General features: G+C 37.2%; 1 protein-coding gene across 1 annotated transcript; it reads right to left on the bottom strand.

Annotated features, from left to right (window-relative positions):
• Positions 1 to 23,658: 23,658 nt before the first annotated feature.
• VDR (vitamin D receptor) lies at positions 23,659 to 131,868 on the bottom strand. Its single transcript, XM_074225662.1, has 11 exons — positions 131,541 to 131,868; positions 130,579 to 130,688; positions 100,343 to 100,428; positions 95,732 to 95,885; positions 68,995 to 69,125; positions 50,353 to 50,537; positions 49,951 to 50,065; positions 47,561 to 47,723; positions 33,681 to 33,832; positions 33,396 to 33,512; positions 23,659 to 32,993 (listed from the first exon to the last, which is right to left on the bottom strand). Exons 4-11 carry the CDS (start codon positions 95,872 to 95,874, stop codon positions 32,734 to 32,736), a joined length of 1,266 nt encoding a protein of 421 aa, XP_074081763.1. The 5' UTR covers positions 95,875 to 95,885; positions 100,343 to 100,428; positions 130,579 to 130,688; positions 131,541 to 131,868; the 3' UTR covers positions 23,659 to 32,733.
• Positions 131,869 to 144,179: the final 12,311 nt, after the last annotated feature.

Below are 144,179 nucleotides of genomic sequence, written 5' to 3'. Positions count from 1 at the left end.
CTCAATTCTTTTGGGGAATCTTCAACTCCCATGGTGAAAATTGGGATGAGGAATCAAACCAGTATCAGGACCCTTTCCTCACAGTTCCACTCCTCTGACAAAACCTCATTAGCCCAAATCCTCTTCCCTGACCTCCTTAACCCTTCTTGCTGAACTCATGGCCTTAGTCCTGACCGATTCTACTTTGGGGAAAGAAAGGAGAGATTGAGTCAACTCCAACTCTTCCAGAACTCCCAAAACTTTTTCAGTATGTAAAGACTACTCCATTCTGCACCCTGATGTGGAAGAAGACTGCCAGTGTCTGGGATCTGTGTACGCGTATGGGGTTGGAGATATAATCTTGTCCTAGAATCAGAACAGTTGGGAGACAGTTGGGTGTTTCTAATCTCGGTTGGGGAGTTGAGGGGATGGGGAAAGCTTTGCAAGAGGAGATAATGAGACAAGAAGCCTAGCCTGGAGGAGGGTACCTGGGGATGAAATTATGCTCCTGCTGCCCCTCACCTTTAATTTTGTCTTTGGACATTTCTCCTCTGGTACTATCTTCTAGAGATCTCTTCTGCAACTCTCTCCCTCTCTGACTGCATATGAGAAATAATTCAAAAAGAGAATGGGATCAAAAGGCCTAAAATTAAAGTCAATTTTTGGAGAATTAAGAACATGTAAGTTGGGGCAGCTAGGTGGGGCAGTGGATAGAGCACCAGCCCTGGAGTCAGGAGTACCTGAGTTCAAATCTGACCTCAGACATGTAATAATTACCTAGCTGTGTGGCCTTGGGCAAGTCACTTAACCCCATTGCCTTGCCAAAAAAAAAAAAAACACCTTAAAAAACTATAACAAAAAGCAAAAACAAGTAAGTTATAGTTGGAAGACACTGGGGGGAGGGGGTGCAGAGAGAGTAACTGAGATGAATGTTTTTGTATTTCCTTTATACTTTGCAGATGGTGTAGGCAGCAACAACAGCAATAATAATAATAATAATTGCCATGTAATGCTTTAAGGTTTGCAAAGGTTTTATATGTATAGTTATTTGTTGGATGAGGAATGCAAATTTCCCATGTTATTCTCCCAAGGCAAATGACTTTTAGGAGTCACTGAACTCAATGAATAAAGACATCTCCTTCCTACCAAAGTTACCACCCCAGACCTCTTTCTGGGGTGGGGTCTCTATCAGAGAGGAAGCCTGGCTGGCTGACTGGCTTCTCCCCAAAATAAATTTCCCTTATCATTCAATCCCAGGGATCCCCCCTCTATACCCCACCCATCTCTTGTAAGCTACCCATCAGCTCCCCCTTAGGGCTTCTTTCCTAGTCTTCATATTTTTCTGGAGGTATACTTAGAAGAAACTGGAAGGGGAAAGGGGACACACTCCACAGAAAAGATGTAAACATCCAATGTTCCTGCATCCTGTACCCCCAAAATGAAAGTTTATATGTTCACAGAGTCTGTGAGGCAGGGATACCTTCTTAGAGTTCCACCAAGATTCATATATCTGGTATCTTTAAATCTAGGAGCAACCATTTCCCTCAGTGGAGACAGAGGTACCCACTGGGATGTATTATCCCCTTGTTGTGTTGTCTCTAAAAACCTGGCAAGGCGGGCAGATAAAGAGGGTGAATTAGGGGACTGTTGAAGGAGTGAAAAGGAGCAATAAACTAGAAGTTAGCCCTAAATAGAACTATGTGAAGGCACCATCCTCTACCAATTTAACAATAACATAGAAGAATATTTATCACAGATCTAGTAGGGTTCCACATTTTCCATGGTTAGGAACCTGGTCAGAAGTATCTATCAAGACTGAAAAATCCCTGATTCTAAAGTAGCTGACTTCTGTACTTGACTTACCAGCATACTGTGTCAATGCTTCAGATTTTGGTCTCTTGATCAAATTTGAACATGGTTTCATTATTATATAATATAAATTATATATTATATATTATATAAAATTATTTGTTTTTGTTTTAAAATCACTTACTTAAAATGTTTTATTCCTTTCTCAAACCCTTCCTAGAAAGAATATATAAAAGGGGGAAAAGAATTCAGCAAGACAAAACAAAGTATATTTAAAAAATCCAATAAAACAAATGTTCTATGAAATTGTTTTATATCCTTGCCCCCATCTCTAAAAAGAATCAATGAGAAGTATCTTCTTATATTCTTATTTAGTCTAAGTTTGTTCTTTCTAATTTCATAGCATTAAGTTTTAATCTATATTTTTCTTTCCATAGCCATTGTTAAAAGTATGTATATTGCTTTCCCCATTCTATTTAATTCATTTTGTATCAGTTCATGCTTTTATATATTCATCATTTCTTATGGCACAGTAACATCCCATTTCATACACTCACTACAGTTTGTTAAGCCATTTCCCCTGAAATGGGCATCTACTTCATTTCTAGTTCTTGGAATGAATGAAAGAATTAAAAAGCATTTTATTACTTGTATGTATTAAGTGCTGATGTTACAAAGCAAGCAATAAATACAAGCAAATAAAGCAATCTTTGCCTTTGAGAAGTGTGTATTCTTGCACTTATACAAGTGTGATGGTCAGGGAAGGATATTTTCAACAGGAAGGTCAAAGGGAATAGTAATTGTAGTCACCGAGCAATTACATGATTTGTTTTGGAATGTCATTGTTTATATGATTATTATTCTGATAGCTAAAGTCGGAAATGGCATAAGGGTGGGAATAAGTATTTATATGTAGAACCATGGCATCAAAATAGACAGAAAGTGACATGCTGGACCTTCACTCGACAAGATAAAGCAAATACACATCAGCAAGAAGCGTAGGAGCCCAGAGGTTCAATATCAACAGAGTGGAGGTTGGTACTACTCCTTAAAATGCTACAGTGAATTTTTAGGTGTTCTGTGGGAGGGGAAGGGAATAAGTATTATTAACAGAACCTACCTATCAAGATTATATATGTGTAAATGTACATATATATATGCAAACATGTATATTTATATGTAATCCTGATAGGTAGGCTCTGATATTGTCTCCATTTTAATCTCCAGATGGAGATTAAGTGACTTGCCCATAGTCATACAGATAGTGTCTGAGGTAGGATTTGAACTCAGGTCTTCCTAACTCCAAACCAAGAGTTCTATCACTTTAGATCCCACTAGCTGGTCTTTATATTGTTATTGATCACCTTATACCTAGCAATGGAATCCCTGAGTCAAAGCATATGGATATTTTAGTCATTTGCTTTGGATAATTCCAAATTATTTTCCAGAATGGTTGGGTTAAATCACAGCTCCACAAACAGCATATTAATGTGTACACAATCCTTCCCATATTGACTTTTATATTTTGTAATCTCTGCCAAATTCCTAGGTGTGAGGTATAACCTAAATTATCTTGATTTGTTTTTCTCTTACTATTACTGAGTTGGAGAATTTTTTCATATAGTCAATAGTTTACAATTCTTTTGACCATGTGTCAACTGGAGAATAGCTTTTAGACATATATATTTGTCTATAAGTTATCTATATTTCTTGGATATCAGACTCTTAGAGATAATTGATAAATAGATTGCTTTCTTATCATAGTTGTCTTAATTTTGTTCATGGAGAAACGTTTCAAATTTCTGTTTTTATCTATTATCTTTTGTTTATCTTTTTAAAAAATATTTTTACCTTTATTTTTATTTCGGTTAAAACATTACTCCATACCCATGACTTTAAATAGGATATAATCTGCTCCTCTTCCAATTTTTTTTTATGGCATTAATGTTAATATTCAGATTACATATCCATTTTGAATTTATTGTGTAACATGTTGGTCTAAGCTTATTTTTTTTTTCCTGGACTGCTTTCAAGTTTTGCCAGAAATTCTTGTCAAACAGGGAAACTTGGATTTTGGGGTTTATTGAATATTGAAATATCAAATTCAATTGTTTCTGATTCTTCCTTATCTAGTCTGTTCCACTGATCTTTTAAAAGAACTTTTTAACCAGTTACAAATAGTTTGATGATTGATTGTCTCTTATAGCTGAGGTTATATAGTTTGCAGTCTAGAAGTGCTATATTATACCTTAATTCATACTTTTTTCCAAAATGTTCCTTGATATTAAATTTTGGGGGGTTTATGTTATTATTTTGTCCATCTCTGTAAAGCTTTCTTTGGAAGCTTGATATTTAATTGTGATCTTAATGTTGAACTATTCTTGAAAACTTGTTATATATTTAAATTGATAAAAAAAATTTGTGTAAATTTTTGTATAAATTGCTATCTATAATCGTTTTCCTATGATTTTATTTAAAAATTTTGAATTCACATTCATTAATAACTTTGGTCTTTAATTCTTTTTTATTTTATCCTTCTCAGGTTAAAATATTAGGACTGTATTTGTGTGTATTTTTGCTATGATTTTATTTTAAAAATTTAAATCAATATTCATTAATGATGTTAGTCTATAATTCACTTTGTTTTATCTTTTTAAATTTAGATATTAAGATTAAAGTTGTCTCATAATATATTTGATAAAGGGCTTTTCCCTCATTTTAAAGAATAATTTATAGATATTTTACATATTTTAAATAATCTTTTTATCCCTTTCCTCTTTTAAAACAATACTTTGTCCTTAGAATTAGTTTTGCATAATCAATCCAGATGAAGTACTATTCTCACAAGTTCTTTTTCTCCACTCCACTTTTGTTTGTCACCCCTTTTCCTAGTCTCAGTAGTCTTACTGATTTTATTTTATTTATTTGTTTATTTCTTTTCATCTTTTCCCCCCCAGTATCATCCTCCCTCAACCTCCCAGTTGAATGTTTTTTACAAAGTTTCCCCTCCTTTCCCCTCTTGTGGCGGAAATAATATCCTAACATCCCACACCCAAGCAAATGAGGCTAGATTTTTATTATGCAAGGGGTGTGTTGGGTGGGGGGGAGTCTGGTGCATACACAGACAGCATCAGTTTTCTAAAATGCTAAGGGAGTTTGCTTCCCAGAGAACTGTGCTGATGTATAAGGGAAATTCCTTAGAACTATTCTGAAGCATATATAGACATTTCACAACTAGTTCTGAGCAGTTAATAGAGTAGTGCAGGGGAGGCTTTTTTGATTTGTTCTAGACACAATGGGAAAGGCCTGTTTAGCATTCCATCTCTTCTTTGTTTCATTGGGTGACTCCTTTGCATCTGGTGAGAGAACATGTTGTAACAAGAAAAGTCTTATTGACTTCTCCCCATCTGAGGTCATATGGCCCCAAGAAATGGGTCTCTGTCCTTAAACTTTTCATGTTCTTTTCCATTTTAAATGAAGGGGTGGATTCTCTGATCTTGGGGATTTTAAAGGTTGAGAGAGTGAGCTATGGGAATCTGGGAGTTGGAATTCAGGCTGGGTTTTGCAGCCAGCATAGCATTGATGCCCCAAGGAACAAAGAACAGATTTTGCAAATAATCTTCAATCATGTCATATTTGGACATTTAGTGAGATCAGTGCTATGTAGGAACCCAGGTTAAGTTCTGAGTTTACTCCTCAAAGATATAGATAAATATAGGGGAGATAATGTCTTGGAGTATTGAGGGAAATGTTTATATGTTTGTTCTTGCTCTAACTTTGGAGTAAATACCTCTTTATAAAACTTAATTGATATTAAGCAGTTAAATGGAACTGAGCCCCAATAATAAGACCCTAACAATGGGAAGAACCATGTTACCCCAGATGGTAGGAATCAAACTTAAGGCATTAGAGGAATGACATCCAAATCCCTTAGGGGTCCTCTCTGGAATCTTGAGGGGAGATATAACAGCTTGATCCTTGCAAAGCAAGATCAGAGCATATATGCTATGCTTAAAACAAATTGAAGTCCTCTTAAAGATTTGATTGACTTAGGAATTTATTATAAAATATCTCAAGAACTCCAGGCATGCTCTGATGCTAGGCTAGTAGATAATTATAGGTCACTCTCACTGGGAAACACCCTGAGTTGACTCAGGGTGTCCTTAATGAATATCTTTGTTAAATATCCTTTTGCTTTGGATTACAAAAAAACCAACATAATAACTTTTGTTAACTGTTGAATGACTTACAAATGTTTCAACATTACATCACCAATACTGTCCTGAGTCAAACCCAGCCCAGAATACTTTCAGTTTCTCAGAATGGTCATTTTCTTTTTTCTATATCTTATTCTAATAAGTCTTGTTTTGTTTCATTTTCTTCATTAATTTTCTTCTTCTAAACATCTGGTGTTGAGATGGATAGAGAACAGGGAGTCTAAGAGACCTAAGTACAAATCCGGTCTCAAATACTTAGTGTCTTCATGACCATGAGTTAGTCATTTAACTTGTGTTTGCCTCAGCTTCTTCATCTGTAAAGTGAGTATAATAAGAACACTCACCTTCTAAGATTGTTGTGAGGATCAAAAGAAATATTTGTAAACTATTTTACAAGCCCTAAAACTTCCAATTCTCAGGAAGAAATCTTTGCTAGGACATCTCTCCACTTTTTCCACTGCAGGGATCAACTTGATGTATCTCTTGTGGTTATCTGTGCTCTGTCATTCTTCCAGATTTCTATGGCCAAATATGACACCCAATGCCAACTAAGGTTAGCATTGTTGATATATTTCATATGACTCTGGAATAAACAGTGATGAAAGAAAGGACAGAAATCACAGGGGGAAAGGAATCCACTAAGGATATCTGCTGACTGATTACAACTGATAACCTCAAGAATTTCTATCAAAGAATCCGTGAGGGTTATCTCATCTCACTAGGTTAGCTAGGCTCATCTCTCACATTCTCACCCTCACCCCCCACCCCTATCTGCATTGTTAAGGAGTGCTGCACAAGAGTAATTGTTTTTTTTCTGTGAAGGAGAAGTCAAACCAAGAGTCACAAAACCAGTGCTAAATACTAACATCTTCAAAAGTTTCCCATGGCATCAATATGGAAGCAACCTCAGTCTCCTGCTCTTTGGGTTATAGCTTCTGCCTTCTACTCTCCAATTTTTTTTGTTGTTGGTGGTGGGATTTTTTTTTTTTAGGTTTTTGCAAGGCAATGGGGTTAAGTGACTTGCCCAAGGCCACACAACTAGGTAATTATTAAGTATCTGAGGTCACATTTGAAGTCAGGTACTCCTGACTCCAAGGCCAGTGCTCTATCCACTGCACCACCTAGCCTCCCCTACTCTTCAAATTATTTTCAAACAATTCCATAATCACTCACCCACACCTATTCATGACTTCATCCTTAGAATCCTAGAAAAGTGTCCGAATTTTCACGATTACTCTAAATACAGAACTAGATTCTAACACAGGATTACAGTAGAATAAAATGACAGAGTACTCTACTATTTTAAAAGACAGAAAGAAATGTGTGATAGGTCCTTATCATGTCTAGAGGTGAACAGGAAAGGGATAGTGATTTCTATAGTCTCTAAGCAAGGAGGGTTGTTAGAGAGATAGAAGGGAACATTGAAGGTGTCTACACAATAAGGGGAGGAGGTTCCATTTAAGAGAATTCCTGTCAAGTAAAGAGATGCATGAATGTGATAAGAACTTCCAGAAAGGTTTAATCTGGAAGAAACTGAAAAATTGGAAGACAGTCTTCTCTGGGAGGGTATTATGTCTCCATGAGCAACATTGTGGACCAGAAGAAATACGTGCTCCTAAGGAGAGCTGTCATTCAAAAACATGTGTAGGATACGAACCCAGAAATAGAATAGCATAGCAAATGGGAAGGAAAATGATCATAGGGAAAGATCTATTTCAGGCCATGATTAGCCTTATTTCCTCTTATAGGTGAAAACACACAAAAAAAGAGGGCGTTATGACCAAACATGGAACAGAGTACATTGTAAATTGTAAAATAGATGATTTTGACTATGTTAAATGGAAAAGGTTTTTCACTAATAAAACTAATGTAGCCAAGATTAGAAGGAAAACAGAACCAGGGAAACAATTTTCACAGCCAGGGATTCTGATAAAGGTCTCATTTCTAAAATATGTAGAGAATTATATAATAATAATAATAATAATAATAATAATGTTTGTTATTCATTCTTAAAGAAGACCATGACATCAGGGAGATGATACTACAACAAATACATGAATTGGATTTGAGTGAGGGGATGCTGTGCTAAGTCATCAGCCTCACTTTCTCCTCCAGAGTCATCTGGGTCCAGTGGCCAGATATAAATCAGGATGACTAGAGATGGCTCTAGATTTGAGGCAATCAGGGTTAAGTGACTTGCCCAAGGTCACACAGTTAATTAGTGTCAATTGTCTGAGGTCAGATTTGAATTCTGGTCCTCTAGGCTAGCTGAAGGAGAAAAATTTGGAATGCAAAATCTCATAAAATGAATGTTTAAAACTGTCTTTACATATAATTGAAAAATACTAATTACAGAAAAAAGATAGCTGATGGCTAGTTATTAACATTAACATTAGAGAATTGTATTAACTTTATAAGTTACAATCATTTCTCAATTAAAAATGGTCAAAGGATATGAAAAGGCAGTTTTCAAATGAAGAAATCAAAGCTATATATAATCATATGAAAAAATGTTCCAAATCATTAGTGATTAGGGAAATGCAAATTAAAACAACTATGAGGTACCACTTATATCTATCAGATTGGCTAAAATGATTTAAAGGGAAAATCATCAGTGTTGGAGAGGTTGTAGGAAGATTTCAGCATTAAAGCCCTGTTGGTGGAGTTGTGAACTAGTACAACCATTTTTGGAGAGCAATATGGAACTATGCCCAAAGAACACAAAAGCTGATCATACCCTTTGACCCAGCAATTCTAATACTAGGTCCATATTCAGAAGAAATCATAAAAAATTCATAAAAATTGGGAAAAGTTCCATACGTTTCAAAATATTCATAGCAACTGTTTTTTTGTAGTGGCAAAGAATTGAAAATTGAGGGGAGGACCATCAATTGAGAAATGGCCGAAAAAGTTGTGGTATATGAATGTTATGGAGTTCTATTGTTTTATAAGAAACCATGACTGGTCGGACTTTAGAGGAGCATGGAAAGAATTACATGAACTGATGCTGAGCAAAGGAAGCAGAAACAAGAAAACATTGTCCACATTAACAACTTTATGATTTGATCAAATTATGATGGTTGTAGCTCCTCTCAGATGTAGCTCCTCTCAACAATTCAGAGATCTAGGACAACCCTGGGAGACCTATTATGGACAACACTATCCATATCCAGAAGAAAACAAAATAAAACAAAACAGTATCTGAATGGATACTAAGTTCACTTTTAAAAACTTCTCTTATGTTTTTCCTTCCAATTCCATGACTTTCTTTTCCATTATTTTTTAAGGGAAAATAGCCTTACCCTGCCTGGATGAAGCAGGTGAAAAGATTAGGATATCTAAGGATGGAAGGGCAGAATCTGCTTCAGAAGGACCATGATTATTGAAAAATGTTTATAAATGTTTATAAAGTCCCTGTGCTGAACCTGTACAAAGAACCACATAGGCACAAAGTTTAGAGATGTTACTAACCCAGATACAATATATTAATATACAAATGGACAGTAAGATAGTATACATATCATGAGTATCTATTAAAAGGTTTGTGTCTGTTAGAAAGACAGAATAATTAGAAAATTCTCAAGATTATAGATTTAGAAGTGGAAGTGCTTTAAGAGGCACTATCTATCCCCCTTATCTTTTGTTTGAAGAAATTGAGGCAGAGATGTGATTTGCTATTACACAGAGCTATTAAATGTATGAGCCAGACTCTCATCTCTGATCTTTCTAGTTTTTAGTCCAAATTCCTGTTCACTCAATTGTGCTGCCATTTAATATGTGAAATATAACATCATGAATTGGGAATATAGGTCATCTTCAAAATGCACCCCTGCCTATTTGCTGGGGATGGCAAAATTTTCAAATGGGGGCAGAGTGACTTGGTTTATTACCAGATTATCTAAGATGGAGGCACCTATGGACATTTTGGTGGGGATCTGAATCAGTATTACAGGAACAAGAGGTCCATAGGGACTGGGAATGTTCGACTCACAGGCCTTTTGGTCTATTGCTGCCAGATCAACTTCAGATGGATCTCAGAATTCAAATGTTTGACCACATGGTTAAGCCTTGCCATTGGCTGCATAGATCGAATTGTCTCTGTCTCTGTGTTCCTCTCTTGTCTCTTTCTCTTTCTGTCTCTGCCTCTTTCTGTCTCTCTGTTTCTCTTTGTCTCTCTCTCTCTCTCTCTCTCTCTGTCTGTCTCTGTCTCTGTCTCTCTCTCCCCTCCCCTCTCTGACTCTGTCTCTCTGTCTCTTTCCTGACAGTATCAAAGATGAAGAACTTGTTCACTTATTTGCACAGTGCAGGAGGCTGGGAAGAGCCTGAGGGGCACCATTCCCTCCCTTTAGACCAGGTCCCTGAGAAACAGGTTTGGGATTTGGGTTTGTTTCATCTGTTTGGGTTTGTTTCATCTGTTCTTTTCAATTCTAGGCAAAGGGAATAGAGTCCCTGAGCCAGTAGCTCTGGAGACCTTGGAGTGATGGATACCAGGCCAGATGTTGTAGCCCTGAGAATACAGGATCTCAGATGAAAAGCCCAGGCTTTGGATTTGAAACTTAATGTGACTAATGCTGTGTAAGAACTGAGTTAAATTGTCAGCCTAATCTCCTTCCTCCAGGCAGCTAAGTGGCACAGTGGATAGAGTACTGGTCCTGGAGTTAGGAGGACCTCAGTTCAAATGCGACCTCAGACACTTAATAATTACCTAGCTGTGTGGCCTTGGGCAAGCCACTGCCTTGCAAAAAACCCCCCAAAACCCTAATCTCCCTCCTCTCCAAAGACTGAAGTGATATTATGCCTTTGAGAAAATGGGAAAAGCATTTGTATGTTTTTCACTATATCTTTGATGTAAACATAATCAAATGTAACATAAAATGTGGAGGGAAGTAACCAGTGGGGGGGGGGTCTGAATCAGTAACAGGAATAAGAGACCCCTTTAGAAAGGGGCTGTGAACATTTGGCCTTACTGGTTGGTCTATTGTTGCCATCGACAACTGTAGATGGGACTCGAAATTCAATAATTCTAGGAGATTTTTAGAGATGAATTAAATGTTTGACTAAGCGTGCAGGCTAATTTTTAAGTTGATAATTTTGAATGACCTGCATATAACATTATAAATATCCAAATGGTGCTTAGCAGAAAAAAGGTTTCCCACCTCTGTCTTAAGAGTTCTAAAAAAACCTTGAGGGAGAGATGAAATGTAGGAAGTGAGCACCAGAGAATCATTGTACCTTAAAGAATCTGTTTATGCCTACTATTAAAGGTGAGGCCTGTGTAGAAAAGTATTCAAATTTCCACAGGATTGTTTACATTGCATTTCCCATCAGGGACCCAAGCTAAAAACTGAGCACTTTCCGATGCTGACTCTGGGAAATATAATAAACGTCAGATTTGGTGTATGAGTATCCTTCATAAGACAATGGGTATAATCGTCATTCATAAATGTTAGTTATTTTCCCTGTAGTGAATTTTTGCCATTCTTTATTCTTTAGCCAGGCAAAGGCAGCCAGAGCAAATGTCGACCAAGGATTAAAAAAGCAAAGGAAAAAACATAATTTGAAGATAGTAGCCATGTGAGTTCTAGGGGTCCTTTCAGCTTCTAAATCCTAAGGATTTTTTATATTTTTTTGAATACTCATCTATTTTTTTCTCATTCTCATCTGAAATCAGATCTCAGAGAGGCTGAATAAGTTTGAAGAGGATAGTCCTTGGTTTTTAACTTTCCAAAAATGTTATAAAGCCTCCCAAATGACAAGTCTACCCCCTGGTGGTCACATAACCACACAGCACAAAGATAAAGCATCTAGTCTAGTTTTAAGAAGCTGTCCCTCCTGAAGCCAGAACTCAGAGAAAATGGGAAATTGAAGAGAGAAGGTGACTACAAGATGCTGGAGTAGTCAGGAGAGTGGAATAGTTTGACAGGTGGAGAAGAAGAGTTCGGGCTAATCCACATTCAGACCCCTCACTGGAATCCCTTTTTAGGCAAAGACCAGTCATCTACAAGTGGAGGGCTTCCTTGTCTCTCCTTTCCCAGGTTCCCTCCTTCATTCTTTCCCATCACCCCTCATGATGCCCTTTTTCAATGAAAGTGAGTTTTTTCCTTTTTAAGAACTGCCTCTAACCAGGCAAAAGTAAGGATAAGAATGGACAATTTAGGATTTGGTGTGGGTCAATTATGATCCAATTAACTCAGAGGCTCCAAAGGGCCTGTTTTTGTATCTCCAACAACTTAAGCACATTGCTGGCATGTACTGGGTTCTTAATAAATGTTTATTGATTGACTGATTGGTTGGATAACATCCTTAATCCATTCTCCTAATTAAAATCTTCTACAAGCATTTTCAGGTACTAAACTGAGTCCCTGGGAGATAAATCATGTCCCTCATGTTCTTGGAAGGCATAGTTTTCCTTATTGACATCAGCCTTAAAACTCAAGTATATCTGCTTCCTATTTCCATTTTTCATTTTCTCTTTGTATCATCTCTCATGGTTCTGAGTTTCATTTGTTCCTTAGGTGTGAAGTTCTATGTCTTTTTTCTGAGTTTTAACTTCTCTAAGTCTCAAACAAATATTTATGTAGTAAGTGCATATTACTTTCCAAGAATAGAAGGCAAATATGAAAATTGAAGTCCAAGTATATTTAGAATTTCAAATTCCACATGTCTATTTGAATTTTATCTCCCACATGGACACTAAAATTCAATTAGCACTTTCTTATACTAATGGTTGATAAGGCCATCAAGTAAAATTATTAATTCATTAAAATCATTAAATATTTAATGAAAAGATAGATCAAAGATCATAGAATTACTTAGAAATTACCTTAGAAGTTATCTGGTCTAGCTTTCCCATTTTGCAGATGCCCAAACTGAGGCCTAGAGAGGTGAAGGCCATAGTCATATAGGCAACTATGAAAGAATATTAAAACAAAAAAACCAAGCAAACAAAAAGCCTTTGTAAATCTGAAAATGTTTTGAAAAATATTCCTCTAGCCAAATAAAAGGCTTTTTTTTTTTGCTTCCCTATTTGAAGATGAGATAGGTCAGAACAATTCCTCTTAATGCTAATTAATGCTTACCCTCTATTGATTATTTCCATTTTATTTTGTTTCTCTATTATATATTGTTCCATACTCCACCCCCACCCCTGTTAAAATGAATGAACTCTTTGACAAGAACCACTGTCTTTTGTTTTTGTTTATATCCTTAGGCTTCAGCTCAGTAGCTAGTTTATAGTAGGTGCTTAATAAATGTTTACTGAATATCTTTTATTAGGAGAATGACTTAAGGGTATTAGCCAATCAGCCAATCAATAAGCATTTATTAAGCACCTAAAATTTGCAACACTGCCAAAGGCTTGAGGATTCAGGAGGCACAGTCCCTGCCTCATGATCTAATTGGAAAGACAACATGCAAACAAATATATACAAAGCAAGCTATATACTGGATAAATAGGAAATGATTAATATAGGGAAGGCTTTAGAATTAAGGAAGGGAAAGCTTCCTGAAGAAGGTAGAATCTTAGGTCTTAAAGGAAGCCGGGGAGGTCAGTTCTGAGAGCAGAGGAAGAAGAGTGAGTGTTCTAGTATGGAGAACAGTCAGATAAAATGGAATTTTCTTGAGAGTTAGGGTATCTTGTTCATAGAACAACAAGGAGGCCAGTGTTACTAAGTCAAAGAGAACATGTCAGGGAATATTGTGTAAGAAGACTGGAAAAGTACAAGAGGGCTAGTTTATGAAGTTTTCTGGATAAAATAAAATGATTAAGATAATTGTTCTACCTAAAGCAATTTTTTTTCTTTATTCACTGAAAGGATTTGACTAGAGCCTGCAGCCAAATATGTCCAGTTTTTGGACTGAGCTGCAGTGGTTCACTTGTTGAATTTTGTGGTTGTGCTCCTTGTGTTGTATTCATGAATGAGTATTAAATTCTGTATGGGGCCCTTGACAGTTTTTCGCTGGATGATGTAGTCCAGAAGAGCTATAATATTGGGCTTTGGGAAGTACCCTTTATTTTGCTTTCATGGGCTCCTATTCAGTTTACATTCTCTGTATTTCTGAGATGAACCACAAGGATTCCTTTTGAGAATGACCCTGGAAGAATGTGATAGAGACTTGATTGCTCAATTTCTGAATATTAGTCCAAAATTGTATTGTTACTTATCTTTATTTTCTTCCCCAAAATTCCTATAAATGATATTGGGACATGTTGGAGGGCATGGGGAAACTCTTGTCTTTTTGAAACATCTCTCTCTAATAAATGACTTGGAATTAATATAATTAAAATTATTTCTGTAAGACTAAACACAATACAGAACTATTTTTTTTTCTTTGACATAATATGTGAGGCAAATCTCAGAACTAGGATTTGAGCTCGGTCCCTGTATCTTCAAGTTCACCTCTTTATCCTGTAATGTGCTATTCTTTAAGATGGAATTAATATTTCTTAAGCAATATATTTCTGATCAGTTAGTATCTTAACCTTTAACTAACTTTTTTTAACTTGGAAAATACATAATTTGAAGCATGATATTGTGATATTCATAAATGTTCTAACATTAAGAAATATTGCTCAATAATTGGGAGTTTAGAATTGTGCTATTAACAAATAACATGAATGAAGGAAAACTAAATTTCTTATGTATTATTGTTGCTTTTTGTAACTATGGTTTTTTTTACATTTGACTCATGAATTTCATGATTGTTAATCACAAAGAAAATCTTGTAATTATAAAAAAAGGATTTTTAGAACCATCAAGTCATAAATCATTATCAAGAATTTTTCTATAAAATAAGTCTTATGAGCATTTAACAGTTTGTCATCTGATTTTAGTAATTTTAACTACCTTAATTCTAATGAATGGGTTAATTATATGATGTCACTTTTTAAAGCCAGTGTTTGGAAGGAATTTTGACTTAAGATTGTTTGTAAAGGTAATTTAATTAGGTATATATTTCTCCATGTCTTAAACCAAACAGACCCTTCCTTTTTGTATGCACCCTTGAGTTCAAGGAAGGTGGTACTTAGAAGTTCTGTGGTAATAGACTAGGTGCAATAGCAGGAAATGATTATAGTAATCTGCTGTTTGATAAACTCAAAAAGTCCAGCTATTGGGATAAAAACTCTCTCTTTGATAAAATCTGCTGGGAAAATTGGAAGCTAGTATGGAAGAAATTTAGATTAGACCAACACCTCACACCCTATTCCAAGATAAGATCCAAATGGATACAGGATTTAGACATAAAAAACAATACTATAAGCAAATTAGAAGATCAAGGACTAGTCAGATCTATGGAAAGGGGAGCAGTTTATGACTAAGGAAGAGATGGAGAACATCACTGAATGGGATAAAGTCTGAGATTTCTTCAGTAGTATGTTATAGATTAGAAATAGTTAAAGCTGTATGTTATATCCCTTCTGCTCCTCCTCTCTGACAAGCAACTTTAAACTGACCCTGTCTTATCTGGACAAGTCCAGATGGTTCTACATTCTTTGTCCTGGAAGGGGGAGAACCTGACTCTGAATTATATGCTTATCTTTAGAGTAATTTACACGTATAGATTGTGACGACCACATTCCTCACTATGGAGGATGGGTCAGTGGGGGGGGGCAGATCTGGCTAGGATGAATGGGATCTTGGATTTCTTACTCTTTACCCCTTTTCTCTCTTCATGTTTAAGACAGAGCAAGGGGGTCCAATTCTCAAGAATTGAATAAAACTTTTCTCTTCATACCTTGAGAAATCTCCAAGTTTTATTTAAGCGGGTAAACTCATCCCACACATCACTAAAAACAAGCTAGATGATTTTGATTACATTAAATTAGAAAGCTTTTGGACCAATAAAACCACTGCAACCAAGATCAAAAGAAATGTAGTAAACTGGGAAACAATCTTTACAACTAATGTTTCTGACAAAGGACTCATTTCTAAAATATACAGAGAACTGAGTCACATTTTTTTATAAAAAGCCATTCCCCAGTTGACAAATGGTCAAAGGATATGCAAAGGCAATTTACAAATGAGGAGATCAAAGCAATCCATAGTCATATGAAAAATTGCTCTAAATCATTACTTATTAGAGAAATGCAAATTAAAGTTTCTCTGAGGTACCACCTCACACCTCTCAAACTGGCCAATATGACCAGAAAGGATATTGATCATTGTTGGAAGGGTTGTGGGAAATCTGGAACACTATTACATTGTTGGTGGAGCTGTGAACTCATCCAATCTTTCTGGAGAGAGATTTGGAACTACACCCAAAGGGGAACAAAAATGTGCATACCTTTTGATCCAGCAATACCACTACTGGGTCTACACCCTGAAGAGATGATGAAAAAGGGTAAAAACATCACTTGTACACAAATATTCATAGCAACCCTGTTTGTGGTGGCAAAGAATTAGAATTCAAATAAATGTCCTTCAATTGGAGAATGGCTTAGCAAACTGTGGTGTATATATGTCATGGAACACTATTGTTCTATTAGAAACCAGGAGGGATGGGATTTCAGGGATGCCTGGAGGGATTTGCATGAACTGATGCTGAGATGAGCAGAATCAGAAAAACACAGTACACCCTAACAGCAACATGGGGGTGATGATCAACCTTCATGGACTCGCTCATTCCATCAGTGCAAAAATCAGGGACAATTCTGGGCTGTCTGCGATGGAGAATACCATCTATATCCAGATAAAGAACCATGGAGTTTGAACAAAGTTCAAGAACTATTCCCTTTAATTTAGGGGAAAAAAACCTGCTATCTTATTGTCTGATCTTGTTGTCTCTTATACTTTATGTTTCTTCTTTAAGGATATGATTTCTTTCTCATCACACTCAATTTGAATCAATGTACAACATGTAAACAATGTAAAGATTGACAAATTGCTTTCTGGGGGGGTGGGAGAGGGAAGTAAGATTGGGGAAAAATTGTAAAACTCAAAATAAATAAAATCTTTAATTAAGAAAAAAAGTTCTGTGGTAAATGGGATTTATTGCCTGTGGAGAATTTGTGGGATTAATTTATAAAACCTAAAAATAAATTTTCTACTAATTTAGGTTAGATTCATTCTAATTTCAATTTTTTTGTTGTTTTAAGATTGAATGAGAAAGATATCCATCATTTTACAAGTTCATAATTAATATATTATCCTTTTAAAATCAGGAATGTTTATTACTGTTTTTTTAAAAGACTCAGAAAAAGACTTTTATAAAAGTTTTTTATGATTTTGTATAAGTTCTACTAAATTTTCCAATCTGTAACCTAATTTATTACAAGTAATATGATGATATTTATTTATAGTTTTCATAGAAATGTTTCTATATATATACATATATTTAAGTTTACTATTTGTGAAACAATTAGCTATTGAGTTACTATTAAGAGCATTTAAAATTTTCAAGTTGATGACTTCTTGTTATGTTTTGAAATTAGCTTGTATGAGATTAAGCTCTTGAGACTACTTTGGTGAATAAGGTTATGACATCTTAGTCATATCTCATGAGATGGAAGGGATAGATATCCAAGGGTCACATTAAGAATGTTTAAATGAACTTCCCCTTATATCCTCTGAGAAATTGTAAATGTCAAAAGATCCTTTTCTCTCTCTTTTGGTCTGCAGGTGGATGAAGTGATGGTGATATAAGATTCAGCAAAATATGGTAGTAGATATTCTGTAATAATCAAACATGTTATGAATAATGTTATCAACTATATAAAAAAGATATATACTTACCAGTTGGGGTTATACTTTTAAAAAAGAAAAAATTTTCTTCTTATTTTTCTTTATTTCTTTCTCCAATTCTCCTGCAATATATTGATTGTTACATTGTTAATTCAGAACATATGTGTGCTTTTATATATGTGTTGAAGCATATTAATGGAAAATTTTAAAGAAAATTTTTGTTTCTATATGTTATGTTTCAGACCTTTTGTTGTAAAATCACCTGTGCAACATGATGTATGGTAAATACATAAGATGTAAGATTTTCCATGGTAAGGCCTTATAGTTTAGCTACAGAGAATTACTGACCCTCAATTTACCAATGGGTGTACAGAGAATTACTGACCCCCAATTCATCCCTGATATATGGGGAAGAGAGATGAGCATGATTGATCTTATACATATAGTTAAAACAGCTCAAGTATTTAAAAGAACCGCTGTACATCTTTGACTGGTCCTGGCCAGACTCTCAAAGCTGTACTTGATTAACATTGCTAATCTCTTCAGGAACTAGCCATTCCTGAATGTAAACGCCATAATTCTTGGAGTTCGGGGAGGGGTGGCCTCCTCCTCAGACAACCTGGAAAATTTGGTTTTATTCCACAAAAAATTGGCAAGAAGCCTTCTTTGTTCTCAAGCTATATAAGATCTAATTAGACCTTAGCCTAATTGGAATCTCAGCCATGGAGAGGATGCTATTGCTTCTCGCCCTTTTGGCTAAGATCATGTGTAGTGCCTGGGACCTTCCCAATCGGGAACTCTGGAGGCTGTACCCCGGGACTCCACAGTTGCTGTTGATTCAGATATTGAAGCTCCTCTGAATTGGTGATGTTTTCTCTTAATATTTATATTTATGTAGGCTTTGTTCTTCTTTTCATTATAATTAGGACTTACTGGTTACTTTTGTTGTAAAACTGATTTATTACTACCTGTTTTATAATCACTTAATTAAATGTACTTTTTAGTTTTGTTGGGGTGAACATGTCATTTTGTAGAGCGAATTGAAACCAAACTCATTAATCAAATACATGATTAACATTTTGTGTTGTTACCACCATAGAATCATAACCAGAATATGACATTATTTCTGATCCTTTAGTTTATGAAGTTTAAAGATGAATCTCTGATTATAGAAAATTGCTATAAAAAATATCATGAGAATGAAATTGGTTTCCTATCTTAAGTCTGAAATCCAAATATCAAAGGAAAAGACTGGTGAGCCATAGTCCATAGAAGCCAGAAGAAAAACCAAGAAAGGTTTTTGTTGAAATTTAGAGGTGAAAAAGGTTTATTTGAACTAAGAGAATGGAAGAAATGGTTTTTCAGGCTGATCTGAGACTAGATTTCTTCCTGACTCAGTTCCCATGAATATGACATTTTTGGAAAAATGTCTCCCACCTGACAGAATGAGAATTTTGGCTTAACACTCAGCTACCCCACACGACCTCCACCTGGAGAAGAATCTAAAATACATAAGGATCATTGTCCTTTCTTGTACATCTCTGATTTTTTTAAGGTAAATTGCTATGATTGTGTCAGACAATATTAAAATCAGATATAGAAATTTAAGTAATTATGGCCCACATTTATCTAATTTAAAATAGTCAGGTTGATTAATGTATAATTTAGCATAACTATTATGAAAGTCTATTATAAAATGGAAAGGTATTCTCCAAATGGAGGAATGACAAAGATAATGATTATAATCTTTGCATGTAACTGAATTTTCTGTGAATACCAGTTCAAATTGTAAATCATCAAGATCTAAGGGATTACAGGGTTTCATTTTCTAGTAAGAAGTTTCAACAGGAAATGGAAAAAAATCTCCTCCAGTAACCTGTATTGAAGAAATATCTGAAGCTACAGAACTGCATCAAGTAATGGACTTGAAATTTTTCCTCACTATTGTGTGTTTTTATCGATATGATATATGTATAAAAAAGGAAAGGGATTGTTCCTTTTGAATCTCTGTAATCTTTGATTGTACCATGGGTATTTGCCCATACAAAATCTGTTGTGATGGATTTTGTATGAGCAAGTACCCATGGTTCTTAGACAATCTAAGTCCCATTGATTTATGTTTTCCCCTCCAATGTACTCATTATTTTTCTAAAATTTTTTATCTGATTGATCTATGAAGGACAAAGTTTGGTCTTGATCAAAATAGGGGATTGTCTAATGTAATATTCTTTAAGATGGAATTAATATTTCTTAAGCAATATATTTCTGATTAGTTAGTCTCTTAATCTTTCTAAGGGTTATAAAATGCTAGTCTTCTATGTAAAGCCTGTCTCTGACAATGTTGACTTGACCTGTGTCACTATCTATCCAGTTATCACAATGTTAGTACCTCAAACTTTAGAGAAAATCCTATTGCTGTTCGTAAACATTTACTATTCAGCACAAATGGAATTCTTGTCAACAGGATTTTCAGTAAATATTATAAGATTTGAGAGAATTATATTTGTAAAAACCATGTCATCTATGTGAAATCTCATTGGCTAGCTACCTAAAGTTTTACAGCTCTTTGTCTAAATTGTATAAGAATTCCCCAAAATGTTGGGTTGATGTTGGCATTTGTAAGGATGGATGCCATCCACCCATGGGTTTTGGTAAGATCCTAGAGAATTAAACTTCATTTATAAAACTAACTTGTCTTGTCTTTGAATCTCTAAGTTTGAGTCATAGTCCAAGATGGCTCCCAGCAACCTTTCCCAGAGTTGTGATCAATAAGCTTAGAGTCCTTTATTTTATATGACTCTCCCCTCTCAAATGTTTGTCATAGAAAGACCTCCCAAAACTAGCCCAATTATTTATTTATTTATTTATGTGATGGGGGGGTTTTAAGCCCAATTTTAAGGTACTCTGTGAATCAATTTCCACTCAGAATCAAAGCTAAAAATTGCAATGGTCATATTTCCTTTTTTTACTGTTAATCAAAAAGAACACATTGGATCAAAGCAAAAGATATTTAATTAAGAAGCAAGGCAAATTAAGTGGAAAGAAAAATTTTCCCTCCCCACCATATCTACAGGAAAACATCTCTCATAGTTTTCACACTGCCAGTGGGGTCAAGGGATGGGGGTGGAGCAGGGGGAGGGTGGTGGTAGTGATGGAGGGAGTACACACACTTAGAAAAAAAATGCTATATCTTTGAACATACAAGAAAAGGAACATAGATGCAGGGACAAGTGACCAGAGTTATAAATGGGATCATACTTCCCATGCTTCAAAACCATTGTCCTCTGACAATGTTCATACTTCTCTTTGTGCTCTGAATTTTAGTTATGATGTAGCCAGGGCAGCTAGGTGGCACAGTGAATAGAGCACTGGCCTTGGATTTAGGAGGATGGGAGTTCAAATTTGGCTTCAGACACTTGCCACTTAGCTGAGTTATCTTGGGCAAGTCACTTAACCCTGATTGCCCTACTTCCAGAGTCATCTCCAGTCATCCTGTTTCATATCTAGATTGGACCCAGATGACTCCAGAGGAGAAAGTGAGGCTGGTGACTTAGCACAGCCCCTCTCACTCAAATCCAGTTCATGTACTTGTCATGGCATCACCTCCCTGATGTTGTGGTTTTCTTTGAAAACATTATTATAATGTAGCCAAGAATTTTCATTCAAGGATTTCTTTCAGGTGACTGATGGGTTCTTTTTCTACTTTATTCTCTGCTTCTAACAGAGTTTTCTTCCATGATTCCAAGTGGCACTGATGAGGCTGCTTTTAGCTGTGGTTTGGGTTGGTGAAGCTACTCTGTGGCACCATCTTCTACTCTGCAGTGGTTTGTTCTGCATTGCCCAAGGCTATGAGAGCTTTATCCTGTCTGAAAGTCAGCAAAAGCCAGCAAGTGCCAGTTGGACAGTCTATTCTTTTGACTAATTTTCCACTGCCACTTCCATATTACTTTGGAGGGTGCTACCATCCTCCCATTCAGGAGCACGACTTGGGTGTCATCTCCTTTCCTTATTGTCTCTCACTCTTCTACATATCCTCTTCTCTTCTCTTCTCTCCTATGGCCATTAGCCAGATGCAATCCCTCATCACATCATGCCTGGACTATGGCAATAATCTTTTAGTTGGTTTCCCTGCCTCAAATCTCTCCCCACTTTGGTTCATCCTTCACTCATGAGTCAAACTGATCTTCATAAAATGAAGGACTATGTCACCACCTCTCTCTGCCCTCATTCAATTAATTCCAATGGTTACTTTTTCCCTCCAGGCTCAAATTAAAATTCTCCTTTTGACCTGCCCCTTTTCTACCTTTCTAGTCCTCCTACACCATATATCCCCCGACCTTCATGTACACTGGTCTTGTTATTCCTGGAATATGACACTCCTGGATAGAGCACTTATTACCTGTATGACCTTGGACAAGTCACTTAATTATGATGTCCTCGTATTCCAAGACCAGTAGTCCTGATTTGTATTTGGCTACTGGACCTAGATGGTTCTGGAGGAGAAAGTGAGACTAGCACAACACCCTTCACTCAAATCCAATTCATGTGCCTGCTATAGCATTGCCTCCCTGATGTTATAGTCCGTTTCAAGAGGACACCATCTCCTGATTTCAGATCTTTGGAAATCTCTCTCCTCATCTCTAGTTTTCCTTCTTTCTTTGTATAAACTACTTGTCTTATGATTGATGTGATATTATGTGATTATATGACATAATTTTTCTATCCTTCCTCTCCCTTTTCCCCCCAAGTATATTTCTTTTCCCCTCCCAGTCAGCTTGAAAAATGATCTAAACATAACTGATACACTCCCAGGTTCCTCTAAAGCCCCTGATTTGGGGGGGGGGGGGGGTGGCTTGCAAAGCAAATGGGGCTAAGTGGCTTGCCCAAGGCCACACAGGTAGGTAATTATTAAGTGTCCGAGGCTGGATTTGAACTCAGGTACTCCTGACTCCAGGGTTAGTGCTCTATCTACTGTGTCACCTAACCACCCCTAACTCCTGATTTTTAAAAGGTACTAGGGACATGTCTCATTTCCCAATCACAGAATATAAAGTTTGTCCTGGTTTTCTTCCTTATGATTGCTTGCTTTTATTTACCTTTTTATGTTTCTCTTGACTCCGGTGCTTTTATATAGCAAAGTTTCTTTATTGCTCTTTTATCCAGAATGTTTGGAACATACATTAACCCCCATTGCCTTGTAAAAACAACAACAACAAAAGTGTATTTTATAGGATTATAGTCAATTTTGTTGAGTAACTTATAAACCTATGTCCTTTGCTTTCTAGAATATAATTTTTTCCTGTCTAATTATAGCATTTTTTTTCCTTTAACTTAGAAGTTCTGAATTTTGACTATAATATAGCCAAGAATTTTCATCTGGGGTTTTTTTTTGATGAGGGAACTGGTGAATTCTTTTTATTTTTACTTTGTTTTTTGGTTCTGAAAAATCTGAGCAACATTTCTTCTGTGATTTCTTAAACTGATATCTAAGGTCTTTTTTTGTGAGGCCTTTCAGGTAGCACAATGATTCTTTAATTATGTCTTAATAGTTTTTCTAGTTCAATTGTTTTTGCTAGTAGATATTCTATATTTTCTTCTATCTTTTGAATCTTTTCCTTTTAGTTTTTTTATTGTTTTTAAAGTCATTAACTTCTTATTTGACCCATTCACATTTTTAGGGACTTTTTTCCCTTTTGGAGTAGGTTTTGTACTTTGTGTGCTAAGCTGATAATTCTATTTTCAATTCTTTATTCTAGTGGTCTCATTTTTTTTTCTTCTTCTTTTTCCTATTTTTGCAAAGCAGTGGGGTTAATTGACTTGTCCAAGGTCACACACCTAAGTAATTAAGTGTCTTGAGGTTGGCTTTGAACTCAGGTCCTTCTGACTTCAGGGCTGGTGCTCTATCCACTGCACCACCTGGATGCTCCTGTGGTCTCATTTCTTTTCCATTTTTTTTTCTTTTAATGCTCACATTTATTTTTTATTTTTTATTTTTTATTTTTTGCAAGGCAATTGGGGTTAAGTGGCTTGACCAAGGTCACACAGGTAATTATTAATTGGCTGAGACTGGATTTGAACCCAGGTACTCCTGACTATAGAGCCAGTGCTTTATCCACTGTGCCACCTAGCCTCCCCTCACATTTATTTTTTTAAAAGATTTTATTTATTTTGAATTTTATAATTTTTCCCCCAATCTTGCTTCCCTTCCTCCACCCCCCCCAAAAAGGCAGTCTGTTAGTCTTTATATTGTTTCCATGGTATACTTTGATCTAAGCTGAATGTGATGAGAGAGAGAAATCATATCCTTAAGGAAGAAAAATAAAATATGAGATAGAAAAATTACATAATAACAGGTTTTTTTTTTAAATTAAAGGTAATAAGGTAATAGTCTTTGGTCTTTGTTCAAACTCCACAATTCTTTCTCTGGATACAGATGGTATTCTCCATCGCAGAAACCCCAAAATTGTGCCTGATAGTTGCATTGATGAAATGAGCAAGTCCATTAAGGTTGACCATCACCCCCATACTGCTGTTAGGATGTACAATGTTCTTCTGGTTCTACTCATCTCCCTCAGCATGAGTTCATGAAAATCCTTCCAGGTTTCCCTGAATTCTCATCTCTCCTAGTTTCTAATAGCACAATAGTGTTCCATCACATACATATACCACAGTTTGTTAAGCCATTCCCCAATTGAAGGACATTCATTTAATTTCCAATTCTTTACCACCAAAACAGGGCTGCTTTGAATATTTTTGTACAAGTGATGTCTTTACCCTTTTTTCATAATCTCTTCAGGGTATAGACCCAGTAGTGGTATTGTTGGATCAAAGGGTATGCACATTTTTGTTGCCCTTTGGGATTCCAAACTGCTGTCCAGAAAGGTTGGATGAGTTCACAGCTCCACCAACCATTGTTCCAGATTTTCCATATCCTTTCCAACATTGATCATTGCCTCTTCTGGTCATATTGATCAGTCTGAGAGGTGTGAGGTACCTCAGAGATGCTTTAATTTGCATTTCTCTAATAAGTAGTGATTTAAAGCAATTTTTCACATGACTATGGATTGCTTTGATCTCATCTGTAAATCACCTTTGCATATCCTTTGATCATTTGTCATTGAGGAATGTCTTGTTTTTATAAAATTTGACTCAGTTCTCTGTGTATTTTAGAGATGAGTCCTTTGTCAGAAATACTAGCTGTAAAAATTGTTTCCCAATTTACTACATTTCTTTTGGTCTTGGTTACAGTGATTTTGTCTGTGCAAAAGCTTTTTTAATTTAATATAATCAAAATTGTCTATTTTTGTTTTTTTGCTTTTAATGATGTTTTCCATCTCTTCCTTGGCCATAAACTACTTCCCTTTCCATAGATCTGACAGGTAAATTATTCCTTTATCTCCTGATTTGCTTATAATATTTTTTATGTCTAAATTCTGTATCCATTTTGATCTTATCTTGGTATAGGGTGTGAGGTGTTGGTCTAATCTACATTTATGCCATACTTCCAATTTTCTCATCAGTTTTTATCGAAGAGTTTTTATCCCCAAAGCTGAACTCTTTGGGTTTATTAAATAGCAGATTACTATAATCATTTCCTTCTATTGCACCTAGTCTATTCCACTGATCCATCACTCTATTTCTTAGCCAATATCAGATAATTTTGATAACTGATGCTTTATAATATAATTTTATAACTGGTAGGGCTAAGCCACCTTCTTTTACACTTTTTTCTCCATTAAATCCCTGGAAATTCTTGGCTTTTATTTCTCCATATGAATTTACTTACAATTTTTTCTAACAGTATTTTTTTTTGGAATTTTGATTGCTAGGGCACCAAAAAGTAGTTTAATTTTGGTAGAATTGTCATTTTTATTATATTAGCTTGGCCTATCTATGAGAAGTTGTCTGATTTTATTTGTGTGAGAAGTGCTTTGTAATTGTTTTCAAAATTTCTGAGTCTGCCTTGGCAGGTAGACTCCCAGTTATTTTGTATTGTCTGAAGTTACTTTGAATGGGATTTCTCTTTCTAGCTCTTTCTGCTGCATCTTGCTAGTCATATATAGAAATGTTGAGGATTTATGAGGGTTTATTTTATATCCTATGACTTTGCTAAAATTGCTAATTATTTCTAGTAGTTTTTTAGATGATTTTTTGGATTCTCTAGGTATACCATCACACATTTATTTTTAAAAAATTTTAAAACTCTTAAAAGTTTTTACTCCAACTTTTCCATGTTAAACTTAATCTAAAACTTGTTTTCCTTTGAGGTTTTGCTTGTTATTTTTGAGTTATTTTCTTCTAGGTTTGTATCTTGAGCATAACAATGTTATAATTTTTTAATTTGTTCATTCTTTCTGCCTACTTCCTCTCTTCAGACTATATTAAAAGTAGACTCAGTTCTGTAGGGGATATTTCAGTTGATCCTGCTCATTCATTCTTGAGGAATTGAGTGTTTTATTTTAGGATCTCAGGTATAGCTCAGGCTGGGGACCTGCAAGTTTATAGTACTTCTAAAATGGTCTCTTGAAATACAAAGGCCCTTCTCAGTAAGTTCCTGATCTGGGTTTGGATCTGAGCTATATGCCTGATGACGTACCCTTAGTTGGAGTTCCAGTAGACAACAGTTGAACTCAGTCACTAATAATCGTCTAGGAAGCTCTTATTCATAGTTGTTCATGGCAGAACTGCAGGTTTTCCTTTGGTAAGGGATTCCTGCTCTAGTTATTCCACAGTAAGTTTCAGATTGGACTTTAGGCTAGAACTAAGGCCATATTCCATTCCTGGGGTCATAACTACATAACTGTTTCTCACTTTTAAACTTGTTTTTAGCTCATTCCTCTGCCAAGGACCTGAAACTATTCTTCATGCTAGAATGCTACCCTAGGTACAAGTCCCGTCCTAAGTCAACCCTAATTCTATGACTTAGAACAGGATAATGTAGGACAGTTGCCAGTTGTTCCTTCACTCTATCCAAGGATAGGTTCCTTTATACTGGACTTAAGATCTCTCTTTGCTCTAATGCAGTTTCTTCTTATATTCAAACACTCTAGGTAACCTTTCTTGTTAGAGTCAGTTTCCAGTGTCTACAGATGTTTCTGTTTCCTTGTTTCCTGGGCTGGAAAAAGTTGCTTGATTTTCTTCCCTTTTCACCTCCCAATCAGAATTCAATCTGGTTCATTTTCTAGATCTGTGTGTAGGAGTTGTGGGATGGAGTTTGATGGTCATTTCTGCTACTTCACCATCTTTGTTCCCCTTCCCCCTCCTCTTTTATTTTAAAGCCTAATTAGATTTGCAAGACTTCAGTGAAAAATATTCTTACTATTGCTTCTTTAGTATATACCATCTTTAGCCAGTAGTTTGTCATTCCTAATTTTTAAGTCATGATCCAAAAATCCAACTCCCTTTCTCAAATACTATTTAATCAATTGTTTACTTTTCTTGAGCAAGCCATACCTGATCCTTTTATGGGCTCTGCATTTTAGGTAAGTACATTCACAAGCTTGAGTTCATAACCAAGAAGATAATGAGATAAGAAGCTATTCCTTACAAGGATCAGTTAAAGAAAATATTTTTTTAGACTGGGGAAAAAGAAGACAATGATGGGGAAAATAATAATAATCATCAATTATCTTTATGGATGAGGAGATCAAGGCAATCCATGGCCATATGAGAAATTACTCTAGGTCATTGATTATTAGAGAAATGCAGATCAGGGCTTCTCTGAGGTACTACCTCATGCCTCTCGGACTGGCCAATATGACCAGAAAGGATAATGATCATTGTTGGAGGGGCTGTGGGAAATCTGGGACACTATTACACTGTTGGTGGAGCTGTGAACTCATCCAACCTTTCTGGAGAGAAATTTGGAGCTACGTCCAAAGGGCAACAAAAATGTACATACCCTTTGACCCAGCAGTACCACTACTGGGTCTATACCCTGAAGAGATGATGAAAAAGGGTAAAGACATCACTTGTACAAAAATATTCAAAGCAGCCCTGTTTGTGGTGGTAAAGAATTGGAAATTAAATGAATGTTCTTCAATTGGGGAATGGCTTAGCAAACTGTGGTATGTGTGTGTGTGTGTGTGTGTGTGTGTGTGTGTGTGTTTGTATGTATATGTGTGTGTGTGTGTGTGTGTATTTGTGTTCTCTTAGAAACCAGGAGGGATGGGAATTCAGAGAAGCCTGGAGGGATTTGCATGAACTGATGCTGAGTGAGATGGGCAGAACCAGAAAAACACTGTATATCCTATCAGCAACATGGGGGGAGGGTGATGTACAACCTTGATGGACTTGCTCGTTCCATCAGTGCAACAACCAGGGACAATTTTGGACTGTCTACGATGGAGAATACCATCTGTATCCAGATAAAGAGCCACGGAGTTTGAACAAATTTCAAGGACTATTCCCTTTAATTTAGAGGAAAAAAACCAAATATCTTATTGTCTGATCTTGTTATGTCTTATACTTTTTGTTTCTTCCTTAAGGATGTGATTTCTCTCTCATCACACTCAATTTGGATCAATGTACAACATGGAAACAAAGACTGACATATTGCTTTCCATGGGGGGGAAGTAAGATTGGGAGAAAATTGTAAAACTCAAAACTCAAATAAAATCTTTAAAAAAAAAAAAGTTACAAAAATAATCATCAATTATCTGAAGAACTGTGATGTGGCAGAGGAATCCAACTAGTTCTACTTGTTCTTATATGAGTAGCTAAATAACACAGTGGAAGGAGAACTGGGCCTGAAGTCAGGAAGATCCTTCTTCCTGAGTTTAAGTTTGGCTTCAGATCCTGGGCAAGTCACTTAAACTTGATTAATAGCATCCTCATTTGTTAAATGAACTGAAGAAAGACATGGTAAAGCACTCCAGTATCTTTGCCAAGATGGAGTCATGAAGAATTGGTCATGACTGAACAATAATGGAATCAACAACTTGTTCCCATAAATCAGAACAAAGAACACTGCAAGTGCCATAGAGATAGAGTTTGACTTCCTAGCAATTAGAGCTGTTCCAAAGTGCAATGTGATATTTTAGGATATAGAGGGTTCCTAAGAACTTGAGATCTTCATCTGGAGAATGGATGGTGTAAAGTGAAAAACTATTCAGTTATAGAAAGACTAAGATGACCTTTGAGGTCCATTCTAACAGTAGTAGACTGTGATTCTGTGCCCACATGTTCCTGTCCTTTGTTTCCTATCTCTAAACCAGTTTCCTGTCTATATTTACTGCCTCAAAGAGTTTTACAAACAATTCATGAAAAACAATATCCCCTTCCAGGAACCATGTTTCATTTTCCCCTAATAGTTTTTCTTATTTTAGTCCTGAAAAGCTATTCAAAGCCTATAGGGTCATAGATAAGGAACTGTAAGGACCCTTAAAGGTGGAGTATAACTCACATATTTTATAAATGAGAAAATGAGGTCTTGGAGAAGTTAAGTGACTTGTACAAAGCTAGTTTTTAATCTAAGGCAGAATTTGAATATAGGTCTTTCTAACTTCTAAGTACAATCCAGTACACTATTTCATTGATGTGTCTCTGATGTACAAGGATAACATTGACAACTCACCAATCTTCTACCACAGTAGTCTTTTATGAAAACAAGTTATATATTTGAATCAATAATCCCCCAGTTTCATCCTTGAGGTCCCACAGATTTCTCAAATCACTCAGTCTGGATTTCTACATTTGCCATATCTATCTATATTTATCTATCTATCCATTCCTTTCATCAATTTGACTTAAAACACCCAAACTTTGACTGCTCTTTGATTTAACGTCTCCTCCTACTCATTTGAGCTATCTTTTCTATTTTCAAAATATACCTCTTTATGTTTGCTGACTTTTACATAGCTATCAATGGATTTTTTTTTTTTTGCCTCTTAAGTATTTGTCACTCTTTACCTCTGGTCATTAGGTTCCTTAGAACCACAGAATTGTAGGACTGAGACAAGAGAAGATATCTTTTCTAATCTTAATCCAAACTGGGAATTTCAAAACCCCCAATAAGTGATTATTCAAATATGTTTGGAAATCTTTAATCATCCCAGGTAGATCATTACATTTTAGTGCAGTTTTATTCATTGGTTTATTTTTTCTTAAATTGAATTAAAATATACAATTTTATCCCATTTCTCCATGAAAAGATATCATTTTGCTTGATAATCAAAACTTTCAAGCAGCTTTTGTGAGTTACTGACTTTAACAGTTTCTACCTGTTTCTTCTTAAATAATGAAGCAACTCCTGGATGAATGGGCTAGACTAGTGCCTACATTTTCTCATTGTTCATTTTTCTAGAATTAAGTAATTATACTATGAATGCTAGCTGATCTTTCCCTTTCAAAACTACAAATGTGTCGTTTGAGTTGATGTCCATGTCATTGGAGTGGATCAGGAAGCTAGGGGACTTCTGGGCTAGGTAATGGATACTTTCAGTGTATCCATTTCAGGATACATTTTGAAGGTCATTGCCAGAACTAGATCAGGGAGGTGGAGACATAACAAAGCCAAATGCACTTTATTGATAAGGCAATAGCATCATACAGGCAAGAGAGGCCCTATGAAGCCAAGGTCAGAGTAGAGTCCAGTTTATATTGACACAAGCTGGGTTATCTGGACAAAACTGCTTTCTAAAGTGCAGGGTCTATGCAGAGGAACCAAACAAATTGAAGGAAGATTATATTTGGGCTACAGTTTAGTATAATGGGGAAAAAAAAGCACAAGATTGGAAGTTGCCTTGAGGAAAGGGGCTAAGATCTGGAGCTCTTTGATCTCTCTTACAACTCCCCTCCCAAATTCCCCAAATTTCCCTTTGAGGGAGAATCCCTGGTTTCTAGTCCTGATTCTTTCATCAACAGTTTGTGTCAGTCTTGTGTCTTAGTCTCAGTTCTTAATCCCAATGAATTGTGTCACCCTGAGGAAGTTGCCAGTTTGGGCTTTGGTTTCTTCATCTTTAAAAATGAGAGAATTGAGGGTTACATTAGATGAGCATTAAAGTATCTTCCTACTCTCATATTCTTTGATTTAAATCAGGGATATTAGGAAAACCAAAGAAGGCAAAAGGGGAAGAAAAGGCTATCCCCCTGCTAGGTTCAGACCATTCTTTAGAATTATTCCCATAAACATAAATCACCTATTTACATATATCCCGTGACTGAATAATTACTTATCCTGAAGGATTTCTATAGAATAGGAATTCTTAACATGAAACTTGTAGAATTTAAAAATATATATTTTGATAATTATATTTTAATATAATTGGCATCCTTTGTAATCTGATTTATCTTATTTTATGCATTTAAAAATATTATTCTGAGAAAGTTTTCCTAGACTACCCATGGAGTCCTTGATATAAAAACATAAAGAACTTGTTATGGAAAGATATTGCTGTAGAAATCCAATTGTCCTTCCACATTCACTGCACATCAACTGCACCCTCTCCACCATCTTTCACTGAATGAGCCCATTTCTGAGTAACCTTTTTGATGATATCCCATTTACTTTTTGCTTAGTGCTTTGTCACTCATAAATGTACTTGAAGTTCTGTCCCATGCACTGAACAGTATAATTTTTAGGTTTTCTTTCTGGTTCAAGGTAGGGAATAAGAAAAGTGTCAGGAACTAGTGCTGTCATACTCTCCCTTCCCTGGATAGGAAACATTAGGACCCTTTGAATATTTTTTAGCACTACTTGAATGGGGGCCTGAGGCAGAAGAATTCTAGTCTAATGGGAATGAGGGTATGACTTTGGTTCTGGGAAATACTCTTGGAGGATGATATCTTGAGGTGGTAGATGAGGGAAGGACATCCATTTTGAGAACAGAGTTGCTTTCAGAAAGGGGGGCCAACTTGTGGAGCTTTTTTCCTTTGTCCTCCTTATTCACTGAAAAGGAGGGCTTCCCAATTTTCCAACTGAAAGTATGAAAGGAGCAGTAGTTGGAGAGATGGGGAACAGGATGAAAAAGAACCTCAGATTCTCCTGAGATGGTAATAGGGTTCAGAATGGGAAATGATGCTTTCTGCTTGAAGAGTCTTTCTGTGTTTTGTCATATCACAGATCCTTCACAATTGAGTCTTTGAAATCCAGGAAAAAGCTGTGAAGGCTTAGGAGGCTAGCCATGTATATTCTCCACCTCCCCTTCTCCTATTCTTCCTGGGAGTTGGGACAAGAGATTGGAATTCTGTTCTATTGCTTTCCCCATTGTAGACTTTTGTCTATCATATAACCCCCTTAGCAGGTGAGCTCCTTGATGGTTGCCCCATCCTATGAATGAAAATACAATTGACTGGGTATCAAGCTCCAGTTGCTACCAAAGAGACTCTGGAAGTGTGTACTGTGGTAAAAGAGAAATAGTGTGGGCACTGAAGAGCCAGAAAAGGTTGAGAAGGCAGGTAACCATCACCACAGTCACCATGTCCCTAGAAAACCTTTGTTGTTGAATGTCCTGTACCTTTCCTAGTCAACCTTAAACTCCTTAAATCCAGTTCTACTATAGTTCCTAAGTGGCCTAGGCTGTCCAGGGAAGTGCATATATTCAAACAGATTATCCATCTTTGGAGATGGGGCAGGGACTGAAGGATCCCTCTAGGATTGTGGTGTCTGGGAGGTACAGTTGGTTCTGTTCTTGAGGAGTGGACATATTTCTCTTACATGGTTTCACAATACCTATTGGCTGACAAATTGAGGAAGATACAGGTATTCACCCTCAAGTCAGGTCTTAGCATTCAGGCTTCTGCCTCTGATCCCTAACCCTTTTGAGTTTCCTTCTCAAAAAACAGTGACTCTTAACTGAGGTCCAAAGGGGCTGGGAAATCTTCAATAGGGTGTGGGGTCCTAAGACTCCTGGAACACAGGCTGGACAGGAAGAAAGATTGACTTGGGGTAGGTGAGAGGAGGGAAGGGAAGGCAAGGAGGAGTCTGAGCTCCAGAAGGATGGGGAGTGCTGCTCAGCAGCAAGTAACTAGTTCTAGAGCTGGGTGCCCATTTGCAACACCCCCTCGGAGTGTGCCTCCCACCCAGGTAGTAATACTGGCTGCCTCAGTCACGAGATCTCATTACCAAACACCTCAAGCACGAGAGGGGTGAGCTTCATGCTGTGCTCTGGTTGGAAGGACAGACAGCGGTACTGCTTTGAGTGTTCCTCATTGAGACTGCGCAGGTCTGCTAGCTTCTGGATCATCTTCGCATAGAGCAGGTGACTTCCAGGTGGAGGGTGGCGGCAGCGAATGTAGGTCTGCAATGTGTTGGACAGCCGGTCTTGGATGGCCTCGATGAGTGCTGCATCCTGTACTCCAGGTCGGTCTGTAGGAGGGAGAGTGGCAGGGATGGCTTCTCTGAACACCCCCAATACAGACTACTCATTCCAGGACTCCTCAGACACTTTCCACCCCCACCCTACTACATCTTTCTTGACTACAGATGTAGGTAACTATTCACTCATGGAGTAAGTGCTGGCTTGAGAGGAACCCCTTTCCATTCTTAGGGTTTAGATGACAACTTTGACTATTCAGGATTGGGTTTGAGAATAAAGACAAATCATTTATCTTTTCTATCAACATAGCTTGCATCCAATCATATGGGACTGTCCCTACCTACCACCTGCGTACTCATGCTATACTTTCTAATAGATCTCTTCTTCCCCAACAAATTCAAGTTTTCCTTGGACCTTCCTGACCCTCCTAGCCTTGGTTGTGGGTCCCATACCTGGGGACACAATGCAGATGGCCATGAGTAAGACATGTTCTTCTTCATGCAAGTTTAGCTTCTTCAATCCAACCTGGAATTTGATGAGCGGTTCAATTAGTTCCAGGCTATGTCCAGCTGTGGAGGAGAAAGGCCGTGAATTATAGTATTCAGAGTTCAGTTCCTCAACATGAAGCTAACCAAGTTCCTTCTCTCACCCCAACCCCTCCCAATCCTCCTCCAATTTTTCTGGGCCTAGGAGGGATGAAGGGAGAGACGGGATGGAGAGGAACTAGAGTGACTCACCTTTGGCAACATCACTGACACGGTACTTATAGTCTTGGCTACCACAGGTCCAAGACATGTCATCCATGGTGAAGGATTGGTTGGAGCGGAGCATGATCACTTCTATGGCACTCGACTTGAGCAATACAATCTGGTCCTCAGAGGTGAGGTCTCTGTGGAGCAGGAGTAGGGGGCGGGGTGTAGAGAATGAGCACAGCATTACTGGTCATTCCTACAAACCGAAATCAGCAATGTAATGCTAGTCATAGGACATTATTGTGCCTAGCACTATGCTGATAGAAAAAGTAAATAAAATTGCCCCTGTCTTCAAGGAGATTGGTTGAAAATTGGTTACAAATTGGTTGTACAATACCAATTCTCATTTATAGTTACAAAGAGCCTTATATACAATATATTTCATTTCATCTTCCTAATGGTCATAGGAGATAAATAATGAAACCAAGGTTTTAACAGATGAGGAATTTGAAGGGCTTCAGAGGATGAATAATTTCCCAAAATCACATAGGTTATGATTGGTGGTGCTAGAATAAGAACCTGGGTCTTAATTTTTAAAATAGATTTTTGTTGATATCACAGTGTTTGGCACATAATAAGCACTATATAAATGTTAGCTGTTACTCTTATATATAGCCTAGATTTTCTCCTGCCTTTCTCCTTTTCTATTCTCCCAGAAAGTCATCCTTTATAACAAAGACATTTTTAAGAGAAAGAAAAGAAATTAAGCAAAATCAATCTAGGTATTAACACTATTTCACATTCTAGGCAATGTCCCATAATCTGTGAACTTCCCACTATTCCCATACCCCCAAAATCATATCTGCTACCAAACACTAGGTTCTTTGTTACAACTTACTTCCTCATATAAGGGTAAGACTAATAATAAAAAAGTTAATTAAAAATAAGTAATAAAAACCAAGATAGTTCACAATTTAAGTATCAAAGGCAAATGGTAACATGACTTTAAAGTGGGAGTAGAACTCTCATCACATTCAACTGAGATCAATGTATACCATGGAAACAATGTAAAGACTAACAGAATGCCTTCTGTGGTGGGGGGGAAGCAAGAACAGGGGAAAAATTGTAAAAGTCAAAATAAATAAAATCTTTCTAAGGAAAAAAAGTGGGAGTAGAAGATGTAGAGAAATTCATTCATAAGGTAAGGTGGTTGGAATAGAGGGTATCCTCTAAATTTTTCCTTTTCCAAGCTTCCCTAGCTAGCCAGTCAAATCTGACACAGCAGAAACTATAGTAACTGGTAAATAGAAGTTCTTTGCATGCTACATTGATTTAACAGCATGTTAAATAATATGGTAAGTTCTCAGCCAATAATTAGCTTCTTTGCTTTGAATAACTACCTTGACCTGGTAGGAGAGTAGCCCTGAGGCAGCTGGGGTACATAGAGTTTTCTGGATCTTTGCTTTTTCTCCCTTTTCCCTTTTATTCCCTCTCCAAGGAGAGTAGGGGCAAAAACCTCTTCTAGTTTCTTCCCAACTATATCTGTTCTTTTATTAGATTTTTATAGGCAAGTTGTGTTTTTTTGTGTACATACCTATAAGGATACTATTCCATGAGTACAATTCTCCCTTTTCTCTCTCTGTACCTACTCCCTCAAATCATAGAATCTGAGATTTATAGTCAGAAGTAACCTCAGAGTTAGTCCAGTCTTTTCATTTCACATGATTCTTTATGTCTAAACTATTCTCTTTCCTAGAAGAAATCCTACCCATCATTCAAGATCCTTACAATTACAACTAGATCCAGTATGTTAGATAATTAGGTAAAATATTTTCTAAAACACAAATATTAGGTGGATCAAACTTTTGGAACAAGTAGGCTGGCTTTGGAACCATGGACTAGATGTTAGATGACCTGGTCATTTTAGTCTTGTCAAACTCTTTGTGACTGCATTTGGAATAGTCCTTTACCTTTGTTCAAACTCCACGGCTCTTTATCTGAATACAGATGGTATTCTCCATTACAGACAGCCCAAAATTGCCCCTGATTGTTGTACTGATGGAATGAGCAAGTCCATCAAAGTTGATCATCGACCCCATGTTGCTGTTAGGGTGTACAATGTTTTTCTGGTTCTGCTCATCTCACTCAGCATCAGTTCATGCAAATCCCTCCAGGCTTCCCTGAATTCCCATCCCTCCTGGTTTCTAATAGAACAATAGTGTTCCATGACATACATATACCACAGTTTGTTAAGCCATTCCCCAATTGAAGGACATTTACTTGATTTCCAGTTCTTTGCCACTACAAACAGGGCTGCTATGAATATTTTTGTGCAAGTGATGTTTTTACCCTTTTTCATCATCTCTTCAGGGTATAGACCCAGTAGTGGTATTGCTGGATCAAAGGGTATGCACATTTTTGTTGCCCTTTGGGCATAATTCCAAATTTCTCTCCAGAAAGGTTGGATGAGTTCACAGCTCCACCAACAATGTAATAGTATCCCAGATATCCCACAACCCTTCCAACAAGGATCATTATCCTTTCTGGTCATATTGGCCAGTCTGAGATGTGTGAGGTGGTACCTCAGAGAGGCTTTAATTTGCATTTTTCTAATAATTAATGATTTAGAGCATTTTTTCATATGGCTATGGATTGCTTTGATCTCCTCATCTGTAAATTGCCTTTGCATATCCTTTGACCATTTGTCAATTGGGGAATGGCTTTTTGTTTTAAAAATATGACTCAGTTCTCTGTATATTTTAGACATGAGGCCTTTATCAGAACCGTTGGTTGTAAAGATTGTTTCCCAATTTACTACATTTCTTTCGATCTTGGTAACAGTGGTTTTATCTGTGCAAGAGCTTTTTAATTTAATGTAATTGAAATCATATAGTTGGTTTTTGGTGATGTTCTCCATCTCTTCCTTAGTCATAAACTGCATCCCTTTCCATAGATCTGACATGTAAACTAGTCCTTGATCTTCTAATTTGCTCATAGTATTTTTTATGTCAAAATCTTGTAACCATTTGGATCTTATCTTGGTAAAAGGTGTGAGAAGTTGGTCTAATCTAAGTTTCTTCCATACTAATTTCCAATTTTCCCAGCAGTTTTTATCAAAGAGAGAGTTTTTATCCCAATAGCTAGACTCTTTGGGTTTATCAAACAGCAGATTACTATAATCATTTCCTGCTAATGCACCTAGTCTATTCCAGTGGTCTACCACTCTATTTCTTAGCCAATACCAAGGAGTTTTGATGACTGATGCTTTATAATATAATTTTAGATCGGTAGGGCTGAGCCCCCTTCTTGTGTACTTTTTTTCATTAAATTCCTGGAAATTCTTGCCTTTTTATTTCTCCATATGAATTTACTCACAACTTTTTCTAACTTGTTAAAGTTATTTTCTGGAATTTTGATTGGTAGGGCACTAAACAGGTAGTTTAGTTTTGGCAGAATTGTCATTTTTATTATTTTAGCTCTGCCTATCCATGAGGAGTTGATATTTGCCCAGTTATTTAAATCTGATTTAATTTGTGTGAGAAGTGTTTTATAATTGTTTTCAAAGTTTCTGAGTCTGTCTTGACAAATAGACTCCCAGGTATTTTATATTGTCTGAGGTTACTTTGAATGGGATTTCTCTTTCTAGCTCTTCCTGCTGTATCTTGTTAGACATATCTAGAAAAATTGAGGATTTATGAGGGTTTATTTTATAACCCACAACTTTGCTAAAATTGTTAATTGTTTCCAGTAGTTTTTTGGATGATTTATTGGGATTCTCTAGGTAGACCATCATGTCATCTGTAAAGAGTGAGAGTTTTGTCTCTTCTTTTCCAATTTTAATTCCTTCAATTTCTTTTACTTCTCTAATTGCTGAAGCTATCATTTCTAATATGATATTGAATAGTAATGGTGATAATGGGTACCCTTGTTTTACCCCTGATCTTATTGGGAATGCCTCTAGCCTATCCCCATTGAATATAATACTTGTTGGTGGTTTCAGATAGATACTGCTAATTATTCTAAGGAACATTCCATTTCTTCCTACACTCTCTAGTGATTTTAATAGGAATGGGTGCTGTATTTTGTCAAAAGCTTTTTTAGCATCTATTGATATGATCATATAATTTCTGTTAAGTTTGTTGCTGATATAATTGAATATACTAACAGTTTTCCTAATATTGAACCAACCCTGCATTCCTGGGATAAATCCTACTTGATCATAATGTATTACCCCAGTGATAACTTGTTGTAATCATTTTGCTAAGATTTTATTTCAGATTTTTGTATCTATATTCATTAGGGAGATAAGTCTATAATTTTCTTTCTCTGTTTTAACTCTTCCTGGTTTAGGTATCAGCACCATATTGGTTTCATAGAAGGAGTTAGGCAGAGTTCCATTTTTCCCTATTTTTCCAAAGAGTTCATATAGAATTGGAACCAATTGTTCCTTAAATGTTTGGTAGAATTCACTTGTGAATCCATCAGGCCCTGGAGATTTTTTTCTTAGGGAGTTCAATAATTGCTTGTTGAATTTCTTTTTTCTGAGATAGGGTTATTTAGGTATTTAATCTCCTCTTCATTTAACCTGGGCAACTAATATTTTTGTAAATATTCATCCATTTCACTTAGATTATCAAATTTATTGGCATAGAGTTGGGCAAAATAATTTCGAATTATTACTTTAATTTCCTCCTCATTGGTGGTGAGTTCACCTTTTTCATTTATGATACTAGCAATTTGATTTTCTTCATTCTTTTTTTAAATCAAATTGACTAGAGGTTTATAAATTTTATTGGTTTTTTCATAAAACCAACTTTGGTTTTATTTATTAATTCAATATTATTTGTTTTTGATTTTATTAATTTCTCCTTTAATTTTCAGAATTTTTAATTTGGTATTTAATTGGGGATTTTTAATTTGTTCTTTCTCTAATTTTTTTAGTTGCATATTTAGTTCATTGATTTCCTCTTTCTCTAATTTATTCATGTAAGCATTTAAAGATATAATATATCCCCTGAGAGCTGCTTTGAGTGAATCTCATAGGTCTTGGTATGTGGTTTCCTTATTGTCATTATCTAGGATAAAATAATTAATTCTTTTTATAATTTGTTTTTCGGTCCGCTCATTCTTTAAAATGAGGTTATTCAGTTTCCAGTTGGTTCTGGGTCTATATCGACTTGGCCCAATATTGCATATAACTTTTATTGCATTGTAATCTGAGAAAGATGTATTCACTATTTCTGCCCTTCTGCAGTTGATCATTAGGTTTTTATGTCCTAGTACATGGTCAATTTTTGTATAAGTTCCATGTACTGCAGAGAAAAAGGTATATTCCTTTCTATCCCCATTCAATTTCCTCCATAAGTCTAGCATATCTAGTTTTTCTCACAATCTGTTTACCTCCTTAACTTCTTTCTTGTTTATTTTATGGTTCGATTTATCTAGATCTGATAGTGGGAGGTTGAGGTCTCCCACTAGTAGAGTTTTGCTGTCTATGTCTTCCTGTTCAGCTTCTCCTCTAAGAATTTGGATGCTATCACCCTGGGTGCATATATATTCAGTATTGATATAACTTTATTATCTATGGTACCTTTTAGAAGGATAAAATTTCCTTCCTTATCTCTTTTAATGCTATCTATTTTTGCTGCTGCTTTGTCTGAGATAAGGATTGCTACTCCTGCTTTTTTCACTTCAGCTGAAGCAAAATATATTTTGCTCCAACCTTTTACCTTTACTCTATATGTATCTCTCTGCTTCAAATGAGTTTCTTGTAAGCAGCATATTGTAGGATTCTGGTTTTTAGTCCACTCTGCTATTTGCTTATATTGTAAGGGAGAGTTCATCCCATTCACATTCAAAGTTATGATTACTAATTCTTTATTGCCCTCCATGCTATCTTCCCTCTGTTTGTATTTTTCCCCCTTCCCCCCCTTATTCGTATTCCCCAGTATTTGTTTCTGAATACCACGCCTTTAATGTTTGCCCTCCTATATCACCCCCTCCCCTTTATTTACCCTTTCCCTTTTTCCCTTTCCCTTCCCTTCCTTTTGTTAGTTTCCCTTCCCCCCTTCTCCATTCCCCCTCCCCTTTCCCCCTTTTAATACTTGAAAGGTTAGATGCTTTTTAAGTTAACTGAGTATGTGTGTAAGTTGACTTTAAGTCAAGTCTGATGAGAAGAAGATTCAGGTGTTTCTCTTCTCCTCCCTTCTTCCCCTCTATTACCATAGGTATTTTGTACCTCTTAGTGTAATGTTAAGAGGTTTGTTTCATATCATAGATGGGGAAAGATCAGGAGACTTTAGAAATGTGCCTGTCTTCTCTCCACCATCTTGGCCAGATGTCTAATAAGGACTACTCTATTTTTGTATGTTATATATGGATAATATGTTCTTTATATATCACATATATAATTTTATTTGAGCTTCATACTAATACTCTAGTATTATAGGCATTATTATCCCCATTTTATAGAAGAGATTATTCAGTTCAGAGAGGTTAGGTGACTTACCCATTGCCATATTGCCTGTAAGTATCAGTAGTGAGAACTGAACCTATGTATTCTTGAATCTAGTACATTATTTATATACCATATTACTTGTTAGAGCAACAAAGATAAAATATTCTCAATTTTCAATCAATCTATTAATCAGCATATATTAAGTATCTATTATATTTCAAGATCTGAGCTAGGTGGTGGAGATAAAAATTCAAAAAATGAAACAAATCCTTGCTTTGATGTTGATATGGACAGTCTGTGCAGACTACATATAAAGAAAATAATTACAAATAAATACAAAGTAATTAAATAAAAGGTAGTTTGGAAGGGAAAGTACAATCATTTGAGGGGGTCAGGAAAGGTTTATTCTATGAAGTTCATGTGAGGAGGGAGTATTCTAGGTATGAGTGAATGTATAGAGATTTTAGGGTGTTATGGATCAAGAACATAGGGAAGGTCTGGAGGGAGAATTGGGTTCAGGTTGTGAAGGAAGTTTATTTTTACACTAGAGGTAATATGGAGCTACTCAAATTGTTAGAGAAGAGGAGATCTGCATTTAAGGAAAATTGCTTTGGAAGCAGCATGTAGGATGAACTGCAGTGTGAGGAGACTTAGTTGGGAGGTTTTTGCAATAGTCTAGATGACAAGTAACAAAGAAGTGAAATAGGGTGATGTCTGTGAGAGGAGAGAATAGGTGTGGACATGAGAGATAAGGAAAAAATTGAAATGCTGATGAGATATATGAAGTGAAGGCAAATGAAAAGGAAAGGATAAGATTGAGGCTACAATTTGGGGGAATGGTGATGCCTTTGATAGAAATGAAAAAGTCTGGGGAAAGATAATGGTTTGGACATGTTGAGTTTAAGATGTCTCCAAGATATTTAGTTTCAGACATCTTATAGGCAACTGGTAATCTGGAAATGAAGTTCAGGAAGAAGACTGAGGCTATGTATATGTGTATACATATGTGCATACACATATGTGTGTACATATGTATTCACACACACATAGTTCATGCATACATAATTATGTCATTTTTAAAGAGATGATAATTAAACCCATTTCAGTTGATTAAATCAACAGGAAATTAACTGTAAAGAGAAAAAAGAAAAGTGTCTAGGACAGGAAATAGGAATGTCAAATGAAAAGCTATATCAAGAAATATAAGGAACTGAGAAAGACAACCAGATCTGGCATTTAACAGATCCTTAGTAACTTTGGAGGGAACAGTTTCAGTTGAGTGAGAAGTTATGAAATTAAATTGCCAAGGTTTGAGGAGTAAGAAAAGAAGATACAAAAATCATGAATGAATGCAGGTAGTTCTTTCAGGGACTTTGAGAGAGGAGAAATAGAGGATATTTTAAGGGGATGGCAGGACTTAAATGAAAGCTTTTAAGGATGAGGGAGAGTTGGGGATACTTGAAAGCAGAAGGGAAGGAACCATTATATTGGGAGAAATTGAAGTTTAGAGAGAAGGGAGTTGATATGCTAGAGAAGATGGGAGGGTATTAATTAGATCAAGGGTATATGTAGTTTGGAGTAAAGTCAGAGCTGTTAGAGGTTGAGATGAAAGTGAAGAAAATATTTAGGGGAGGTCAGGCCCAGGGAGAGATTAGATGATAACAATTTATAGCCATTTACATATTAGAGGAAAGTATAGTGTTTAATGTTTAATTAAGGAAGTAAACTTATGAATGATGATGAGACTGAGGGTATCTTTATATGTGAATGAGGTAGAGTAAAGGAATGGGTCATGGGATTCAAAGGGGCTGAAGATATGGGAGATTAGAGAGTTTGAGGGAACATCAATATGTATATTCAAGTTCCCTAATCTAAGGATTGGGAAACTAGGTGCCAAGTGCACTCCTGGAGTTAGGAAGAACTGAGTTCAAATTCAACCTCATACACTTATTAGCATTGTGATCCCAGGTAAGTCACTTAACCTTTTTGCTTCAGTTTTCTCATCTGTAAAATGAACTGGAGAAGAAAATGGCCAACTACTCCAGTAACTTTGCCAAGAAAATCCCAATTAAGGCATGAAGAGTAATACACAATTGAAACAATTCAACAACAATGAAAGGGTAAGGGCAAAAATTAGTGAACTAAGTGCTGAACTCTTTGAGAAGGGGAAAAGAATAATTTGAGAGCTAGTCAACAGTTGCTATATTTTAGATTGGATGAAAAATTTTAATATTGGAGTTTGAAGAAGAAATTTTTGAGTGATGGTAATAAAAGAAAAATTTGGAAGTAGCAGTGGAGATTAAGGAGTATTCCAATTCCATTACTCCCTATCTGGAATAGTGTGTGTAAAGGATTGGTGGGATGGTGTGAGGAGGTATGTAAGCCAGTGCTGGAGAGGGTGACTGGTGTTATCAACCAGATGTCATCTCTCAGTAAGAACTAGAAGTTGGAAAGAATGAATGAGAAAACGGTCCAAACTGAAAGGAAGTTTGTTCACCTTGGAACAGGAATTCTGAATGGTGCGGTGGAAGAGGTGGATAAGATTTAAGTGAGGCATCAGTGGGATAGGACTGAGTAGGACAATCTGAGAAAACAGGAGATGAGAGCTGGAAATACAATGTTCCTATGTGGCTAATGATTTACTTAGTATAAGAATGGAAAGACAAAGAGATAAAATCACACTTCGACCACATTTTGGACAGCCCTGAGATAGTCCTTAAACTATATAGTGATAAATTTCTAAATGCTGCTCCCTTTCTCTCAAATCTTATCTTCTCTAGGCTAATTTATCTCCAGTACCTTCTATTATATACCATATTACATGGTTCCTAGATCCCTCATTCATTTTCTCCTTAGAAGATAAGTTCTGGTGTGTTAATATCCTACAAAATGTTCTCTTGATATGGCTTGACCAGAACTGTAGTCCAGTGAGGCCACTGCTTCTTGGGATTTGAACAAAAGTTTTCCATAAATACAATATAAGATAAAAGATGAGCAGAATTGAAACACCCCTGGTAAAAAAGTAAAGGAGCAGTGACAAAGTTGAAGAGAGAAAAATAAAGGGGAAATAAAAAGAGAGATTTCAGGAGAAAGGTCAAAGACCAGGTTTTAGTGGCTTGCCTGAAGTCTTAGGAATCAAAAGAACTTTGAAAACTTTACATATGCAAATAATGGTTCCATTTAGCTGGGTTCATTTCTCATTTCTTCAAGAACTTAGAAAAAAGCTTCCATGGAAGAAAAAAGAAAACTACAAGAAAGAAAAAAAATGACTTCTATCATAGTAAGGCAGAGAATGACCAGGAAGGGGAATGGGTTGAACTTAGAAAAAATTATCTAGACTAGAAGAATACCTATTATAACTTACACCATAGTATCTCCTTGTCTTCAGTTTCAGCTGGTAATTAGTCATAAGCAATTTGGACATTTACCAATCATTATGCCAATAGTAAGTGCTTTTTATGTCCTAAAGACAAGTGCCCTAAATAATGTGTCACTACTGATTCCTTATTGCTGAAAAGGCAAATAAAATCTCAAGATGTCATTCAAATCAAGAGTTCTAACTCTAACATTTATGAATCAATGAGACTACTATACACAGGTTCACACCCCTCTTACCTGAAGTGTTTGGTAACAATGTCTTCTAGATGGATGTGGGGGTCACAATCTGAAGAGTTTGCTGGAGTGGGTTTTTAGTTCCTGAAGTAGCCCTTCCCACCCTTCCTTATTAACCTCTCCCTTCCCATCTCCTTGCCTTCCCTTCCCATCATTAGGTCAAGTCTCCTATCTAGTCTACTTGTCCTGAGTCCCTGGAGCTTCTACTTCCTATGGACTTCAGTTAAATCAATATTTCTTTGACAAAGAAATCCAAAGATATCAAGATCAGACATCAGAGGGTTCTATCATCTTTTAGCTTTAGGATCAAAGAATATTCATGAATATTGGGGGGGGGATCTGTTTTGGTAGCCCAGCAATGATTTTCTTATAATGTCCTTCTTTCTAGAGGAAAAGATAATTTGTTGGACATGATCCTTTTAGTGCCTAGTCAGAGGAAGAACAGTCAGTCAATCAATAAGCACCTACTATGAGCCAGGCACTGGAACAGGACCAAGGCCAGACCCATACTCAACCCTATGTTGGTCGCATGATAATGTAGGAATATCCCCCCACCCCCAACTTATTCACATGATAGTCTCATCCTCCCTTCTCTAAACCCTCCACCTTCCACCCCCACTGTTGGGCACCAAGATCAAAGCTGAAAGGGATAAAGCTACTGTTCCTTCAGTTCTTGGAATAATAGAACCCCCAAGCTCACAAACGAGAAGAACCAGATTGTTAGGAACCCTGATGCCCTGGCCAAACCACGTGGGTCCCACCTGGGTGCTGAGGTCTTCGCCCTGATCTTTACCACCCTGGACCTTGGCACAAGCTGTGCCATTGTCCTTCTAGAAGGCACTTGCCTAGGCAGACTTGGTCTGCAGTGAGAAAAAACAAAACAAAACAAAACACAGGCATTGATTCAGAGGAAGATAGTTTTTAAGATCCTTAAGGTATCTAAGAAATCATCTAGTCCTAGGTCTATACTGAGCTCTCACTCTGAGTTGGCCATGTGCTTATGAAGGAATTCTTGTGTGTCTCATGGGCCTATCTGGCAGTCTGAGAAAGCTTATGGATACTGAAAAATAATATTTATTGCTTAAATTTGTAATTAAAGAAAATACTACATTTATAGTTAATGAAAATAAAAATGTAATTTTGCTCTCTGACCTTTCAAGTAATTCATTCCACCATCTAGGAAAACCCAGGAAAATAGGAAGATGCTTTTCTAGCATCTAGAAAATGAGACCAAAGTCACTGAGAATCACCAAGGTGAGTAGGGTATGAAAGGAAGAAAGCAGAATTTAGAATTCTCACTAAATGAATGATTCTTTAGTGGTCCTAGTACACTGCAAATATTAATCAGAACTATGGTACTTGTAATCAAGTTTCACTAAAATGGAACTATATTGCATTGGTATAGAGAAGAGGTATACTGTGCTGTTTATTATTTTTCTCATTTGTTTACACAAAACAAATGTTGGTTCTATGCTAAATTATATTTGAAAACCATAACACACTGGGTGGGGATGAGGGGAAGTAGAAACTTAATGAATAAAGGGGATGTTTTGCCAATTCCAAGTGGGCACATGCTGTACATGTGACAGACACTGCCACAATCCCTTGCTCATTGCTTGATTGCTATGGCTGTTCATCCTTGTTGTACTCATTCTATTTGTAGGTAATTAATTCATATTTTTAATAATAAAAATGCTAGCATTTACACAGACTTTAAGGTTTGTAAAATATTTTGCAAATATTATTCTCATTTTATCCTCTTGGAAGATAAACTGCTGGGAGGAAGGTGTTGGATGAAACTGAAATGTATTAAGGTTAAGTGACTTTTCCAATGTCACATATATAGTAAGCAATTGAGACCAGGTCTTCCTGATTCCAAGTCTAGAGGTTTGTCACTGTGCCACCTAACTAATAACATTTTACTCTGATACTCTGCTGTGACATGGAAGTGATCTTGGGTTCTCAGAGGACTTGCCAGTAGAATTTACTTGCCAGTAAGTTCTGAAAGGTTCAGCCAAGATGAAAAAGTTTCAAGGTCTCATGAGAGGCAGTGTATCTGTTGTTAGAGGATCAGTTTAGCTTAGTTCAGGGAGGCTCATAATCTATGAGTTGGTCACAGTTATGGTAGTGATTTGCATGACCACACTGATTAAATCACAATTTTTAAAAGTATTAAGATTAATTTTTGATATCTGTTATTTTCTATAGGCTATTTCTCTCAGAGAAACATTCCATATAACAAAGAATCTTTAAAAAAAAATGAAAAAGAGGGGTGGCTAGGTGGTGCAGTGAATAGAGTACCAGCCCTGGAGTCAGGAGTACCTGAGTTCAAATCCGGCCTCAGACACTTAATAAGTGTGGCCTTGGGCAAGCCACTTAACCCCATTGCCTTGCCAAAAAAAAAAAACTAAACTAAAAAAAAGGAAAAGGAAAAAGAAAAAAGGTTCAATATATTTTAATATATAGAAAAAACTCTACACACACACACACACACACACACACACACACATATATATATATATATATATATATATATATATATATGTATATGTATACAGTGTTCTACATCCATGTTCCCTGCCCACTTCTGCTCAGTAATAGTGGAAAGTGGAAAAAAAAATAGTGGGAAGTGAGTTCTCATGTCTTGAAGAATGATCATCTTATGAACATTTCATATGTGTTGTTAAATATGTTATGGTGGCAATGCTTTGGAGTTCTATAAAGTGATTTGGGTTTTTTTTTTTTTTGACCAAGAATCTTGGAGACTTAATAGTTTTGTGGAAGGTAGGAGTATAAAACAAAATGACACTGACCAAGAGAGGTTGAAGAATAACTAGGAAGAAAGAGTGCTGCCCTGGATTGATCAATGACCATAACTATGTTGGTGAGATAGCAGTTTATCAATCACTAATGATGCTGAGATGGCATAATATGAAAATTTGAAGAATTTCACAGTACTTCACAATATTTCACAGTTTGCATCTATCTCAAAGTGACTGGAGCCCTACTGACCCGAACAACAAATGCGAAGAATCATTCCATAAAACTAACACTCTAACAAAAATGTACCTAAAGCTCACAAACATTTGCCTCACAACATTTTGAAAACACCTTAGATTTTGTTAAAACTTGTTACTGTCATATAGATTTTCAGGTAAAGGTACAACAATATGTATAGTCTTTATTAACAGGACAAAACTTTATGAAATGAATTTGTGAATGAATCGGACAGATTTCTTTTTTAATTTTTGCAAGGTAATGGGATTAAATGATTTGCCCAAGATCACACAGCTAGGTAATTATTAAGTGTCTAAGATCAGATTTGAACTTAGGTCCTCCTGACTCCAGGTCCAGTGCTCTATCCACTACTCCACTTAGTTACCCCTTGAATCTGACAGATTCTTGAAGGGAGTTGAAAAGGCACTGCATACTGGAAAGATCATTTCTGTTAGCTTTTTGCGTACCTTTGGGAATATCACTTTAGTACTCTGGACCTTACCTTGATCATTTGTAAAATGAAGTTGTTGAATTAGATAATATCCTAATTCTAAAGTTCATTATTCCTTTAGCAAACTTTCATCCACAGAATAAAAGAAGGTCAATATAGGCTTCCATGGGATTACAAAAGCATACTCCTTGAATACAGTCACTTGATCAAGTCATAGTCAACCTCTACCACTTAAGCTAGTAATCCATCCTTCTTCAGGAAGACTACTTTGTTTAAAAACTGTAAAATTAACAGACCTATCCTTTAGCCTGGGGGGGAAACTGGGGGTCATTTTGTGTATTTTTGCATTAAAATAATATGAAGATTAGATATAAACCACTTCTGTTGCCCAGAATTGAGGCTTCTTACCGGAATCCTGGAATCATCTTGGCAAAACCAATAACCTTCTGGATGCTGTAACTGACCAGATCAGCCAGGTGGGGTAGCATGGAGAGCTGGGACAGGTCCAGGGTCATAGAGGGATCCTCAGAATCCTCACTTAGCACCAGGTTCGAAAAGGGCTCCATAGTGTCTGAGGTGAGGAAAGAAGATGCCTGGATCCTCATCCTGTATCTACTCATTTCATTATACTATCAGTCAATCAATAAACATTAATATGCACCAGGCACTGTGAGAGGTGATGATATAGAACAAATAATGATATAATCCTTACTCATAAGGAGTTTGTATTCTACAGGGGAAACAAGTACATTTGTAAATATACAAAAATATAAAGTGAAGAAATCCGAATATATTTGAATTAGTAAAATATAAGGTTGGGACTCAATGAGGCAAAAGAAAGGAGGAAATAAATTCCAGGCATATTGGACAGCCATTTCAAGTCACTGAGACAAGAAATAGAGTATCATATGTAAGAAACAGAGTAGAGTTTTGCAGGACAACACAGTTTATGTTTTCAGCAGTAAGGCTGAAAAGAAAGTTCAACCATTGGGGCAGACTGTGTTGGGCTATAAAAGCTAAATAGAGATATTTATACATTATTCTAAAACCAATAGGGGGTCACTTGAGTTAAGTAGGGGAGTCATATGGTCAAATTTATACTCAGAAAGTTTCTTTGGCAGCAGTGTGTGAACAACTTGAGAGAGGGAGAATCAATTAGGAAGCTGTTACAATAATTTAGGTGAAAAAGGTGGTAGCTGTGTAAATAGAGAGTAAGAATCTGATGTGAGAGATGGTGTGCAGGTAGAAACATCAAGATCTGGCACTTTATTGGATATGCTGGTGAGGGAGGATGAGGAGTAAAAGATAAAATGTCCAATAGACATGTGGTGATATGGGACTGAAATCGGGGCCTAGATATACACACAAACTCACACATATTGTAAACACATATTTATACAAGTGGTGGAATAAACATATTATTTATAGCTACATGCACATGCATGTGTGTGTGTGTGTGTGTGTGCGTGTGTGAATTATCTGCAAGAGATGTTAGCTAAATTCACATCTTGGGGAACACCCACAGTTAGAAGGAATGATATACATGATGATTGTGCAAAGAATACTGAGAATCAATTGTTATACAGGTAGGATTCTAGCCAGGAGAGAGCAGTGTCATGAAAACAGAAAGAAAGAGTAACCAGATGGGACAGATCTAGAAAGATGAGGATTAAGAAAAGACCATCAGATATGGTAATTAAGAAAGCACTGTTGCCAGTAGCTTACATTAATTGAAGAGATCAGAAGGAAGACTGCAAATTGCTAAGGGGTGAGTGAAAGGAGAAGTAGAAACAGTAAATAGAGATTATTTTTTCAAAGAATATGCCTTAGAAAGGGAAGAGAGAGGGCAATTACTTGAAGGGATGGTAGGATCTGTTAAAGGTTTTTTAAGGCCAGAGGAGACATGGATATCTGGGAGGAGTGGGTGACAAAGGATACAATCTACTGGGGAAGATGTAAGGGAAAGAAATCAAGAGCACATATCAATGGGCTGGCTTTGGTAAGGACAAAGTCACTTCTTTGTCAGAGAATGGGGGAGAGTGGGAGACATTGTCAAGGCGGTTTCATTTCTGTCCAGAGGAGTTTATAAATACACAAAAATATAAAGTGAAGAAATCCAAATATATTTGAATTAGTTAAATATAAGGGACTCAATGAGGCAAAAGAAAGGAGGAAATAAATTCCACACATATTGGATAGCCATTTCTTCTCTCACCTATGGATAAGTAAAAAATTTAGGGGTCATCTATTCTATAGGCCTGGAGGGTAACAACCTCTGACATAAGAAACTTTTTCTTTACCCTCTCATCCTCTTTTCAGACAGTAGAGAGTGGAAATTTGGGGAAAATAAGACCAGAGTGGGGGGGATAAGGATAAATAGGAGACAATGAGGAAGGGAGGATATGGCAATATATTCATTCTTCTTGAGGGAGCTTAAAGCCAACAGGTTAGATATATTCCCAAATCTTAATTCTGATGGTAGGCTGGGATCAGACTAGGAGTGGGAGGTGAAAATGGACTACAGACCTTGAATGCCCATGTTAGATTTTACTTTCCAATAGGCTCAGACCAGAAGCATTCTTTCAAAGACAAGGTATATTCTTAGGGATCCATGGCTTAGTCACATTCCAGCCATGTGGTTAGTACTCATGGTCACCTTCACATGTCATTCCTACCTTCAACACATTTGCTGAACCATGTGAGCAGGAAGAGTGAGAATTCCAAATGTAAGATGGAACACTTAAACCTCCCTGACCTGTCTTTCCCTTAAACCCTGAGAGCAGTTAGTCCCACAATACCTGGAGAAGTTATATAAGGATCTGGAGTCAAGGAGTCCCCTGAAAAACTGGGTGTATTCTCTGAGGATGATCTCGAGGTATGGCTTTCTCCATCTTCACCTCCTCTGACTGGAGGCTGAAATGGAAAAAAAAAAGGAAAATGTGTCAATTTAAGTTTTCCAGGTCCATATTTGTGCCTGTGTCTCTAGGAGACAGCAATAATGACTATAAGAAGTCACTTATTCCTTTCTTTTTTCATGGAAGATTGGGACCCTCTACTTTTTGCCATGTTATAAATTTGTCAAATGGCTTTTGATAAATGCCCCTTCCCTGGTCCCCAAAACTGTGTCTGTACTTCAACAATTTTTTGAGGGTTAGGGGTGGGGTTAGTCTGTCTCAGGCTAGTTGCTGTTTCAATCCTACCCGGAAGTGGTTGAAGTCTGAATAAGTAGGGTCATAGGTCTTATGGTGAGCATCCAACAATGTGGTGATGATGTGCTGCTGCTCTTCAGAAAGCTTAGGCCTCAGACTATCCCTCAGGGCCTCCTCCTCCTTCCTCTTCAAGATCATCTCCCGCTTCCGCTGGACCTCTTCATCTGTCAGAATGACTGCGGAACCCAGAGAATGATGAGTTGGCACCTGTACCCCATTCCCTTCCATCCACCCTTGTCCTACTTAGGTGGAAAGAATGCTCTTATTTCAGGTCTTGCCTATCCTCAAAACCTTTTGCCAGATCAAGTTCACAAATTAAAGGGAAACTGAACTTACTATATAGAAAAAAAAAGATAGTGAAAATAAGTATATAGTAGAAGAAAAAAAGGGACAGTAACAAGAGATTAGAGAGTTAAAAGTGGAAGTACCACTGTTAGTCATTCAGTTACTCATCAAATAACAGGGAATTCTGAGAAGCTTACTGCTATCCTGGGTTTGTCATGGTACTTACTATAAGGGATCAAGTAGATCATCCTCTCTCAACTACCACCCACATCTGCATTGAGGTTCTACAAGGAAGAACTCCTTCCCTAGGCCAGATGGACCTGAAATCTCTAGAAACCATTTCACACCTCAACTCTAGGGCTTTACAACTGAAAATTCAGAAATTCTTTTCCTCCATCTAATTTTCAGAAGCAATAGGAAACTCCTGGCCATCAAACCCCTACTTTCCCTACAACTTGCAATATCTCCCATTCCCCAGTCTACCAAAAGCATATGCATGAAAACACACATATAGAGGACTGACTGATTCTCCATGTACAAATGACTTTACTTGTAAACTCAGCTTATATGAGTAGAGAAAGGAAAGCTTAGATATGAATTCATAACTCTAAAGGATACTCTCTATGGAGGTGCTCCTTGCTAATGCTATTGGTTGGGAAGGTAGAGCTGGGAGCAGGAAGGCCTGGCATAGGAACAAAATAAGGTTACTGTCTGGCAGAAGCATGTAGAATGCTCACAGCAGGACTGGGCACTGGGGCCCACAACCTGTAGGTACTTGCACTATGTTTGTTCTGCCAGGGTATCTGCCTCCAGAACTTGGGATTTGTTCAAGAGGGGGGGAAAGCAATCCCAAGTTTCAAAGAGCACAAGGTATTTGAAGGTTTCTGTTAAAGGCCTGGAGCAAAAGACCTAGCAAAGATTAGGTAGAGGATGGGGTGACTAGTTGGGGAAGATCTGGGAAGTGGAAGAAGGATTGAAGTAAGACTATAGGGAGAGTTATAAATAGGAAATTGGTTGTAAAAAATAGTATTCTTTTCATACTCAGCCATTCAGTTCTGGGTAGAAGTCATGCTCAGACAATTGACTCACTTAGCCTCAAAAGGTGCCAAGCCTACCACAAAGAGGAACAGTAAAGACTGCCCATAGGTCAAGAGATGAATTAATGTGGAAAAATTAAGTACAACAAACATGACCCCAGATTGGAGAGTCCATGATGTCTTGACTTGGGCTAAAGTCTTGGGGGAAGGGGTAGATGGAACAGTGGATGCATCACCAATGTACTCAAACTCTCCATGGCCTCAGGCCATATTTTTCTCTGCTTTATCCTTTCCCCCTTCCCCCAAATCTAGCTGTTCCATTTTCACAGTAATCATTCCACTATTCTGTTACAGTATTTTAGCTGTGTCTCCTTATTTCTTCTCTCTCTCTCTCTCTCTCTCTCTCCCTCCCTCCCTCCCTCCCTCTCCCTCTCCCTCTCCCTCTCCCTCTCCCTCCTTTAGTTCATCTTGTAAACAATGTCAAACTACTTTTAAAACACCTCCCTGTATATCGTTTTTATTTTGTCTTTGAACAAGATGACCTTTAAGGGGTCCCACAGCTCTAAAATTCTTAATTGATTTTTGTACATTAATATTACCTACAATATCATTCTATGGTTTGACTAGACTGAATTTATTATTGTTCACATAATGTAATTCATCACCTATCACCACATCTTTGTGTTAGCTGTTCCCCTAGGTCTGAAATGTAATTCTTTCTTACATCTCTTAGAATCCTAGGTTTCCCTCAGAACTCAGTTTAAGTGCCACCTTCTACCTGAAAATTTTCCTAATCTCCTTCCAAGTTGTTAGCATCTTCTCCAAAATTACTGTATTTATCTACTGTATCTTTTGCTTGCTTCCTCCCTTTCTTCTTCCTTTCCCTCCTTCCCTCCTTCCTTCCTTCCCTCCCTCCTCTCCTTCCATCCACATTGTTTAGGATATTGTTTACTGATTATATTAAATCCTTTTTCTTGTTCAATGTGATTCAATTATGCTGCTCCAAACTATTCTAAGATCTCTTTGGCATCAATTGTTACTATTCAACTGTTTTCTTTATAACAGAAACCTCAAAAAATAAATACTGGTCCTAATTCTGCCATCCAATTAAGACAAGTCTATTCTGTCTTCCACATAAAAAAACTTCAAATAGTTCAACAGAAATCATAGTTGCTTCAACTAGCCCTTATTTGATCTATTTCCCAGTCCTCTCACCATTCTGGTTGCCATCTTTGGAGTTGCTCAGGCTTGCAAATGTCCTCGTTAAAATGTGGGACATGGAAATAGATGCAAAATGTATGTTGCCAATTAGTACACAGTATAGTAGAGCCACTATACCCAGCAATATTTTTGATTAATATTTTTTTTAGGTTTTTGCAAGGCAAATGGGGTTAAGTGACTTGCTCAAGGACACACAGCCAGGTAATTATTAAGTGTCTGAGGCTGGATTTGAACTCAGGTATTTCTGACTCCAGGGCCGATGCTCTATCCAATGTGCCACATAGCCACCCCTATTTTTTATTAATATTTAAGATAACATTAACCTTTTTTGCCCATCAAATAAGCTTCATGAAAAGATTCAGCCTCATCTATAAAATATATCATAGATATCATCACTATATCTTTAAGAGGCAAAATAATTTTTAGAGACTAGCAGTTTGTCATTCTGAAGAGACTGTTACCTGTGTTGATAGTGAGGTACAAAGGAGAAGTAGATGAGGAGAATAGGGAACTTTTTCTCTAAAGGAATTCATCTGGAAAAAAACTACAAAGAGAATTCTTGGAAGACTTTAGCTGTTCTGTTTTAAAAGCTGAATAGTTGGACTATGTTTTAGAATTGAGAAATCAGCAGTAGTAGTGATTGGGTATGCTCTTTCTCATTGTGGAAATAATTTTTGTCTTTGTTTTATTGTTTATGACACTGTTAATAAGTTGTACAATTAGTAACCTTTATAGTTATTTAAGCTTGGGAGATTAAGAGGCTTATTTACTCACACTTATCAGAGATCCCTCCAGTTTATTAAATAAATAGTAATCATTTACATGACATTTATTTAGTCAACTATGATGAGGACTTAAAGCTAATTGATTAATCAGCAAAGATATTGCAATTTTAGTATTGTAGAAATATCAGAATACACCCTTTGATTACTTTATAACCCAGGATGAGAGAATGAAACAAGGAAAATAAACCAGTAGGTAGAGGTAGAGAGAGGAGTGATCATCTAGGTTTTGTGTGAGAGGGTTAACATGAAAAGTCTATTAAAATATAAAGCTCTCTAAATCTTTAAGTGCTACATAAATGTCAGCTATTCTCATATTATTGGCTGCCATATCACATTAAGACATATTGAGTTGCACTTGATGGTTAGATGTGATTTTTCATAAAGTAGTGTATTATTGTTAAAAATATTTAAATATACTTTAGTAATTTTCTTACAGTGTTAAAAATAGACAATAACACTAGTGTTTATTTAAGCCTATAAAATAAAGGGGTTTAAGAAAGAGGAGAGGAAAGAAAGTTGAGAAAGGGTTATAGGAAAAGAAGTTTTTTCCAGTTTATCTTATTAAACTAGGATGGGAATTCAGAGATAATTAATTAATTAATGAGAGTTGGTAGTTCTTTAATTTATGGTATTGGAATATACCCATTGGTTTCCTTAGATCTTGTAATGTAAATTAATAAGGAAATGATTTAATTGCAGTTAAAGAGAGAGTTAACTATTTAGCCTGGGTTACAAATAGGGTAGACTTCATTCCTAAACCCTGCTACATCACAATTAAATTTTGTCATCATGTTTATATCATTATTCTAAATTAGGGTAGCTGTATAACTCAGTTGTGCATCAATAATCAGACAACTTTTCAAATTTTGTGCTTTTTGAATAGTTACATTTATGAATTCTAAGTGATAGGGACATACAATGTTATCCAATTTTTTTTTCTGAGGTCACAGAACCTAGAGTTTAAATATGACCTTTTTTTCAATTCCTATGTTTCAATTTCCTTATTCCATAAGATGAGGAGGGGCTGACTAACTGGCTTCTGAGGTCCTTTCCCACTATATATCTACAGTCTAATGCTAAAAATATTGAATGGAATGTGATCAAAGACAGACTTTTAGTGTATTCTTTTATTGACTTCCCTTAAAGTGGGTATCAACCCATTCATTAATACCCTTTTCACTTGTTCAACCAGTTTAGTATAGTTACTATTTAGAATACACTTTTCCATTTCATATACAAGGATATCATTTGGGACTCTACCAGTATGCCTTGTTGAAATTTCAGAATACCATTATATAGCCCCAATTCATCATTTTAGTAATTCTTTTTTTGTGTGTGTTTGTTGTTTAGGGGTTATTGTAAAACAAATAACTGTTCACCTTTGGGTTTTTTCTTTATTTTTCTTAAAATCTCAAATACCTCTTTTGTTGAAAGTTTATCTTCTTTCATTAATGCATTAGGGTGGGGTTTTCTGTATGTTATTGAGCTTGAGAGTCTGTTTTTTTAGATGATATTATATCTCTTCTCTCTTTGATTTCTCATGACTATAAAATAATTTTGGCTTCTTTGAATTGCTTTTTTCTTCCTACATGGAGTTTTCTCCTGAAATTTTGTAAAATCTGTTACTGACATTTTGAAAATTTCAATTTAAAATGTTTTGTAGTATGAAATATGGATTTCTTTTATTTTTCTTATGACAATATGTATAGTTGAGTGACTAAAGCTTTCCTGCCTACATTCCAAAGTTCTGGACAATATTTTTGCAAAATATCTTTTGATTTGTCATGTTCCTTTGGGAGACTTAGGATGTTTTAAGATATCTCTATACACCCTGTTTTCAAGGTCAGTTACTTTGGCTTGAACAGAATTTATGTATGCTTTTAAATATATTCCCTTTTGGTTTTTTCTCTGCCAAATTTTCTTCCACTCAAGTATTTTTTTTGTTTGCTTCACAGATATCTCTGATTTCTGACTTAATTTCTTTCTTCTAATTATTTTCTTTCTCTTTTGAATGATTTTGGACTTCCCCCCCACTGGTACGTAACTTTGGTAAGTCTGCAGAATCTTTTCTACTAGGAAATTTTGACTCATTTTCCTTCAGAGTATTTGTTCATTGCTGCATGTTGCACTGTCACCATCTTCTGCCCTTTTTCTCCCATTATGCTTTTTTCCCCTTTGCTTAGCTAGGCAGAATCATAATTTATTGCCTCTTGGTGGGTGAAGTAGGCTGCAGAATGAGTCACTGCCATAGGTACAAAGATCCTTCTACAGCTAGACTCTAAATCTTAAGCTTGTGAGTTTACTTCTATGACTGTGGGAGTGAGGATAAAGAAAGTTGTGAGCTCTTTTAGTTCTCGGATATTATCTCATAAGGTTTTTTTTGCTACATGAGATTTTATCTTATACATTCAGATTTAGTTATCCTATATTTGTCACACAATTCCTTTTTCTAAGGTTTTTCAGTTGCTAAGGATTTCTGAAAACAACCACTTTGCTATAATGCTGGTCATATGATCCTAGTTGCTATTATATTTTATATTATTTAATATATGTATTATTAATGTACTTTATTATTATTATTATATGCATAATTTATAAATATTAGGTCATTCTCCCCATCTGACTTTGAAAACCTCCAAGGGTCCTACACTATTTATCCAAACTTATTACTAGCATACTTCATCTCTCTCTCTCCTCTACCCTGGGTCAATCCTTTTTCAAAACCTATCCAAAATATCTTCCCTTTATTTTTTGCTTATTTAAATTCAAAAAATTATATGGAAAAGGAGTAATACTGTTTGACCCCAGAGAAACAGAACCAGAAACAATAGACAGAAGTAAAAAGAAGCACATTAAGGCTTGATGTCAGGGAAAGCTTCCAGAGAATGAGAGCTGTGCAAAAGTTGGCTGAGTTACTTTGGGAGTTGGTTGACTTTCCTTCTGTGAAGACCAGAAGACTTACCCATTTGCTGTGTACCTTTCAGGCATGGGTGGAACTAGATGGTTGCTGTGCTCTCCCTGTCTCTCTCTCAACTCTATAATTCTCTGCCAATCTGAGTCTATGTTCAGTTCCATGCTGCAAGGAGGTCTCCAGATCCAAAGCTCTCAAAGTCATTATTTAGTGATTGGATTTACTGGATGTTTTAGTCAGACATTCAATGGGAGCTATTTTTAAGTTTCCTATAAAACCTGCAATATACTGTCTACTTGCAGGGGAACTGACCATGAGTAGATTCAACAAACTGAACTGTGCCTTTTCTAGTGTTTATAGTGAACCTTTAAACATCCCACCAAGGATTGAGGGTAGTCTAATTTAGGAAAAGCTGTGGGCATTATATATGTCTTATAATGTATTATAGCATGTTCTGGTTGCTTTGATAGGGGTTGGGGGGGCAGAACCTTACTTTCTATTAGACCAAGGTAATATGACTAGGGCATAGCTAAAAATTATGTAATCTGGGCTGGTCTAGACATGCCAAGTTCACCTAAGATAGAGATGCCTTTGAGAGGCCCTTGGAGCATGTCCAAATTGCTTAACATAAAGGCCTTCATCCCTACCATATGGGAACAGTAGGGATCAAGCCTCCTTTGATTGGCTAACTTCATCTTTAAAACTGGAGAAGCTAAGTCAATCATTCTTTTTTGTTGAACTCTTACTCTCTTTTCTACTGTGCTCTGTTTTGGCAACTGTTATCTGTTTTGACCAGAGGTTGACATCAGAGTTCACCCACAGCATGGGCACCAAGAACTGAACCCATGAGAGGGGAAGGATTTTCCTTCCCTGCTTCCTATGGATGTTGATTCCTATTCTATGTTGTTTATTCTTCTCAGTTTCAGGTACTATAGGTGAATTCAGGAGATGGTGACCTTGGATCCAGGATTGTAGGTGGGTCTAGCATGGAATATCTGAGAAATCTAGGGAACCATTCACTCAAGTCCAAGTTGGGACTGAGATTGGGCTTTATAAGGAGTGAGCTATACTATGAATATTTTAAACCCTTTCCCCTTCCCCAAAGACTGAGGACATGGGGAAGGTGGGGAAGGATTATGCCTCCCCAACATGTTTTGGGAGCAAGTTTATAAATTTGTGATTATATCTTTTGAAATAAATATTTCTGTGTTAATAATGGTTCTGGGGTATAAGAGAATACCTCTATGAGGGAACACTATCAGGGGAGGCTGGAGCTATTTGTAGAGAGATTAGATCCTCAAAACCTTTAAGGATCCTGGAGAACCTCTGGAGGTGAAATGTAACCTACCTGACCTTTGGGTAGTGGAGGCCATGGGTATAGTGTATTATGTTAACTTAAATATAAGGAGAAGTTGATGCTTTTACCAGTAAGAAGTTCAGAACTGCCCTCATTTGGAAAACAAATATATTTCCTAGACTGATGAGATGTCACGGCCATGCCAAGAGAATCAGAGCTGGAGTGTAGAAAGTCACCCACAGGGGGCAGAGTCAAGATGGCGACAGGAGAGGATCATCTCTTAGGTGCTCTCTCTCCCCTATTTCTAAACTTATAAAATAAGGACTCTAGCTAAATTTTTGAGAGACAGAAACCACAGAGGGATCCAGTGAGGCAGTTCTTGAGGCAGTTCTCCAGCCCAAGGTAACCTGGAAGAGCAGAAAGGCTCCACTCCACAGGGTTAGAAGGGTGGCCTGCCAGAGTGAAGGAACTTCAGCCTCCCGGAGGCAGCCCTGCAGCTCACAGCTGCGGGAGCAGTTTCCTGACCTATACCCTCAGGGGGCACCAGACATAACTTGGGGGATCAGTGGGGTGAACTCTGCCAGAGCCAGTATGTGAAGCCCAGCCCTTAAGGTACTCAGCAAGCAGTGTGGCCAGGGCAGCCCAGATCCAGGAACTGGAAGCAGGTGGAGCCGGTAAGCAGAAGCCCCCAGGTGTGAGTGCTGAGGCTAGGTAAGGGAGTGGAGAGAGACTGCTGAGGTCTGTCCTCTGTCCCTGGAACAGGACTCTGGGACTCTGACCACATTTAGATCCTGGTTGCAGTCTAGGCCTATCATAGAACAGCAGCGCCCCACCCCCACCTCAGCCCCGTGGCAGAGGGGTGTGCTTGTGGTCATTCACAGACCAGGAGGGAAGACAGAGACTCACACATGGAGATCCTTGTGAGGGGTGCCCAAATAATACTCAAAAGCTCAGGAAGCATCCCAAGACCAGGCACAGGCTGGACAAATGAGTAAATAGAGAAAAAAGAGGAACACCATTGAGAAATACTTTGTCTATGATCCTAAGAAGGATCAAAACACTTAATCTGAAGATGAGGAAGTATAAACTCCTGCATGTAAAGACTCCAAGAAAAACAGAAATTGGTCTCAGGCTATGACAGAGTTCAAAAAAGACTTTGAAAATCAAGTGAGGGAGATAGAAGAAAAATTGGGAAAAGAAATGAGAGAGATGCTGAAAAAACATGAAAAAAGAAGTCAACAGCTTAGTCAAGGAGATCCAAAAAAATGCTGAAGAAAATAACATGTTAAAAACCAGCTTAGGTCAAATGGATAAAACAGTTCAAAAAGTTATTGAGGAGAAGAATGCTTTAAAAAGCAGAATTGACCAGATGGAAAAAGAGATAAGAAAGCTCTGAGGAAAACAAATCTTTCAGATGTAGAATGGAACTGAGGGAGGCTGCTGATTTTATGAGAAATCAAGACACAATACTTCAAAACCAAAGGAATGAAAAATTAGAAGAAAATGTGAAATATCTCATTGAAAAAACAATTGATATGGAAAAAAGATTCAGGAAAGATAATTTAAAAATTATTGCAATACCTGAAAGTCATGATCAGGAAAAGAGCCTTGACATCATTTTCAAAGAATTACTACAGGAAAATTGCCCTGATATCCTAGAATCAGAAGGCAAAATAGAAATTGAGAGAATCCACTGATCTCCCCAAGAAAGAGAGTCAAAAAAAACACAACCTATAGCCAAGTTCCAGAACTCCCAATTCAAAGAGAAAATACTAGAAACAGCCAGAAGGACACAATTCAAATATCGTGGAGCTGCAGTCAGGATCACACAGGACTTAGCAGCAACTACATTAAGGGCTCATAGAGCTTGGAATATAATATTCTAGAAGGCAAAAGACAACCAAGAATCAACTACCCAGCAAAACTGAACATCCTCTTCCAGGGAAATGATGGACTTTCAATGAACCAGGGAAATTTCAAATGTTCCTGTTGGAATGTCCAGAGCTGAACAGAAAGTTTGATCTTCAAATACAGGACTCAGATGAAGCATAGAGAGTGGAGGAGACTTAATGATGATGAACTACATGTATTCCTGCATAGAAAAATGATACTGATAATACTCATATGAACCTTCTCATTTAATAGAGCAGGCAGAAGGAGCTTTTATAGATGAAGCACAGAAGAGAGCTGAATTTGAAGATATAATATAGTGTAAAATGGAGTCAATGGCTAAAAGAGAAATGTAATGGGAGTAAGAGAAAGGAGAGGTGGAATAGGCTAAGATATTTCATACTATGAGATTTTTTTATTACAATGAGCTATTGCAATGATATGGATGGGGGAAGGCAAGGGGGAATGAGGAAACCTTCGCTCTCATCTGAGGTGGCTAGGAGAGGAAACAGCATATATATATATATACACTCAATGGGGTATAGACATCTAGAGTAAGAAGGAGAGAAGGGGGATAGGGGAAAGGGGGGGATGTGAATAATGGAGGAGTCTTTTTTACTTCTTTTTTTTTTAAGGTTTTTGCAAGGCAAATGGGGTTAAGTGGCTTGCCCAAGGCCATACAGCTAGGTAATTATTAAGTGTCTGAGACCAGATTTGAACCCAGGTATTCCTGACTCCAGGGTGGGTGCTTTATCCACTACACCACCTAGCCGCCCTCTTTTTTACTTCTTGCAAGGGGCTGGGATTGAATGGCCTGTCCTGGACCATAGGGCCAGGTAGATGCTGGGCCTAAGGGGTGGTATGGGGGCTCGGGGCCTCTTGGTCCCAGGGCTGGGGATCTGTCTGCTATGCCACTCAGCTACCCTACACCACATTTAAGAAGAAGGACAGAGTGAAAGGAGAGAGAAAATATAATATATGGTAGTGGGGAAGTATGAATGGAGGGAGTTGCGAGCTGCAATGGCAGAAAAATATGGAAGTAGCTTTTGTGATGGACTTATCATAAAGAATGTGACCCACCCACGACAGAGTTGGAGGTGTTGGAACACAGACTGAAGCACATTTTTCATTATTATTATTATCTTGGGGGGGGTTGCAGGGCAAATGGGCCTGGGTGGCTTGCCTGGGGCTGCACAGCTGGGTGATTGTTGGGTTTCTGAGGCCGGATTTGGACCTGGGTGCTCCTGGCTCCAGGGCCAATCCTCTGTCCACTATGCCACCTAGCCACCCCTATTATTATTATTATTATTATTATATTTTATTTTATTTTGGGTCTTTTTTTTTGTTTGTTTTTGCAAGGCAATGGGGTTGGGGTGGCTTGCCCAGGGTCACACAGTTGGGTGATTGTTGGGTGTCTGGGGCCCGGTTTGGGTTCGGGTGTTCCTGGCTCCAGGGCCAGTGCTCTGTCCACTGCATCACCTGGCTGCATCTATCATTATTCTATCATTATCATTATTATTTTTTAAATTTTTTTCTCTTTACTTTATCGCTCGTGCGGGTCTATATTTTTTTGGGGGGGTATTATGTTTACTCTTAAACAAGAATATTTTAGTAGTGTATAAAAAACATCATTTGTACAAAAATAAGTATATGTATATATATATATGAAGAAAGTGACCTATATTCCCTGAGAACCAATGAGAACTTAGTACTATGGGAGCATTCCTCCTCAGCAGCTTAGTGTGTGTGCTACAGTCATTAGCTAAAGTAATCCTTGCCCAGAGTCTGACCCTTCTTATTAAGTAGGATTACATTGGTGACTAGCAATGTACCTGGTGTTTATTATTATTATTATTATTAATAATAATAATAACAATAATACACTATATGAAGAACTATAAAAATACTATATTTTATAAAGTACTAAAATAATAATTAGTACTATTAATAAAAATAAAATATTTATTATACAGAGAAATATTTATCTGTTATGTATGCATCTTAACTAGAGTAGTAGCTTCTCAAAGGCAGATTTGCTATCTTAAACCCATACATAACCTGTCACCCACATCTGGAATGCTTTCCAACCTCATGTTGGCTTCCTTGAAGCTTCAGCTTAAACCCCATCTTCTGGAGGCAGTCTTTCCTAGTTCCTATAGTTACTAATGCCTTCCAATCCATCATGTACCTGCTCAGTTGTTTGCCATATATATAACACACACACACACACACACACACACACACACAAACACACGTGCATGTTTCCTCTCCTAATAGAAATAAGCTCTTTGAAGTCTAGACACTAGATTTCATGATTGTCCTTGTAGTCCCATGTCTAGGATGGTGCCTGGCACCTATTAATCATTTAATAAAAAACTGAGAAAAGCTTCTATCAGTCTTGCCCCCCCCCCATATTTTATCATCTATCCAGGTTCAGACCCATCTTCTTCACTCTTTCAGCTCAAACTGTTCTAAGTCCTAGTGGCACTAAAGGTTTGTTCCATATAATTTAGCTCTTAATTGTGTTGCCTTATTTTGCTTATGTCTCATCCAGTGATCTTGGTTTATTATTTTATTTCTGTTTATTAAATTTATTATCTTTTTTTCCTTTTTATTTAAGGCAATGGGGTTAAATGATTTGCCCAAGGTCACATGGCTAGGTAATTATTAAATGTTTGAGGTTGGATCCGAACCCAGATCCTCCTGACTCTAGGGCCATTGCTCTATCCACTGCACCGCCTAGCTGCCCCTATTAATTTATTATCTAACATGTGCAAGGTATGTGGGTGGGGGGCACAAAGAAGATACATTGTAGTTTCTTGTATGTTAGTTTTGTGCCATCAACTAAATTTAGATTATAAACTGCTACAGAGCAGAAATTTATATCTTACTCTTTGCATCCCAGAATGCCTAGAATATGGTGGTTATTTAGTAAAGATTATACTTACATTATTTCTAAGATATTGTGGCACCCCATTGATCAGATTCTGTTAAGGGAATGGAGCTTCTCTCATGATATTTTCTCATGTAATTGATTTGAAGTTTACTCCTTTAGTGTCCGAAACTTTTTTGTATTTTACCCATTTTGGAAAGAATTATTTCTAAAATGTATTATACATGTCCTTGTTTTCTTAAACAGAGCATGCTGAACATAACCTTGTTTTAATGACAGACTCCTCATGATGTTCGATTAATTACTGTAACATAGTGATGCCCTTAGGAGCAAGTGAATGTGTGGGCTTTTTGTCCCTTCATTAAGTAGTGGCTATACTTTTTGTTCTTTCATCAGTTTTGAAAAATAGTTCTCTAGTATCTCCCCTTAGTTGTTAGATTGTCACATACCTGCTTCAACTTTCAAATTGGCCACACCTACTCTGTTGGGAAATGGGAAGCCAATTAAACTTGGTAGCAACTATTCACAAATTAAGAGTAATCAGACTTGGAATCAGGAACTGAGGGACTTTTCTGTCTAAAATAGTTGAGTATTTATAGCATGGACTTTGTGGCATTATTTTTGCTACTGAGAGACATTTTTTTTTCCCTTTTTCTCTTAATTCCTAATTTTTGGCTAGTTGAACTAGCCAACTAGTTGAAGTTGCTAGATAAGTGAGTGGCTTTGGGATAAGTGCCTCTCTGCCTTTAAATAGTTTGGAGACAAGTTAGGAACAAAACAGAGATAAGCAACAAATTAAAGAAGAATGCAAAACTAAAAAAGAAGTTCAAGATAAAAGTCTCAGATTTCATAAGTCAATAGATGACTAACTATCTAATGCACAAAGTAATAAGTTATATGAGAGTTCAGAGGTAAGACTGAAGACTAGGGTAGGCTATAGAGATGATGGTGGGGGATACTAAAGAACTTGACCAGTAGTTTATAATGGGAAGAACAAGACATGTATATATGAAAAGTTATATAACAGGACAGGGCAGGACAGTAATGAGAAAAGAGCTATCTCAGCTGAAAGATCTAGACTGTAGTAATCAGTAAACTCGGTTTGGCTGCAGGAGAGAAAAGAGAAGAGACAGCTGAGGAAAAGAAAAAAGTCTTCAATTTGGATACACGGAACTAGAGGTCATTGGAGACAGAGGATGCTTGCACCTAGAGACTTGGATAAGGTGTCTAGGAGTTATCCTAGATGACAGCACCTGCCAAATGGAGACCAAAAAGCTTCATCCAAAGCAGGTAAGGTGGTGATATTCATATTTCTCCTATCCCCAACACATTTCTTTTTGAAAAGGCCACAGTCTGCCTGGTTTGTGGCCTTGCTCTAGGTAAAAAGTCTAGGTTTTGGTGTGATGTAAACCCAGTCTTCAAGATTACAGACAAAAGGACAGCCACCAACAGAGGCTAAGCTGGAATTCTTTGGCACATGTTTGAGGGGTATAGCCTGTTTTCTACCATCTTCCCTAGTATATCTCTGAATCACTAAGAAGGAATAAAACTCCTTCAGGTTACTCTTCAGGGAAACTGAAGGTTTCAAAGTAATTTCCTGGAATGTTAAGGAAGGTGTTAGGCAATAATGGTCTATGGGCTGGAATGGTTACTTGAGTTTTAGTTGTTGGGCCTCTCTTCTGAGGGTTACCTTATAGTGAATCAGATTCGCATTTGCATACTCCCAAATGTTCTAGACATGTCAGTCATCCAGGGAATCTAAATACAACCTTCAGCTCTTGCTAAATGCTGAGGGAGAGGGTGTGTGTGTGTGTGTGTGTGTGTGTCTGTATAAGGGGTTGTAGCACAGTTTAGGAGGTTTAGAGCTGAGAAACTTGAGTCCCCCTATGAAACTGAAAATCTTCTGCAAGAATAAACAATGCAGTAAGGCTAAGAAAGGAAGTTGTAAATTAGGGGAAAAGATACTTCATATATCTCAGATAGGAATTTGATATATAAAATGTATAAGATCAACAAACATAGATAAATAATGAAAGGTTATAAATTAGTGGTTTTCAAAATAAGAAAGGCAAACTCTTAATAACCATATGAAATATTTCTCTAAAACACTATCAAGAACAATGTGGGGTGGATAGGTGGCACAGTGGATAGAACACTGGCCCTGGAGTCAGGAGTACCTGAGTTCAAATGTGGCCTCAGACAAGGGTGGCTAGGGAAATGACTGGTTTAGGAGAAATTTACCCTGTGTACCCACATATTTCTAGGTAGAGTCTACCTTTACACAGGGCCTACCAGAGAACAGCTTAAGTCAGTGGGAACCACTGGAACTTCTAGATGGTAAAGGGGATGCAAGCCCAGTGGGGCCTGGAGTCAGGAAGACCTGAGTTCAAATTTGGATTAAGACACTGTGTGTGTCTTAATGTGTGACCCTCATCATGTCACTTAATTCCTTTAATAATTTTGTTTTATTGCCTGATTGCTCTGTTTACAGAGCTCCTAGCTCTATAAAATGGGAATAATAACAATAGCACATACCTCCTGAGGTTGTAATGATCAAATGAAATAATAATTATATAAAGTTCTTAGCATAGTGCTCCTCCTCCTCCTCCTCTTACCACCACCACCACCACCACCACCACCACCACCCACTATTGCCACTACTACACTACCACCATCACTACCACAATTACCACTCCCACTCCCATTCCTATTTTCTCTGCCACCACCACACTACTACTACTACTACTACTACTACTACTACTACTACTACTACTACTACTATTACTACTACTACTAACTTCTACTACTTGTAGCTGGAGCTCAGCATAGACATGGGTGACTATATTTAGCCTTGCTTATAAATTGAATTTATTTCAACTCTTAACTGGCAATGCCCTTATTTCTGGATGTCCTGTGTAAAACAGAGCCAGTGTCTTTATGAAAACTGAAAGTACCTGGAGGGGCAGAACAAGAGATTGAATGAGAAGAAATAAGGTATTAAGGAGTAGGTACAGGAAGAATCAGAGGTGTAGTAAGTGTAGATAGAGAAGGTGCTGAGAGGCGGGGGCGGGGGTAGGGGAGGTGTATGGTAATTCTTTGTGGTTTCCTTAGGATTTTTTCCCTCTCCAAATGAACTTCTTAGAATTATTTAATAAATATGGTAGATTTGTGTCCAAAAGGCAGGGGAGAGTGATAGGACCTATCGATTTAAAGCTAGAAAGGATCATTAAACCTAACCCCACCCCCATTTTATAGATGAGGAAATGGAATCTTACAGAGTTGAAGCAATTTGAATAGATCCCCTGTCCCCTGGGTTAGTAAGATATGAAAGAGATTTGAAGCAGATTTTATCATAGAATCTGCCTCCCTTACTCTGTCAACATTATAAGATCTCTTTGAGAGGAATTATGTCATGATAAAATTTCATTAACAAAAAAAAAATCAGTGCTTTCCCAGTGATGTGATATGATATCAAATTAAGAGACATTATGATCTTCAAAGATGCAAAATGATTTTCAAGGCAAAATATTATTGGAGAGAGACACATAGTCCCAGCATATTACCAATATTTAATGTCTTATATTGAAAATTGGTATGTAAAACATGATAAGAGGACTTGGTGGGGAGGGTACTAACTTCTGCACAGAAATTGTGTTGCTTTTTGTTTTTTTTTTTTACAAATACAGTCTCATTTGATCCTCACAACAACCCTGTGAGGTAGGTACCATTATTATCTCCATTTTACTATTGAGGGAACTGAGGTAGGTGGAGATAAGTGACTTGTCCAGGATCACATAGCTAGTAAGTGTCTGAGGCTGGGTTTCAGCTTATCTCTTCCTGATTCTAAGCCCAGCACTCTATTCATTGTGCCATCTGCTACCTTAAAAGGAAATAGAAATTTCACAAAGGAGTTACTTGATCAGAAAAGGTGGTCAAGTATTACAGATGAGAGATCATGGATAATTCAAGTCCTACACTGGTACCTCCAAAATATTGCTATTTACAGAAAAAGGTCTCTAGGTGGTAGAGTGGCCAAGTAACCTTGGGCATGTCATTTAATGTCTTGTGTCTCAGTTTCCTTACCCATAAAATGAGAACAATAATAGCACTTACAAAGAGTGGTTGTGAGGATCAAATGAAATCATATTTATAAAGTTTTTAGCCTATGTGCAGCACATAGTAAGCATCATACAAATGCTTAGTCCCTTCTCTTCTTCCCATTTTAGAAGATTTATAAATGAATGAAGGATGAAAACTGCTTAAATGAAAAGGCATGGATAGGTTGAAATATATCCTGGCAAAAGGAATCCCTAAATTAATGAGATTACAGATTCTATCAAAGTACAAGTATTATAATAATGATACCTTACATTTATATAGTTCATTACTATCAATGATATCTCACCTTTCTAGTATATACAAAACACTTTCACAGACATCATCTCATTTGGTCCTACAGGAAATAGGTAGGATAGGTATTATTATCATCTCCATTTTACAGTTATGAAAACTGAGGTTAAGAGAGTTTTTTAAAATCTAGTTAGGAACAAAGGAGATGGTTGGTAAATGGTACAATATAAAGAGAATGGGGTCCAGAGTCAGAAGACCCATGTTTGAATCCTACCTCTGAGGTCTATTACTTGAACACTTCTGAGAAAATCAGTTAACTTTCTTGGACCTTTGGTTCCTCAGATCTGTAAAATAAGGGAGGCCTCTAGCTCTATGATCTTTTGATCCTAAGAACTCAGGTCTTCAGACTCAGTGCCCTTTACATGGTCTAACATGCCACTTTCTTTGATAAACAGTCTTTATATCTAGAATGTTACTTTATAAAGTACCCTGTATGCAGTAGCTGCTTAATAAATATTTGCTGATTGAATTAATAAATGAAAAAGTCCATAAGGTCACCCATATCTTCCTGCCTCCATTTTTTTCAGGACAAACACTCCTCTTGGGTGGGACAGGGTGCTGGTCTGAAAAGCAGTGGGTCCAGACCTGATGTGTTTTTCATGAAGGCAAAAATGAACCCCTTCCTAGAACTGCCTTTAAGGCATTTAAAGTGTCAGCTAGAGACCAAGGATTAGGGGATAGAAATAAGAGTCTGTAGTTTATATACCAGAGCCTCACACAAATGTCATAGATAAAGGCTTCAGCTCTTCTCTTTGCCCTTATAGTGAGAGAGATTTTTTTTTCCTTTACTGAAGGAAATTTCCAAAGCCTAAATTCAGTTACGTGACAGTTCTTGGCACACATTCTTGTCTCACTTGTCCAAATCTCTACTGTAGCCAAGAAGCCCTCCAAGGCTACATCTCAGACTTCAGAGACCTCAGAGGCCCCTACTCACTTCTTTTCACCCAAACCTCAATTCGATGCAGGGCAAAGACACTATCTTCAGGCAACCAAGGGAGGAGGTAGCTAGGGCAGAAGAAGTAACAATAATCTAGGGTGATAAATAAAGAAAACTGGGGTAGAACTATTTGCTCCAGGGGGAGCAAAAATGGGATTCTTTTGAGGGTTATATTCAGTTTAATTTCCTGGTTTGGTTAAAAAATAACCAGGCCTACAACTCAAAGGCAAAGTCCAAGGGGGTTATTTTTAACTTTGAACCAGATTCCATCATCTCTACATATCTTTCATCTTGGTCCTCACTCAAAACCCCAGGATAACCCAAAGAAGTCCCTTTGAGGGAATTATGTTCTCTCCCTTTCCTAAATTTAGGCTACCCTCCAACATTTTCCTAAGTTTTGCTCCTAAAATTCTCTGCTTTCTCTCCTTCCATAGTTTATTCAAGGAGCCAGTCCTCAGGCACTCAATTGAGCTCAGAAAGTATGAGTTATTGTAAAGGACAGGATTAGTTAGATTTGAAGATGATTTCTCAAGGGATTTTTTTCAGGCTTTCCAAGCCCAGAAGCAGATATTTCCCCTACTGCCTCTAACCATCTATCGGTCCTTTATAGCCTTTTATTTCAAAGACTAAACCCCAGAGGGCAGTCAGAGTCCTAGAAGTCTGTCCCTTGCATATAGGATCTAGGAAATGTGGAGAGTAATAATGACCAATTTCCATATGGAAACTTGGTCATAGGAAGCAGTCAGACTGAGTTCTTCAAATGAGGGACACCATGGACAGCAGCAGCCTGGCTCTTTCCTGTCTTATCCCAGAGTTCAAACTAGATATACCCCCTGGCAGTGGCTAGAATGAGAACAAAAATTAGAATTGCTCTCTAAGCCTCTTCCCATGGGCTCAGATTTCATAGCTCTATATCCTCAGTTTAGTCTTTGTTAATTTCCACCCTAAATTCCCTCAAGATACTTACATTCTTTCATCATACCAATGTCCACACAGCGCTTCAATCGGCAGGCTTGGCAATGACGCCGATTGTCCTTGGTTATGCGACAGTCCCCATTGAAGGGACAAGTGAATAGAGCTTTCCGTTTCATGCTCCTCCTGCCAAGAAATCAATTGAGGAATGACTGAACAAGCCATGATTATGATGGAATACTACAGTGCTATAAGAAATAATGAGGTCAATGATCTTAGAAAAACATGGGAAGAGCAGATATGATCTTATTACCCATTGATAAGATCTCCGCAATTCTTTATTGATGATCTGCAAGATAATGGGAAAGAATCACTGTCTGTTTACTTCAGATGTTTACTAGTTATATGACCTGAGGCAGAACACTTAACCCAGGTCTACCTCAGTTTCTTCACGAAAAAAATGAGGGTAATAGGAGAACCCACCTCGAATTGTGAGGATTAAATGAGATGATATATCTAAAGTGTGTTGCAAAACCTTAAAGTTCTATATAAATGTTAACTATAATAATAATTACTATTGTACAGATATTACTATCCTCATTTTACAGCCAAGGAAATAGAGAAGTGAGCTTTTGGATAAATCATTTGACATCTCCAAAACTGTTTCCTCATCCATCAAACAGGTATACACTACCTATTTCATATGACTGTTATAAAGAAAGCAATAAACAAAAATTAATTATTACTATTAATTATAGCACATCCTGGGCCAAAAGGAAGAAGAAGAGATTAGGAAAAAGAAAAATTGTGGAAGACATCTATCCTTGGTCTCTTTCAAAAGTGACTTTGATACCAGTCCTAGAGTCAGGAGGACCTGAGTTCAAATCCAGCCTCAGACACTTAATAATTATTTAGCTGTGTGTCTCTGGGCGAGTCACTTAACTCCATTAACTTGCAAAAACAATACCAAAACTAAAAAAATGGACTTTAGGTTTGAAGCATGTACAACTTGTGTAGTGTAGAGAATAAAGAAAAAGGAACTAGGACTAAGTGGAAAAATTGCTGGATTCTGATTCTGAAGCAGAAGACCTAGAATAGAATCTTTGCTCTGCCTCTATATGATCACAGACAAATTATTTAACCTCTCAGGGTTTCAGTTTCTTCAACTGTAAAGTGAAGTTGTTACAAAGTAGAAAAAACACTGGTAATTGAATCCAGGTCATAAAACCTGGATTCAATTCTCATCTTTGACACTTTGCTACCTATGTGACCTTAGAAAAGTCACTTAAATCTCTCTGGACCTCAGTTTCCCCATCAGGAAAAAGAGGGGGCTGGGCTAGGTATCTTCTGAGGTTCTTTTCAGTTTTAAATCGATAGTCCTTTTGAAATGAAGGATTTGCTCTCAATTCAATAAGGAAATTCTCTCTACCAATGTAGGTTGTCATCTTAAGTCTTAGAGAGCTTTCTGGATTTGCTCAGAATCATACAACCAGCATTTGTCATAAATGACACTTGAACCCAGGTTGCCCTGGCTTCTAGCCTGGCTCACCATCCTGCCTCTCCTACTCTTTTAAGATTGTGTAAATTACTTTCACTGTGACAGCTTCATGAGACAGGGCCTACAAATAGATTCTTTGCTCTAAAGGTGAACCAGCTCTAAATTTAGAATCCAGTACAGCTAAATGGCATAGTGGATAGAGCACTGGCCTGGAGACAGGAGGACCTGAGTTCAAATATGACCTCAGACACTTGATACTAATTAGCTGTATGACCTTGGGCACGTCTCAACTCCTTTGGTTTGTATTTGCCACCCCCCCAATAATAATAATAAATTTGTTATCTAAATCCATATGGTTACCTCCTAACTAGATTATATATGCTTTAAAATAAGAACTCAGTCTCATCCACTACAATGGCTTTTATTTTTCCTTTATTTTCTTTTCTTATTCGTAAAGTTCCTTTTGACAAGTTGCAAGCTTGCCTTAGTTTGTTCACACATACTACAGGCTATTTGAACTTTCCCACAATTTAAGTACTGGGGATAGCAATCATTGCCCTAGTTTCCTGTAGTTCAAAGAATCAAAAAAAAAAAGGGTTCAGAAGTCACTGAGATTAACTCCCTCATTTTGCAAATAAGGAAACTGAGACTTTAAGAGATTAAATCATAATGGACACACAGCTAGTAAGTGTATGAGGCTCAGAAAGGCCAAATGACCATGACCATAAATCTAAGGTTTCCCTTACACACTGATAATCTGGACACATGAATTTGAAGGCTCCAATCTAATTTTGTTACACTATCAGGAATCTTGCCCATATCAAGCCCAGACTGAATCAGTTGCCACACCCTGCCCTACCCCAGACCCTGAAATCCATGACCTTTGTCCAGCAATAACATCTTTCTTCTTCAACCCTAAACATCATTCCCACACATTCACCATAGTGAACAAACTTCTTTTAATTCTGAATTTTTTCTTTTCATATTCCTTTCATCTTCTTGCTTTCACTGAGACTTGGCTTCCACCAGATGATATGTATCCATGGTTGTCCTCTCTTACATGTCTTCTATACCTACCTACTCTTCCTCCCACTCCCAGTATCCACAATGGTCCTGGAGGAGTTTGGAATAAATCTTGATCCCCACTGCCACTTCAAGGTTCTCTCTGAATTTCACTCTACTAAAAACAAAAAATTATCCTATATAGTTCAAGGTGGTTTGTTGTGTACCAACCCACAAACAAATTTTTTTAGGTGTTCAACACCTAGGTAACACACTTCCTTTCCTTCCAACTTCTGCCTTAACCAGAAAACTTTAACATTTATGCTTATGCTTTCTCAAGTTACCTAATTTCACAATTCCTCCATTCTTAAATCCTACCATAGCCAATAATAATAAATATAGTCTTAATATATTAATAATAATATTCTTAATAAAAAATTCTAACATTCCTCTAGCTGACCATAATGTATCATTCTATCTCTCCCTATAGTTCACCTCTCCTAACATCTCTATAATATCACCTCAACCCCTCTACTTGTTTTTTTTTCAAGACAATGAGATCATCTAGGTAATCATTAGGTATCTGAGGCTGGATTTGAACTCAGGTCCTCTTGATTCCAGGGCTGGTGCTCTGTGGATACACTGTGCACCCAGATGCCCCAACTCCTCTCCTCTGACTTCTTCCCTTTCTCTTCCCTTACAGTTAACCAATTCAACCTAGTGTGTGATTCCCTACTCTCAAATTTCTCATTCCTTTGTTTTATTTTTCTCATCACTTGCCAAACCTCAGTGGTAAATTACTCTCACTGTCTTCCTCCTCTGCTACTACTCACAATTAGAGTTGGATTAAGTCACATCAGTATCAACTGGACCCTCCCTGCAGCAAGGCATTCTTTCCTCATCCCATGTCTCACAGAAATCATTCTAAATTTTCCTTTCTACCCTCACACTTCCCATATCTCTTTCTCTTTTTACCCTCTCAACTGAGGAGCCCCACCTTTACTGCAGAAATTGAGTATATTCACTATCATAAATTCTCATTTCTTCTCTTCCCTTCATCTCAAAATCTCTTACCATAATCCTTCAGCATTCATCATCTTTCCCCTGAAATCTACTCTATTTCCAAACTTCCCTATTTCTGCTAAAGGTACCAGGATTTTTCCCATTTCCCAGGTTTGTAATCTCAGAATTGTCCACTACTTTTCATTCTTCCTCACTTCACATATCCAACAAGTTGCTGAATCTTGATGTTTGTTCCTCTACAACATTTCTTAAGTTGGATCCTTTCTTCCTACTCACCCTCCACTGCCTTATTTCAGGCTCTTATAACTTCTCACCTAGAAAAATGATACTGGCCTCCTCATTGGCCTCCTTAATTCAAAATTATTCCCACTACAATCTTTATTCTACTTAGCTGATTTTCCTACCTCACAGGTCTGACCATATGCCTGCTTCCCAGGTTTTCCAGTGGCTTCCTATTGCCTCTCAGATAAAATACCAATTTCCTTTTTTTTAGCTTTTAAAGCCGTTCACAATCTGTCCTCAATTTATATTTCAAATCCCATTAAACATTACTCCCCTTCCTGCACTCTATGAGCCAGCCAAACTGACTGTCTCAATGTTTCTAAGGTACAACACTCCTCTCCGTTGTATTGGCTATTCCTTATTCCTGGAATATACTCTTCCACTTTCCTGCCCTCTTCTCCTTTTTTCTCCCAGATTCCTCTTTATTTAAGATACACTTTCAGATACTACCTTCTATATGTAGCTTTCTCTGGACCCCTCCTTTTATTTATTATCTAATATGTTCATATATACATATTTTGTTATAAATACATTTAATTATTATATATTCATATTATATGTGAATATATTTTATTATATTCATATAATTATCATTCATAAAACACACTTATAATATTTTAAGTATTTTGTTTATTATGTAGCATATTTATATATCAATATATTTTATTATACTTTAAATATAATATAACCTATACATATATAAATATTTGAATATAATATACCTTTACATTTAAATAAATATATAAATATACATTAAATTCATGTGTGGCTCTCAGTTGAGAGGGTAGAAGGAAAAGGAGGTATGGAAATATATTCATGTATGTGAATATATTAGAGAATAAATAGAGTTTGGGAGGTCGAGGGAAGGCTATATGTATTCTTGTTAAGTTGTTTTAGTCATGTCTGAATCTGTGATTTGCCCAGGGTCACTCAGAACTTGCTGCCTCCAGGCCCAACACTCTAATCACTGTACCACCTAGCTGCCCCAGGCTAAGTGCAGAAGATAGTATGTATTGTATGTGTGTGTGTGTGTGTGTTTGTATAAACACATACTTGTCTCTTTCAACAGAGTGTAAGTTACCAGAGAAGAAGCATTGCTTCATTTACATTTGTATCCCCTATGCCCATCTGGCACACTGTAGGCAAAAATAAAGATTTAATGGATGTTCCTTTGATCTGGGACTAGTTTAAACCTTTATCCTTCACATTTCAACCTGCTCTTCCTTTCTGCTGTGGTCTCTTTGCTGCTTTTGAGAAGGTAAAACCTTTCACTAGACTGGGAGTGCTTTCTAGTCTCAGCTTTAATTTAGGAAGAATTCCAGACAAAATGATTCTGGGGGTCCATACATATACAGCTATATACAAAAAACTATACACACAATAGGAATAGTTACACAGATACATACATAGGAATACATGCACACACACATACACACACACACACACACACACACACACACACACATATGCATGGAGAAAAAAAGGAATTAAGCTCAAACCCTGAATACAGATGATCACTTACACCAGAGGTAGGGAACGCTTTTTCTGCCAAGGACCATTTGGATAATTATAATATCATTCACCTGCTATATTTGTACAAACATTTAATTAATGTTGAATTTATTTAATTAATTGAATTTTTAAAAGCTCCTAGATTTATTGAATTTGAATTCCCCTCCATCTAGAAGACTAATATGGCCTCCGAGAGCTAAAGTTTCCCCACTCCTGACCTACACAAAAGAAAGAAAAGGAGGGACAACTGAGAGGTGGGAACCTTGGAATCAGACTTTGGTTTTTAAATAATAACAATTTATTTAATGTCTCCTGAATTGCCAGGAACTTGACAAATATTATTTCATTTGATCCTCACAAAAACTCTGAGAGTTAGGTGCTATTACTGTCCCCATTTTACATTGGAGAACACTGAGGTTAAATGACTTGCCCAGGATAATGCTTCTAATAAGTGTCAAAAGACTGAATTTGAATTCAGTTCTTTCTGACCTCAGGTCCTATGCTTGATCTACTATGCCATTCAGCTACAGCTAACACTTATATCACACTTACTTCATGGTTGGCACTAGGCTAAGTGGTTTACAATTATTGTTTCATTTGATCCTCCCAAAAATCTGGGGTATAGGTGCTATTATTATTTCCATTTTACAGATGAAGAATGAGGTACATAGGGAAGTGACTTGCCTGGGGTCACATGGCTGGTGTTTAAGGCTGTATTTGGCATCAGGTATTTTTGATTCCAGGTCATTGAGTCACCTAGTTGCTTTCTGGTATATGCATATCCACATCCTTCTATTGAAATTATTAGATACATGGATATAGATATAGAGACATAGGTAGATATATTTATATATATTTATATATCACATATATATATATATATATATATTCTACCACACATACATAAATATATACATACATAAATTAGGGAGGGGGGGGAGATCAGAGAGATCTATCTAAATGCTGAACGTTTTGGGACCTCATCATCCTTGGTCCTGCACTTCTAGGAAGCTTGAGACTTCTGAGTCTGATTTTGAGTCCCACTCTAGCAGTCATATCTAACTATCCTTTTGCTTGGGTGACCAGTAGAAATCTATTTACACCAGATATTGTTCCCTTTGCTGTCAGGCCTCACAGAAGGCTACCATCCAGAACCAGCATGGAATCCCAGAAACAGTCATGGGGTGGTTAAATGACAGAGCTTGAAAGGAAGGGTGGTTCATTACTATAAGTTGTTGCTGGTTTTGATATGCTTTGATTTTTGGACTCTTTTGGGGTCCCACCTCACATTACCTAGGGAAAGTCAATAACAGATCCAGAGTTGTAGTAAGAGCTAATTTTACAGGTGAGTATTTAGTTTACATCCAATCTTCATGATATTACAACTTATTTGGACCCAACCTATCTTCAGCCCTTCTAGAAGAGACTCTGTCTGAAGGAATACAGTATATCTTTCTACCTTAAGACTCAAGCATCCTTGCTATAATTCACAGGGCAAAGGCAAGGTTTGTAGTCTTTCAGGGCCTTTAATACTTGTATGAATAATCATTACTATCATAAACATATACAATATAATCTAGATCCAGGATCAAATATTCAGCAGGTGGGTTTGTTTACAAAGCAATTTGGGGTTTTGGAGAAATTCCATTCCCTAGATTAAGGCATTCAAAACTGGGAATGACTGTAGAGATAGTGGGTTCTCCATCTCACAATCTTCAAGCAAAGAATTATTAGTATAATGTAGAGGGATTACAGTCCCTAGTCTGGGTCTCAGAGAGACCTTGTGATTCTGTGAAACTGATTTCTTGCTATATGTACCTCTGGACAAGGGATCAAGAATTGATTTCCAGTTTCTCTTTCCCACTAAGAGATTATTGGCACTTCAGTGGTCACTCCAAATGTACTGAGCCCCCTGAAACCATCTATCAGAGCTCACCTGTTCAAAATAAAGTTCAGTTTACATCTCCCTGATAATGTTTGTCTTTTGTTCTTGAAGACCATGACATCAGAGAGATGCTGCCTTAACAAGCACATGAATTGGATTTGAGTGAGAGGAATGCTGTGCTAAATCACCTACCTCATTTTCTCCTCTAGAAACACCTGGGTCCAGAGGTCAGATATGAATAAGGATGATTGGAGATGGCCCTGGGTGCAAGGTAGTCAGGGTTAAATGACTTGCCCAGGATCACACAGTAAATGTCAAGTGTCTGAGATCAGATATGAACTCAGGTCCTCCTGACTCCAGGGTCAGTGCACCATCTATTGCACCATCTAACTGCTCCCTATAAATAAGTGATTAGCTAAAGTATTGAAAAGTTGATTGACTTACTTCCCTAAATTCTTTAGTATGATCTAGACTCTAAAGCAGTGGCTCTTGATCTATTTTTTGGTGCATATTATGACCCACTTTGGTCTAATGAAGCCTCATGTCTCTAAATGCACAAAAAAAAATAATGATTTTTTTTCCATAAAGAAACAAGGTGATGTATCTTAGATTAAGAAATCCAGCTCTCTGGGGCAGCTAGGTGGGGCAGTGGAAAGAGCACTGACCCTGGAGTCAGGAGTACCTGAGTTCAAATCCAACCTCAGACACTTAATAATTACCTAGCTGTGTGGCCATGGGCAAGTCACTTAACCCCATTGCCTTGCAAAAAACTTAAAAAAAAAAAAAGAAATCCATCTCTGAATTATAAGGAACTTAATGATATTGAACTGTTTGTATTCCTGCATGGGAAGAAGATATTGATAACTCATATGAACTTCCTCATTTATAAGAGCTGTTAGAAGGAGTATATATAGGCAGGACATGGGAAGGAGCAGAATATAATGGTATAATATAGTAAAAAGATGGAGTCAATGGGTGATAAAGGAAAGTACTGGGAGGAAGGGAAAGGAGATGAAGAAGAAGAAAAAGCTAAGAAATTTCACATTAGAGTCAAGAAAAAGCTTTTTCAATGGAGTGGAAAAGGAGAAGGCAAGGGGGAATGAGTGAGCCTTCATTCTCATCAGAAATGACTCAAAGAGGAAATGACATACACACTTAATAGGGTTAGGAACTCTATCTTACCCTAGAGAATAATGAGAAGAAAGGGATGGGATAAGGGGGAAATAGGGGGAGGGAATAGGTGATAGAAGAGAGGGAAGATTGAGGGAAAGGGCTAGGAGGAAAGGAGAGAGAGAGAAAGAGAGAGAGAGAGAGAGAGAGAGAGAGAGAGAGAGAATAGGATAAATGAGAGTGGGGGAGGAATAGAGTGGAGGTACAGTTAGTAATAGTAACTGTGGGAAAAATATTGAAGCAACTTCTCTGGTGGACCTATGATAAAGAAAGCAACTCACCCAGAGACAGAACCATTGGAATCTGAACACAAATTGAAGTACATTTTTTTCCCCTCTCTCTCTATTCTTCAGGTTTCTCAGCTTCTTGGGGGGAGTGAGGGGGGTTTATGTTTACTCTTATAACACATTCAATTTCGATCAATGTATGGCATGGAAACAATGTAAAGATGATCAAACATCCTTTTGTGGGGGGGGGAGAAGGGAAGGAAGGGTGAGGGAAAAAATTGTAAAATCCCAAACCTTACAAAAAATGATAGGTAGATACCACTACTGTATATAATTGGAAAACAAATAAAATGTTAATAAGATATCTTAATAAAAAACATTTTAATCACCCTGAAAAAAAAAGGAAACCCAGTTCTAGGGTATGTTTCTGTCACGGAAGTGACAGTCATGCAAAGTAAGAACACTAAAGAGACTTATTTTCTAGAACTCAGATGACAACTCCATTGACATTTACTAGGTAAGACATTTTTAATCTGCTTAAGTTTCCTTATGTGTAAAATATTATCCAGCTCTCAGACAGTGTGAGGATAAAATGAGATATTTGTAAACAAATTTTAACATTATTATTATCATCACAAAAAATCTTCTCAAGCAAAACCTCCAAGGTTTCCCAAAGTAGGGACTTAACTGACAGAGGTTGATTCTTTCTCTGTCTCTAGGAAGAACAGATCATCTTCTAACCTTATTGTGCAAGATTTCCAGGAAGAGGAAATTCTGTGACCTTCCTCATTCTCCTTACCACCAGGAAGTTCTTTGTTTTCTGTGCTTAATTTAAATCTCTTTTGCCACAGTTTAAATTTCTTCTAGCTCTAGACTCAATAAAAATAGATAATAGATAATTTCCAATTACCAATTAGACAATAGGAAAAGGATCTCTGATGAGGAAAGACAGTAGAAGGGTGAAAGCTGGGACAACAAAGATCATATCTTCAGTTAACATTTTCTTCTCATTTAATAGGCTGAATGATTTAAAAAAAACAACCAAAACAAAAAAAAACAACCTTTCCTGCACATTTTGGAATTTTAAAAAATTTTATAAGTAAGATAGTGACTGATTGTCTCCTCTGAAGACAGAATCAGAAAAAACAGACTGAAATTGAAGGTAGAGATTGAGCTTAGATGGAAGAATGCTAACTCTTGGGGATATAAGAAGCTCAAAAGAGCTTGCTTCATGATATAAAGAACACTGGACTGAAAGTCAGGAAATCTGGATTCTCTTTTTAGCTCTGTCACTAATTACATGTATGATCTTGAACAAGTCACTTAACTTCAATTTCCTCATCTGTCAAATGAAAAGTTTAGATGAAATAGTACCTTAGATCCTTTACAACTCTAATAATTCTATGGTCTTTTCCCCAGAGGCCATATGAGATCCATATTTATCATGGCTAAAGGATTGTCTTTTTTTTTTCTTTGAAGTTTGTATAGCTCCATATTTGAGTCTCAATTAATTTTGAAATGAAGTTTCTCATCAAAATATAAGAGGAGACTTTACAAGAAATACTAGTTTGTGTGCAGTGATGAAGACTTTGTTGTATTAAGCTGAAGAATAGGGAGATACAGCAGTTTTGGAAGTGGATGGGTAGGGGAGGAAGATGCATCATAGTTTGGGTAATATCCTAACCTACTTGGTTAAGGGAGCAGGGAATGAGGTAGGATGGAGAGGTGGCTCTGAAAAAAAAATTACACAATTAAAGCCAATTCTATCTAGAGTGCAGGACTCCCAGATACCAAGAGAAAACAAAACAAAGTAAAACAAAACCAACAATTGTATATAGGGCCTTGCCAAGGGTACTGAGCAAAGAAACTCAGCTCCAAGCTCAGCTTCTTCCTTTCATTTCATTCAGCTCTGTGTTTCCATTCAGTCTTTATCATCCCTAACTTGACTTCCAAAAATGGCTTCCCTCCCCTCATAATCACAGCCACCAGTCTGCCCGTCTCACATGTCTTGCCTGTGCCCATTCCACATCCACCCTACTTTTAAATGCCTGTGAGCTAGTCTGGTTCGAAGAAAGCATACCAGTCAGTTTCCATAGGAAACTGTTTTCTTTTCTGCCCCCTCAGAGCTTCGACCCTATAATCCCTTTGAATGGTCTGCAATTAAAAGCCCAGTTGGGATGTAGCTGAATGGGGGTGGAGGGCAGTCCTGGGCTAAATATAAATGAAGTTTCTAGAAAGCCAGGGGTGAGGGAGGACATTGCCTACTTTTCCTGCCAGTCCTACTGACCAAAATATGAAATTGAGACATGAAACTCAAATAGGTTCTGGGAGGCCAGGACTTTGGGTAATATATCAGTAGCCTTTGGGGCTTTAACATCTGTAGCAGCATATATATAACCCATATATTTTATTTTATTTTATTGTTTGTTTGTTATTGCTTTTGCAAGGGTTAAGTGACTTGCCCAAGGTCACACAGCTAGGTAATTATTAAGTGTCTGAGGCTGGATTTGAACTCAGATCCTCCTGATTCCCGGGGCCGGTGCTGTATCCACTGAGCCACCTAGCTGCCACATACCCCATATATTTTAGATACAGGATCAAATATTCATCATATGAGCTTTGTCAACAAATGCAACAGATATTAGAGAAATTCCACTCCTTAGTTTGAAGCACATTACAGCATATTCCATTATCTGATTCCTTCATCTGAAAGACTAAGCATATCTAATTGATATCTGAGGTCAAACAGGCCTCAGTGAGTAGAGGAGCCTTGGGATTCCAAGGGGAATAGAATATGTATTCTACTTGACTTTGATTCCTAAGGGCAGGGATGTTCTTGTCTAGCTTTTCTACCCAGTGTAAAGGCTGATGCATGACTGATGCATGGGGAGACTGATGTCCTCATCCACAGCCACATCATTCAGAAGTCACAATCAGATGAAATTCTGATATCTACTATGGAAGTCAATTCAGAAATGGCTTTGCTAATCTACTCTCTCTTTTAGTCATTTGCCAACAACTGGATTCCTATTCTAGCTACTTCCTTGACATTGCATGCCTGTGTCTCAAAGACTACTTTTTGCTCTAGTCAGGAAATGTCATTTAAGTTGCATGAACACTAGACCAAGTAGTTCCAAAATGGAGAGGGAATCAGAAAGTCTGTCATAGGATAGAGTCCTGAGTCCACAGTTAGGAAGAACCGAGTTCAAATTTAGCCTTAGACATGAGACCCTAGACAAGTCACTTAACTTTGCCTCAGTTTCACCAACTGTAAAATAATAATGGCAGCTACTTCCCAAGATGGTTATGAGGCTCAAATGAGGTTATGAGGCTCAAACTTACAATGTCTGACATATATTGGCACTATATAAATATTTATTCTCTTCCCTCTTTCCTGGAGTCCATGGATAGATTTTGGAGGAAGGAGGGGAGTTCCAAGAATTTGAATGGCAAGAAAAAATATCTCTTTAATTAAACTAATATTGAATTGGAATTTATCATTTATTGCAATTATTTAAAAACATTATCTTAAGAAAGAGGTTTATAGGTTTGACTAGGCTGTTCTAAAGATCTGTGAAACCAAAAAACACCAAAACCATTAAGAAACCCTGCTCTGAACACAGGAGAACTAAGAGGTTGTCATTATCAGATTGTTACATATCCAGCACAGACAGTGTAGTCTATTTTTAAAAAAAAGTCCAAATTAAAACCAGTGGAATGAACTAAACTTTATTTGGAAATGGCTTTCCAAAACTAAGAGGCCAACAGGAAACCAAGACATACAGGCAATAAGCAGCAAGTTATTTAACTTGGATCCCTTGAAAGTTATGGGGAAACCTCTGATTTTTCTTGCTTGGCCTAAACTCTTTGCATAGATAATTAAGAGGAGGATAATATGAAAGATTATAGAATCTTAGATTTAGACTTAGAATGAATCTCAGAGGGCATCTACTTCAAAGCCTTCATTTTACAGATAGGAAAATTGAGGTTCAGTAAGTTAAATAACTTCTCTGAGGTCACATTTAGAATAAGTGTCATAGGAAAGTAGAATTATATCTTTGTATATTTTTATTATAGGAGATATGTTTATGCTATGCATGCAATTATGAAAATTACAGGAGGTTGACATGCTTAGGTTCTGAAGGAATGATAAAATGGACAACAAATAACCTCTTCCCTTTTTCTCCTTTCAGTTAATTTTGGGGACTTTACTGTTGATACCTTTTGATGCCTTGTTTGTACTTCCTTACTCCCCTTTACCACAGACCTTCCAAACTTCACAAGTAGTTTATCCATAAAAACCAACTTCTGGGATAGCTAGGTGGAGCAGTGGATAAAGTACCGGCCCTGGAGTCAGGAGTACCTGGGTTCAAATCTGGTCTCAAACACTTAATAATTACCTAGCTGTGTGGCCCTGGGCAAGCCACTTAACCCCATTTGCCTCGCAAAAAAAAAACCAAACCTAAAAAAAAAACCCCGACTACTCTTGCACTTATGGTTTATGAACAATTTTGGATGAATACTGACCACCAAGCTGACTTCTGCCACTCCCACTTTGTCTTCTTCAACTCTGACCTAGAGCCAGTATGGCTCCTGGCTCCTCTCCAGTCTGATTTCTTCTTCCCCAATCTTCCCTCTTCCTACCCAGCCCCTACTCTGCAAAACCCATAATTACTAAGGTCAGTGGGGACATCTTTACTGACAATACCAAGATATTTTTTCTATCTCATTGCACAGCTTTCAGTATTTTGGGTCACTACTGACTCTTTAAAATTTGTTACAAATTTTATTTTTCATTTATGGAATAAAACAAGTATTTTCATAATATAGTACAATAAAAAGACTCTTCAATTCCATTTCAATCTTTCTTTCCAGGGTTCAACCATGAGATGACATACTTCATGACTGCTTTTTATTTATTGCAAGACTCCATCATCAACCCTTTACTTTCTTTCTTTACGGCTGGGCTCTGCACAATGTTATCCAACATCCACAGATTCATCTGTTGTCTACTATGCAGAGGACTCAGAAATCTAGTTTTTTTCCTAAAATGAACAGAACCCTCAGGCCAGTTCTGTATAAATTCACTGATTACATGATATTCTGGTCTTGGAAACCAAGCAAAACAGAGATATTTTTGTTTATTGTCCTTGCTGGAGTTTGGACTGGCCTGAACTTGTTTATTGGGGTAATTGGTAAACAATTCCATAATTTCACTAAATATTTTTATGGCAGATACTTGATTTTCCACTGAGACCATGAAAGAAGGAGTAGGGGGAAAAAATGGAATGCCCAGGGAAAATTGGACAGTCAATTGTGGAACTTCTGAGATTATATATATATTATATTATATGTACACACACATATATATATATATAATAGATATGCATATGTATGTATGTCTGTGTTTGTTTACGTATATGTATATTCACATACACCACTCATGTGATATAATTTATCTATTCTTTGGGATATTGGAAACTGAAATGTCCTAACATCAAGCTTCAGATCAGACTGATGATCATTGTGAACTGATTGGGTCTACCATGGATATAAGAAATATTTTTGGTTCATTTTCATTTAAGTCACTTAAAAGCTTTATTCAACTTACACAGTCAAATAGAATTATCATCTACCAGGACCTGGGCAGTAGAATTTCTCATAGAATATTACAGTAGCCTTTCTCATAGGATTCTCTCCATTCTTAAAGATCCCACTTTCTAGAGGCACTTATTGCAATAGGCTGAAGTCTCCTTGCCTCAAGTCTCTCTCCATTCCAATCTATCCTCCTTTCAACTGCCAAAGTGATATTGCTAATGGACAAGTCTGACCATGTCACACACCCATCTTTCTTCACGCCAACATGCTTTCCCCACTCCTCCCCCTCAATAAACTCTAGTGGTTCCATATTGCCTCCAGGATCAAATATAAAGGGTTCTATTTGGGATTTAAGCCCTTTTCAACCCGACTCCTTCCAGACTTCTACATTCTCTATGACCCAGTGACCCTGGCTTCGTTGACGTTGTCTGGGGCAAGTGACCAATAATTAAGCAGATTTGAAAGTGGGCTTCAGGGATGTTAGCCAAGGGAAGCAAATGGAAATGCTTCTTGGTCAGACCTATTGACTTCAACACAGACTTCTTGATCAGGGCTTCCCTAGAGTCAGTTGTTGTATAACAGTTGAAATTTGGATCATTTCAGAGAACTTTCAGATATATTATCCCATTTAATTTTCACAAGCCTATTAGGTAAATAGAGCAGGCAATCTCTGTTTGCTAAAAAAGGAAACTGAGGCCAAGAGAGATTAAGTGGCTTAGTGGGTAGTGCTTCTACTTAATAGCAGAGCTGGTACTAGAATCCTGGTCTCCATTACAAGAGGTGGGCCCCACATACAGAATTCAATTCTGTCAGAGTTTAAGAGGCAACAACACCACCAAGCCCTGGCAGGAAAAGGACTTAGGAACCGCCCAGGAAACCTGACCCAAGCTTCAGCAGAGCCTACATGCCAGGAAGTAAAGGCTACCAGGTGGGAGGAATGATAGATACAGCAATCTGGAGTTGCTAGTGTTGCTGGTCTGGTTTCCCAAGCTGGGGAGCACCCTAATGGGAAAAGAAGGAGACCTGCGCCAGGCCAAACAGAAAATTAACTCCCACAGAAACCCTGTTGCCTGGCAATTGCTCAAGGGAATGAAACTCTGGGATTACTGGTTTCTGAAGCAGAGGCTGGAGTGAGTCAGACTCCCACCTTTCTAGAGAAGTCAAGAGAATCCCAAGGATAGGAGGAAGAATCACATAAAGCCCAGCATAAGTGCAACAGAGTCTGACTCACTTCATTGTCATGGCCAAAATGCCAGGTGAAGCCAGGTGAAATGCTACCAATAGGAGATGAACATCCCATCCCTGGATTTTACTTTTATTAATATCAAAATTACTGATGCTGGTTTTGCCTATCACAAATTCTGATTATTATATTAGCTCCTTTTGGGTCTCTACTTGAAGCTTTTTATGGGAGAAGGTTGTGGAAAGAAGGAGGAAGAAAAAGAAATGACTTTAGACAAATAGGAAGGAAAAAATTTTGTAGATTACTTGGAGGAATTTGGACTAATGAATTATATCAGAAGAGGAATTTGGGAAAGAGAAATTTAGAAAAATTAAGTAAAATTTCATGGAGAGCAATCTCCCAACGATGTGCTTCAAATAGCTTTAAAATAATGGCTCAAATCAAATTCTGGAGTGGCACAACCAACAAAAAGTCAGAGTAAGACATTTCTGACCAAAGAAAACTCTGGAAATTGGTGGAGAAGTTTTTGACACCAGGGTAGAAGCCTATCCAGAGTCTATGGCAGTAGCTTTGGGAGCTCTCAGCCTAGAGAGGGTAATGGGGTCAGACAATTGGAAGAGAGAGATTACAGGGGACTCTGCTAGCACTGATTGATAACTTTCTTGCCCATATGCAGTTCTGGATTACAGTTCTAGGGCTGAGAGAAGCACTGGGGTTTGGTCAAAGAAGAGCAGGGGCACTGATTGTGGTGCTAAGGCAAAGAGAGTGCTAGAGATTATGGATGAAAAAAACCAGAGGGTCTTCCTGGGTAAAGACCAGAGTGCATACCAGGAGAGCAATGACCACACCTCTCCTACAATCATAATACTGTGGAAGAGCCAAAAACTTGCAGACTCTAAGATTTAGCTCTGAAAACTTCAGTACCAAAAATACCCCTTAAGTTTGACACAGCATCTCCCCATCCTGAGGGTGAATAGAGCCCAACTTTAACATTAAGTTCAAAGTAAAGAAATAGACTAGAAAAATGACCAAACAACAACAGCCAAAAAAACTTAATTTCATTATAAAAAGCTAGCATGGTGGCAGGAAAGATCAAGATATGATCTCAGGAAAAGATAACAATGTGAAAAAAACTACAAATGTCTTAAAGAAAAATGCTAATTAAACGCAAACTCAGCAAGAATTCCTGGAAGAGTTAAAGAAAGAGATAAGATGGTAGAGGTAAATTGAGGAAAGAAATGAGAGTGATAAGAAAATTATGAAGGAAGAGTCCACAGTTTAGTGAAAGAGGCACAAAAAAGTACTGAACGTTGTCATGGGGAGGGGGAAGAGGGGAGGAAAGGAAGGGAGGTAGAGAAACATGGAACTGAAAAGCTTACCAGAAGATGAATGTTGAAAATTATAATTTACATGCAATTGAAAAAATAAAATAAAAAACAAAGTACCAAAGAAAATAATACCATGAAAAAAAAAAGATTTGGCTTAATGGTGAGGAAAAGAAAGCACAAAAATTCACTGAAGAAAAGAATTCTTTAAACAAAATTGATAAAATAGGAAAAGAATTTCAAAATCGCACTGAAGAAAGTAATTTCTTAAAAATTAGGGCAAGTGTCAGCTAATGAACTTTATGAGATGTTAAGAAACAATAAAAGAAATTTGAGCAAATAAAAAAATAGGAAAAAATGTGAAAATGACATGGAAAATAGATCCAGGAGAGACAATTTAAGAATTAAAGCTATGGTCAATGAAAGAGCCTAGACATCATATTGCAAAAAATTATCAAGGAAAAATGGCCCACTACCTTAAATCCAAGGAATAAATAGAAATTATAAAATCTCTAATCCTCCTAAAAGCAATCCCAAAATAAAATCTCTTAGGACTATGACAGTCAAATTTCATTGCATCTAGGTCAAAGAGAAAATATTTTAAGCAGCAAGAGAGAAGCAATTCAAATATTGTGAAGCCATAGTCAAGATTTAGTGGCTTCCGTATTAAAAAAAAAAGATAGAGTTTAGAATATAATAATCTAGAAAGCAAAGGAGCTAAGAAAACTACCAAAAGTAACTTACCCAGAAAAACTAAGTCTAAACCTTCAGGGTAAAAAAAATGGATATTTAGTGAAAAAGATGAAAAGACCAGAAATGAATAGGAAATTTGACATTCAAACACATTACTCACAAAAAACATAAAAAGAGAAATGTGAAAGAGTCAGCATAAGGGCCTCAATAAAATTAAACTATCTACATTCCTAAATAAATAAATTAATAAAATATATAGAATAAGGCTTCAAAGGGAAATAAAGTAGAATAGGTTGAGAAAGAAAGATCTGTTCCTTGGCAGAGAGTGAAGAGCAGAAGAATTTTACCTAGCTAAGAAAGAAAAATGCCATTTGTAACAATTAGAGCTAGATCCTTTTAAGAGGTAAGGACAACAAGTTTTTTTTTATTAAGCACCTACATAGTGCCAGACACTGCCATAAGCATTTTATCAATTTTATTTTATTTGATTTTGACAGCAACCTTGTGAGGGAAGTGCTATTATTAACATTTTACAGTTAAGGACACTAAGGCAAACTTGCCCAGGGTCACACAGTAGGTGGGTAAGGCCAGATTTGGGCTCAGATCTTCCTGACTCCAGGCCCAGCACTATATCTACTGTACCACCTAGATGAGAAGGATAAAGCTGTGTGCCCTTCAAAGAATCATAGAATCAAGCCACTATAGGTATCAGAGATATCAGTAAAGGTTTGAGAAAGAAGAGGAGGAGCAGTTAATGGTTCTCTATTCAGGGATAGTGAGGCAGTTATTTGTTGATCTAATGTCAATGAAAGAGTTATCAGTTGTCTTCTTGAAGAATGTACCTAATGCATGAGAGGATTATCAAGGCAGCAACATGAATGGTGATTACCCTCTTTTGTACAAAGGATACAGTCATAAGTAACCTAAAAAGTATTATCAATGATTATAAAGTCTTGGACAAGAAACTGAAGATTCCTGGTATTGCATTTTCCTCATTGTTTCTCACTGAAGAAGGCAAGGGATGCAGAAAAAGATAAATTAATTTGAGAAGAGAATGACTAGCTAAAAAATAATGTCTAAGGATTGTATTTAGACTTCTGGTCCATGACTTAAACTACAAGGATGATAGATCCCAGGCTAAGGATGGAATTTACCTAAATAAAGTCTGGTAAGAATGAATTTGCTATTAAAACAACTATGAGATATATCACATCACACCTATCAGATTGGCTAAGATGACAAAAAGGAAAAATGATTAATGCTGGAGGGGTTGTGGGAGGATGGGGACATCAATGTGTTGTTGGTAGAGTTGTGAACTGATGTAACCATTCTGGAGAGCAATATGGAACTATGACCAAAGAGCAATAAAACTGATTATATCTTCTGATCCAGCAATTCCAATGCTAGACTTCTATCCAGAAGAAATCATAAAAAATGAGAAAAGTCCCACATGCTCCAAAATATTCATAGCAACTCTTTTTGTAGTGGCAAAGAATTGGAAATTGAGAGGGTTCTCATCAATTGGGGAATGACTGATCAAGTTATGGTATATGAATGTTATATAATACTACTGTTCTATAAGAAACCATGAATGGTTGGACTCTAGAAAAGCCTGGAATAAATTATGGGAACTGATGCTGAGCAAAGGGAGCAGAATCAAGAGAACATTGTAGTCTTCTGTGGGAGGTGGAGGATGAGAAGCAAGATTATGGAAAAAATTGTAAAATTCAAAATAAATAAATTTAAAGTGAAAAAAACTCAAAAAAAGAGAACATTGCACATATTAACAACATTGGGAGTTGATCTACCTTGATGGGTTCAGCTCCTCTCAGCAGTTCAGAGAGCTAGGATAACCCTAGGAGACCAGCTATGAACAATGCTTTCCCTATTGAGAAGAAAAACAAAACAAAACAAAACCCTACAGAATCTGAATGAATACTATATTCACTTTTCAAAAATTTCTCTAATGGATTTCTTTCCTGTCTCATTTTTTCCCATAATCCTAATTCCTCATACTGAAAATGACTAATCTGTAACATGTTACACATAAATGTATATATACAATATTTACCTGTTTGCCACTGAGGGGAGGGTGAAGGAAATTATGTAACTTAAATATATGCATATGCATATGGATGAATGTTGAAAAACTTTTATAACATGTAATTGGAAAAATAAAATATCAATTAAAAAAGAATTAATTTGCTAATTAAAAAATACTTAAGCTAAAAAGTATAAGGGATTGCCTATGAAAATTCCCTAAGCTAGTTATCATGGAACGTAGCTTCAAAGATAAGAAGATTATACCCAGAAGTTCAAAAGAAATGAAAAGGAAGCAGGAGTAAAACTCATGATCTTAAATGGATTCATACAAAATTACCAAAGTTTAGACAAGAAACATAAGGAAACAGAAATCCTAATATAAGGAGGCAGATTTGGTCTTACAGGTATCACTGAGATTCCATGAGGTGAAACCTATGACTAAACCATTGCTCTGGATGGGTCTACTTCAGCAGCTTTCCAAAGAAACAAGCTAGATTAAAGGTGGGGGGTAGGTAGGGAGAGTGAGTAGGTGAGGAGAGTGAGTGGGTGAGGTTATCAATGTATTTCAATAAGATATATACTTAAGTTATTCAATCTAAGAACCAGAGTAATGAAAGAAAGTACTTGGGTAGATGTCAAGGAATAAGGGAAAGGAAGTCATTTATAGACCACCTGAACAGAGAAAATAGATGAAGAGCTTAAGAAACACCACAAGTCCAGCTCAAAGGCATAAAAGATGACTCAAATTATCCTGAAATCTGCAAGGGCTGCCTCTTTCTATACCAAAAGAAGAGGATCTTAAAACTTACTGATTTACCAGAATGATAATTTCATCTTTCACTAGATAGAAGAACCAACAAGGATAATTCTGTTCTGAATCTGATTCTTAGTAAAAGGAAGAAACTCTCTTTGTTAGGGTGAAAATAATGGCAACTCTGAGAGAAGTGTCTATTCCCTTCCAGGGTTTTGGTAGAAAAGAGGAAATTCAGGCACTATGTGACATGTAACCTAGATCTGAGATTTCAGATTTCAGAGCATTCAGATAGTTAGGATGTTATAAACTAAAACACCATAGGGGAAATCAGCCCAAGAGGAATGGTGGATGCCTAAAAATAAATTCTGAAGACAGAGAGCAACAATTCCAATGAGGAAGAATAAAGGAGATTCTGAAGGAAATAGATGTGGATGTGTAGGAAACTCAATAATCAACTTAGGTTTTAAAAAGAAATGTACCAAATGATGGGAGAAAGACAAGTTAACAGATGATAACAATGATTCTGAAAAATAACGTCAAGCCACTTAAACCTAAAATTTGAGCTAAGACTGTCAAGGAAAAACCAGAATCCTAAAATATGTTGTTTATAAGAAATACATTTGAAGCAGAGAGATTCACACAGGGTAAAGGTAAAAAGTTGGAGCAAAATATATTATGCCTCAGCTGAAGTAAAAAAACCAGGAGTAGGGGTGGCTAGGTGGTGCAGTGGATAGAGAACTGGCCTTGGAATCAGGAGTCCCTGGGTTCAAATCCGACCTCAAACATTTAATAATTACCTAGCCATGTGGCCTTGGGCAAGCCACTTTAACCCCATTGCCTTGAAAAAAAATAAATCAGGAGTAGCAATCCTGATCCCAGATAAAGTAAAAGCAAAAATTGATCTCATTAAAAGGGATAAGGGAAGAAACTACATCTTCTTAAAAGGCCCCAATGGTAATAGAAGCTATATCATTACTAAACATATATGCACCTAGTGGTATAGCATCCAAATTCCTAGAGGAAAAGCTGAGTGAATTACAATGAGACATAGACAGCAAAACTTTAATAATGGGGGGCCTCAATCTCCCTCTCTCAAAACTAGATAAATCTAACCATAAAATAAACAAGGAGGAAGTTAAGAAAGTGAATGAAATCTTAGAAAACTTAGAAAAATCTTAGAAAAACTTAATGGGGATAGAAAAGAATATACCTTTTTCTTAGAAGTACATGGCACCTATACCAAAACTGACCATGTACTAAGGCATAAAAACCTTATAATCAAATGCATAAAGGCAGAAATAATAAATACATACTTCTCAGACCATGATGCAATAAAAATTTATGTAATAAAGGGTCATGGAAAGATAAACTAAAAGCTAATTTGAAAATAAATAACTTAATTTTAAATAATGGGTGAATCAAACAGCAAATAATAGAAATAACCAATAACTATATTCAAGATGATATATCCAAGAAAATGATGCCAATGGGACATCATACTAAAATTTGTGGGATACAGTCAAGACAATTTTGAGGGGGAACTTTATATCTATAAATGCGTATATGAAAAGAGAAAGAGGAAATCAATGAATTGGAAATGCAACTAAAAAAGTTAGAAAAAGAACAAATAAAAGATCCCCAATTAAATACCAAATTAGTAATTCTGAAAATCTAGGGAGAGATTATTAATAAAATTGAAAGTGAGAAAACCATTGATCTCATAAATAAAACTAAGAGTTGGTTCTATTAAAAAAACCCCAACAAAATAGACAAACCTTTGGTTAGTCTAATTAAAAAAAGAAGAATCAAATTACCAGTATCAAAAATGAAAGGGTGAACTAACTACCAATGAGGAGGAAATTAAAGAGATAACTCAGAGCTACTTTGCAAAACTGTATGCCAATAAATTGGATAACCTGAGTGAAATGGATGGATATTTACAAAAAATTCAAATTGCCCAGATTAACAGAAGAGGAAATAAATTACTTAAATAAACCCATTTCAGAAAAAGAAATGGAAGAAACCATCAACAAACTCCCTAAGCAAAAAAGTCCAAGTCCAAATGGATTTACAAGTGAATTCTACCATTTAAGGAATAATTCATTCCTATTCTATATAAAATATTTTTTAAAAAAGACTGGAAAGGGAAATTAAAGACAAAAGCAAAAATTAAAATAGAAAGGTAGACAGACAGACAGACAGATAGGTAGATAGGTATGTAAGTACACAGACAGAAAGAGAGATACACAGCTATTTTGGGAGGAAAAAAGTATGAGAGGGAGGAAAAAAGAATATCAAGGAAGAGATGGGACTGTTGCCTGGGGGAGTGGAATAAATAGGGCAATGATAAATGACAACAAAGAAAAAAGCTGCTTAACTTTTATTTTGCTTCTGTTTTCTCTTCCAAGGAGAATGATCTTGGTATTGGAAATGACAAAACAAAAAAAAAATGACTATCCTAGGAAGATATGCAAATAAATAGCAGTTAATTGCCTTCAGTGAATTATATACTCAGATGATAATGATGAGTAAAAGGAAAGCTGACATTTATAGAGTACTTTGAAATTTTCAAAGACCACCATACATGTTCTTTTATTTCATTTTCACAATCTTATTCTCCATTTTACAGATGGGGAAACTAAGACTGAGAGAGATTTAAGCAACTTGCTCAGTCATACAGCCAATAAATGTATGAGGCAGGATTTGAACTCAGGTCTGCCTGACTCCAACTCTAGTGCTCTATCTGCTGGGCCACCCAATTGCTCCTGAGACAGGCACAAAAAACATGGCAGCTTCTTTCAGTGATATCTGAAAGATCATGGAAAAATGAAAAAGGATGCCACAAGACTGAAAAAAGGCAAGTGGGGTCTTGGAGGAAGAAACTAAGAAATTAGAACTTCCAAACAGATCAAAATCAGTTAACTTGACTTTAATTCCTGATTGTCAAATATGTGGAAAGGGAACTAGTGATTACAAAGAATTATCATGAATCTTCATGAATACGTCAGACCAGACTAATTTCACATCCTTTTTTGGGGCAGGATTACTAAACTAGTAGAAAGGGACTATGACTAAGTTTACTTAGACTTTAACAAAGCTCTTGATAAAATATCCCATATTTTATGGAGAAGATGGAGAGAAATAAATGCGGATGACAATGGATTGCTGACCCCAAAGAATGTCAATGTGGCAAGAAGTTCTCAGAATTATGCCCTATGATGTTTAGTTTTGTTTTTTAAATCAATTATTTGTATAAAAGTATTATTGGTATGGTCCTCAATTGTTCAAATGATGAAAATCTGAGATGCATAGCTAATTCAAAAGATGCAAAAAGATCTTGACAGACCAAAGCACCAGTTAAATCTAACAAGATAAAGTTTAATAGAGATAAATGTCAAGTCTTGAACTTTTGTTAAAAAAAAAACTCAGTTTCATTAGTACAAGATTAGAGAGACATGGTTTGTAATTGTTGTTGCTGCTGAGTTGTGTTCATCATATCTGATTGTGACCCTTTGGGGTTTTCTTGACAAAACTACTACAGTAGCTGTTCATTATTTCCTTCTCCAACTCATTTTACAAGTGAGAAATTGAGGAAAACAGGATTACAGCTAGTAATTGTCTTGAGGCAGGATTTTAATTCAGGCCTTCCTGACTCCAAGGCTGGTGTCTATTCACTTGTTACCTAGCTGATAGTGATTTTGAGAAAGATCTAGCGATTACCTAGCTGATAATAGTTTTGAAAAAGTACTAGAGATTTTAATGGGTTGTAAATACAATATGAGTCAGCTACTTGGACACCACATGGTGAAATGTGGCAACCAAAAAAACTGATTTGATTTTGAGTTGTGTTAAGTGAGATATAGTTTCCAGGAATAGAGAAGTGATCATCCTACTGTACTCTGCACATGTAAGACTTGTCTGGAGTAGTGGGCTCATTTCTGGGCATCACAATTGCAAAAGGACATTCATATTCTGGAGAGTATAGTCAAGGGCAGCCAGGATAAATCAGAACCAGAAATCAATGTCATTAGAGGATCGATTAAAGGAATTGTAGAAATTTAGCCTGAAGAATAGAAGTCTTAAGCTGAGACATGTCCAAGTACCTGAAAAGCTATCATGTGAAGGAAGGATTCAACATTTCTATTTGTTCCCAGAGAAAAGAAACAGGAGCAAGAGGTAAAGGATTCAAAGAGGTAAATTTAGATGCAATAAGATGAAAAACCTTTTTTTCATTTTTGTTCTAATTCTTCTTTCACAAAATGATTATTTTAGAAATATGATTAACCTAGTTATAAATGTATAACCTATATATTAGATTGCTCTCTATTGGGTAGAGAGGGAAGGAAAAATATGTGTAACAGAAAACCTTTCCAATAAATGATTGTTGAAACCTATCTTTGCATATAGTTGGTAAAATAAATAAATAATTAAAAGATATATCATAAAAACTTCCTAACAAACTGTTCCTTCTAAAGTGGAATGGAACTGCCTGGGAACATGGTGGGCTATCCTTTCTTGGAGGTCTTTAATAGAAGTTAAATGAACACTTGTTGCCTATGTTAAAGTGGAGATTCCCTTCATGGATGGATTGAACTACATAGTCTCTTAAGTTGCCTTCTGTCAAATTCTGCATTTCTATCATCCTTCCTGCCTTTCTTCCAAGAAATCTGCTCCAAATTACATTGCTTTCTAGTTTCCTCTTCTGCTACCACTATTACTACTCTCTTTTCAACTACTGCCTCTCTACTCCCCTTTCTTCTGGCTCTATTTGGGTTCCATCTTATTGCATTCTTCTTATCACTTTTTCCATGAAGCCTGAGTTTTTGGGAGAACTGCTAAAGATGTTGACCCTGATCAAAAACTTCTGCAGACAGAAAATAAGCATTTTAGAGTTGGAAAAATATCTGTAGGATCATGTGTCTATCTGACCTGTGAGTCCACTGCCCTCATGTGACTAATTATCTGCCTTTAAAATTATCTGAACATTCTTGGGGCATCAAAGTAGGCAGAACCTAGGGGTCACAGGTAAAGAGGGATATGTGCACAAAAGGGCTCCTGGAACTCCTACCAATAATAACTCACATTTATATCATGCTTTAAGGTTTTACAAAGTGCTTTCCTCATAACTACCAAAATTTCTGGTATATAGTGAGTGATTAATATTTTATTGCTGATATTGTAGCATTGCATTGTTTTCTAGTTAAGGTTTTTCAGCTTTTGAATATCACAGCTTAGAATCATGCTATTTGCCCTATTGATTAAAAAATTGCAAATTAAAACAACTGTCAAGTGTCATCTCATACCTATCATATTGGTTAATATGACAGAAAAGGGAAATGATAAATTTTGGAGATGTGGAGGAGTCGTGAACTTGATCCAACTATTCTGGAGAGCAATTTGGAACTATGCCTAGAAGGCAATCAAACTGTGAATGTATCCTTTGATCAAGCAATATTACTACTAGGTCTGTATACAAAAGAAATCATAAGGGGAAAAGGACCCACGGTTCTTTTTCTGGTGGCAAAGAATTGGAAAGTGAAGTGATGCTCATCAATTGAAAAATGGCTGAACAAGTTGTACTATATAAATGTGATAGAATACTACTGTTCTTAAAAAAAATGATGATCAGGAACATTTCAGAAAAACGAGGAAAGACTTACATGAATTGATGCTGAGTGAAGTAAGCAAAACCAGAACATTGTACACATTAACAATAACATTATGTGATGATCAACTATGATAGACTTAGTTCTTCTCAATAATACAGTGACCAAAGATAATTCTAAAAGAAATGCCTTACACAGAAAAAGAACTATGGAGTTTAAATGTAGACCAAAGTATATTATTCTCCCCTTTTTTAATTTGTTTTTTCTTTCTCATTTCCCTTTTGTTTTGATTCTTTTTTCACAATATGGACTAATATGGAAATATGTTTAATATGATTGTATATGTGTAACCTACATCAGATTACATGTTGTCTTGGGGAGAGAGAAGGAAAGGAGAAAGGAAAAAAAAATTTGGAACTCAGAACTATTGATGTTCTTGTCAATTTAATGAATTTAACATTAAATAAATTATTTTTTTAAAAAAGAATCATAGGATTTAGAGTTGGAAGGAATTACAGATGTCATCTTATCCAACCTCATTTTACAGATAAGGAAACATCTTCAGAAAAGTTATCTGACTTGCTGATTCACTTAGCTAGTATTTGTCAGGACTCTTTAATGTTAAGGAGCACTGCTATTGACACATGGTTTGGTACTTTTCCCTAAAATGAGTTGTTGTATGGACTTGGGTTATGTGGGTAGATGAACTTGACTGTGGATATCAGGAGAGGATATAATCAATTTCATAGTCTAGACCAATTGTGGTAATGGATATGCATAAAGATGAATATCCTAGGAGGAAGACCTAGAGAAGAAACCTCTAGTATCACAGATAGCAACCATTGGGCTTCAAGAACAAGAAACCAGGGGAATTTAGTGATGGAATCTGGTGATTTAATCTCCCAGCCTAATTCCACAATAGCCAAGAGAGGAACACCATCAGGAAGAGTCACTTTCCCCTTCTAAAGAACAACTTGTGTGAATAACTTACCTAAAGAAGCCCTTGCAGCCTTCACAAGTCATAGCATTGAAGTGGAAGCCAGTAGCTCGATCCCCACATACCCCACAGATCCGAGGTACATTTCGGTCAAAATCACCACAACTGGGATCAGGAAAGGAAGTATTAGCTGCCATTCCCACTGTTCCTGCAAAGGTAATACACAACTCAGGGTCCATTCTAGAGTCAAAGACAAAGTTAACTGTGGTCTTCCAGTCTCTCCCTACTGGTCATCATGGTAAGGGTAGATATGGTCTCTGTCCACCATCCCATCTTGTTTCTTCCTCCAAACCCATAATACTGGGGCTCTTTGAATAGGCTCTTAGTGTCTAGGTTTCATGTTAGGGCCCTTTTACCTTCTGACATAGCTATGTAGAGCATGAAATTTCAAAAGAAGAGAAAGTGAGTCCCTAAAAAGTGGAAGGTCTTCAAATTAGTCAAGAGTTATCTATCTTGTCCAATGATTCCCCAAAGAGGAGGATAAACTTCTAGTTTTCTCAGTCACCTATTCAGTGGTCAAACCCTGGTTACTTTGCTGACTTGAGTTGTGTTTCCTTCCAGATCTAGATATGATTAATCATGCAAGAAATTCCAAACTGAATTTCAATTAGCTGTTTATATGTAGGACAGAGATAGAAAGTAGGAAATGACCTCAAGATTCCACCCCAAGGGAGAAGAGTATATTAGCATATAAGGGAGCAGATGGGAGTCTATCATCTGATAGATTCTTTGTTTAATTATTCTTGGATGTTTCCACTTTTTAAAATATGATTGATGATACCAATTCTTTCTATAATGATGAATCATCCTTGCATCCCTGGTATAAAGCCAACTTGATTAGAAAGAGTAACTTTTTGGGAGACAATGGTGTAATCTTTAAATGAGAATTTTTATTATTTAAATTTTAATTGCTATTTACTAATGAGATTGATTTCTGCTTACTTTTATTTGTTTTATCTTTCTCTAATTTAAGTGGACTATATCTTACAAAAGAAATTTTGTACAGAGTTTTTTCTCAGTTGTTGAAAATAATTTGTGGAGTAGAAGCATTAATTGTTCTCTTATTTGATTTGATAGAATCCTTTTGTAAATCCATCTGGGCTTAGAGCTATTATAAGCACCTCCATCCTATCTCATACAGGTTCTTTCCAATTTCCTTTTCTGAAAATGAGTTATTTAAAGCCTGTATTTGACATTGAATGTTAGTTTTTTAAATATATTTTGGTAGATAATTTTCTTTGGAATTCTCATTTTGACTGGCACATAATTGGTATGTAGTAAGTTCTGATAATTCTTTTTTTTCTTCTCTAATAGTTGTGATTTCATTTTTTTATCCTGTTCATTTTTAAATTTTGCTAATTTGATTTTTCTTACTCTCTTTTTAAATTTGGTTGGTTAAAGTTTGGTGCTTTTGTTAGTTTCTTCAAAGAACCAGATTTTAAATATGTCTATCAACTTTATTCTTTTTTAAACATTTTATTTCTCATCTAATTTTCTAAATTTTTTTCTTGCTTCTAATAGAATCATAGATATGGTGCTGGAAGGGACATTAGATATCATCTGGTCCAACACTTATTATAGATGAAAAACTGAGGCAGAGAGAAGTAGAGTGACTTGCCCAGCATCACAAAACTAGTAAAGTATCCAAGGTGGAATTTATACTTGTCTTCCTGACTTCAAGCCAAAACCAGTTGCCTCTATTTTTAGGTTTACTAATTTTTAAAGCTGTATGTTTAATTCATTAATCCTCTCTTTTCCTAATCTTTTAACATGTTTTCATTTATATAATTTTTCTTCTGAGAACTACTTTAGCAGCATTCCAGAAATTTGGTGGTATTGAATCATCATTATTATTGTGGTTTCCCCCCATATACTAATCGTTTCTATAATTTGTCTTTTGACTCATTGTTCAGGAAGTTGTTATTAATATTCCTTTTAAGTCTTTATTTTTTGTATTTTTCTTTGGCTTTTTGAATTTGAATTGCAATTTTTTAGAGTTGTGATCTATATAGAATATATTTAGAATTTCTGGGTGTTTATTTACACATATGTATAGTTTTGTCCTAGCATATGGTTTACTTTTGTAAAGGTATCATGAAATACCAAGAAATGTGTGCCTTCTTTAATGCTCATTCAAAATATGCAATAAGCTTTTTTTGGATTTAACTTTTAATAGTTTGTCCCATTCTGTAGTTTCCCTTTTGTTTATATTTGTTAAATTCTGACAGAAGAATATTTAAGTCTCCTAATATTATTGAAGTTCTATGTATATCTTTTTGAAGTACAATTAAATTTTCCTTTAAAAACTCAGGTACTATGATATTTAGTATATATAGGGTTAGTATTACTATATAATCCTAACATAATTCCTTATTTTTCTCCATTGATGTGAATTTCTATTTCTGGTTTTCCTGAGAGGGAATATTGCAATTTCTGCTTTCTGCAATTCATTTAAGATATAATTGATTTTATTTTCAGCCTCTTTTTCTGTATACAATCAATTGTGAAGTTTGGATTTCTTCTCTATTCTGTCACTTTCTTTTATTTTATTGATTGTGTAGTCTATTTATATTTAAAATTATGAGTATTGGATTGCTTAATTATTCTTGCTAACTGGGTTTCTATGTTGATGAGCAATGAAATTGCTTCTTTATAATGTCATAGAAATAGAAAAGGGAAATTTTGATAAATGTTGAAGGGGATATAGGAAAACTTGGACATTAATGCATTGTTGGTGGAGTTGTAAACTGATCCAGTCATTCTGAAGAGCAATTTGAATTGTGATTAAAAAGTGATGTAAAAGGGGCGGCTAGGTGGCATAGTGGATAGAGCACCGGCCCTGGAGTCAGGAGTACCTGGGCTCAAATCCGGTCTCAGGCACTTAATAATTACCTAGCTGTGTGGCCTTGGGCAAGCCACTTAACTCCGTTTGCTTTGCAAAAACCTAAAAAAAATTAAAAAGTGATGTAAAGCTGTGTATACCATTTGATCCAGCAATACCACTATTTGATCTGTATTCCAAAAAGATCATACAAAAATATTTATAGTAGGTAAAGAAATGGAAATTGAAGGGATACCCATCACCTGGGGAAAGGCTGAATAAATTGTGACATATAAATGTAATAGGATACTATTTTTCTATAAGAAATGATTAGCATAAGGACTCCAGAAAAACCTAGAAAAACTTACTTGAACTGATGTTGAATATGAAGTGAATAGAACCAGGAGAACATTGTACATAGTATAGCAACACTGTGTGATGATCAACTATGACAGACTTGGCTCTTCTCAGCAACATTGTGATCAAAGATAATTCTAAAAGATTTGTGATGGAAAATGCTGTCCACATCCAGAGAAAGAATGGTGGAGTCTGAATGCAGATCAAAGCATACTATTTTTAATTTTTTAATTTGTTTTTATTTTTTGTTTCTCATGGTTTTTCCCTTTTGGTCTGATTCTTCTTTCACAACATGACTAATATAGAAAAAGGTACAACATGACTGTGGATGTATATAACCTACATCAGATTGCTTGCTGTCCTATGGAGGTGGGAAGGAAGAAAGGGAGGGAGAAAAATTTACAAAAATGAATGCTGAAAATGGAATGTAATTGGGAAAAAATAAAAAATAAACCAAAAAAATTAAGATCATAGTTGTAGTGCTGAAAGGACATTATAGGTCATTTGATCCAAACCTCTCTTTTTTACAGATATTGAAATTAAGGCAGAGAGAAGTGGAGTGACTTGCCCAACTAGTAAAGTATCCAAAGAAGAATTTGAACTTGTCTTTCTGACTCCAACCCCAGCATTCTATTCCATTAAACTCCATTTTATAAAATCCTATTTTAAATTTCTCTGCTCATTAAATTTTGATGCCCTAGGACAAAACACTAAATAGATATTCCTACTTGCCTCTTGGGGGTTTCATGACAGGTGCAATAGAATTACTAGAGTTTGAAACAAGGAAGAAACATCAGTCATATTCTCTATTTGATAGACCCTATCAGGCCCAATGACATCCCTGGATGCATCCTTAGCCCTAAGTCAACAGTCCCCAGCTCAAGCTCTGTTTTTTCCTAAAAAAAATTGGTACCAAGATGCCTTAGGAAGTCTCTTTCTTTCCCACTGAGCACAGGAGGAGGAACTACTGACTCCAACTGGAGCAGACACAAAAAGCTATATCAAGGTTCATTCCTGGTGGCAGGTCATAGACTCTCTAGTCTTTCCTGCTGTTATAGGATGGGTCTACATGCTGACCTTGGGGGTGGAATGTAGGGAAAATAGGGAAGTGATTAAAGAAAGAAAGGAAGTTAGGCATCTCCTATTTTTCTTTAGTTACATCGTTTCCCTCTCCCATAGTCATTAGCAATTATATATCATCTTAATTCAACTATAATTAGCAACTTGTTTGATGATTATTTGTTGAATTGAATGAATAACACGGGGGATGATAACTTCTTAGACTAGAGAAAAGAACTAAAACCCAAGAAATGAGTAAGAAATCATGTAAAACTTCATGAATCATAAATCCTCAGTCTCAATCTCAATCTTCTAAGAGATCCAGTCATTCTCTTGGGACCAATGAAAAGAAGACAAGAAACACCTACCTGGAGGAGCAGGGTAGCAAATATAGATAAGGAAGGTACAAGAGTAAGAAGAACTTTCTTCTAGAATATCTTAGCCAGTGAAGATTCTGAAATAAAGAAGGGAAATAATCATTTGGAGTTGTGTCTTTACTTCAACCTCAGTCCACAACCCCAATTCCTGATGGAGTCCTACTTCAAAGTTGAGCAGCTCTCTAAAGGGAATAATAAAATAATAATAATGGCATACATTTACATAAAGTTTTTAAAGTCTGCAAATGTTGCACACACACACACACACTATCTCTTTTGAACCTAACAAAAATTTGGTAAGGTCAGTTCTACAGGAATTGCTACCTCATTTTATAGATGAGGAGGGCAACTAGGTGGCACAGTAGATAGAGCACTGGCCTTGGAGTCAGGAGGACAAGAGTTTGAAGCCAGCCTCAGACACTTGTCACTTATTAGCTGTGTGACCTTGGGCAAGTCACTTAACCTGCCTGGCATCTAGGACTATCTCCAGTCATACCAATTCATATCTGGTGGATCCAGATGCTCTAGAGGAGAAAGTGAGGCTGGTGACTTAGCATAGCACCCCCCCACACTCAGATCAATTCATGTGCTTATCATGGCATCATCTCCTTGATATAGTGGTCTTCTTTTAGAATGAAGGACAAATATCATCATCATCATCATCATCATCATAGATGAGGAAACTGAGGCTCAGAGAGGCTAATAAGTATCAGAGGTAGACTTTGATCCTAGGTCTGTTCTGATTCTAATTATAGTTTGCTACTATGCCATGATGACTTTCATGTAAGATGCTCTAGAGCAATGAATTATTTTTTTAGGCTTTTGCAAGGCAAATGCAATTAAGTAGCCTGCCCAAGACCACACAGCTAGGTAATAATTAGGTGTCTTAGGCTGAATTTGAACTCAGGTACTCCTGACTCCAGGGCTGGTACTTTATCTACTGCATCACCTAGCCTCCCCTAGAGCAATCAATTATTAAACATTTTAAGCTCTTAAATTTTACTAGGATATCCTATTTTACTAAGGACACAAAAAAGAAAAAGAAAAAGAAAAGTAGTTCCTAGTCCCAAGAGTCTTATATTCTAAAGGGAAACAATCTGCAGGTAGATATAAAAGATACAATGGACAATAGCCTTAAAAGAAAGGTTCTAACAGCTTGGGGAACTGGAAAGCCTGTACTTTTATTTTATTTCATTTTTTTGTTTTTTTATGAGGCAATGCAGTTAACTGACTTGCCCAATGTCACAAAATTAGTATCAAGTGTCTGAGACTGGATTTGAACTCAGGTTGTCCTGACTCCAGTACTTTATCCACTGTGCCATCTAACTACCCCAAGGAGTCTATAACTTTAAAAAAAGTATTCTGTTTTTCCATTTTGTCAGCTTTTAGGGAAGTGGAGTCAGATAGCAGTAGACAGTGTTTCTGTACACTCCATAGAGTGGTCCATGTGGCATATACAACTTAAAATTGACCCTGAAGTTATCTTTGGTGACCATTGTACAGGAAAAACCAAAGGCAGGAATAATTTTTCTATAGAACTGGCCTTCCATTTAGGCAAACTACACAGAGACACTAGTCTATCATCCTGGAGAACTATTTTCATCACCATAAAGACACAGGGTGCTTACCATGTGGAAGACACACAGTACTTAATGCTCAGACACTGAGGGCTTTGCGTTTGTAGGATCAGTATCCTGCATTTAAGAGATTCATTTTCCTTCCAGTCAACAGTGCCTATTTATATTGTCCAGAGTGTCCAAAGGTCCAGAGTGACTAAAGAAACACAGGAGATGCCTAACTTCCGTACCATCCTTAATAGTCCTCCAATTTCTTTCTCATTTTCTGCTAGAACTCAGGGGTCTTTACAAGCAAACTACATTTTGCAGCTGGTCTCCTCTGTCTCATGTAGAAAACCAGAGTCAAGTATAAATAAATATACAAATAAATAAATATATATATATATATATATATACATACACACATATCTATATATGTCTATACACACACACACACACACACACACACTCACACACACATATATGAACTGAAACAGAATGGCAAACACTGTCTCTGGAATATCCTGCTGAATAGATAAGGACATTCCACAGTTGTGACTGAACCACAAGTGGTTCAACCAGTACAATTTAACTGACCAGAGACTGGGCTCAGCCTAGCCAAGGCAGCCAAAGCTGGGAGCATAGATTCCCTTTTCTCATCCCCACCCCCATCCACACACACACATCCTTTCCCTCAGAACCTTTCCCCTAGTACACCCAGTACCACAGGCTCCTGGAACTTAACATCCTCTCCAGAGACCACAGAACCCACCCTTTAGATGGCTCTCTGGGTGCTTCAGGCTTCCCCAGCTCTCTCTCTGCCTCCCCAAACTGGACTCTAGAGAGCAGTTGGGTAAAAGGCAAGCTGTACAAGGGATATCAGCCAAGGGTGCTTGGCATAAAAAGTGGGATGTGGAGACATTAAGGGAGCCAGGCCTTGTGCTCTCCAGCTGCTGCTAAAGGGTTCCTGGGGTGATTTCTCTTCAAAAAGTTATCACACATAAAAAATAAAGAAAAAAGAGAAAAAAGTCATCATATTGTTATAAGGAATAGGAGTGGGTTGAGTTGGAACTGTCACAGTTTAAATATCAAGTTACTTTCACTCCCAACCCCCCCCCCCAACAGGATGCTTTCTGATACTTGTTTCTCAGATATGCTTTATCCCTCCAATCCTAGTAAAGAGGAGGAAATGTTCATTTGGTGAACTTGGAAGGTTTGGTTTTTTTTACCTTTCCTCTCTTATCTACTCACAGTATGGACATATACATATTTGCAAAACTTCCTCCCTTCTCCCCTCTCATTCCTCTGCTCCATCATAAGAGAGATAGAGAGGTAGATAGCTAAATCTAAATGCTGACAAAAAGAAACTAAGGAGAACCTCTTTATGTCTCTGTGACTTTTGAATGTATATCTGATTTGGAGAAGAGGAAGGTAGCACAGAAGACTATAGTTAGTAGCCCTTCCCCTTTCCCCACTTCTGGAGGGGGCTCATTAATTGGAACTTCATGGAGGGTAGGAAGAATCTTAGTATTAGAACTCCAAGGTCCCACAAATAACAATACATTGTCCCAAGTAAGACTGACCACCTTCAAATGGCCCTTAGTATAACAGGGAGCTTGGGTAGTCTTTTTTTGCGGTAATTGGTGAATCTCAACCTCACTGTTTCACTCCTGAATGCTGGTCATCCCTTTAGGAAACTCCATTAGAGACAGGTAGTCTACAAATTCCCTTATCTTCACCCTGCCCAAACTCATTATTCAAAACTATCCTGCTCTTCAGCCTCCATAGCTATTTCTCTAGAAGCTTGCTGCATCCTTGCCTCCATCCTAGCAGAGGGTCAAGACTCTCCAAGGAAGGTGCTCAAAGATAAGATAGGCACAAAGTGGAATATTTAGCTGTTGCCCCTTTCTAAGATTATAAGATTCAATACTGGGAATGCAGAGGGAAGCAATGTCCATGATTTAAAAAAAAAGTTAGCAATAAAAATCATTTAAAAAAAGAGTTAAAGCAGAATAAGTGGATGCTGTTGTTATTGTTATTATTCAGTGATGACTCTTCATAAACCCATTTTGGGGTTTTCTTGGCAGAGATAATGGAGTGCTTTGCCATCTCCTTCTTCAGCTCATTTTACAAATGAGGAAACTGAGGCAAACAGGATTAAGTAACTTGCCCAAAGTCACACAGCTTATAAGTGTTTGAGGTCAGATTTGAATTTCAGGTCTTTCTGATTCCAAGTCTGATGTTCCATCCACTGAACCACCAAACTGCTATATATGTGCCCCCAAACTCTCTTCTTAATCCTTAAGCAAAAATGTATAATTACTTCTCTTCTCCTGATGCTCTTTCACTGAGTCAGGAAGCAAATGGAAAGCAAAATAATCATCAAAGTCTGCTCTTATTCAAAGAGCAGGAATACATTCATTCCAACTAATAGGAAGAATAGGGTATAACAAAAGCCCTAGGGGACCTTCTCATATGATTTTTATTAATTCCTAAGAAGCATTCCCTTGGGTATCTTCTCCTAGATTATTTCATGTGAACCATGAGTTGTTCATAGGATCAAAGGTCACCCATTCTAAACCACTTACAGAAGAAGGAAACAGAGGTCCAAAATGAAGTGACTTGGCCAAGGTCGCAAGACAGTAAATAGCAGATCAGGATTCAAATCTGTGCCTCCCTATTCCAAATCCAACCTCTTTTCCACTGGCTCACACTGCCTAAAGGACAGGAATCTAGCATAGTAGATGCATCATAAAAGGATCTGCATGTTTTTACTCACAGACTTAAATTTGGAAAGGACATTAGATGTCATCTAGTCCAAAGTCTTTGCCTGAATGTATAGCTGAGGAAATGGAGGGGGAAGGTGAAGTGACATAAATAGTATGTGTGTGTGGAGGATGGGGGTTATGAATGAGAGTGAGGCAGAGACTATGACAAAGAGAGAGACACCAAAAAAGAAATACTGGTGAAAAAAAGAGCCAGAAAAGAATGACAAATAGAATGAAAAAGACAGAAAACATGACAATATATGATCCAGACTGGCCCTTACTTTCAGTTCTCAGGTTTTTTAAAATGTATGATATTTATTTTAAGAGAAAGGGGGTGAGGGGTGGTACAGTGGATAGAGCACTGGCCCTGGAGTCAGGAGTACCTGGGTTCAAATCTGGTCTCAGACACTTAATAATTACCTAGCTGTGTGGCCTTGGGCAAGCCACTTAACCCCATTGCCTTGCCAAAAAGCCTAAAAAAAAGAGAGAAAGGGGGGTGATCAGACTGCCCTTTTAGTAGGAGATTAACCCTAGTGTTGAGGCTAAGGACATTTTTTGCAGTAGAAAGTAGGGTAACCCTGTGAGGTGAGAAAGATTGGGTGGAAAAAAAATCCATTTAACTCATTTCTTTACCCATTCTCTAGAATTTCTCTTGTCCACATTTACTATTCTGAGTACACAGGACTTCACACTAAATTCTGGGGCTGTCCCCAAAGTAACATTATCTTGACACTGCAGTACGAGTATCAGATTTACACATCATCATGATAAGAAAGGTCAGGCAAAAGCATGGTCATGTTAAAAGGAGCCGACAGAACTAGCTAAAAGTCCAGAAGGGGAAATGGGAGGGTTAGGGGAGAGAATTAATAAAGAAAATATTTCCTCCTCCCCTAGCTGGGTCAAGTAAGTGTCTGTCCTTAACAAAGAGAATCCAAAGAAGGTACTTGCTGACTCACTGGAATCCCCCAGACTGGGAGAATCTGAGGTCAAACTCTTGGGTCACCCTCAAGCTGAAGCTCCAGTTACAACTTAGGTTGTAAGGTGTGATAGAAAAATTGCAAGAAGAAGCAAGGAAGAGCTAAGTTCTAGTCCTTGGCACTATGTCACATCTGTTGGCAAATCACTTCATTGATCTTTAGCTATCTTATCTACAAAATGAGAGATTAATATCTGACAGAGTTGATGTAGGGATCAACCCTCATGTTTCCTCATTGTATAAGCTGAGGCAATTGGTCTTGGTGATCTCCAATGTGTTTTCATTCAAATTATACTATTCCACATAATGTTTATTGAATTTAGATAATATATATGAATGAAAAAAAATAAACTGAAAAGAGATTGAGTTGATAAGTAAGATGGCAGAATAGTTTTTTCAGGAACCCTTAGCAAAAATCTCAGAAAAAAATAATTACGTATAAGATATAGAACAATAAAATTTAATTTTTAAGATGACAGACATTCCACAAGGTAAAAATAAATAACATGAAATAACACTGAAGAATTTACATACTTAATGTTCTCACACTATTTCCCATACCAATTCACCTTATCCTTTTTACTTGTGATTCAGGATTTAACTGTAGGAATCACTGACTGGTTCCTTCAAATTGATTTCTACTGTACCTGTCCAGATTCAGGAGACACTGCCATTCTTTCCAGCCCCAGCAAAAGAGCAGTGGAAAGGTAAGGGTGAAAGGGAAAAGAAGAAGATAAGGCACATGGAGTCACAGACTAAAGAAGAAAAGAGCTATGAAGGAATGGAACCAAAATTAGTCGATTGAAAAAAAAAGAGAGAGAGAGAATCCTGTGGATTCCTAGTTCAAAGAACAATGGAAGAAACTCCAGAATGTCTCAAAAAGTGAAATAAAAGAAGAATATATATATATATATATATATATATATATATATATATATATATATATATATATATATATATATATATATATATCAGGAATTAAATTTCATCAGAATTCAGACCTTTCAATGAAGAATTTAAAAACAGAAACAACAGAGTAAGAAAAATGGCAAAGTGAGGTGTTTAATAAATGTGTTGGAGAGAGAAAGGGAAGGAAAAACCATTTCCTGTAAGTCATTACTGAACAGTAAATTTCTTTACATGAATAAGAAGAAAGCAAGGCAATGTGTTTTAAGAAGGGGAGCAAGGGGGCAGTTAGGTGGCACAGTGAACAGAACACCAGCCCTGGAGTCAGGAGGACCTGAGTTCAAATCCAGACTCAGACACTTAATAATTGCTTAGCAGTGTGACCTTGGGCAAGTTATTTAACTCCATTGCCTTATATAAATAATTTTTTTTAAAGTGCAGCAAGATTTTATTCCCTGTCTTATATCAGCACAGATAGATTCTGTAACATAATGATGTCATTCAACCATGGATGTATTCTTGTACATCAACTCTGAAAGAACATGTCTTCTTATTCATATATTTTCTTGGGATCTAATATGACTGTATAATGCCAAAAATATGAATGATTAAGTTTTTAAAACTTTTTATCCAGATATTTGAGTAGAAATCATTGGTGATTATATGTATATACACTGGAATGGGGGTTCTATAAGCACTACAGTGAGGTCACAGATTTTCAGCCCAGCATCATGGCAAAAACAGACCTCTGAGATCAAATTCAAATACTTTATTAAACAAATGAAAAACCTCAGGATCAGTTAAAGGATTTGCCTAAGAGCAAACAAGTGCGAAGCAGCAGATTTGGGTTTCAAATCTAAGTCCTCTGATTTAAATTCAATAATCTGTCCAATCTAATGGTATATATATATATTACATAGGCATATATTTTGTATATTATTAGTATATAATGTTTTATATATATATGTGTATGTGTGTATTATGTATATATATATATATATATATATATATATATATATATATATATATATATATGTAACACTATAACCTGTACATATGGGTTAGATCACATACTACTTGTGCTTCCAATTAGCAGTCAACCAATGGACTCAATTAATTTTTTTTTTTAGGTTTTTGCAAGGCAATGGAGTTAAGTGACTTGCCCAAGGCCATACAGGAACTCAGGTACTCCTGACTCCAGAACCCGTGCTCTATCCACTGCACCCCTTGCCGCCCCTGATTCAATTAATTTTTACCAAAGGTAAATTTACAGAAGGTATACACACACACACACACACACACACACACACACACACACACACTCCTGCCACTGTGATCATTGAACAAAATCACTGCTAGTGAATGGACTGGTAGTAAAGTCAGACAATTTTGGCATTTAGTTGCTTCATAGACCTTTAGTTGAGCTTAAGTGGCAAGCATTAAAGAGGTCCCAGATGATGGGTGAGAAGAGTACATATGATATGTATATAAACACATACATTTCTTATCTAGAATGATTGTTCCTGTAAGCTGCTTTTTCCAGTGGAAACTCTGCTTTCAGCTTTGTCAACAAGATTCTTAGGCTGATTACCTTACTCTAGGTAACAGCCTGGGTTGTTGCCCACATCACTGCGCAGAAGAATAGATAGCAACAAAAAACCATTGAATCATGGGAGACAGGAAGTCATAGAATCATGGACTCAGTTAAGAATAAAAATAATTTAAACTAATTTTTACATTAGAACCAGGGAAACATATAAAGATGTAGTTTGTTTAAGGGAATACAACTGGTTAGTGTCAGCTGACTATCCTATTTCCATTTACTTTCTAGCAATTCCAATTCAGGAACTCAAGTCCCAATCTAAATCAGCATCCAGGAGCAATCTGTACTTGTACTGGATCATACACTACCTTATATTCTAAGGGTAACCCTGTAGATAGGTCCTATTGCCAGTAAATAGACTGAACTAATTCTTATCAAAGGTATTTACTCAAATGGCAGAGCAAGAAAAGTGGTTATCAAAAACTCTCCCCATAAACTTGGGGTACACTTTCTTATGAATACAATATACACGGGAAGAATGGGCTCTGATTTAGAGTGTAAAGGCAAGGGAAAAACACATTTGTGACTGTTAGTACTGGCAGTGCCTGAAAATTCTCTATCTCTTTGTTGAGTCTTCATGTTAGATTTCTAGTCTCCAAAGTTTGACTTGTCTGTCAAGGGTTCCACTCCTTGAAGTGGTTTCCTCCCTCAGGTGACTGTCACTATGTATTTGTGACTATTTGATATATATGTCTTTTGATTCCCTCTAGTTTTCCTTCTTGTTCAACAATTCCCTTTCAAAGGTATATGTCTAATGTTGGCTAAGGAAAAAAGAGAAAGAAATTTTGTACTCTCCCAGGGAAGGAAATCTCTTTCACAAGATAACTCCTGCCTTGGTAGGATTCAGAAAAACTCTGAAATTAGTCCAGAGCTTAGCTATTCAAAGTCAGGAGTGAGAAGAGATCAAATGGCAGTAATCCCAAGGGTTTTTCATCAATTAGGAGAGGTTGCCAAGGGAGACTGGATTTCTCCTTTTTCCTATTTACAATATCCTTCTTTCTCAGCAGGAAGCTAATTTGTTTGCTCAGCCAATCAAGTTATTTCCATCTTGACTCAAAAAAAGATGTTTCCTTCATAAAGGGATCATGATGTATGAACATCTTGTTTATTCTTTATAACTTTATTATATGTGACATCACTTGAACTGGGAGGTGTAAAGGAGACTTTATTCACATGGGGGGAAGGAAATAAATAGAAATGGGAAAAATAATGAGAGATTTAAAACATGTTGTAGAATGGCATATGGAATTAACCATTTCAGGGATATCTTCAGAAAAAAAAACTTTATTTGGAATCAGTAGGTAGTTCAAATCTCAGTTCTGCTATTGACTATATACATGCCTTTTGATATGTTTTTATTCCTCTTAAGGCTTCAGTTTTTCCATCTGTAAAGTGGGAGAAGGGGGAATTTGTACTATCAGGAGTAAGGAACCTTTTTTCAGTCAAGGGCCATTGGGATATTTATAAAATTATTCAAGGGTAATTCAATATTATCAACTTGAAAATTAGCATGCTATATACTTCAAACATTTAATTAATTCATCCCTAAAAAGATTTATTGAGTCCATCTGAGGTTGCCATGGTAGTGACAAACCAAATGATTTAGCAGGCCTCAAACTGTAAGGGCCCACCACTAGCCATTTTCATTGTACTTTACTGATGGGTCATTTTTTAAAAACTGATTGAAGCAAGAAGGCTAGGAAAAAAAGTTTGATGTACTTGACCTCTTTCTCTGGCTTAGGATTTCCTGGGGCTTTGGAAATTAGTCTAGAACTAGATAGTTTTGCAAAATGTTTTACAAGTATCTCATCTTATTCTCACAATAAAACCCCCATTATACAGATAAGGAAATGAAAGGAAACAGAAGTTAAATAACTTGCCCAAGTCATATAGTTAGTAAGCATCTGAGGAAAAACTTGAAACTCAGGTCTTCCTAAACTTCAAGTCCAGTGTTATAAACACTTTGCTGCCTCAACCAGGTGGGCAGAAGCCAGAGGACAAGATTGGTTGTTAAACCCAGTGATTTTAGTAGTTAGAAGGAGAAGCCAAAGTCACTGAGGAAGAAGGATATTGTAAATAGGAGAAAAGAGAAATCCAGTCTCCCTTGGCAATCTTTCCTAATTGACGAAAAACCCTTGTGATCACTGCCATTTGATCTCTTCTCACTCCCGATTTTGACTCTTATTCATGTATGAAAGCCAGGAAAGTTAACTTTCCTCTCTCTTTTTATTTTATTGTATTTAGGGCAATGGGGTTAAGTGACTAGCCCAAGGTCACACAACTAGGCAATTATTAAGTGTCTGAGGCTGGATTTAAACCCAGGTCCTCCTGTCTCCAGGGCCAGTGCTCTATCCACTGCACCACCTAGCTGCCCCTAACTTTTCTCTCTTATTGATTGTAAATTTCTTGGGGACAAGAACTTTTCATTTTATACAGCCTAGTGGCTGGCAGACAGTAGGCATTTAATAAATGCTTATTGACTGATAGATTCTCTCAGGCTATATTTTCTAGCTAAGGGTCACAATTTGGGGCCCTCTTGAGTAGTTTTTATCAAATACCCCAATTTGCTCAATGCTTGTGGATTTCATCCAGGCTCCATAACTGGTAACACTGGTAACAATTCAGATCTTCTGTCTCAGTCTGCAAGTTTCAGATCTGATCAGTTTTCTTTCTTTTTTTTTCAATGATCACTGTGTAAAGGATTCTTACATTGAGTAGGAGTTTGGATTAAGGTTCCTTACGTTCTCCTGGGAATCAAGCCCTCTATCTGCTTCTCCTCTCTCCTTTATTTTGATTTGCTCACCTCTTTTCCTTTCTTCTCCCGTTATATCAAAAAAGCCCCTAGAAGAAGAATCTAGGACCTAAAAAGAGAACAGACAGTGGGTCCTAGAGAGGAGTGGGGTGGGCAGGAAGTCTGCTCTCTTTGGCCATCCCAATTGCCCCACCCAAAACAAACATTGCTCAGAAAGCCACAGTTCTGCTGAACTGAGAAAAGACTGTGACCACTCCACCCACAAGTTCCAGCTTCCAGGAATCTGGATGCTTTTTTGAGGGGAGGAGGGTCTGAGCCTCTCCTAACTTCTCCCCTATTTGGCAGCAAACCAAAAGTTTTATGCTAGACTTTCCTACCACAAAACAGATAATCAGGATTAAGAATCCCAGACTCCAAGCTATCAACTTTTGGATGCATCCTGTTCAATATCTTTACTCTTCACTTGTGTTTTAATTCCAACTATACTCTTTCAAGGATTTCCTGATTTGTGGATTATTTCTTTTTTTTTCCTTTTTTTCTCTTTTTTGGTTTTTGCAGGGCAATGGGGTTAAGTGACTTACCCAATGTCACTTAGCTAGGTACTTATTGTCTGAGGTCATATTTGAACTCAGGTCCTCCTGACTCCAGGGCCCAGGCCACCTAACAGCCCCTGTGGATTATTTCTTTTAGCAGAATGTGAGAAATGGCTACTAAAGATTAACTCAAAGATCTCACCACACCATTTGCCTGGGACAGGCGTGAATTTCCAACTGTAGTAGAATAAAACCTTGAGGACATCAGCAATGATCATATTGAGGGCTCTGTCCACATTCTACCATAGTAAACTGATGGGAACAACAACAATGGGGCTTCATTCAGGTCATATCCCTCCTAATTCTTACCTCACACTGAAGGAATAAGTCTGAAGCAGTCCTGGTCAGTGAGGTCTGACTATAGGTTATCCTCTGAAGGATCCCTGGAAGTTATGCTGTCAGAATTCACTGGATCTTCCAGCACTTCTAAGGAAGTTAAAGTTGGAAAAGTTTTCTATAAAATAGCTAACGCTTCCAAAGGAACTAATTCATGTTCTGTTCAGTCCATTCTGGACTACAATCATCAATGACTAAATATTACAGAGATAGAACAGGAGTTCTTAATTTAGAATTCAGGAATAGATTTTCAGGGGGTCCATGAAATTGAGTAAAGAAAAAAAGATTATTTTTTCTAACCTCTAACTGAAAATTACTATTTTCTTTAATTGTTTAAAAAAATTATTCTAAGAAGGAATCCATAAAACTTCACCTGTCTGCCAAAGGGGTCTAGAGGTTTTATTAGACTCTCAAATAAGTCTATGATACACAAAAATTTTTTAAAAGGTTATGCTGGAGGCTATCTGAGGTTAATGGAATCCAAACTGATTTGGAGGGGACTTGCTTCCTGGCAGGCACCCAGTAGGTAACTTTTTTGTAAATTGTCAGAAATCCCCCCAGATTGTTATCCCCACAAAAAAGACTAAATAGTGGGAATGTCAGTCACTAAAATTACAAACTGAGATTAACAGCTTCTTTCTAATACATCTAAAAAATTTCTGAAGAACTGTTCTGGACTAGTATTCTGCGAAATCAATGCCATTGAATGCTGTCCTAGTCTCTCTGGGAAGCTTTCAACTTTTCCTCTCTCCCAGTGCAGCAGTAATACTAGCCTATTACTTCATTTTGGAAAATAGTGATCATATAGTTTTCTTTCTCCAGATGTTTCCTAATGAGCAAGGACAATGTGGCACATGGCTCTATGATATGAAATTACAAAGGTATTAGGGTATCCCTGAGCTGCAAGAAATCCCTTCAAAGGTCATCTTATCTATCCTCCATTTCCAATAAGATCATCCTTCAAACCATTTTGTTCATGTATCTACACTATTTAAATACTTGAAGGAAAGTATATTCCTTTGGTGATGCAATTATACCAATAGTGGAGATTTAGCTTATATATGCTTACTGAACTAAAGGAAGAAAATTCTCTTTATATTATCTGCATAATACATCATCATTTTAAAATCATGATTAGATTAAAACCATCAGCTAACAAGCATTAATATCTTGAAGCTGAAACTTTTCAATTCCTCTTAAAAGTCATGGTCATTGCCCAATTATGTCCTCCAACTTCAATTAGCCAAAAGTGTTCAAAAGAATCATCTCCTCTTTCCCATCTTCTGACCTATGAGAGACACAAAAAAAGTAACAATAGATCCTCTTTGAGCTCCCCCAATTGGAAGCAGGATCTGAGAAATTTTGGGTAGCTCACAAAGAACTTTACACTAGGGTTTCTTCAACCTCTATGTGGCTCACAAACCAGTCCAGAGACTTTTTTTTCCAAAAAGAAAAAGAGGAGTGGCTAGGTGGCACAGTGGATAGAGCACTGGCCCTAGAGTCAGAAGTACCTGAGTTCAAATCCAGCCTCAGACACTTAATAATTACCTAGCTGTGTGGCCTTGGGCAAGCCACTTAACCCCTTGCAAAAACCTTAAAAAGAAAAAAAAGAAAAGAAAAAGAACTCAGTTTAGACAAGCAGGGCAAATTAAATTATTTTACTGGAGAAAGCTAAATGCATATGGTAAAAAGTAAGGCAAAGAAGAGAGAAGAGTGAATAACTGAGCAGGGACAATTTATATTTACCTATCTACAAACTTAGCAACCTATTCAAGAAAGATATAATTTCTGAGACTGAGGAATATTGAAGTGTTTAAAGCCAACACACAGCACACTTCTCCCCATATTCTCTGTTTTGCCCATTCTTACCTGCCATTTAACAAAGTCACTTCCCTGTGGCCAGGATAGCAAGGGAGATGGGAGATTAAAGTACAAATTGACTGACATATACACTGTATACATATACTTTGTATACAAAGGAAAGAAGCAAAGAGTACCAAGCACATATATAATCCAGTCTCCCAATTCTGTTACAGATACAAGAGCCTCAAGCAGACTATAACAGAGTTAGCCTTGCTTGTGTTGTCTATTAAATTCGACTCTCTGGGACTGTATTAGAGAATTTGGGAAGACAGAAGCTGGAACAGTTCATTTTTCTTTTTCCACCACATGCAAATTTGAGTGGTAAATCCAATCTCTGTCCCTTCCTTGTGAAAATTTGTCAAGAATATGATTTTTCCTGGATGTAATTAGAGTTGTGAAGTTCTAGTATTTTACTAGAACATCTCCTTAATCGCCTCACTTATCCCAATCTGTTTCAAATGAGAGAACAACACTCCATTAATGGTCCAATTCTATCTCTCTTCCTTTCCCACAAATGAGAAAAGTGAAAGTGAGTTCATTTTGCCTATCTAGCTAATAGAAAGAGATGCCAATTTCTTCCAATTCAATAAATTGTGCCCTACCCTCTCCATTATTCATTGTCTTTTTAGTGGTATTATTTTATTCCTTTTATACAAAGAAAATCCAATGGCCACTAGATATTCTTGTCTGGTATGATTGATGTGGCTCCAGTAGATTTAGGAGAGAGATTAGAATCTATGGTGAGCAGGGATTCTTAATTTATTTTTTTTTTAGGGATTCTTAATTTAGTGATAGATTTCAGGGTGAGCAGAATTGGGGGAGAAAATCTCTTTTCTCCCTTAACCTTGAATTGAAATTTAGAATTTCTTTTAATTATGAATTCAGAAAAATTTAAAGCATTACTCTGAGTTCACAGGCTTCAAAGTTCCATGACATAAAAAAGGTTTAAGAAGCCCAGTTATAGAGAGATGGAGACCCATTCTTAGTTCAGTGCACCTGAGATGTGAGAACAAGAGTAGATACCAACTCCATTTGGAAGACCTAAACAAAATGTCAAAATAATACTTCTAGGCAAGTGCCAAATTTCCTTAAACAGGACAGTCTCAAAGCAGAAAAAGAATTTTATATTTAAGCCTTTCAGACAAAAGCAACCCAAGCCTGGGAAAAAGGGCAATAAGCTACTTCTCAGTCATTCAGCATATATGGGAACCCAAACAGAAGCCCAGAGGGAACTTCGTGCTATAACATGTCAGTCAGTCAGTCAGTCAATAAACATTTATTAAATTCCTGTTTTTGTGTCAGATACTATGCTAAATGCTAGAGGTACAAAGAGTGGCAAAGATAGTCTTCACCCTGAAAGAGCTTACAATCTAATGGCTTAGACAAGCTATTTGCATATTTACATACACACACATATATATTATATACATTTATACATACACACAGATATATATGATAAAAAGGAAATAATTGAGAGGAATGACACTAGAATTTAGAGAAGTTGGGAAAGGTTTCCTGTATAGAAGGTGGGATTTTAGTTGGGAGTGAAAAGAAACCAAGGAAGGCAGCAGGTAGGGATGAGGTGGGTGGGTATTCCAGGTATCTGAAAGAGCCAGAGAAAATGCCTAGAGCTGAGAGATGAAGTATCTAATTAATGGAATAATCAGAAGGCCAATGTCACTGGGTGGAAGCTATAAGAAGACTTGGCGGTGGTTAAGTTATAGAGGGTTTTGAATGCCAAACAGAGGATTTTCTACTTGTTCCTGTAGGAACTACTGGAGTTTATTGAATAGGGTGGTGACATTTTCAGACCTGCGATTTAGGAAAATCCTTTCAGTAACTGAAGAGAGAATGGATTGGAGTGGGGAGAGATTTGAAGCAAGTGGATCCATCATTAAGCTATTGCAATAAACAAGGTATGAAGTAATGAGAGCCTGCACTAGAATAGTGGCAGTGGCAAAGGAAAGAAGGGGGTATATTTGAGAGAAGTTGCAGAAATAAAATCAGCAAACTAAACTTGGCAACAGATTGGATGGAGAGAAGGGGAAGAAACTCTCAAGTTTAGCCACAAAGGGAAGAAGAGATAAGATGATGCTGGGGTTGGAAAGAACAAACAAAATTATTTTCAGGGTGAGGGAGAAAAAGGCATATTTGTAGGCAGTAGGGAAAGATCCAGTAGACAAAAAGAGATTGAAAGAGATTTTTTTTAAAAAAATGAAAAAGTAGAAATGACAGAGGGGGTCAAGCTGTTGGAGAAGACAGGATGGAATGGGATCATAAACAAAGATGATCTTACCCCTGATCTTGCCATCCCCCACAAATGTGCTACTTCTATGTTCAAGATATCTATCCAACCATAATTTATTGTAATTTGATTTAGGAGGGAATATAACCATCTCATCAACTCACAGTGAATGGTCCTTGACTTTTTTCCTGTAAAGTATGAAACAAAGCTCTTAGCTGAGAGGGTGGAGGAAGGAGGAGCCAGGAGAGGATTGAGAAGGGAGGAAAAATTTGGAAGTGTCTCTTTGGAGAGTGCCATAGTCAGTTGATAAAAGAGATATAATTGGATTGTCCAGTAGAAGTAAGAGCCCAGTTGAGATTGTATAACATAAATTTGTACTAGATGTATTCAGAATGATTTCATAATTTTCCTCAATCTTTGTTTAGCAGCCCATGTGAAAGAGTGAAGACAGTATATGGTGGGAGTTATCTAAGACTGAGGTTTGGTAGACATGGCACAATAATAAAGAGACTAGGAACTCAAGAGAAGAGTCCAATGTATAATTGAATTGGTTCACCACTGATAACATCACTAAGATGATTTAGGAGATAATTGAGGGGTCAAGAGGTTCAAGGTTATAGTGTGGATGAAGAGTAGGGTTTGGTAATGGAAGGCAGGAGAGGAAGACAATGAATAGATTATATTTGGATAGGAGGTTTTCTGAATTCCTGTACATGGAAATGGTATATTTGTGGGAGATGGCAAGATCAAGGGTATGACCATCTTTGCGTGTGACTGACATGGTAGGTTGAGGAACTGAGGTTAAATACATGTTAGAGAATCAACATTTATATTTAAGTCCCCTAATATAAGGACAGGAATTGAGGAAGAGAGAAAAATGGTGAGCCATATATAAACTCAATGAGGAAAAAAGAGGAATGACCTAGAAATCTGTAGTCAAGAACTACCAGGATTTTCCTTGGGTGGTAGAGATGAATTGCAAGAACCCTCAAAAGAGGAGAGCTGAGCTAACTGGGTGATGGGGATAAGGAGAGTATCTGGCAGTAGTTAGAGAAGCAAGAAATATTCCTACTCCCCTGCCTTGAGTGGTAAGTTGAGACTGAGTAGAGGGTGGCTAGAGAGACTGAATCATTGGGGGAGGTGGGGAGAGGGAGAGAGGGAAATCAGGTTTCAGTAAGAGTTAGAAAGTGGAGGGAGTAGGAGAGGAAAATATTGAGAATGAAAAGAAATTTGTTACCTATAGGAAATGTGGAGAAAAAAAACAATTCCCTTATATTCCTTACATATAGATACCCTCACTCTTTAATATTATATCTCTCTGTACTATGTACACAAAGACACTTAATAGCATATCTAGAAGTTGTGCCAACATCCCTACACAAAACTCTCAGTATCCTGGAACCTAAAAGACCCTTTTGGGGACTGTACTTTTTTCCCAAATGAAATGGGAAGGTTTTCTTAGCCCTCATCTGTTTGATGTACCCATTGCAGAGTACCCATTGATATACCTACTTATAGTACTCTCGTCTGGAAATTTTTTCTAGTGTTATATTTTCTTATCCATCAACTTTTTCAAAGCTTCAACTTTTTATCCTGGGCAATCTGTGGAAAAGCAAAGCACAAAGCTGAGAGAAAAGTTGCTTCCCCTTCTGCTCTACTGCTATTATTTATCAACCTAAGGATCATAGATTTAAAGCTAGAAGGGACTGTCTGATCTAACCCTTTCAATTTATTGATAGAAAACCAAAATCCAAAGAGATCCTGGTATACAAGTAATAAGTAGTAAAGCCAGGATTCTAATTCAGGTCCTCTGACTTCAAATCTGAGCTTCTGAATTAAAGACCTAAACAGTGCCTCCCCACTGCCATGCTAACTCTCATACTCCTAAGAAACAGAAAAAGTCAACTCAAGGGGACACTAGTAGATGAATTCTCTGATCTAAAACCTAAACCATAGGAATTATGAGTGAAACTATGCTTCATCATAGGCAGCAATATATGTTAATCTCATCAATTTCCTTGGATTCAATTATTGTTCTATCTTTTTAGTCTTCTTATAGGTATAAGGTATAGAACTATATTATATATATATATAAATATGCACATATGTATACAGACATGCATATCTACATATATACAGATGGATATACACACCCATACACACATGTGTGTGTGCGACTAAACCTTATACTTATTGTATAGACCTTGAATACACATAATTTATATATATATATATATATATATATATATATATATGCATCTCTATACCCTTCCACTCCTCAACATAATAAGCATAATCTAGCATCCAACCTCCATGTTGTTCCTCAAACAAAATGCTCCATTTCTTGTCTGGGCATTTTTTCTGGCTATTTTTCATGTCTCCAATTCTTTCCAGCCTCATTTTAACTTCCTGACTTTCTCCAAGTGGAAGCTTAAATCCTACCTTCTGCAAGAAGCCTAAGAAAGGCTTTCTTCTTTCATATTAGAGGATCTTACTTCTGTTGATTATCTCTAATTTATCCTGTAGACATTTTGTTTTTACTTAGTTGTTTGCATGTTATTTCCCCATTAGATTGTGAGCTCTTTGACTCTCTTTTGCCTTTCTTTGTAACCCTTGTAGTTAACATAGTGCCTGGCACTTTATAAATGTTTATTAACAGACTGGCTGACTCAGTTGAAGCATGCTCCATTTTGGGAAAGATAGAAAACTGGTTAAAGCCCAAGATAAATGTAACATGATTAAGTGAAGGCAGGTAAAACTTAGTAAGAATCTCAAAAAGAACCACAACTCATTCCGTGTCCCTCAATACCAAAGGGTGGAAAGAATCATCTAATTCCTGTACTTCCCAGAAATGCTCTAGGTCTGAAAAACAACTCTGTGGGTAAACCTCTCAAACAGCCTGGGTTTGAAGTTTAACAAGAACAAAAATAATTCCTTATAGTGAGCTATTTTTTGCTCAGTTTTCAAAATAGCAGATGTGGATTACAGTTCAGGAGGATGACCTAGTACCATCTGCCAAATAGATGCTTTCCCACCCCCATGTTAAGGTACTCCAAAAAGCTAAGGATCACGGTTCTTCAGCTTTTAGAACACTATGTAGCCTAGCCAGTTGTTACCTTTAATCTCAAAGAAAGGAGTTGAGAGGGTGAAATAAGAATAATAAGAATATCTGCATCTTGGCTAGTTCATTTAGAAGGGAAGGGCTGGAGAAGGGAGTTAGTGTTAGCACCATGTTTCAGACATATGCTAACTTTTTTTTTTTTAGGTTTTTACAAGGCAATGGAGTTAAGTGGCTTGCCCAAGGCCACACAACTAGGTAATTATTAAGTGTCTGAGGCCAGATTTGAACTTAGGTACTCCTGACTCCAGGGAGGTGCTCTATCCACTGTACCACCTAGCCGCTCCCATATGCTAACTTTTAGCAAATATTGTCTCATTTGATCTTCACAGTAACTCTATATTGTAGTTAAAAACATCTCCAATTCTACAGTCGAGGAAACTAAGGCAAGCAAGTCAAACAAGTTAAATGATTTGCTCAGGGTCACACATCTTCTAAGTGTCAGAAGCTGTATTTGATATGGGCTTCTCCCTGACTCCAATCCCAGTGTTCTATACACTGCACCATCAGCTACCTCTAAGGCCCAATAAGAGCTTTAGGGTAACAGATTGCCATGTCCTCCCTCCTCCAGTAACAATGAAAGTATTGATTCAAAGATTATTTCCAAGGCAATAACAGGAGATGACAAAGAGTTAGATGGTGAAAATGGGATGTATCTGGTAGCTGAGTCCATGACAATCTATCTTCATTCAGTAAGTCTTTATTTATTGTTCTGATGGTTGGCTAGTTGAATAATAAAGCATGCCAGTTAGATACACTGAGTTAGATGAGTTCTCACTCACTATCAGGATAGTTTGGCATCAGGAAAGAGGTCCAAATCTTAATGGATCAACTCAATGATGGATGGGGGACCTGGCAAGGAGAAGGGATCAGTAAGAGGACTGAAAGCAAAATGCCCATGCCAATAGGTAAAGGATGTCTCATTAATAAACCATAATTCGTTAATAAGATGATTACAACTTATTTCAATCACATCCTGGTCCTTCAAATTGCTATTCAAAATGAAAGCAACAGCCTACTCCTTTCCCTGGAGGCCAACCCAATGATTATCAAGTGGATAGAGCTTCAACACTAACTTGTTTGATTTGTTTTTATTTGTCTTGGTTTTTGCCCAATTTCTCTAGACAGGAAATCTGGGTCTGAATCCTGGCTTACTACTAATGTGAATTTGATAGGACACAAGCTCTGTGGACCTCATTTTCCTTATTTGTAAGATGGAAGGGGCTAGTCCTGATGACCTATAATAAGGAATATGGATGGAGAAATCCAATTATGGTTGAGTCTTTTAAAGTTGTTTTGTCCCCAAGTCGAAGTTCTGTTCTACCTGGTCATCTATATAAAACACAAAACTCTCAAACTACAAGATTCCAGAGGGAAAATGGGGATGGTGATGTATATAACCTCTTCTTCCTTACTGTCCTAAGGTTAGAATATTGCTTTCTAGTTGCTGGTTTACTACAGGGAGGTTGAAAAGTAGCTTGATTTCATTCCTAAGTACTATTAGATAGGGGATGGGATTTCTTCCACAGTATACATTTAAACAAGATTCCTTCATAACAAAACAATTTGGAGTCTTGTAGAGTTCATCACAATGGAATTTTACCTGAGGCAATCAGAAAAGTCCCCATTCTCTCCCTTAAAGTTGAGGCAATCAAGAGGTTGCTCTGCCAGGTGGGAAGGGCAGAGATAACTTATGCCAGTCCTGGCAGAAGCATTTAGAATAAATAATTCTGCCCTGCAGGTGTTTTCCTAAATCTCTTTGGCCAGTCTAGCTTTGCCCTATTCCCTCTCTCCAATCACCACCCTCTACCACCAATAACAACTGTCTCTTCCCAAGATTTCCTAAGCTTGGATTTGAAGGAAAATTGACTGAACTTAATAATTAGTTTACTTTATAAGAAGATTGACAGGATTCAAATGGAGTTTTAAGGAAAGGAATCTCCTAAGATTGGAAACCTGGAAAAACACAGATTGTAGCTTATGTTCAGTCATGACTGTTATATGCAGCTCACCCACAAAAAAAGAAAAAAGCAGAGTGGACAACTAGAAAGTTGGATTTGGAGTTGATTAGGACCTGAGTTAAATTATTACTCTCTCTCTCTCATTGGGTTAAGTGGCTTGCCCAAGGCCACACAGCTAGGTAATTATTAAGTATCTGAGTCTGGATTTGAACTCAGGTACTCCTGACTCCAGGACCAGTGCTCTATCCACTGCACCACCTAGCCACACCCAAATTGTTGCTCTCTTATTTACAACTTGCAAGATTACCTTGGGGGCAACGGTTTCTCCATTTGTAAAACAAGAGGTCTGAACAAGATAGCCATTAAGACTTTTTTCCCATCTCTATATCTAGGACTCGATGAAATACTCATTAGAATTACTTGGTAAATACTGAATTATTAATTACTGGGAACAATTTTAAAGCAAGGAAATTGATTGGAATAGTTCATATTTCTACTAATCTGGTCAGAGGTCTTTGGCAAGTGGGTGGAAAAATAGGCAAACAGTTATTAGTGTGGCTAACCTAAAGTCAGTGAATTCTAGTACACCTTTTCCTACAATTTGTAGAATACCTCCCTACATGCACTGTGCTCAATTATGCATAACTTAGAAATGGATTAAGTTGTTCTTTGCTGGCATATTGCCCCATTCACATCCTGCCTACCCCCAAGTTCAGTTCTGCCCCACCCCCATTTCTTCTAAAGATAGACAAGATTCAGAGGTCAGAGCACATGCCAACTTCTGAGTAATTGGTCACTAGAATCTATTAAACATCAACCAATCACCCAGAACCCTGAAGTAATTAGGGAGCTCAGAGAACAAACACTACATGATCCTCTCTTTCCCTACTATTCACCTCTGCCCTCACTTCCCTTCTCCATCTCCCCTCTCCCTCTCTACACATCATTCTCTCTGTTATTATACCTGCATCCTTTCTCTCAAGGCTTAGGCTGTCTCAGTAGAATTTCTCAGAAAGAACCTACTCTTGGTACCCCCCCCCCAAATTCTGAATTCTCTAAGCGTTAACTGAGCATGCATTTTGTACTTAGTCAATAATCATTTATTAAGCTCCTCCTACATAATAAACACTGTGCTCAGAGTTAGGGATACAAAGAAAGGCAAGAATGTCTTGCTTTCATGGAGTTCATAGTCTAGTGATAAATGAATAAAATTGTGTATAAACAAGAAATACAGAATGAAATGGAAATAATCAATAGAGGGAAGGCACAGGAACAGGAAAGACTCTTCAAAAAGGATATGATTTTAGGGAAACCAAGCTAGGGAAGCTAGGGAAACCAAGAAAAGGAGGAAGAGATTAAGAGGGAGAGCATTCCAGACATGAGGACCATCAATGAAAATGCCCAGATTCAGAAAATGTATAATCTTATGTGAGGAACAGCAAGGAGGTCAATGATACAAGATCACAGAAACTGGGAGACTGGGGGTTGGGGAAGGTAAGGTGTAAGGACACAGGAAAGGTAGGAGAGAGCTAGGTTTGTATGCTAAACAGAAAACTTTATGTTTGATCTTGGGGGGTGACAGAAACAACAGAAGTTTAGGAAATAAAGGAGTTTCAAGCCAAATCTGCATTTTGCATTTTGAGGATCCAAGTCAAGGGCAGGGAGTATTTTTTTTTTTGCAAGGCTATGGGGTTAAGTGGCTTGCCCAAGGCCACACAGCTAGGTAATTATTAAGTGTCTGAGACCACATTTGAACTCAGGTACTCCTGACTCCAGGGCCAGTGCTCTATCCACTGCACCACCTAGCCTCCCCCAAGGGCAGGACAGAAGACTACTTTTTACTGAAGTTAACCCCAGGCAGTTAACATTTGTGGAGAATTGTTGTGCATTGGAGGGGGTTACAAAATCAACAGACTCTTCAAGAAATAAGATTAGACAATGTTAGTCATTGAAAGTGAAGTTTTCAGGGGCGGCTAGGTGGCATAGTGGATAAAGCACACTTAATTACCTAGCTGTGTGGCCTTGGGCAAGCCACTTAACTCCATTTGCCTTGCAAAAACCTTAAAAAAAAGTGAAGTTTTCTAGTCTAGCACTTTTTTTTTTACAAGGGCCCTTTGGCCTTTGGGATCATCTTAAAGACCAATATCCTTATTTTGCAGATGATTAAATTGAAGCCCAGAGTGTTTCAATGTTCCAAGTTCACACAGCCTGAGTTGCTAGTCAGAATTGGAACCCAGATTCTCTGACTCTGGATCCATTGTTTTGTGTATGAAATTCATTTTTAATTTTAATAAATTGCTTCTCTTACCCCACCTTTCTTAGATTTTTTTTATGAGTTCAAAAGTAACAATGGATTCAAAAACATTCTTTGTATGAGAGACTTGCAGAGCTCATGGCAAGTATTAATAAATCCTTATTTATTAATCAAAAAGGGAAAACTTGCTTTAACAGATTTTTCAAATTTCAGATTATCCTAAATATTGTGAAATATTAATATAATTTATTTAGTTTTAATCTCAAGATTACTGCTTTTTTATCTCTATGTTTGTTTTCATCCTGAGTCAGAGACCTAAGTCTATTTGGGTTTTCTACCCAAAAAGACCAAATCTAACTCAAGTCAAATACAATTCAAAACTAAACTAAATCAAAGAGATAAATCAAGTCATTTAGTTGATGTGAAGTCATCCAGCTCTTTGGCCTTGATTGTAGAGCTGTTCCAAAGCTCAAGTGCCAACAGGTGACATACACCAGATGGATCGCCAGCTGGCCTGGATGACAGATAGTGCCCGAGATCATGTACCTTGCATAATATCTCAGAACGTAAATAATTGCATGAAATTTAAGAGTCAGCCAAGTGTCCTCAGATTTCTTGGCCTGCTTCACTCTAGGCTATATATTTTCCTGCTGGCCCAATTGACCCCATCTTCCTTGAGGCCAGGACTCTTCCCCAAGCAGAATGAGGATTTTTTGCAGTATGTGATTCTAGGAACACTGCTTAATTTGTTCACTGGCAAGGACCCTAAATGGCAAATGAAAGTTTGTAACTGTGATATGTATATACCCTACTTCTCCTGCCTGACTTTTCTATAAATTTTAAAAGTTTGTAGATTGTTTTACATAGATTTTCTCACATGAAACATTATCACCACTGATTTACAGATAAGGAAATTAAGGCTCAGAAAAGTTAAATGATGCTCAAGGTCATAAAAGAAGTATGTATCAAAGGCAGCAACTTAACCCAGGCTTGACTGAGTTGAAGACAGGCACTTTATCTATAGTGTCTTTTGTGATATAAAATAAGGGTGCCTATTCTCATTTTATGTGAATGAAAAGGAAACTAACTCCCCAAGAGGTCAAGTATCTTCCCTAAAGTAAAACTGCTCAGTCAATGGAACCTTGAAACTAAGTCTCCTGACTCAAGCCCCGAATATTCCTTTACCTCATTACTCCCAATTCTCCTTCAACTTTAACGTAATGGATTTTTCTACCCCTAAGTATTTTGCCAGACCTCTGATCCTGCTACATACATTCTCCTTCAATTCCCAATCTTGACCTCTGGTGAATATGATCAGCTCTATACTCTACTCTTAAATTCCATGTTCATTTGTCTATTGACACTCATAATTTGCCAAAACTCAACTCTCAAATTCTCACTATTTTACCTCTATTTCTTCTCATGAGAAGAGCTGGAGGAAGCATAACAACCAGATCTAATACAAATTTATCTTATCTAATTTCAAATGGACTCTTAAGGCAAGCAACAAGATGATCTTTTTTTTGTTCAGTTGTTTTAGTCATCAACACTTTTTACTCCATTTGGGGTTTTTCTTGGCAAAGACACTGAAGTGTTTTGCTATTTCCTTCTCCAGTTCATTTTACAGATGAGGAAACTGAGGCAAATTTTAAATTTGTAATTGATTTTCTATCTTACTCATGAGATTAGTGGGCTAATGGATAGAATACTAGGTACTCTGCTGGATTACTGCTATGTGACCTTGGACAAGTCACTTAACTTACCCCAGTCTTAGTTTCCTCTTTGTAAAATTGAGGTAATAATAGCATCTACCTCACAGGATTTTTAAAAAAAGATAAAATGAGATAATGTAATCCTTAAATGAGATAATGCAAATCTTAAAATGCCATATAAAAGTGAGATTGTCAGATCTTATGGGTTCTGCCTCCATATCCCCTCCTTCTACTAACACAATTACCACACTAATTCCAGCTTTTATCATCTCTCATCTGTGCTATTGAAATAGCCTCTTATTGGTTTCCCATTCTCATGCCTCTCCCCATTCCAAGCCATCCTCCACAAAACTGACAAAGTGATTTTCCTAAAGTAGAAGTCTAATAATGTCACTCTGCTGCTCTTCAAACTCAAGTGGCTTTCTAGTGATACAAGTTCTTGTGTTTAACATTTAAATCCCTTCACAATCTGGACCCTTTCTACCTTTTTGCCTTCTTGCCCATTACTCTTTTCTTTGAATCTACAGTATTTATATCCCATCTCCATGATTTTGCACAAACTATCTCCTTACTTCTGCTTTTTGGAGTGTTTGGTTTGCTTTAAGACTCAACTCAAGCATCACCTTTACACAAAGGTTTCCTGATCTCTTCAGTTGCTAGAATACTCTTTCCCCAAACTATCTTATATTCACTTTTTATATATCATGCATACATCTCTAGGTATGTGTTGTGTCTACCATTAGAATATAAGCTTCCTGAAGGCAGGGGATATCTTATTTTTGTCCTTATATTAGAGGGATCTATCTGATATAAATCCCACAACCTTTTGGTCAGACAGAATAGTTTTCTTTCCATATGTAGTGACAGTAGCATGCAACAACGGAAATCAAACCTCTGTATACAAGGAAACATGGTCTATCTTTAGCTACTTAGTCCCTCTCTCTATCTCAGATCACCAGGGAATTGTTTTTGCCTTGACTATCATTTTTTTTTTTTAGATTTTTCAAGGCAATGGAGTTAAGTGGCTTGCCCAAGGACACACAGCTAGGTAATTATTAAGTGTCTGAGGTCAGATTTGAACTCAGGTCCTCCTGACTCCAAGGCCGGTGCTCTATCCACTGTGCCACTTAGCCAACCTTGCCTACCATTTCCCCCGGCATTTGACCTGTGTTCTTTTTTGCCTTTACTTACATGGTCAGGATCTGACTTCCTTCATCCTTCTGCATTAACTTGCTAATTTAGATCAAAGTTGTTCTGCTGGATGGCAGTTAGAACCATAAAAGCTTCAGTAAGGAGAGAAAACCAGAGTCCTGGCACTCCCATCAGTTGCGATTTCCCTCTATATTGAGTTAAGGGAAAGTGGTTGATCTTCCTATATTAGTTAGAAGAAGAAAATAATCTGAGGGTTAAAAACCCATGAGTTACATATCAAGAATTCAAAGTGACCACAACTAAATGTCTGGGTAAGAGTCACTAGAGACTGTAATGTGTTTCCTAAGGGAGTGAAACTTGGAGAATCTTATGGGAGAGAAAAATAGACTGGAGGAGGTGTCACTTTACCCTTGGAATCATGTCAAGAACTCAATCATAGTCATCCTAACTACAGCCCCAAGGAAAAGAAGTACATATACTCTTTAGTACATATGGCTATAGCTCTGATGAATAACAATGCAGGAGGAATGTTGAACTTAAGTAAGACAATATTACAACTACTGTAAATACTAAAAAGTGATTGCCTTTCTACTTGCCTTGAGGACCCAGTTGAAATTAGGTAACACAAATTTGTCTTAGATTTTGTCAGTATGCTTGTATGACTTCTTTCAACTTTTCTCAGCAGTATATGAAAAGGAATAGAAGTAAATAGTGGGAATTATTGGGTTGGTGTTTGGCAAAGTATGAGAAGCAATGGACAAATGAACATGGAATTCAATATGACCAAGGTTGGATTTATACCAAGAATGCAAGGGATGGTTCATCAATAGAAATACAAGCATAATAGACTACTACTAACAAAACCATAAAAGTTGTGAAATTATTATCAATAAATGCAGGAAAGTCTTTGACAAAATACATCAGTTATAATAACTATCTAAAAGCAAATGCAAGGCGTAGTGGATAGAGCACCGGCCCTGGTGCCAGGAGGACCTGAATTCAAATCCAAACTCAGACACTTAATAGTTACCTAGCTGTGTGACCTTAGGCAAGTCACTTAACCCCATTGCCTTGCAAAAACCAAAAAATAAAAAAATATATATAAAAGAAAATGCTAGCATAAGGGAGAAACATTGGAAGCCTTTCCAGTAAGACCAGGTTAAAGCAAGGATATCCTTTGTCACTGTCAGTATTTCATATATTCCTAGAAATGCTAGTTATGGAGAAATGACCAGAAAAATAGAGGAAATCTATAAAATTTAATCTAGTTGCAGATTATGTGACAATTTGCTTTGAGAACTATATAAAATCAATGAAAAATTAAATGAAACTATGAATAACATCAGTAAAATAGTAGAATATAATATAAACTTCCTGCAGAAAGTTAGAAAAATAAATTCCATTCAGATGTAGTCATCCTCAGCAGAAATTGCTTCTCCAACAGAAACATTATCATGAAGATTTGTCTAGCCTATGTTCTATAAATTCCTTTGGTATTTCATCTTAAAGAAACTTCCTTCCAAAAAAGTAGAGGCAGAGAAGCCAGACCAAAAAAAAAATGATACAGAGATATGGAGACAAGGATAGTGACCATATCTAGTTCTGGTTCTCCTGACAATCCTAGTAGATGAGAGTTGATATAGGCAGGGAGTAGCAGAAAAGAGCAGGCTGGGAATAGACAGTAGGTGATAATCTGTCCAGTGTTAAAGAGCCAAGAGTGAATGCACATGCAGAGGCCCAAAGCATCAAATGCATGCAGTTGGTGAGAAAAATTTAAGTTCAATCTACCTTCCCTTTGCTTCCTCTCCTGTGAGGAAACTCTATTTCTTTTATCTGCCTGAACATGTTTCTTTTTGTTTACCTCTCCAATCTGAGGGAGGGAAGCGGGTTCTATCTTCTAGCTATAAGTTATTACAGACTGTTATACTTTGTTTGAACATCTGCATTTGTATGCTCTTTGATACTATTAAAGTATAAGATGATGATTTAATCTAAGGCTCAGTCTGGAGTAGAAGAGAACTGATTAAGAAGTTTTACTGTAATTTTACAAACATTTCAGAGTATAATCTAGATTGTCTTTTTAAAATCGATAGGAGACAGAGAAAGAGAAAGACAGAGGCAGACAGACTAAATGAGAAATATGAGAAATAAGCCTGATGAAATGCAAGATGAAGGTTAGAATATTTGTTCAAATAATCATATATAGAATATACACATACAGAATCTAGCCAAAATCCCAACTAGCTACAAAAATAAACTACAAAGTGAATAAAACAAATTTGGGACACATTTAGATCTACATAATTAGAACTACAAAACAGACTATAAGAAAGACAAATAATTAGAAAGATATTATTCAAGGTTGAGTCATTCTAATACAAAGGGTATCTAGATGTCTAATGGATAGAACACTGGCCTTGGAGTCAGGAGGATGGGAGTTTGAATCCAGGTTCAGAAATTTACTAGCTGTGTGACCTTGGGCAAATCACTTAACCCTGACTATCTCACATCCAGGGCCATCGCCAGTTGTCCTGATTCATATCTGCCCACTGGAACCAGATGGTTCTGCAGGAAAAATGAGACTGGTGACTTAGCAGAACAACCCACTCACTCAAATCCAATTCATGTGCTGGTCATGGCATCACCTCCCCATTTTCAAGGTCTTACATTATTATTCTAATACAATAGAAACAGGAATATTACCTAAATTAATTTATATAATTCAATACCAAACCAAAGCACAAAGTAGTTACTTTAAAGAACTAGACATAATATAAGATGAAGTTTGAAATCCCATGTTAAGGGTCTAAAATTTAACCTCAGCTTTTTCAGGATAAGACTTTATTTTCTATTCTCCATTACCTCTGGAAACCAACTTAGCTCTGGTCCAAGTGTAAAGATTTATTATTTTTCCCTACTGTGGCAGTCAGGGGAATAAGAATATGCAAGATATAAAAGAAAAAGTACTAAAATTGGAACAAATCACTGAAAATTTTTCCTTATCTGTAAAATAGAGTAAAACCTGCTCAGGAACAAATGAGATAACATATGTAGAATGATACATACCACATAATTATAAAGTACCATTATTAGCTAGACTACTGTCCCAGCTCAGGTAGGTGGTGCACTGGATCGAGCACCTGAATTAGGAGGATCTAAGTTCAAATCTAGCCTCAGACACTTGACATTTACTAGCTGTGTGTCCTTGAGCACACAGGTCACTTAATCCTGATTGATGGCATCCAGGGTCAACACCAGTCATCCTGATTAATATCCAGATGGCTCTGGAGGAGAAAGTGAGGCTGGTGACTTAGCCTAGCACCCCTTCCCTTAAATCCAATTCATGAGGCAATATGTGAAGGTATCACTTCCCTGATTTCATGGTCTTTTGAGAACAAATGACAAACAGCATCATTAGTGACATCCCAACTCAGATTTCTGGGTCCTCCTGACCCTGACCTCTCTTTTCAGAGGGATCCAAATTGATAGAAAGCTCAAACTAAGAGGTTGTTGGAAGTGGTTCTAGAAGAATTCTAGTATCTGGATCTAAGGGATCAATATAGGACAGACTGTAATGAAGTAAAGAACTAAGCATTACTCCATTCTACCTCGAGGGGGAGAGAAACTCTCTCAGTCTGGCCCAGTATCATTCCCCAAATTTTGGACAACTAGTCCTGAAGAAATGTGCCCTAGGAGAGTTCAAGAGTTTCACTTTATTTTTATCTAGGACTTGATATGAAGAAGAGATCAGTCTTAAGGTAAATTGAAGAGACGATTCCAGGAAACAAGTTACCTGATCTCTTCACATTATTCATACAAATAAAGAATAACTGACCCAATCCAATTCCAATCCAGTAAAATGGGGTTAGTTTTCCAATGGGTTCTCACCTTTTCCCTCTAATCTCTTTTGAAACTTGAGACTAGGAAGTGCTCAAAATATTGTCCCCTCCAGAATCTCATATCACTGATGACCCAAAGACTCACCAAACTCAAGCCTGTGATCTGACTGAAGCATGGATTGTGAATTTCCTAACTTTCTACAATCTGAGTCATCCCTACAGCCCAATGAGGCTTCAGATGAACTGAAAAAAGGAAGCAGGATCTGCTGAAGACTAAAAAGATATTGAAAGGCTACTAATTCTGAAGTAATATGGATATATATATATATATATATATATATATATCCTGTCTTTCTTTTTTTTCCTCCAAGAGGAAACCATTTTTTTCTTATACCTAAGCAGGGAGAAGAGTAGCAGCAAGGAGAATAAAGAGTTCTAGTTTCACTCCTCTCATTCATAGCCCTGAGTGGGGTGAAGAAGTCTGGTTATCCAGATCTCTTCTTCCAGTTAGTTCAAAGTATGACCCCTCTTTTGCCCTTTCTCAAACCCATTTGGTGAAAGTCACAGTCCTTGTCTCTACACATTGAACTCACCAGCAGAGGTCCTCGGCTGAAAAGATCACTCAGGAGTGAAGTGGTGGTAGGCAGAAAAAAGCTGGACCATTTCAATGACAGCTCTGGACTTTTAAGACCTCCACCAAATCCTGAGAAAAGAAGAGGCAAGACATGGAGCCACACGCTTTCAGTTCCTTTCAGGAACATCCCAGGAAATGCTGGGGCCATTGTTTCCTTGCAAATGCCTGTTTCTTTGCCCTGTAGCCCAAAGAAACCTCCTCATGGAAGACAGTCACCTAACAAAGATTTGGGGGCAGAGCTGAACTCTGCCCAGGAGTGCTTCCGTAAAGCTCAAAGAAGATTTCTTTACCCAGTCTCTAGTCCCCCTGGCTGTGTCTGAGCCCAGATAGGAGCTGACTCACTCACCACACGGAGGAGGAGAAAAGAAGAGGAGGAGGTTCAGGAAGGGCCCAGCCACAGCATGGCTGGGGTCCCCTTCGCTCCCACCGCCCCCATTCCCCAGGTAGCAAGCACCTCATCCCAGACCTTCTATCAGCCGCGGGGCTGGACCCTGTCACCTGGACAGACTCAGCACCCCACAACTCCAAGCCCCACACGCTTGCCCAAATTCCCTCACAGAAATCTCTCTCTTAAACTCATTTCACTACTCAGAAGCAACTCCCGAGTCTCCTCCTCACTCTGAAACTGTCCCGGAGGTCCCATACTTTCATCCGATCACGCAAAGAGCCACTTTACAAGGCTCCCCCAGGCCTCCCACCCGCGGCCACAGGCACACACTTCAGATGAGTTACTTCCTTAATTCCATGGCACAGTCCTAAAGATGACAGTGGGAGAAACTTTTACTTTGAGAAACCTTACACAGCAAAGGAGTCTTCGAGACGCTTCTGGCGCGTCTTGGGCTTCTTTCCCGGGTGTACTGTAGTTGACCAGCTTCCTTCCACTCCTCTCCCAAGGAAAGGCAGCCCGCCCTCCCTCCTTACCACTTCGGTTCGGACGAGCTGAGACTTGGGGGTAGAGTCGATTCTTCTTCTCGGGCAGCCTAGAGTCCACCTCCCCGCTGGGCAAAACACTCCCAAGACTCCGTTCTTTCTGCCAGCTCAGTGTCCAGCCGGACTCGTGGCACTCAGACAGTGCCCTCACCTCCCAGCTTGGCACGGTGGTCCCGGGGTGCACACCCTCGCAGGCCCACGCCCCCTTCTCCTCGGCCCCCGAGATCTCGAGATCTCGACTCTACACTCGGCCCTGACTCCGAGCCCGGTCCCGGTCCGGTCCCAGGCTCGCACCTGGCGCCCGCACACGCCCGCCCCGACAGCCGTCCGGCTCAGGCTCGGAGCCTGCCTTTTGACAAGAAGAGACAGCCCCGCACCTGGCCCCGCCCCGCGGCCCCGACTCTGCCTACAGACCCGCCCCATCACTTTGGCCTCCAGCCACTTACTGGAGTAGGCTGAGCTCCATCTGCGTCGACACCATCTTGAGTTTCGAATCAACCACTCTCCTGGGGAGGGGGCGGAGGAACCTGTCTCCTGTGCCCCTCAGGCTTTGGAAGCAAGAAGAGTCCTTTTCCTCTCTATTTATAATGCCACCGCGACCACTAAGATTTGCATTCCTGTCTTTATGTATTGTTTTGTGGACAGCCCCCCCCCCCCCACACACACCTTACAGTAGTACAATCCATCCTATTTGCCAGGTGCGTAGCCCACACCTGAATTGATGGGTGAGTTCTGAATGTGAAGAGTCTATCCCGTAGAGTAGGCTATAGGGGTTAAATCTTTTCTTTCCACCGGTTTTGGAGAGGGGAAAACTAGGAACAACATAAAATATCCTTTGGATTTCGGATTTTATTTTTTCCGTTGTTCTAAAGTTGACAAACACCAACTAACAAACTATTCTCTATACACCAAGGGGCAGGGACGTTATGTAAAAAATCGAGAGCTTCTATTATGTATACATCGCTTTTTAAAAAGCACACCACAAATTCATTAGTTCATCAATGTCGTCTTATTTATCTAGGTCTCCCTCGGAACCTCTTGCCGTTCTTTTCTGTGCTTTAAAAAATACATTATTCATACTCCCCCCCCTTCTTTTTTGCCATTGCTATCATTAACCTCCTTTTCCCTTTCCCTCCCTCCTCTCCCCTTGTAACAAATAAGCATAGTTCAGTGAAAAACAAATCTGAAAATGTTCTGTTCTATTCGACATCTCTAAGCCATCAGCTTGTGACTTGCAGAGCTCTGGACGGCTTAGATCCCCAGGGTTTCTAGCTGACTGGCAGCTGCCGCATCAGAGAAGACCATCGCTGACAAATGGGTCGGGCTGAACCTGTCTGTTGCTGCAGACTTATCTTAGGAGTTGTTTGGACGTCGTCAAGAGGAAGTGAAATATAAAATGCTTAATTAGCAGTCCCTGATTTTTCAGTTTTCCTTCAGTTGATGAATTTATGCTTAATTTCTAATACTCTGCGAAATAGCTCCAAATGGTATTCACTGGATCAGAGGATGTGAATGGTTTAGTGGCTTTTTTCTGGCTATAATTCCAAATTTATTTCCAAAATGGATTGGATCAATTCGTAACTACACTAGTAATGCATTAGTGAGTTAATCCCGTCCAAAAATTGTCAGTTACCTTTTTTCTCATCTTTGTCAATCTGACAGAGGTGAGGTAGAATGCCGGAAATGTTTTAATTTGTATTTCTTTTATTAGTGATATCGAATTTTTTTCATATTATTGTTGATTGATGCTTTGGGGAATTGCCTACTTATAGCTTTATCCACTGGTGAATTACTCTTTTTCTTCTAAATTTGAATCAATTCCTTTTATATCTTAGACATCAGGGAAACTTTCTGAAAAGATTTTCTACCCATTCATTGTTTCATTTCTTATTTTAATTGCATTTATTTTGTGCAGAAGCTTTTCAATGCTCTATAATAAAAATTATTCATTTTATTTCTTGTAATCTCTATTTCTTATCTAACTCAAGAAATCTTTTTCTAGGGGCAGCTAGGTGGCGCAGTGGATAGAACACTGACTTTAGAGTCAGGAGGACCTGAGTTCAAATTGGACCCCAGACACTTAATAATTGCCTAGCTGTGTAGCCTTGGCCAAGCCACTTAACCCCATTGCCTTGCAACACCCCCCCCAAAAAACCCCAAGAAATCTTTTTTCTATCCATAATGAAGAAAGCTCTCTCCTACCTTGTTTCTTATGATGTGACCTTTTAGGTTGACACTGCAGGTTATTTTGGTCTAGAGAAAGCTTGGAGACACAATGGATATATCAAATACTGGTCTTGGAACACTGGGCCTCAGACACTTAACACTTATTAACTGTGTAACCTTGGGCCAGTCACTTAACCCCAATTACCTAGCTTCTAAGACCATCTCCAGTCATTCTGATACATATTTCCTCCAGATGACCCTTCCTTACTAAAATCCAATTCACTTAATTGTGATGACATCACCTCCCTGATGTCTTGGTCTTAGAGAATGAAGGACAAACATCATTCTAGTATATGACTTAAGATGTTGGTCTAATCTAATTTCTGCCAGATAGCTTTTTAGCCTTCAGTTTTTGTCAATGCCTGAGTCTTGAGCATAGTACTTGGGAATCATGGGGTTATCAAACACTAAGTTACTATGTTTGTTTGCTTTAGCATTTGTTGTATCAACATTTGACCAAGCAGCTTTCTTATTTTTTAAAACCAATACCAAATAGTTTTCATAATTATTTCTTGCTAGTATTATTTAAGATCTGGTGCTGCTAGGCTCCCTTTTTTCCTGACTTTTTTCTTTAACTTTTCTTGAAGTTCTTCATCTTTCATTCTGATGAGTTTTGTTATTAATTTTTCTAGTCCTATTAAGTAAACCTTCAATATTTTGATTAGTGGGACAGCTAGGTATACAGTAGATAGAGTGCTGGGCCTAGAGACAGTAAGACTCATCTTCTTAAATTTAAATCTGGTCTCAGACACTTATTAGTTGGGTGACCCTGGGACAGTTCACTTAACTTTTTTGCCTCAGTTTTCTCACCTGTGAAATGAGCTGCAGAAGAAAATGGTAAACCACTCCAATCTCTTTGCCAAGATCTCTAGTTGGGTCACAAAGAGCATTTAATTTAACAACAAAAATTTTGACTATTATTACACAATAAATAAATTAGTTTAAATTATATTATAATTTTTATTACATTGGCACTATTCAACTATCCAACTTCAATTTTTAGATTTGTCTTTACTTCTGCATAGAATTCTCTATAGTTTTATATATATGTATATATATATATATATATATATATATATATATATGTAGTTATATAACCCCATGTATTCCTTGATATGTGGATTGGATTCCCAGATATCTTATGCCTAGGTATTGTGAATGGATTTTTTTCTTTCTTTCTCTTTTTTCTTTTGAGTTTTGTTAGCTGTGGACAAAAATAATACATGATTAAGTGAATTCATTTTATATCTTACTTGGTTGAAATTATTGTTTAATTATTAGTTGAATTTTTTAAGGATCTCTTAGTAAACTACCATAGCATGGGCAGTCAGTCATTTGGCAGTCAACAAGCATTTATTAAGCACTTAACCATGTTCCAGGCACTGTGCTAAGTTCAGAGAATACAGAGACAAACAGGATGAAAAAAGAAGTGGTCCCTGCTCTCAAGAAGTTTATATTCTTCACTCCAGGGCTGGTGCTTTATCCACTGCGCCACCTAGCCACCCCTAGAAGTTTATATTCTTTTTATTTTATTTTATTTTATTTTTTGGTGAGGCAATGGGGTTAAGTGGCATGCCCAGGGTCACATAGTTACCAAGTATATGAGACTGAATTTGAACTCAGGTCCTCTTGATTCTAGGGTTAGTGCTCTAGCCACTGTGCTACCTAGTTGCCCCTTGGAGTTTCCATTCTAATGGTTGAAGGCAACATATTTTATTTCTTTTAGCAAACTGGAAAATTGGTTTAAGGAAGAAGGTAACTGATGAGGTAGTATTATAGAGAAGTCTGGAGTTTAACCTTGTGAAAAATGAACAAGTTTTGATGATAAAGCTAAAATGTCTAAATCTGGGCCCAAATAGCAGAGATGATAATGAACATTTTGCTTTAATCTTCTCCATTACAAATATTACTGTTGCTCAGTATATTGTTGAGTCATTTCAGTCCTGTCTGACTCTTCATGACCTGATTTGGGGGTTTTGTTGGCAAAAATATTGGAAGAATTTGCCATTTCCTTCCCAGTTCATTTGATAGATGAGGAAACTGAGGCAAACAAGATTAAGTGACTTGTCCAGGGTCACACAACTGGGAAGTATCTGAAGCCAGATTTGAGCTTTTTGAGGTGGGGAATAAGAAGAAATGGATCAAAACTTCAGCAATAGGGACCAAAAATAAATATAGGTCAGGGCTTTTGGTGAAGGTTATGTAGATAATGGAACAGTTTATTATGAGAACTATATAGAATCTTTCTCCCAGGAAAAGAGGATAAAAATATAGAATTTTAGCATTTTGAAACAATCTCATCTAGATTAATTGGAACCACAAATATCCCATTTGTCTGAATTAAGAGATAGGTTATTCAGAGTGGGAAAGGAAGAAAGTAGAGGACAGATGCGCTGTTTTATTTTTTGTTTTATTTTTTTAGGTTTTTTTTTTTTGCAAGGCAAATGGGGTTAAGTGGCTTGCTCAAGGCCACACAGCTAGGTGTCTGAGTGGATTTGAACCCAGGTACTCCTGACTCCAAGGCCGGTGTTTTATCCACTGCGCCACCTAGCTGCCCCTGAGCTGTTTTTTCCAAGATTCAACTGTAGCAGGTATCAGATCTTCTTGGTTTTATAAGTCTTTCCTCTTCTTTCTTGAAGTCCATTTGAAGAGATTGCTATATGTAGACCCTTGTTAGAAAGGGGAATCTCGGGGCAGCTAGGTGGCGCAGTGGAGGGGCGGCTGGGTGGCGCGACGGATAAAGCACCGGCCCTGGAGTCAGGAAGACACTTGATAATTACCTAGCTGTGTGGCCTTGGGCAAGCCACTTAACCCCATTTTGCCTTGCAAAAACCCAAAAGAAAAAAGAAAAAAAGAAAGGGGACTCTCCCAAGGAGCTAGATCTGCCTTAGGACCTTGTTGACTGAGAGTTGGGAGGTGGATAGGGAGAGACTCCAATAATAGAAGCCTCCCCTTTCTATATCTGTGGAAATGACTCCACCTTCTTTTGAGGCTTCTCTTAGTTACATCCCCAATCCTATCCCCCAAGAATTCAAATTTACAAATTTGCAAAATTTGCAATTCACAAAAATCAGGTGGTAGGAGGAGATAATATGCTTATCCAGGGAAGCCAGTAGGAATTGAGACGATCCTATTTGGCTCTGATACCTTAACCAGAAAACTCTTTTTGATTGAGTCAGTGAAAACTGAATACGAATAGGACCTGCACACCTCTTTGAATCAGTCAAGCCTATATGTTAGAGACTTAGTCATACCCCCAACCAATATGTATAAAAGGGAGCAGCTCTCTCAGAACTGGGAATAAATGATTCTGAGCATCTGAGTATCTGAATTCTTCTAGATTAGAGACATTGGTACAGGCATGGAGCAGAGGAAAGACTGCTCTGTGACAGGAGTCACTGCCTCTTTGAGTATTTTAGAGTGGAGGACCCAGGCTGAGGGAAATTCCAAGAAAAGATTGGCCCTTTCACTAACTTCCCCTCCTGATGCCTCTCTATAGCCACAGACCTAACAGTAATCTGCTGTTTCATTACCCCAATGTTTCCAGTAAACTGAATTTTGCCTCAACCACAAAGAAGCCATGGGTTAACTAGAGATAGATACGAATATGAGGTTAGTCAGAGACACTTAATTCTAGTGCCCTTCCTCTTCAGTTATCTCCAATTCATTTTGCTTATATCTTTTTATTCATGTTGTCTTCCTTATTCAACTGTAAACTCTCTGAAAACAGGAATGATTTTTACCTTTATTTTTATCCCTAGCATTTATCTGGCTAAGTAGGTCCTCAATAAATGCTTGTTGTTGCCTAGTTATTAGGATTTTTTCCTAAGTAGGGTCTCTAATCAATTGTCAATAAACTCAGATTTGTTACTGTTATTCAGTTGTTTTAGTTCAGCACACCTCTTCTTGCCCATTTGGAGTTTTCTTGGCAAAAATAATGGAGCGGTTGCCATTTCCTTCTTTAGCTCAGTTACAGATGAGGAAACTGAGTCAAAGGTTTAAGTGACTTATGACTTAAGGATCACACAGCTCCTAAGTGTCTGATGCTGGATTTGAACCTCAGATCTTCCTGACTCCATGCCTGTACTAAACAACAATAAAGATGAAAGAAGGGAGTCAAGTGGATGTTAGGCATGATTCTATTGCCTCCTATGATTAAATGACCTAATTGTAATATGGTGTTACACTGAGAGACCTCCAATTTCTTGTTACTTTCTACCTCTGTTTCTTTTTATTAGTATAAGATAGTGATTATCAATTCTGAGAAATGGGTGTTTCCAGTCTTGATAGTTTTTGGATAAAGAATTCCTGTGTTCAAGATTCTGGCACCAGCCAACCAAAGGAAGATGACTTCTTTAATGTGGTTTTTGAATGAGGAGGGGACCATCAATTGGGAGAAGACCATGTAGCTGAAAACCAAAAGCCAAATGAAGATCTAGAGCTTGCCAGATCTCTAGAGTAATTATGATTAATTACTTGGACAGTACAAGTCCAAGATCAATGTGAAATATCTGTTCAGGAATTTCTCATTAAAAAAAAACCGTCCATGGAAAACATAAAGATCTTTTAAAATATTTGAATTGTAGATATGGGAGTCCTTTGTACCATATGAAATTTCTGTGATGGGGGAAATAGAAGCTGTTCAAAGTCAGTAACAACATTGGACTTTGAGTACCTTTGTAGGATGAAACCCTTTAACACACTTTTCAGGAGACACTGACATGAATCATAGCTCAGCTTTGCTTTATAGATTTCTCTGGAGCTTTACTATGCTGTGGCAGCAGATTCAATTATTAATCACCTACTATATCCAGACACTGTGCTAAGTACTGAGAAAACCAAAGAAAGGTATGATAATCCTTACTTTGAGGGAGCTCACAGGTCTAATAGGAGATATAAAATGAAAACAAATATATACAAATAAGCTATATACAAGATAAATTGAAAATAATCAACAGAGAGAAGGCTACTATTAAGGCACATGGGGAAGAGTTTCCTATGTAAGGTTGAATTTTAACTGAAACTTGAAGGAAACCAGCAAAACGAGGAGGTAGAGATAAAGATAGAGAACATCCCATGCATGGGGCACCAGAGAGATAATTTAAGTCTTTCGTAGGTAAGGTCCCCTAAGGATGAATCTGGTGCTTATGATTCATTTGAGTAGATCCTTGGACTAAGGAGTACTCATGTTGAATCTACTTTCTAAGAGAATCATTTGATTTGGGGAGAAATGTAAGCAATGCTGAATTTTGAATCAGAGTTCCAGAGCTGAAATCCTAGCTCTGCCACTTCCTACACTTGAGCATTTCTATGGGCCTCAGTTTCCTTATCTATATAATAAGAGCAGGGGGAATAGATAGACTCTAAAGAACACTTCCAATTCCAAACCTATGGACCTATAGACAGATGAATCTGTGAACTCCCTGTTGTGAGAACTCCATCAGTATAATTGTAATCCATGAGACTATGGAACACAATGCATTGTTACCATTAGAGTGTGAACTCCTTGAAAGCAGGGATGGCTTTTGCCTTTCTTTGTATCTCTAGCTCTTAAATAGTTGCTTAATGAGTGCTTGTTGTTTTTGTCTAGGAATTTTTCTGAACTGGGGTCTCCAATCAACTTACTAAACTCAGAACTGACATCTAAAATAAATTTCCTAAAACTGGAAAGAAGCAGTCAAGTAGATCCTGTGGATGGTTATTAGTACTTAGAATATTATCTGGCATGTTATAAATGTTATATAAATGTGCTTATAATAATAATGTTTATGATTAAATAATAATCTGCTTATAATAGGTGGCTTGGTGAATAGAGGCCTGGACCTGGAATCAGCATGGAACTGAGTTCAATCTGGCCTCAAATACTTACTGTGACCTTGAATACCTCTATTTGCCTTAATCCCCTGGAGAAAGAAATGACAAACCATTGCAGTAGCTTTGCCAAGAAAATCCTATGGAAAGCATGATATCGTCCACAGGGTCATGAAGAGTCCTACATGATTAAACAGCAATAACCATATAAATGTTAGCTATTAAAAGTGTTGTGTATATTAGGTAATATAGGATATATATTATAGGTGTATTAATATATTATCTGTAGGTATATTATATAGGTGTGTATATCCACATACATACATATTATATATACAAATTGAGAGAATAAGGAAGGGGAATAATTAACCTTTTATATAATACTACACACAATATCATCTTGTCATTTTTTTCAGAGAAGGAAAAGGAATTCCCACATCTTTGATTGTAGCAGAGCCAATTTGAAAGGAAAAACTCTGAAAGAACATGATGCTCACTTCTACTAGACAGAGACCACCCCTGAATACTGCATTTCATAGAAGTCAGGGAAGGAAAAAGGGGTGGTCAGTTCAGCCTCTCAACTCTCTCTCTGCCAGGTTCCTGCGGCCGGCTGTAGTCAGGCCACAGCAATACCATCTGTTCCACACTTGGGGCTCCTCCCTCCTGGGCTCTGGGATGCTGTCATCAAAGCTGGCTGGTCTTCTCTGTGACGCCAAAGTGCCAGAGGTAAATCAAGTAGCTGTCTTTTCAAGGGCTCTTGAAAGGGACTTTTAACAGATGTATTTAGATGGTTCAGAGATCACTCTAGGTAAAAATATGCCCTTTGAGCTCTCCCTGGAGCACTCCTCTATGATTGTTTGTTTTTCCTTTTTTAAAAGACTGTTCTTTTTCCTTTAAATATTTTATGACTATGAATGGAGGTGGAGGGAGGGAAAGCCTCTCAATTTCATGTGGCCATTCAAAGGAAGATTTCTAATTATACTGGAATCCTCCCCGCCTTTTTTTTCCTCCAAAGACTATAAATTCTGAGTTATAAAATAGACTTGCAGATAGAATCAAAGGGCTGTGAAAGGATCTTAGAGATTACCTTATCCAACCACTTTCATAGGTGATCTGCAGAGGTTGTCACTTACTCTTCCAAGGGGAGAAAAGAAAGGGGCAAACATTAGTCCAGGCTTTCTGCTCCTTAACCTTTCTGCAGCTTTCAATTCTGTTTACTTTATCCTCTTGTTATGAATATTCTCTGCTCCCTTAACTTTTATGACCTGTCTGACTTAATTGGTCTCCTTCACAGGTTAGGGAAAATTAAAGGATGCAGAAAATATTTTCAGCTGGAGATGGAAGGGAATCTGAGCTTCATAGAAGACATGGTACCTGAACTGAATCTTAGAGGAAGAGAGGAAGGCAAAAGTGAAACACTGTCCTAGTGCACCTTTTATTCTCTCTCTCTCTCTCTCTCTCTTTTCCTTTTTTAAGTTTTTCTGTTGCCATTTATAACCTCTATGCAGGATGTTTCTCAGATACTTATTTCTAACCCTCAAGTCTGCCCTGAACTTCCCTGCAACTTAACTTCCAATTAGATATCTCCATCTAGATACCTCCATTATAGCATCTCAAACTCAATATATTCAAAACTGATCAACTTTTTCCCAAAATCTGTCTCCTTTGCCACTTTCCCTATTCTCTAAATGATGCCAATCAGCTTTCCAGTAACCCAGGTTATTGGAACAAACCAATAACCCAGGAGTCATTTATTGCCTCTATTTGTCTTTGTCTCTGTTTCTTTCTCTTCCTCCTTCTTCTCCCTTTCTCCCCACATTCAATCACTCACCAAATCCTATAATTTCTGCCTACATGACATCTCTTCCCTTCTTTCCTCTCATACTGCTAGCATCCTACTTCAGGCCCTCATCACTTCTCACCTTCTATTGCAATAATCTCTTAGGTGAGCTCCTTTCTCCAGTTTTCACATAGTTTACCAAGATAACCTTCCTAATAAACTAGTCTGACCATATCACTTGCAAACTTCTGCTTGCAAATCTTCAGTGATGACTAGTCATATTTCTTACAAAGGTTTTCTTTTTTTCAATTAGGGTTTGGTGATGAGGAAAAAAATAGATTTTTGTTAACAGAAAAACAAATTAAATTTTCAAATGATTCCTTATTCCCTCAAGTAAAATATGAATATTTTGGTTTAGCATTTAAGAGCCTTCATAAGGTAACCTCAACCTACCTTTCTGGACACAAGCTCCTTTTCTTTTCTTCACAACATTCTACATTCCAACAGATCAGTGTACTCTCAGTTTAAAAGATTCAGCAAGGGACCCCCAGCCTTCATGAATTCAGTCAGACCATCTCCTTACACCCGAAATGTACCCCCTCTTCATTCCTGGCTCTTCCTCTAGACTCAGTACAGGAACCACTTCCTAAGTCTTCCTACATTCCTTCCTACTTTCAGCTGAAAGTAGTTTCTGTATCCTCAAAATTTCCTAAAGCACTCTGTCTAGATTTCCTCCTTAGCCTTCAAGAAATTCTGCCTTGTTTTAAACTCAATTGAATACAAACTATATCTCTTGCAGTATTAAACAGGTTTCTTGTGCCTAGGAACTATATCATACTTATTTTTGTATCCCCAGTATCTAGCATATAGTAGACCCTTAATAAATGTTTGTCCAATAAATTAAGCCTCCTCATTTATGCTCCAAAATGGAGAGACAAGCACAAAGAGGAAATATGACAAAATTTGCATAATTTGCACTCATGGAAAAGCTAAACCTGGTACTTAATTTAAAGTAAAATTTGCCATGACATTATTGATCTAGAGCAGAAAGAACTTTACAGGTTAGCTAGTCCAACCTGTGCATTTTACAAATGTGGAAAATGAGAGGGGCAGCTAGGTGGCGCAGTGGATAGAGCACCGGCCCTGGACTCAGGAGTACCTGAGTTCAAATCCGACCTCAGACACTTAATAATTGCCTAGCTGTGTGGCCTTGGGCAGGCCACTTAACCCCATTTGCCTTGAAAAAAACTAAAATCAAAACAAAACAAATTTGAACTCAGACACTTAATAATTACCTAGCTATGGGCAAGTCACTTAACCCCATTGCCTCATAAAAAGAAAGAAAAAATGAAAGAATGAAAGGAAGGAAGGAAGGAAGGAAGGAAGGAAGGAAGGAAGGAAGGAAGAAAGAAAGAAAGAAAGAAAGAAAGAAAGAAAGAAAGAAAGAAAGAAAGAAAGAAAGAAAGAAAGAAAAAGAAAAGAGAGACAGAAAGACATCTAATATCTGCCTAAGGTCCCTTACCTAGTCAGTGACAGAGGGAGAAACAGAATCCAGACTCCTTGAACTTATGGTAAGAGACACTGTTGAATTTCACTGGAAAATAAGCCCTTCTCAGAAGGTGTGAGCAGTGAGGAATACACCCTACACAAAAAGGGCTTTCTTCAAAGTGCTAGGCTAATTTAAATAACTGGGATTCTGGACTATATTCTGACTTTGCCACATGACCTTTATTAATGACAAGAACAAGTCTTTTTTTCTACTAGACAGTCCCAGGTTATAAACTGTTCATCTTGGGTTTCATTTTAGAGACTTTCAGATCAATTAATCAATAAGAATTTCTTAAGTGTCTAATTATATACCAGGGACTATACTAAGTTCTAGGGATACAAAGAAAAGGCAAAAGAACAAGCTGATGTTGAAGATGGTGCCATGACAAGCACATGAATTGGATTTGGGAGGGCTATGCTAAGTCACCCACCTCACTTTCTCCTAAAGAGCCATCTGGATCCAGTGGCCAGATATGAATCAGGAGGACTGGAGATGGTCCTGAATGTGAAGCAATCAGGATTAAATGATTTGCTGAGGACTAGGTTTAGTTTTTTCATGGCAAATTATGCAAATTTTGTCACATTTCTTCTTTCCCTATTTTGTTTGTTTCTTTTTATTTTTAGGTTTGTTTTTCTTTTGCAAGGCAAATAGGGTTAAGTGGCCTGCCCAAGGCCACACAGCTAGGCAATTATTAAGTTTCTGAGGCCGGATTTGAACTCAGGTACTCCTGACTCCAGGGCTGGTGCTCTATCCACTGCACTACCTAGCCACCCCTTCTTTCCCTATTTTGGAACATAAATGAAGAAGTTTCATTTATTGGACAAACATTTATTAAGGGTTACTACATTCTAGATACTGGGGATACTCAGCTAGTAAGCATCAAGTGTCTGAGGTCAAATTCAAACTCAGGTCTTCCTGATTCTATAACTGGGGCTCTATCCCACTGCCCTATGAGACAATTCTGGGCCTGGAGTTAGGAAGACCCAAATTCAAATTTGACCTCAGACACTTGACAGTTACTAGCTCTGTGATCTTGGAGTCAGGAGGATCAGAGTTCAAGTTTGGCTATAGATGCTTACTAGTCAAGTGATCCCAGTCAAGTAACTTGATCTGGATCCCCATCCCCCCCAAAGCAAGCAAACACAAAAACCCCATACAAGCTATACTAGGTAAATAGGAAGTAATCAATAGAGGGAAATTACTAAAATTAAGAGGACTTGGGAAGGGCTCTCTGTAGAAGGGTTCTTTGGGTGGCTGATTAGAA

Source organism: Macrotis lagotis, chromosome 2, assembly GCF_037893015.1.
Source record: "Macrotis lagotis isolate mMagLag1 chromosome 2, bilby.v1.9.chrom.fasta, whole genome shotgun sequence".
Classification (NCBI taxonomy): Eukaryota; Metazoa; Chordata; class Mammalia; order Peramelemorphia; family Peramelidae; genus Macrotis; species Macrotis lagotis.
This window is presented reverse-complemented; position numbering and strand designations above follow the sequence as displayed.

Coding starts and splice junctions, on each gene's coding strand:
- VDR (XM_074225662.1), bottom strand. CDS start 95,874: ATGGCAGCTAATACTTCCTTTCCTGATCCCAGTTGTGGTGATTTTGAC. Junction 69,126..95,731: donor GGCTGCAAGGGCTTCTTTAG/GTAAGTTATTCA, acceptor ATTTCTTGGCAG/GAGGAGCATGAAACGGAAAG. Junction 33,513..33,680: donor TGTCAGTGATGTTGCCAAAG/GTGAGTCACTCT, acceptor TCTCCTCCACAG/CTGGACATAGCCTGGAACTA.